This window comes from Canis aureus, chromosome X (genome assembly GCF_053574225.1).
Source record: "Canis aureus isolate CA01 chromosome X, VMU_Caureus_v.1.0, whole genome shotgun sequence".
Lineage (NCBI taxonomy): Eukaryota > Metazoa > Chordata > Mammalia > Carnivora > Canidae > Canis > Canis aureus.
The window spans coordinates 98,400,024-98,544,202 of NC_135649.1; the positions used below are offsets into that span (position 1 = coordinate 98,400,024).

The following is a 144,179-nucleotide window of genomic DNA, read 5'->3' on the forward strand; positions in this document are numbered from 1 at the left end:
TTATCACCAGAGATAGGGAATTCAGGTCCAAGAAGGCTGTCTGAACAAACTTAATTACTTTCACTAATTTTCTACCCCAGCCCAAAATCTGTTTTGAATTCCTTATTTGAAAAAAAATAAAAAATAAAAAAATAAAAAAATAAAGAATTCCTTATTTGAAACTCTGAAACATAAGTTTTCTTTGTCCTGCCAATTTCTCCCAAATTTATTGTCTCTTTGTATAAAACTGGGTATAAAATATAAAAACTGGGGTGTCTAGCTGGCTCAGTTGGAAGAGTGTGTGACTCCTGATCTCAGGGTTGTAAGTTCAAGCCACAAATGGAGTGTAGCAATTACTTAAATAAATAAAACTTTAAAAAGAAAGTATGAAAATGGCCTGCTTTGGTCATTCTTTTAAGGTCTCAATTTTATTATTGGACCTCCATAGACACATAATTAAACTTCATTTTTTTCTCCTGTTATTCTTTGTCATGTCAATTTAATTCTTTTTTTTAAAGATTTTATTTATTTATTCATAGAGGCACACAGAGAGAGGGAGAGAGAGAGAGGTAGAGACACAGGCAGAGGGAGAAGTGGGCTCCATGCAAGGAGTCCGACGTGGAATTCGATCCCGGGACTCCAGGATCACGCCCTGAGCCAAAGGCAGGTGCTGAACCACTGAGCCATCTAGGGATCCCCGTATTTTTTATAAAAGATTTTATTTATTTATTCATGAGAGACACAGAAAGAGAGAGGCAGAGACATAGGCCAGAGAAAGAAGCAGGTTCCATGCAGGGAGCCTGATGTGGGACTCGATCCCTGGACCCCAGGATCATGCCCTGGGCCGAAGGCAGGTGCTCAACTGCTGAGCCACCCAGGCATGCCTGTAGAATTACATTTAACTTAACAGATGCTTATGGAGCACTTATGTCTTAAGCAGTTGTATATTGAGACCTGAAAGTACTAGGAAAAGATAGGATTCATTTTATTAACACAGAATATAAATATTTTTGGTTAATTTGCTTCCCCATCTCAATCATGGTCTTGAGTGTTCCAACCATTCATTTCTTATACTCATTCATTCACGGTATATCAGTTTAGAATCTTTTGTTTGCAAGCAACAGAAAATTTACCTTAAACAGGCTTACTCAGGAAAGAAAATGTATTACTTCATGTAATTGAATGGTATAGGACATAGGGCTGGCTTTTTTGTTTTTTTAAGTTCTTAAAAAAATTTAAAGATTTTATTTATTTATTTATTTATTTATTATTTAGGAGCTGGCATGAACAGGGGGAGGAGCTAAGGGAGAGGGAGAAAGAGAATCTCAAGCAGACTCCACGCTGAGCACAGAGCCCAATGCCACAACCCTAGAATCATGACCTGAGCCAAATCAAGAGTCAGACACTCCTCAGAGTGAGCCACCCTGGTGCCCCTGGGCTGGCTTTAAGTATTGTATGAACAGGAGTTCAAATGATATCCTCAGACCTTCTTCCTTTTTTTCTCTCTTCATCTCTCAATTCACTTCCTTTGGGTTGTTACCATTCTTTAGACAGAAGTTCCCTCTGTAGTCATGAAATGGCTACTATAACTCCAGATCTTCCATCCTCTAGAAAAAAATGAGAATGTCTTCCCTGGATGTCTTTCAAAAGTCTTATTGCATCTGAGTTGCTCTGCATAAGTCACTTGCTCACTCCTGAACCAAGTACTGTGGCCTAGGGATTATGAGGCTTTGATTAGCCAGACTAAATAATATTGATCACCTTTGGAACTGGAAGTGGAGGAATTTCATTAGAGGCACATAAACTAAAAAAAGGGGAGTAGTCTCCTTTATCCATCACCAAGGGAAATCTGGGACAATTATTAGAAGGGTTAGATACTATAAAAACAAGTCAGTCAAATACACATAGGTTTACTATATAGAGGACTTAGGTTGGCTTGTCTTTTGAAAGAGATTTTGAGACAAATAAGTGAGTGCAGGAGGTTCATTGAGAAATTCTCTTGGGAAACACACCAGTAAGGAAGAAAAACAAAATGGGACAGAGGGAAACAATGATCCATGATGACAATGCAACCAAGACTTCAGCCTATCTCATCTGGAGATCTGAAGCTGGAATGGTCCTTCAGAGTATTCCAAATTAATAAAAGGATGTTGAGTCTTTGTATTTCCACATCAGCCAGTCATTGGCTGTGTATCACCCACTAGGCAAGTGCATAACCTTTTTGAGGCAGATCCCTTAAGCAAAGGCAATTCCTAGTGAGATACATAGATGTCCACTGTCAGGAATCAATAGCTCCAGTAACTAGGAGATAGGTGCATTGGTCTGAACAGGGAATCTCAGTGGATTACCAGAGCATCCACTACAAATGCTCTCTACCATTGCTGTAATCTTTTTTTTTTTTTAAGATTCTATTTTATTTATTTTTTTTTTAATTTTTTTTGGGGGATCCCTGGGTGGCGCAGCGGTTTGGCGCCTGCCTTTGGCCCAGGGCGCGATCCTGGAGACCCGGGATCGAATCCCACGTCGGGCTCCCTGCATGGAGCCTGCTTCTCCCTCTGCCTGTGTCTCTGCCTCTCTCTCTCTCTGTGTGACTATCATAAATAAAAATAAATAAATAAATTTTTAAAAATTTATTTATGATAGTCACACACACAGACTATCATAAATAAAAATAAATAAATAAATTTTTAAAAATTTATTTATGATAGTCACACACACAGACTATCATAAATAAAAATAAATAAATAAATTTTTAAAAATTTATTTATGATAGTCACACACACAGAGAGAGAGGCAGAGACACAGGCAGAGAGAGAAGCAGGCTCCATGCACTGGGAGCCTGACGTGGGATTCGATCCCGGGTCTCCAGGATCGCGCCCTGGGCCAAAGGCAGGCGCCAAACCGCTGCGCCACCCAGGGATCCCAAGATTCTATTTTAAAAAAATATTTTATTTATTTATTCACAAGAGACACAGAGAGAGAGGCAGAGACACAGGCAGAGGGAGGAGAAGTAGGCTCCATGTAGGGAGCTCGATGTGGGACTCGATCCCAGGACTCCAGGATCACGCCCTGAGCCAAAGGCAGACACCCAACCCCTGAGCCACCCAGGTGTCCCCATTGCTGTAATATTAGTGAGGTCACTCCACAAGAACTTTTCCTAATTTACCTACCCATTCATTCTCTTCTACCTGCCTAGCAAACGTGGTGTTTACCTCTCCTGTTCTCCCCAAGCACTGTTACCTACCCACTGTATGTGTGTAAATCTACCTTACTGGCTCATTAGAGAAGAGATTTTTATTTATTTACTCACTTATTTTATTTTATTTTATTTTTAAAGATTTTATTTATTTATTCATGAGAAACACAGAGAGAGACAGGCAGAGACACAGGCAGAGGGAGAAGCAGGCTCCATGCAGGGAGCCCGACATGGGAGTCAATCCCGGGTCCCCAGGATCACGCCCTGGGCTGAAGGCGGCGCTAAACCGCTGAGCCACCTGGGCTGCCCCCTACTCACTTATTATAAAATACTATTTTTTTAGTAATCTCTATGACCAACACAGAGCTCGAGCTCACAATCCCTGAGATCAAGAGTTGCATGCTCTGATGACTGAGCCAGCCAAGGCATCTCTAAAGAAGAGATTTTATTTTTTTTTAAGATTTTATTTATTTATTCATGAGAGAGAGAGAGAGAGAGGCAGAGACACAGGCAGAGGGAGAAGCAGGCTCCAGGCAGGGAGCCTGATGTGGGACCCGATCCCCGGACTCCAGGATCAAGCCCTGGGCTGAAGGCGGCGCTAAACTAAACCGTTGAGCCACTGGGGCTGCCCAAGAAGAGATTTTAAAAAGAAATCTATTTGCAAGTCTCTCAACTTGAGGGTTGAGGAAGGTGGGCAACTGGCAGCCTGTGCATTAGGATTCCCTCAGAGCACTGTTAAGCTTATCTAGCATTAAAGAAAGATATAAGGAGGGTTGTTGTGAATTTGTTTAGGAGTAGATACTGAACATGTTTTGTATTTGAAATTTACTTTTTTTGAAAAAAATAATTAAATAATGTTTTTTAAGATTTTATTTATTTATTCATAGAGGCACAGAGAGAGAGAGAGAGAGAGAGAGAGAGAGAGGTAGAGACACAGGCAGAGGGAGAAGTGGGCTCCATGCAAGGAGTCCGACGTGGAACTCGATCCCGGGACTCCAGGATCACGCCCTGGGCCGAAGGCAGGAGCTAAACCGCTGAGCCACCCAGGGATCCCCAACTTTTCACTTTTAACAAGAAAAATACATTGAACCAATTTTGATTAAGTTGTATTTAAAGAGAGAGGTTTCTATTCCTGGGATGAAAACCTTGGTAGAGATGAACTAGCAGAGAGACTAGATGGGGGCATTGGTGGTTAGGAATGAGGACTAGGGCAGCCCTGGTGGCTCAGCGGTTTAGCACCGCCTTCAGCCGGGGGTGTGATCCTGGAGACCCAGGATCGAGTCCCACGTAAGGCTCCCTGCATGGGGCCTGCTTCTCCCTCTGCCTGTGTCTCTGCCTCTATCTCTCTCTGTGTGTCTCTCGTGAATAAATAAATAAAATCTTTAAAAAAAAAAAAAAGGAATGAGGACTAGCAAGGAGAGGAAGGATGTGAAAGGGTTGATCCTGGTCACCAGCTGGACTTGCTGTCATTGGTGTACTATATCTATCCAGTTCAGGTGATGGCCTGAGACCAATCTTATTTCTCTGGCTTGTTCTAAAAAGAGTGCTGGTGAGTATAGATGAGTCATGTTCCAGAAAGGGCACTAGCCCATTATCCATCACCAGATCACAACTCCCAAGTCAGAGAATGCTGAAACATGAGACAGTGAGTGTGTCCTGCCCTGGAACCAGGGGTGAAAGGGTGCTGGTGCTGGGCAACTGGTGTCTTTACCTTCTTGGACCTTTGCACTTAATTCATAATTTTATTTTTCTTTTTTAAATGTCTTGGTATAAGAGGGCTAAATCTTATTGTCCCTTGTGGTTATTTTCAGGACAATTAGATTCGGCTGCCTTTACTTTTTCCAGCAAGCTCAGAAAGCACTTTGACACTCTTGTTATTTAAAGTACTGGCCAGCACAGAGACAAGTGTTACATGAAGGCTAGGAGGGAAGCAAAACAGGAGGTAGAATGTAGGGTACAGTTTAGGTTATGAGGAACTCTTTCCCACTGAGAATCACCAAATCACAAGGTAAAAAATCAATCAGGGGGTCTACATAGAACATTAACATAATTTAAAGAGGGTATTTTAGTACAAAGAGTCTGAAAGTCATTCTGAGAAATTATGCTGGTTTGCAGGTCAAAAGCTAACTAGAACCAGAGATCTGCCTTTCTCCCAGACAGATGGGTTGTACTCCAGCTTAGTCTCCCGTGGGACCTCCTCCTCTCACAAGAGGACCATAACATCCCATCAGCTTTAAGATCCTAGAAAATACTTATATTTTAGAGACCAAATCCAAAATTGCCTGGTACCAAGCAGGCCAAGTAGTCCATCACCAGTAAGGTTCATCACGGGCTTGCTCCATAAGAAGGGTTCCTGCCAATGGAAGCCAGGCTCACCCTTCAGGTCCAACAAGAGTTCCCTCTCTAGAAGGCTCAATTAGTGACTACTGACCCAACCCACCACCTGCAGAAACTAACACTGAGCCACAGTATGGCACCATTTCTCAAGGAGACCAGCCAGCCACTTGGGCAAAATGATTACTTTGGATCTCTTCCACATGGGGTGTGTGTGACTGTGGGGCAGCAATTCATTCTTTCCAGGACTGATTCATACTTTAGTTATGAGTTTGCCTTTCCTATCTACAGTTCCCCCAGCAGGACTACCATTCAAGAATTTACAAAATGGTCACCCATTGACAAGGTATCCCATACAGTGTTGGCTAAAATCAACGATTGTGTTACTGCAAAGGAGCTGCACATGACCATTAGAACCAAGGGTCTCATTATATGCTTCATCATTCAGAAGCAGCCAGCTTAATGAAGTGGCCCCATTAAAGGCCCAGCTAACTTTTTAGCACTTGGTATATGTGCTGCCAAAGTGAGTACACTTCTTTTTTTTAAAGATTTATTTATTTATTCATGAGACATACACACACAGAGAGAAAGAAGCAGAGACACAGGCAGAGGGAGAAGCAGGCTCCATGTAGGGAGCCCGACATGGGACTCGATTCTGCGTCTCCAGGATCACGCCCGGGCTGAAGGCGGCACCAAACCGCTGAGCCACCGGGGCTGCCCGAGTATACCTTTTTAGCTCTTAGATGTACCCTGTGGAGCTGGGGTGACTTGGTGAGAGGGGCCCTTGTTTTTTTTTTGTTTGTTTTGTTTTTAAAGATTTTTATTTATTCATGAGAGACAGAGACAGAGAGGCAGAGACATAGGCAGAGGGAGAAGGAGGCTCCCTGCAGGGAGGCCGATATGGGACTTGATCCTGGGACTCTGGGATCAATGCCCTGAGCCAAAGGCAGACACTTAACCACTGAGCCACACAGGTGTCCTGAGGGGGCCCTTGTTAGTCCCATGAAGAGCCACTATTCTTGTCACTATGCGTTACCCTGGGTGATATCAGAAGAACAGCAGTCCAGCAGAGACCAATCTAAATTACTGACCTACTGGGGTGCCTGGCTGACTCAGTCGGTGGAGCATGCAACTCCTATAAATTCAAACCCCACAATGGGTGTAGAGATTACCAAACAACAACAACAAAAAATCCTTAAATTGCTGGCTTACTGTAAAATAAGCAAATAAAATGGTTATTAGTCTAGACTATCATGTTTTGGAATGGTTTGTTTTGTGGCAATAGATTATTGATACAAATGAGGCCAAAAATATCTGAAGTGGTACATAGATGGATCGAATGCAGCTGGAGAAAATACATGCTCAGTTCTATCACATTTCAGTGACAGCTTTGGCCCTTCCCTAAAGGCTCACCAAGATGCAGTAAAAACAGGATCTAGAACTATAACCCAAACATTTCTTCCAGCTGAAATAAGAGAAGAGAAGAAGGGAGATTTTGATTAGTTATTATCTCTCAGAGATTACCGTAGATTTTCTCTTCCACTGGAGAAGGCAAAGCCAAAGTGAGGGGACCTCTGAGAGCTGAGCTGAGTTAGGAGTGTCTTAAGGATGTATTACACTCCTGCTGCTTGACTGAACTGTAGCTATCTGAGAATTTTAGGGGAGACCCAGAGAATTTTAGGGAGGGCTGGCCACATATTTTTGGAGTTTCGAGAGCAGAAGCAGCACAGACATTGCTGCCTGCCTTTTGCCAGAAGAATTCTGAAGACAGGAATCTTGCCGGAGCAGTGATGACAGGGCAGCATAACTGTTACTCAGCATGGCAACGGTATATCTGTTTCCTATGGATCGAGTGATGGTCACAGAAAGCAAAAAAGCTTGAGCCTCTTGCTTGTGCCCTGCCCAAAGGCCCTGCTAATGGTTAAGAGGAGCCTGGCAGTAAGAAGCAGTGGGTATTCCACAAGGTGGTCTATATCAAAAAACTACGGCATGAGGAGGGTGTTGAAGAATCACACCTCATAAGAGAGCAAGCTTTTGGATGCCAGTCACACAGAAGGCATGGACAACCAAGAGAGGACTCTCAGCAACATCAGACAATAAGAGTCCAGGGGTTGAGGAGAGAGAGGCCCAACAGAGGAAGCAGCATATGTGTCCTAGGATATGCTATCAGATCTTCCCAGTGGAAGCCTAAGAAGAACCTCCAAAAGCAACCAAGAGAGAAAGAGCCCATTTTAGGCATCTGCTGTGTCCAGAGAGGACAAAACCATCTTTTGACTGTAACCTGTAAAGCAGGACATCATCTACCTCCATTCCCACCCTCTTTATCCTTGGAGGAGAAGAAACTGTGGTTAGAAAAATGGGGACGGAGAAGCCTAAGGAACAGAAAGAGGATTATACTCACTTTGACTTTAAGCCCTTCACTGGTGGCAGAACCCAACTGAGAGAGAGGACCAGAAATAACTTTAAACCAAGTTCTGAGTTTTGATTATTTTATCTGGCTGCTGGCTCCTCCCTGTCCCCCAATCTTTTTTTAAAATATTTTATTTATTTATTCGTGAGAGACACAGAGAGGCAGAGCAGAGGGAGAAGCTGGCTTCATGGAGGGAGCCCGATGAGGGACTTGATCCCGTAACTCGATCCCGGGACTCCAGGATCATGCCCTGGGTCAAAGGCAGGTGCTAAACCACTGAGCCACCCAGGGATCCCTAAAGTCATGGAATTTTTAGCTAGGTACAAGACTTCAGAGAATAAGAACACATTTCTCAGTCTCTCTCATAAGTAAAATAGATTAATGCGAATATGTTCTAGCCAACATGTTGTGAACATAAATGATGTTAACAACTTCTGGGTTGTACCCTAAAGGAAATGGGTAGATCTTTCCCCTTTCCAATGACTGGAATGTGATGTGGTACTGAGCCATTCGGGGACAGCACTCTAGGGATTGTGGAGCACAGAAAGAGACAAACTACAGCTCACTCTGTGGAACAGAGCTGCTCTTATTAGTCCACTTTTGCCTCGTAATAAGCAAAATCTCAGGGGCATACTACAAGGCACATTTATTTCTCACTCATGGGTTTGGGAGTGGGCTGGCCAGCTCTGTTTGGTATGGAACTCTCAATTCAAAACAGGTTTTTTATTTTTATTTTTTTATTTTATTTTATTTTTTTATTTTTATTTTTTAAAAAGATTTTATTTTTATTTTTATTTTTTTTAAAGATTTATTTATTTATTCATTCAGAGAGAGCGTGAGAGAGGCAGAGACACAGGCAGAGGGAGAAGCAGGCTCCATGCAGGAAGCCCGATGTGGGACTCGATCCTGGGTCTCCAGGATCACACCCCGGGCTGCAGGCGGCGCCAAACCGCTGCGCCACCAGGGCTGCCCTAAAAAGATTTTATTTATTCATGAAAGACACACAGAGAGGCAGAGACATAAGTAGAGGGAGAAGCAGGAGCCCCATGCGGGACTCGATTCCAGGACCTCAGGATGACGCCCTGAGCTGAAGGCAGATGCTCAACCGCTGAGACACCAGGCGGCCCAACAAAACAGGTTATTTACCGGTGCTTTAACACGACTGTGCCAGCTATGTGGGGTGGGTGACAGGTGTGAATGGACCCCTTTCTGATCACATCCAGTTTCTAAAATGAGTGGCTCTCAACACCGGAGCTGCTCTGGTCAAATTCAGCTCCACTGTACTGTCTCTTTTTCATTCCTAGGTCAGAGGGAGAGTGCAGCTCTCAGGACAGTGCAAAAGTTCCTTCCCATAGCAGCAGTTGGATCCAGGTTGCAGTTTTTTCCAAATTTGCAAACACAGCATCTTGAGCCCTGATCCATCAGAGACACCAGCAGCCGTAGGGGCTGTTCCCTCCTCACAGGTCTGAGTTTCAGCTCCATACAGCTCCTCTAGAGTATCTAATTTTTTAAAAATATTTTATTTATTTATTCATGAGAGAGAGAGAGAGAGAGAGAGAGAGAGAGAGGCAGAGACACAGGCAGAGGGAGAAGCAGGCTCCCTGCAGGGAGCCCGACGTGGGACTCAGTCCCAGGACTCCAGAATCACACCCTGGGCCATAGGCAGGCGCTCAACCCCTGAGCCACCCAGGGATCCCGAGTATCTAAATTTTAATAATTCAGGGACACCTGGGTGGCTCAGCGGTTGAGCCGCTGCCTTTGGCTCAGGTCATGATCCTGAGGTCCTGGGATCGAGTCCCACATCGGGCTCCCCGAGGGGAGCCTGCTTCTCCCCCTGCCTATGTCTCTGCCTCTTTCTCTGTGTCTCTGATGAACAAATAAAACCTTAAACAAAGAAATAAAAAAATAAATTTTAATAATCCCAACCTCTTCCCTTGGTCCCCCTAGCTCTGGGCATAGTAGCTACTATGCCAGTATAGCACAGTCGCTACGTCTGCCCCATATTGAGTTGTCTTCTTGCATTTTCGGTTATCTAATTATCACTTCTTTATACTAAATTCTGTTAGAATAATCAGGTGGTTTGTTTCCCGACATTCCCGACTGATTCAATGAACTAAATCCTATGCCTGTGAAGACTACCCTCAAGAATTTTCTCTTTAAAAAAAAAAAAAAAAAAAAAAAGAATTTTCTCTTTGACATATTTCAAGATAGCTGCTCTCAGTACCCGTTCCTCCTCTCTCATTTTTGTTGTAGAATTTACTGTGCTGAACTGTCATCGTTGCTTTTTTTCTCATCCATCGCCATCCCAGGCTAAAAATTACTTGAGGTCAGAGCACATGTCCCTTTCTTCAGCACCTGGTACACAGGAAACTCTGAACAACACACATGTGAATGAATGAATGAATTCATTTTATTTTTCCGGCGAGGAAAAATCAAACAGGAACGGAAGCAGTTAATACTATGCGATCTGGGAGGCTCACATAGCGCCAAAACGAAAGAGAAAGTTAGATGGTGATGTGAGAAACAGGAGGGCTGTGGCTTCCAGCAGCAAGCCCGGCTCCGAGCGCCCGGCGAGCTCTCAATAAAAAACGCGAATCGACAATGGGATGAAAGGGCAGCTGAGACTTTGCAAAGAACGCTCGGGGACCGGGAGAGCCGGGAGAAGGAAAGGGTTAGCGGACTCCCAGGGACGCCAAATTGGCCGTTCGGGCTCCAGTGGGATGACCCAGCCTTGGGGGACGCCCCTTCTTCTCAAGCAGCCCTGCCCAACCCTTTCCCGGGTTTCAGTTCTGGTTTCTCCGCCCACTCCGTCTCCGCCCCGCGACTCTAGAAGGAAACGGGTAAAACACGGAGAACTGGGTCTTACTTCAGGAGCTGTTCTAGGCATGCGTCAAGCCCAGCCTCCGCGCAGGCGCAGTAACTTCCGCGGTAACTGGTACCACCCATTTTCGCTTTGGGGGAGCGTTTTCTCCCAGGCCAGCTCAGGCTGCCCTAATTGACCACTTTTCCTCTGGGCCCCCGCCCCCTAGTTTCTAGAGGGTGGGGTGGGGAAGTCTCGCGACATTGCCTTCGGCGGTCCCCGGCGGCGCCATCTTTGTGCCTGGCGAGCGACGGCGCCCGACAGGAGTCCTGAAGCTGGCGGTTCTCTTGCCGAGCTCTAGCCGAGACCGGATCCAGGAAATACGAGGCGGGCCTCGGTGGGAGGGACGCACTGAGGGAGGAGGGAGGAAAGGAAAGGGGGCGGCGGCGGCAGCGGCGGCAGCGGCAGCGGCAGCAGCGGCGGCGGTAGCGGCGGCGGCTCCGGCTCCGGCTCCGGCTCCGGCTCCTCTCACCGGATCCGGGCCCCGTGCAGGGCGCACCCGAGGGGGGTCGGGCGGGGAAGCGGCGCCAGCCCGGACCCCCCCGCGGGAGCAGGCGGCGGGCGAGAAGGCGAGGCAGCGGCACACAGGGAGCAGCGGCTGCCGGGTGAGTGTCCCCGAGGAGGGCCCGGCACCTGCCCGAGCTTGGGCGTCGGAGGTGGCTCTGGAGTCGTCTTGGTGACCCAGTGTCCAGGCGGTGGGCGTGCACGCAACTGCGGGAGTCCCGGGGGCTCGGCTCGGCCTGGGGTTGCGGTGGACACCGGGAACTGCGGGGCTGCCGAAGGTTTGCGCAGGGCCTGGCGCGCCCGCCCCAGACGCCCCGGGAGGCGGAGGAGAGAGGGAGTGGCCGGGGGCCTCGGTTGGCCTTCGCCCCTCGAACGCGGGGGATGATGTCTTTTCTCGCCGCACCCTGGACATTGCGGAGAGTGAACCTCTGTGGACGGGCTTCAAGCCCCCCAGCAAGGCGTTGGGGATGAGGACTAATGAGCATCAAGGTTGGGTCTGTTGAGGGTGTTGAGAGATGTAGAGGAAGATTACTAGTAATAGTAATTGTTTTATACGGGTTTTGTAAATTGGTGGCAGGTGTGGAGTAAGGCGAAAATATTTTCTTTCTTTGAACAAAGATCACCCAAGGAGCCCTCTGAGGTCCAACGACAGAGTTATTCCCAGTTGGAGTTGTGTAGTTTAGTCCTGTGTGCCAGCTCATTAAAGTGCATAAAAACGATTTGGGGGGATAGGATGGGGGCAAGATGCGTTATAAAGTAGGGTGCATACAAAGCCAAAACCTCATAGTGTTGATGAAAAGCGTTTTTGTCCTTACTGTAACGTAATTTATTTAAATTGTTTATGGACACTTGTCACCTTTGGTCCAGACAGGACTTGTCAATTCCATGTGTTCTTCAGTGACGTTTGTCAATCCGACAGTAATTTTGCTATCTGATGTATTCTGGTTTGTAAAAGAACAAGAATGAATGGAAAAGAACAATTTAACAAACGTAGCTTCCTTTTGCTCACTTTTTCATTTTGGAAGAATGAAAGAATTTTTTTTCTTTGCTTTGTAAATGTTTTGCAGTCATGTATCAGAACATTTGTAAGAAGAAATATTTCGATCAAGAAAAGATTTTTGAGATGAGAGTTTGGTTTTTCAGTGTTTTAAAGGGCATCATCGCCCACGGTAAATTTTGTGAGGGTGTCAAGAGTGCAAACAAATACACATACATATTTTTCTTAAAGATTATTTATTTGACACAGCACAAGCGGGTAGGTGGGGGTGGGGAGCGGCAGGCAGAGGGAGCCGCAGAAGCCGGCTCTCCTTTGAGCAGGGAGCCCCATGCTGGGCTTGATTCGGACCCCGGGGATCATGACCTGGGCTGAAGGCAGATGCTTAACCGACTGAACCACTCAGGCGCCCCCACATATATTTTTTAAAGCAGTGTCATACGAAGTTTTTCAGTTTTAGCCCCCTCTCCCCCCGTTTGCCTGTAACTGGCTTAATCAAAGGAAAGACTTTAGTGAAGATGAATATTAAATATATGACTTTGATCTTTACATTGGTCAAAACATAATCTTTGTTCTGTCACTGAGTTTTCTTCCATGTGTTGATTTGAGTCTTTTCAATTATCTAGATTTTTCATTACCAAATTCTGTACAATTTGTGTTTGAGCTAAGGGAGCTAATGTTGAGCATGTTCAGGCACTGGGTTTGTTAGGTTATGTACGTTTGCATTTAATCCTCATAGCCACCCTGTGCAGGTAATTTTATTTCTGCTGTACAGATAACCGCACTAACCCCCAGGATTCTTAAGTAATTTTTCTGAGGAGATTAAGCTGGAAAATTGCAGAGCTAGGACCCAAACTCATGTGTGTCTGATTTTACAATATGTGCGTTTTCTACTATACTTTGCATAATTGTGTGTGTTGATAAAAAAATTTCACGAAAAGAAATTTTTTATACAAAGAAACCTTTCAATTCTGTTGGTAATTTTGAAAGATTTCAGTGTTCTTCGTTGAAGATAATCTTAAGATTTTTTTCTCTTTTCTTTTTTTTCTTTTCTTTTCTTTTTTTCTTTCTTCTTTTCTGATGTGTTCATTTTCTAGCCAGAGGTAACATTTTAACAGAAGTCTGCTGATGAGTAAGAATTCCTAGTAGCTGATAGTGACCTATGTGAAATTCAGATGTTTTCAGTAACTTTGCCTCCAGTTTCAGCATGCTCAGGATAATTCAAAGATCAAATATTTTGTTTATTTTGGTCCTGAATAGTTTTTCAAATTATGTTATTAAAATAATATACCAGCTATTTCTAGGCATCTGAATTTGCTTTATCATAGCTTGGAGGTATACACACACACCCCCACCCACCTACTCACCCACCCACCTACTTTCTCCAACAAGTGGAGTACTTGATAACAGACGTTGTTTTTTTCTCTTTAATTTAGTACAGAGGTTTTGGATCCACTTTGTCGTTTGCAGAAAATACAGCAGCTATTCTGGGATCCAGCATAATCTTCTATGGGGCTAGGGAGTGAAAGATCTTCCAGGTTCCCAGGCAGTATCGGATATGTCAGTGAAACAGCAGGAACGTCTTGCCAGTGTGTGGCTGATAGTCACTTTTGTCCCCTAATGGTCTCTGCTCTTGCATCTTTGATGTGCTGCTGAGCTTGCCTCCTGGCCATTATCTCTGTTCAGGAGAGCATTCACCTGGAAGAGTAGCAGCTAAAATAATAGGGAAGAAAAACTAAGTGCTAAGTGTCTGGCACTCATCATCCAGCTGGTCGTTTGGTTAGGTTTACCTGTTGAATCATCCCTGGCTGAGAGTTCTGGAAATATAATTATGGAATTTGCAATTTACTGCGCCGTCCATTAAGAAGTAAATTGTTGGGGGCAGCCCGGGTGGCTCAGCGGTTTAGCGCCGCTTTCAGCTCAGGATGTGATCCTTGAGACCCAGGATCCAGTCCCACGTTAGGCTCCCTGCATGGAACCTGCTTCTCCCTCTTGCCTATGTATCTGCTGCTCTCTCTCTCTGTGTGTCTCTCATGAATTAATAAATAAAGTCTTTAAAAAAAAAAAGTAAATTGTTTGGGGGGGGCTCAGTTAAGTAGCCACGTCTTAGTAAACATGGGCTTTAGGGGCTGTATGTAAAAGAAGTCCTGTGCTCCTCTGGGTGCATTTGTGTGTGTGTATGTGTGTGGTTTGAATGAGCAAGTTTTTCATTATACCCCCAAGAAAGAGTTAAATATCCTTCCTTATTTGTGAAGGTGATTACTCATGATATTTGGGCTATTGGGGTGAAAACATTGACAAGGGCAGCCCGGGTGGCTCAGCGGTTTAGCGCCGCCTTCAGCCCAGGGCCTGATCCTGGAGACCCGGGATTGAGTCCCACGTTGGGCTCCCTGCGTGGAACCTGCTTCTCCCTCTGCCTGTGTCTCTGCCTCTCTGTCTGTCTCTCTCATGAATAAATAAATAAAATCTAAAAAAAAAAAAACCAACAAAACAAAACAAAAAAGAAAACATTGACAATAATGTAAAGGAGTGCTCACTATAAATAAAAAAGCCTTTCTGAAATGATTTCTATTGCCACTGTATAAAGAAAAGGCACCAGGAAATTATCTCACATGTATTTAGATGTATATTTTCCTATCTTCCACATAATAAACCTCAATATATTACCATGGCCATAAGTACTCGTTTGTTTAAAAGTGAAATGGACCTGCTGAAATAACTGGAAACTGTCAAAATGAATCAATCCTAAGTATTTAAGAACAGTAATGGTTTAATTCGTTGGCAGTTCTATTAACTTATTTATCTGATCCTCTGCTATCCCACTTCCTGCTTCAAATTTCCTTAGGTTCCTCCCTCTCTTTCTACTACTAGTTGTTCCTGCAAGTACCTGGAGCCCTTACTTTCCTTAGTTCTATTGACACGGAAGTCTTTGGCAGGGTGGATGCTGGTGAGGAGGGCAACAAAACTCCGCTGAAGTCCATTCCCCTTCTCTTGAGTCTCTGCGCTCTAGGAGATCAAGAAGGATCCAGACCAGACCTCTTAACCCACTCCTTTCTTTGTTGAAAAGGAGAATGAGAGTGGCCAGAGTGAGAGAGGCAGCATCAAGATCCTTGCCGTGGTTTCTTTTTCCTCCCCTCTCCTAAGCATTCAGGAGGAAAGTTTGTAAAAGCCCATCTGCTCCAGGAGCAGGTCCTGCTCCCTTGTCCTCTTCTGCAGTCCACTCTGACCCCCACACTTTCCCCTGCTCCTTTCAGGTGCCATCCTGCTCTTCATCCTTCTCTCCCAAGTAGGTCTTGCCTTCCTTATCCCAGGATCTCCTCCCACTGCAGCTCTGCCTTTTGTCCTTCTAACTCTGAAGCCTCATGCAGTGCCAATTGCTGTCTTTCCTGCCTTTTCTCCTGCTCTGCCTCCATCATGGAAGCCTAGGCCTATGGTCCTAGGGGAGGGAATAATTCTACTCAAGGGCTGAGTGGGGCAGGGGTGGTTTTATTCTAAGTTGATTGCTAAATGAGTTTTCCCATAGAAACATTGCCCATGCAGGTTTAGCATTTTATTGTACTTCTGTACTCTTATGGGTGTTTTAGCTTTTGTGGACTCGTTTGGAATCCTGCCACATAGACCTTTGTTTGCTGGGAAGGCAAGTTCTGAGATTCAAATAGATGATTTAAAAAAAATCAGTGTGTGCTCCAGAAGTTGTTGGGGGTTGCATGCTTTTTGTTAATTACTTAGTGGGATGGTATGGAGCACACCTTTCAGCTGTCCAAAATTAGGTATGTTATGTGGATCAGGTGGCTCTTCTGGGAGACAAACTGATAGCCTTTTTAGATTGTCAGTGAAGAATTTTTGAATTTAGGCACATGTTTTGAAATGTAGTTGTTCAGTCCATCCCAAGTTAATATTTGTCCTTAAAGCAGTTGTTACAGTGTTGTGGAAAGAACAGAGTTTTGCTTTGTCATAAAAAGAATATCGTGTTCCCACTGTTTCTTGTTGCTGTTTTGAAACTTTTCAAGGGTATTTGAACTCTAGCAGTTATTTTATCCTAGTTTACTTAGTGGTAAACAGAGACGATGTGTTTGTTTTACCTTGATGATTTTAAAATAAAGCTTTATTAGTCTGTTGTTGAAGCTACATGACTTTTTACCACTGTTTGTAGTGTTCACACAAATTAAATGAGAGATTTCAAGCAAAATACATTTTAGATTTGTTCTAAGTGTGTTCAGTCTTAGCTTGGTCAAGAGACATACTCCTAATAAAAGGCAAGATAGGTTCTTTTTTTCTTTTTCTTCTCTTCTCTTCTCTTCTCTTCTCTTCTCTTCTCTTCTCTTCTCTTCTCTTCTCTCTTTCTTTTTTTCTTTTGTCTCCAAGCCACTCTTGTTTTAAAAATGGAGTAAGCACCCTTTGCTTAAGAGTTTGCCAGGTTGATTTAATAACACCCAGAGTGCAGTGGTTAAAAACATTTGTAGGGGTAAAATGCTTACATGTTCAAATCTTACTTTTGACACAAGCTCTGTGATTGTGGGCAAGTTGCTTAATCACTGACCTGTTTCCTCATTTTTGAAATTGGGGTAGTGTAATACTTACCTCACAGGATTTTTGTGAGGATTAAATGAGCCAGAGGATGTATAGTATATATTTAGAACATAACTAGCAATGATAAATACGCAGGAAGAGTTAGTTTTTCTTATTATGTTGTCATCATCATTGTTACTGCTGCTATTACTACATTCTGAGATGACACCCCTTCTGTTCTGGGTGTATGTATGTGTGTATGAAAGACACTAAGTAAAAGCATTTATTTATTCGGTAGTAATTTTTCATGCAAAGCTTATGGGGGGCCAGGGAGAGCAGTATAACTGCTGGATACATCAAAAATTTGCTGTAGGGATCCCTGGGTGGCACAGCGGTTTGGCGCCTGCCTTTGGCCCAGGGTACAATCCTGGAGACCCGGGATCGAATCCCACGTCAGGCTCCCTATATGGAGCCTGCTTCTCCCTCTGCCTTTGTCTCTGCCTCTCTCTCTCTGTGACTATCATGAATAAATAAATAAAATCTTAAAAAAAAAACAAACAAAAATTTGCTGTAGTGCAGGAAATACATAAAGTATTAAGCTAATTTTTTTCAGTAGCACCATTCCTATTATGTTAAGAAATTGTGCCACTTTGATATATGAGCAAAACTGGATTATGTGAGTAACTGCAGTGTCTTTTATTAAAATTTGCTTAATTATCTTGGCATCTATAAGGCCAAATTCTGTGTAGAGGGAGCCTCAATTTTTAAATGGTCCATTTGTAAGATTTTCTTTTTGGAATTCACCACGATTTTCCCATAGAAATAATGTCACATATGGCCTTCAGATTCCCAGGCCAGTCCCACATATTTGAATTTGAAGACTGATAGTGCTACAAAAGCTAACTTGCATGTGTCACAGTATCTCAAGAAGAATATGCACTGAGTGCATCAGGTACTGCAAGGTTATGAGCACAATCTTGGAGAAGGGATGGGGGAGTCACATTCCTTCACAGTCCTCAGAAGAACTCCCAAGTCTTGGGCAGAGGGCTTGCTTCTCTAGTGGATGCTGAGGACAGGGTGAGTAGTGGGACCTGATCTCTAGAAGGCACAAGTGTTTTTCCCCGGTGTGGCTCCTCAAAAGGCTTTTTTATAGTATGGTGGTTGCCCTCAAACCTCTATTCCATCACTTACAGAACTTCTCATCTGTAAAATGTAGGTATTAGTACTGTGCTTCTTACTTTTTTTTTTTTAATATTTTATTTATTTATTCATGAAAGAGAGAGAGAGAAGCAGGCTCCATGCAGGAAGCCCGATGCAGGACTTGATTCCGGGACCTAGGATCACGCCCTGAACCAAAGGCAAACACAACCACTGAGCTACTGAGGCGTCCCTGTACTGCTAATCGTATTGGTTCTTGGGAAGGTTCAGTGTCTTAATATATATATAAAGCAATTAAAACAGCTAACTCAGAGGCAAGTGCATAAATAACATACATATATTTATTATTAAGTGTTACTGTTTTAGGACCTTTAGAATACCCCTCTCTCTGAGGTGCCTAGGTGGCTTAGTCGGTTAAATGTTTGCCTTCAGCTCAGGTCATGATCCTGGGATTGAGCCCGCTTCAGGCTCCCTGCTCAGCTGGGAGCCTGCTTCTCCCTCTCCCTCTGCTGCTTCCCCTGCTTGTGTGCGCTCATTCTCTCGGTCTCTCCCCTCTCAAATACATAAAATCTTAAAAAAAAAAAACAACTAGAATACTCCTCTCTACTAGGCTGTCCACTCTCTGTGTCTCTTGTTCTTAAACAGTATTGTTCTCCTTTTCTTTTTTTTTTGTTTTTTTGTTCTCCTTTTCTAATGAGAAATGGCTTCATAGCTTTTCATTCTCATTCCTACCTAAAGTTAGCATTTTCGAAGCTTTTTTGAGGTTTATTTTATTTAGTAATATTGGAGAAATGGCATTTAAAGAATCCTTTTTGTGAACCTGCCCGCATCACCTATTTAAGTCATGTGAAGATACAGAATGAAGACATTTTGATTGTGTTAGAATTAAGCTACCAACTTTTGATAGTTCTTGGTGTCATTTCTTTTTCAATAAGCTTTTTATTTTGGAATAACTTTTGATTTACAGAAGAGTTTTGAAGAAAGTACACATTGCTCATATACCCTTCACTTGGATATTCATAACCATAGTATATTTTTCAAAACTAAGACATTAACATTGGTACATTTCTACCAGCTAAACTCCAATTTTATTTGATTTCACTGGTTTTCCAGATAATGTCCTTTTTCTATGCCAGGATCCAATCCAGGATACCATGTTGCATTTAGTTGTTAAGTAATTTTTAATTGTTTGTATTTATATCATTGAGGCCTCCCATTTCATTAAGGAATAAGTATCTGTGGCCATAAAACTGTTTTCCGTTTTTTTTTTTTCTTAAGATTTTATTTATTCATGAGAGACAGAGAGAGAGAGAGAGAGGCAGAGACACAGGCAGAAGGAGAAGCAGGCTGCATGCAGGGAGCCAGATGTGGGACTGATCCTGGGATTCCAGGATCATCATGCCCTGAGCCAAAGGGAGACACTCAACCGCTGAGCCACCCAAGAGTCCCTAAAACCATTCTCTGATTTGAATTTTCTGCAGATCCTTAGAAGGCCAGGTGTTTCCCCTGGAGATGGCAAGTCCAAGGATTCCTCTTGGCGTTGAACTTTATAGTTTGAAATAAAAGGACACCTGGGTGGCTCAGTCAGTTAAGTGACTGCCTTCTGCTCAGGTCATAATACCAAGGTTCTGGGATCAAGCCCTGCATCAGGCTCCGTGCTCAGTGGGAAGTCTGCTTATTCTTCTCCCTCTGCTCTCTCTTTCAAAAAAAAAAAGTCCTATGACATGGAAAGAATGCTATGGGGATGGAGTGGAGAGTAAAGCATTTTTATAATTTAAAAATATGTTTCACAGGACTAAAAATGGGTTGTTTTATGTACTGTACACTTTTGATGGAGTTAGCTTCAGAATGACAAGTCATTCTTTCTTTTAAAAATGTTAAAGTTATGGGAGCCTCAGTGTCTTAGTGGTTGAGAGTCTGCCTTTGGTTCAGCTTGTGATCCCAGAGTCCCACGTCAGTTTGGGGAACCTGCCTCTCCCTCTTCCTTTCTCGTGTCTCTCATGAATAAATAAATCTTTAAAAAAAAAAAAACCCAACACAAAGGACCCTGGTTTCTTCATTTATAAGATTAGGAGATTTGGGGTGCGTGGGGGGCTCAGTCAGTTAAGTGTCTGCCTTTGGCTCAGGTCATGGTCCTGGGATTGGCCCATGTTGGGCTCCCAGTGGGCTCTCTGCTTGGCGAGGAGTCTGCTTCTCCCTCTTCTTCTGCCCTTCCCCCTACTTGTGCATGTGCACACGCTCTTGCTCTCTCTCAAATAAGTAAAATCTTTAAAAAATTTGGAGATTTGATTAGATGTGTGAATCTATTAGTTCATTTCTTAGATTTGAAAGACCCTCTTTAATAAAACCCTAAGATTACGTGGCTTGTGTTGGAGCTTTATGAATTGTTATGTCACTAAATCTGGATATAAATCAGTTTATCTTTTTGGGTTTGAATAGTTTCAAACCAATTTTACTGTGAGTTTCTAGTTAGTTTGACACCCCATGAGTATTTTTTTGGTAGTTAGCATGTTATCTAATACCTACTTTTTAAGTTCTGTTTTTTTAAAAGATTTTATTTATTTATTTGTGAGAGATGCAGAGACAGAGAGATGCGGAGAGAGATACAGGCAAAGGGAGAAGCAGGCTCCCCTAACGGAGCCCGATGAGGGACTTGATCCGGACCCCGGGATCACGTCTTGAGCTGAAGGCACTCAACCACTGAGCCACCCAGGCGTCCCATAAGTTTTGATAAGTTATTTGATTTGTGTGATTTGACCTAAAGCAATAGATTTCAAACTTTTTTGCTCTCCTATCCCCTAACAAATTTTGAAAAATAAATATTCCTTCATACTATGAAATAATTTATTAAAAGTTTATTAAATATGCAGAAAGCATACATCAGTAATAAACAGCTCAGTTAATTTTCACCAACTGAGCACACTTTTGTACCAGCACCCAGATCAAGAAAGTGAACATTGCTAGCCACTTAGAAGCCACTTTTCTGATTGTTTACTACCCTACCCACCCACCGCCCCCCATTTCCCTGACTTTTTTTTTTTAACTGGAAGTTTGTACCTCTTCATCTCCTTCACCATTTCCCTGACATTTAACATAACATAGTTTTGCCTATTTATGTGCTTTATGTAAATGGAATCCTACTGTACTCTTGGGCAACGTTATGAATGTGAGATTCATTTATATTCTTGTGTATGGTTGTAGATGTTTCTTCTCATTAGGGTATATTCCATTGTGTGGCTGTATCACTATTATTCAGTTGTTGATGGAATATGTAGGTAGGTTTCAGTTTTTGGGGAATGTCTTTGTGAACTTGGAGTAAGCAAAGATTTCTTTTTTTTTTTTTTAAGCCAAGATTTCTTAAACAAGATTTTTTTCAGGGACACCTGGGTGGCTCAGTGGTTGAGCGTCTGCCTTCGGCTCAGGGCGTGATCCTGGAGTACCTGGATCAAGTCCCACATCAGGCTCCCTGCATGGAGCCTTCTTCTCCCTCGCCTTGTGTCTCTGCCTCTCTCTCTATCTTTCATGAATAAATAAATAAAATATTAAAAAAAAAAAGATTTGGGCAGCCCCCGTGGCTCAGCGGTTTAGCGCCGCCTTCAGCCCAGGGCGAGATCCTGGAGACCCGGGATGGATACCCACGTCGGGCTCCCTGCATGGGGCCTGCTTCTTCCTCTCCCTGTGTCTCTCTCTGTCTTTGTCTCTAAGAAATAAATAAAAAATCTAAAAATAAATAAATAAATAAATAAATAAGTAAAAATTTTAAAAAAGATTTTTTCAATGATAAGTATTTCTTTTGGAGTTCACTGGAGAAGAGAGAACTGGTTTATTTTAATATGGACACCTGAAACATTTTTTAAAATGTTAATATATAGTAAAATCTTTTGCTTTAAATCTCTGGTAAAGTTTCAGTATTTACAACTAAATTTTCTAGGTGACTGAGGTTTGTACTTTTATAACTATTTTGGGCTGAATTCCTTCAAGAATGTGTCATGTACTTTGTTGACTATTTTGATTTGCTGATTTGTAGAAGTTCTTTATTATAGGCTAGAAATGAGCCCTTGCTGGTTGCATGAGCTTGTTTTTTTCATTTCTGATGTCTTTTGATAAACCAAAATCCTTTTTTTAAAGGTTTTGTTTATTTATTCATGGGAGACATACAGAGAGAAGCAGTCTCCAATGCGGGGAACCTGATGTGGGACTTGATCCTGAGACCCAGGGATCATGACCTGAGCCAAAGGGAGGTGCAACTACTGAGCCACCCAGGCGTCCGTACCAAAATTCTTTGTTTTTTTAATTTTATTTTATTATTATTTTTTAAAAGATTTTATTTATTCACAAGAGACACAGAGAGAGAGAGACAGATAGACAGACAGACAGACATAAGGAGAGGGAGGAGAAGCAGGCTCCATGCAGGGAGCCTGATGCAGGACTGGATCCTGGGACCCCAGGATCACGCCCTGGGCGGAAGGCGGCGGTGGTGGTAAACTGCTGAGCCACCCAGGCTGCCCTCCAAAATTCTTTATTTTAGTGTCATCTCATTCATTCATTCATTCATTCAAGATTTTATTTATTTATTCATGAGAGACACAGAGAGAGAGAGGCAGAGACACAGGTGGAGGGAGAAGCAGGCTCCATGCAGGGAGCCTGAGGTAGGACTCGATCCCAGGTCTCCAGGATCAGGCCCTGGGCTAAAAGGGAGCACTAAACCGCTGAGCCACCTGGGCTGCCCTTAATGTCATCTTACTTAGAAATATTTTCCTTTGTATTTAACTTAGATATCAGATTCAGTTTATTTTTTTAATTTTTAAAAAAGATTATTATGTATTTATTCATGAGTGACACAGAGAAAGATACAGAGACACAGGCAGAGGGAGAAGCAGGCTCCATGCAGGGAGCCCCGAATCTCCAGGATCAGGCCGTGGGCTGAAGGCGGCGCTAAACTGCTGAGCCACGCGGGCTGCCCTCAGATTCAGTTTAAAATATCCTTCCCTGGGTAGCTCGGGTGGCTCAGCGGTTTAGCACCGCCTTCAGCCCAGGGTGTGGTCCTGGAGTCCTGGGATCGAGTCCCATGTCAGGCTCCCTGCATGGAGCTTCCTTCTTCCTCTGCTCGTGTCTCAGCCTCTCTGTGTCTCTCATGAATAAATAAACTAAAAAATCTTAAAAAAAAGATACTCTGTTTTCTCTTCGGATCGTATAAATCTTTCGCCTTTCATTAAAAGAATAAATAAATATTCTTCCCTGGGCAGTCCGAGTAGCTCAGCGGTTTAGCGCCGCCTTCCGCCCAGGGTGTGGTCCCGGAGATGCGGTATCGGGTCAGGCTCCCTGCATGGAATGGAGCCTGCTTCTCCCTCTGCCTGTGTGTGTGTGTGTGTGTGTGTGTGTGTGTGTCTGTCTGTCTCATGAATAAATAAATAAAATCTAAAAAAAAAAATATCCTTCCCTATCTAAAGGTCTTGAAGATACTCTCATCTTCCAAGAAGCTTTATTATTTTGGCTTTCACATATAGGTCTAGCTTGTACTTGAAATTGATTTTTGTGCATTGTGTGAGAAAGGGAATGTTATCATTGTTTTCTACATGGCTAATTGTCCCAGCAGTATTCTCTCTACTTTTGTCGGGAATCAAATATTCCTATGTTTGTGGTTCTGTTTCACAGCTGCCTGTTCTTTTCCATTGCTTCCTGCATTGATTCCACACTGTCTTCTTCACTGAAACTTTATCATAAATCTTGATGTTCAGTAGAACAGAATCTTCCACTTGCTTGTCCTTTTAGAGCACCTTGGATATTCTTGGCCCTTTGCACATTTATAATGTATTTTATTTATTTATTTTAAGAATGTTAAAAAAAGATTTTATTTATTCGAGAGAGAGAGAGAGAGGCAGAGACACATGCAGAGGAAGAAGCAGGCTCCACACACGGAGCTCGACGCGGGACTTGATCCCGGGTCTCCAGGATCACACCCCGGGCTGCAAGTGGCGCTAAACTGCTGCCCAGTTCTACACATTTTAGTATTGTTTGTTCAGAATACTAAACTGCCTTTGGTATTTTGATAGGGATTGCATTGACTCTATGGATTGCTTTGAGTGGTTATGGACATTTTAGCAATATTAGTTCTTCCGATCCATGAGCACATAATATCTTGCCATTTATTTGTGTCTTCAGTTTCTTTCATCAGTATCTTAACAATTTTCAGTGTACAGACAGATCTTTGACCTCTTTGGTTAAAATTTTTACCTATTTTATTCTTTTTTATATAATTGTAAATAGGATTGTTTCCTTAATTTCTTTGTCTTTTTAAAAAGAGTTTTTTTGAGAGGGAAGAGAGCACAAGCAGGGGGAGCAGCAGAGGAAGAAAGAGAAGTAGGCTCCCCGCTGAGCAGGGATTCCCAGGCTTAATCCCAGGACCCCAGGATCGTGACCTGTGCTGAAGGCAGATGCTTAACCAGCTGAGCCACCCAGGCGCCCCTAATTTCTCTGATAATTTGTTATTAGTTAATCGAAGTGCAACACATTTCCGTGTTTTGATTTTGTTTCCTGCAACTACTGCATCTTTTAGTTCTAACAGTTTTTTGGTGGAGTCTTTAGCATTTTCTCTACATATATCAGGTCATCTACAAGTATTAACAGTTTTTCTTTTCTGTTACCAGTTTGAATGCTTTTTATTTCTTTTTCTTGCCCAATTGGTCTGCTAAGATTTCCAATACTATGTTGAATCAAAATGGTGAGAGTGGTCATCCTTGTGTTGTTCCTGATCTTAGAGGAAAAGCTTTCAGCTTTTTACTGTAGGAGTATGATGTTAACGGAGAGGCTGTTATATATAGCCTTTATTATTTTGAGGTATGTTTCCTCTATTCCCACTTTGTTCAGACTTTCTACCATAAAAAGATGTTGAATTTTTTGCATCTATTGAGATGATCATATGATTTTTATCCTTTATTTGGTTAATGTGGTGTGCAACATTGATTGATTTGTGTGTTTGTATCCCTGGAATAAATCTCACTTGATTCTAGCGTGTGATACTTTTAATGTATTGTTAAACTTGGTTTGTTAATTTTTTTTTAAAGGTTTTATTTATTCATGAGAGAGAGAGAGAGAGGGGGGCAGAGACATAGGCAGAGAGAGAAGCAGCCTCCATGCAGGGAGCCCGATGTGGGACTCAATCCTAGGACTCTAGGGTCATGCTCTGGGCCAAAGGCAGGCACTCAACCACTGCGCCACCCAGGCGTCCCAGTTTGTTAATATTTTTTTTAATGTTATTTATTTATTTATTCATGAGTGACAGAGGGATAGAGAGAGGCAGAGACACAGGCTGAGGGAGAAGCAGGCTCCACGCAGGGAGCCTGACATGGTACTCGATCCCGGGTCCCCAGGATCACGCCCTGGGCCGAAGGCATCACTAAACCGCTGAGCCACCCGGGCTGCCTTGTTAATATTTTGTTGAGGATTTTGCATCTGTGTTCATCAGTGATACTGGCCTTTAATTTTCTTGTGGTACCCTTGTTTAGTTTTGGTATCAGAGTAATGCTGGCCTTATAAAACAAGTTGGGAAGTGTTCCCTTCTCTTCCGTTTTTTGGAAGAGTTTGAGAATAATTAGTATTCTTTGAATGTTTGGTAGAATTCATTAGTGTCATTGTCCTGGTGTTTTGCTCTTTGGGAGGTATTTGATTATTGACAGTCTCCTTACTAGTAATTGTTCTATTCACATATTCTCTTCCTTCATGATTCAGTCTTGGAAGGTTGTATGTTTCTAGGAATTTATACATTTCTTCCAGGTTTTTCAGTTTGCATATAATTGTTTATTGTAGTTTCTTATGATTTTTTAAAATTTATGTGGTATCTGTTTTCTTTTTGATTTCTGTTTTCTATGTATTTGAGCCCTCTTTTTGTGTTGAGTCTAGCTAAAGGTTCACAATTTTGTTATCTTTTCGAAGAACCAGATCTTAGTTTTATTGATCTTCTTGACCTTTTAATTTCTATTGCACTTCTTTCTTTCTTTTTTTTTAAGGTTTTATTTTTTTTATTTTTATTTTTATTTTTTTAAAAATTTTTATTTATTTATGATAGTCACACAGAGAGAGAGAGAGAGAGGCAGAGACATAGGCAGAGGGAGAAGCAGGCTCCATGCACCTGGAGCCCGATGTGGGATTCAATCCCGGGTCTCCAGGATTGCGCCCTGGGCCAAAGGCAGGCGCTAAACCACTGCGCCACCCAGGTTTCCCCGGTTTTATTTTTTTTATTCAAGAAAGACAGAGAGACACACAGGCAGAGGGAGAAGCAGGCTCCATGCAGGAAGCCCGATGTGGGACTCGATCCCAGGTCTCCAGGATCAGGCCCTGGGCTGAAGGCGGCGCTAAACCACTGAGCCACCCGGGCTGCCCATGTACACTTTTTATAAGAAAAAACATATAAATGAAAATGAAAAAAAAAGGGAAAAAAAAGAAAATGAAATTACAGGACAACAGTATGTACATCAGCAGGTGGTTAAATGGAACTAAGGAATTTTAATGTTCTTGCTTTCAACCAAGAGGAAAGTAAAAGTATCGCTTAACACTAGACTGTGATAAGTGAAATATACATGCTGTAAGTGCTGGGATAATCACAAAAAGAATTAAAGTGAGTATGTGGTATTTGAACCAATAATGGAAAAACTGATACAAAAAATAAACTAAAGGAAGAAACAAATACGTAACAAGCGAAACAGAAATATGGTGCTGTAAGTTATCCCAAAATACCAGTAATCAGGGATCCCTGGGTGGCGCAGCGGTTTAGCGCCTGCCTTTGGCCCGGGGCGCGATCCTGGAGACCCGGGATCAAATCCCACGTCGGGCTCCCGGTGCATGGAGCCTGCTCCTCCCTCTGCCTGTGTCTCTGCCTCTCTCTCTCTCTCTCTCTCTGTGTGACTATCATAAATAAATAAAAATTAAAAAAAATACCAGTAATCATATTAAATGTGAATCAATCAAATGTCCCCACAAAAATGAAAGATTATCAGACTGGATTTTATTTTATTTATTTATTTTTTTAATTTTTATTTATGGTAGTCACACACACAGAGAGAGAGAGGCAGAGACATAGGCAGAGGGAGAAGCAGGCTCCATGCACCGGGAGCCCGATGTGGGATTCGATCCCGGGTCTCCAGGATCGCGCCCTGGGCCAAAGGCAGGCGCTAAACCACTGTGCCACCCAGGGATCCCCAGACTGGATTTTAAAAAAACCTACAGATATTCCTTTCAAAAGACCCATATAAAACCTAATACAAAAAGATTAAAATTAAAAGGACAGAAAAATACATCACGCAAACATTAGCCAAAATAAAGATGGAAGAGCTAGTTTCAGACAAAATAGGCATCAAAGAAAAATCGTCACTACAGTTAAAAGAGTCACTTCAAATACAATAAAATGTTTAATGCACCAGAACAATATAATTAAATTTGCATGCACTTGATAACATGGCCTCAAATTATATATATAGGTAAAGTGGATAGAATTACTAGGAGAAACAGACAAGTCAATATCACAGTGGCAGATTTAAAGATCTGTTTCAGTAGTTAAAAGAATAAGATGATAAGAAATCTGTAATGATACAGATACAACACAGTTAACAAACTTCACCAATGGGCACACATAGAACACTGAATCCAAGAGCTATAGAATATATACTTGTTAAGCACTTAAGTATTTACAAAAAATGACCACAGGTTGACCATAAAGCGAATCTGAAGAGATTTTAGACTAAAATCACTCAAAGGAAGTTCTCTAAGAAAAATGTGATAAAGCCAGAAGCCAATTACAAAATTTGCACACTTAGAAAATTCTCATATTACTAGAACTTATATACTATTTTAAATAACCCACTGATCAAAGAAGACATAACAATAGAAATTATAAAATGATTCAAAATAATGAAAATATTACCTCCCAAAAATTACAGGATTCAGGTAAAGCAATACTTGAAAGTGAAATGATAGTTTTAAATCCATGTGTTAGGAAGGAAATAAGGTTGTGAACTCATACCTAACTATCCCTGTTAAGAGGTCAGAATAAGAAAAGCAAAATAAACCCTAAATAGCTAAAAGGAAAAAATGAACATAAAAGCAGATATTAACAAAATAGAGAAATATCCAAAATGGCTTTTTGGAAAAAGTACTGTAATTGCTAAACCTCCACGGAAATTATTTTTAAACAGAGGGGGGGAAAAAGATCCATATACCCAGTAAAGAATGAAAAAGACCTAAGAGAAATAAAAAAATATATTTGCATGAAAACTTGTACATGAATGTTTATGGTAGTATTCGTGATAGCCAGAAAGTAAAAATCACACAAATGTCCATCAACTGATAAATGAATAAATAAACTGATACATCAATATAATACTTTCTGGCAATAAAAATATAATGTAAAACTGATACATGTTACAATATAGGTAAACCTTAACATCATGCAAAGTGAAAGAAGTCAGTCAGAAAAGACCAAATATCCTGACTCCATTGATGTGAAAATTTCAGAATAAATGAATCTATAAGGAGAAAAAAGACTTGTGATTACCTAGGGCTGATGAAGAGGGAAAGGGCTGGGGGATAATGAGGAGTGACTGCTAATGAAAGCAGGATTTCTTTTTGGGGGATGAAACTGTTCTAAAATTGATTATGATGATGGTGGACAACTCTGTGAATGTATTAAAAACCACTAAATTGGGGACGCCTGGGTGGCTCAGCAGTTGAACACCTGCCTTGGCTCAGCGCGTGCTCCCGGATTCCGGGGTTGAATCCCACATCAGGCTCCTTGCATGCAAGTCTGCTTCTCCCTCTGCCTGTGTCTCTGCCTCCCTCTCTCAGTCTCTCTCTCTCTCTCTCATAAATAAAATCTTAAAAAAAACCCCACTAAATTGTACACTCAAAGCTATTTTTTAATAAAAAAAAATCGAAGAATAAAAGGGAGGCCTATCACTAAGGAACCTGAACACATTAAACAAAAGTGTAATTGTAATGCCAATGCATTTGAAGCTTCAGACAAAATAGACAAATTTCTATAAATATATGATTTACCAAATGGTTCTAAGAAGAAATAAAGCCATTTTAAGCATCTTTTCCCAACTACAATAGTATGGAACTAAAATCAATTACAAGAAGAAAAATAGAAAATTCACAAATATGTGGAGATTAAACATGCTACTGAACACTAATGGGTCAAAGAGAAATTAAAAAATACACAGAAACAGGGGATCCCTGGGTGGCTCAGCGGTTTAGCACCTGCTTTCAGCCAGGGCGTGATCCTGGAGACCCGGGATCAAGTCCCACATCAGGCTCCCTGCATGGAGCCTGCTTCTCCCTCTGTCTGTGTGTCTGCCCCTCTGTCTCTGTGTCTCTATGAATAAATAAACAAAATCTTTATTTATGAGAGAGGCAGAGACACAGGCAGAGGGAGAAGCAGGCTCCATACAGGGAGCCCGACGTGGGACTCGATCCAGGGTCTCCAGGATCACGCCCTGGGCAGAAGGCGGCGCCAAACCGCTAAGCCACCGGGGCTGCCCTAATAAACAAAATCTTTAAAAAAAAAAAAGAAAGTCATCCCCCTAACCCCATGCTGTTCAGTTTTTCTTTGTTGATTGTGAGCTTAGAATTCACGGAGCATTTGTTTTTAAGATTTTATTTATTTGAGATAGACTGCTCTAGCAGGGGGAGGTACAGAGGGAGAGGGAAAAGCAGACTCCCTGCCTAAGGGATCTTGACATGGGCTGGATCCCAGGACCCTGGGATCATGACCTTAGCTGATGACAGATGCTTAACCGACTGAACCACCCAGGCACCCCCATTGAGAATCCTAAGTTTGTGGTTTGACATCATATATCATTTTTGGAAAATTTCAGCTACTCAGATACTGGTTCTGCCCAATACTGTTTTCTCTTCTACGATTCCAATTAACTGTGTTGTATGGTATATCTTCTACTGCATTCCAAGCTTTTTTTCCCTCCTGATCTGTATTAGTTTACAGTCTCAACTGTTGGTCTGATTTCTGATTTACTATCCCACTGGCTGTTAAATTTGTTTGTTGAATTCTTAATTTCAGTTTTTGTATTTCTCAGTGAACAGAATTACTTTTTGTTTCTTTTAAAAATGTGCTATTTCACTTTTTATGGCTTATTTTTTTCATTGCAGAGATCAAGTTGTAATTTAAAAATCTCTGGTTATAATTCCAATATTTGGAGTCCCTATGAGTCACTTTTTGTTTTGTTTATTATTTCTGTGGGTTTTGATCTTGTTCTCTTGTCTCCTCAAGTGCCCAGTTGTCTTTAATTGTATGCTGGGCATTGGATTTCAAAAATTACTTGACAAATTATTTGAGGCCAAGGATATCTTCCAGAAGGGATTTATTTTTGTGGCATCTGCTTGCTTGCTTGCTTGCTTGCTTGCTTATTTATTTATTTATTTATTTATTTATTTATTTATTTATGAGAGAGGGCAGAGGGAGAGGGAGAAAATCTTAAGGCAGGTTCTACGTCCAGTGTAGATCCTGACAGAGTGCTCATTCTCACAACCCTGAGATCATGAACTGAGCTAAAATCAAGAGTTGGACACTTAACCGCTTGAGCTATCCAGGTATTCCATATTTTTGTGTATCTGCTTGAGAGAATCCAGAATTGCTTAGTCTCATTTCAACTTTCAAGATTTTTCTGGGCCAACCAGATGACTCAAGGCCAAATTGCATTCAGTGTATGGACCGATTCATTTCTATTTCAGCCTTACTAATAAGGTGCTGCTCTTCAGGTTCCTAACCTGAATGTGGGAGAAGAGGATTTTCCTTTTGTCTCTCAGCCTGTCAGGCTGTCAGATATAGTTTAACTTCTAGTTTCTTCTGGATTGTCCTCTAATCAATCCAAAAGCACTATCCTGTTGGTTCTTCAATCCATTAACAAAGTTATTTTTTGGATGCCTCGGTGGCTCAGTGGTTGAATGTCTGCCTTGGGGTCAGGGCGTGATCCCAGGGTCCTGAGATCAAGTCCCACATCAGGCTCCCTGTGGGAAGCCTGCTTCTCCCTCTGCCTGTCTCTCTCCTTCTCTCTCTGTGTCTCACGAATAAATAAATAAAATCTTTAAAAAAAAGTCATTTCTTAAATTCTGTGCAGCTCTATTTACTTCCGCAGGAAGATTGGTTCAAATCACCTAAAGTGACATACCCAAGAGAAGTCCTGTTGGCTCTTTATGGCAGAATTTGATTTTTGTCATGTTTCTTTAAGACTTCAGACTTAGCCCCTAGTTCTCTTTAAGTTTTGTCTTATGTAATTGTGCATGCTTGGATAATTTTGTACGTTTGTATCAAAAGGTTGTGTGTGTGTGTGTGTGTGTGTGTGTGTAGATCAAAATAAAATTTTACCAGGATACTCAGCATTTTAAGTCTCTTCAACTTTAGGCAGTTTCTAGACCTTGACAATGGACAGATTTGTTGTATTTAAGTTTCAGCTAAAAATAGTGTCTGGAATGACTCTCAGAACATGAAATCCCTCTTAATTGCTATTGAAATTGGGATGTACAATATCAGGTAAATTTTTTTTTCCTGTCATAGAAAAGAGTGCTTTTCTAGCTACACTTTTACCATAATTACATTGGTATTAGGTTTATCTGTTTGTAGATAAAATATATATCTGTCCTTTTGAAATAGAAAAATGGATGCCGTTCTGCAGAGATTCCTTTTTGCTGTTCTGTGAGAGCTCTCAAACAGCCTCATGAATTAATAAGGTTCTTTACAAGTGAGAACCATTTTCCTTCTTTGTGTAATTTCCACAACAGCCTTGTGAGGTGGTGCGATAGTTATATGGTATTACATAAAGGATGAGGAAACAGGGCCTGAGAGAAGTTAAGTGACTTGTCTGTGGCCCTACACCTGGTTAAAGGCATATGTCCTTTGTGCCCATTAGAGTGTTTTTTCATCTTTTATGACCTGTTAATGCTTGCCTATGGATACTGATTGCTTAGTTTTGTCATGTTATGCTTTTTTGTCTATAAAGTAAATGATATAATGACTTCATGTTTCATGTCCTAAGGAATGAGATAGTTGGGAGATGACTCCTTCATATCCCATGCTCATTGCCACCCCTCCACCCCCTGCCATTTCTAGAACATGGGTCCAGTAGCTCTGGAATTTGCCAACTCCTCTGCGCTGTTGGAAAGCTTGTTTTGTTACCAGTCCTTTCTCATCTGCACATGTATAGTCAGTCCCTTTCCCTGTCTTTAGACATGCTTCAGTTTTTCCAGTTTTGAAAGATAACTCTTTTCTTTCTAACACATTTGCCATCCTTGTCATTCTTATGATTAAAATCAAACTCTTGGGGCACCTGGGTGGCTCATTTGGTTAAGTGTCTGGCTTTGGCTCAGGTCATGATCCCCCATATTGGGTTCCCTGCTCAGTGGGGAGCTTGCTTCTTTTTCTCTCATTGCCATTCCCCTTGCTTGTGCTCTCTTGGTGTTGTCTGTCAAATAAATAAAGTCTTAAAAAAAAAAAAAAGTCTGGGCAGCCCCCATGGCTCAGCGGTTTAGTGCCACCTTTAGCCCAGGGTATGATCCTGGAGTCCCAGGATAGAGTCCCACTTTGGGCTCCCTGCATGGAGCCTGTTTCTCCCTCTGCCTGTGTCTCTGCCTCCCTCTCTCTCTCTCTCTCTATCTCTCATGAATAAATAAATAAAATCTTTTTAAAAAAATTTTTAAAAAAATTTTTATTTATTTACGATAGTCACACAGAGAGAGAGAGAGGCAGAGACACAGGCAGAGGGAGAAGCAGGCTCCATGCACCGGGAGCCCGATGTGGGATTCGATCGCGGGTCTCCACGATCGTGCCCTGGGCCAAAGGCAGGCGCTAAACCGCTGTGCCACCCAGGGATCCCAAATAAAATCTTTTTAAAAAATAAAATAAATTTTAAAAAGTCAAATTCTCTCCCTTACTGGATATCTTCTGTAAGGCTTTTTTTTCTTGCTACTTCGGTCACTCTTAATTAAGATCCTAGCCAAAATCTTGTTTGCTCTGATCATCTGGATCTTAAGGAGAACAAAAAACTTTTCTGCCTTGGACCCTTTTTGCAGCAGTAGAGTTGGTGTTTCACCAGAAGTATGGTGGTGCTTCTGCTTCTAAATGGTGCTCACATCTCATTTTCAATGCTCTTGTTCTGGTAACCTTGATCTCATAGGTCTGTAAATGTCAGATGGCCTTTTTACTTGGAAGTATATTCAGTCACATAGCATTTAGTTACTATGCATTTAAGGGTATAAGAATGTGCCCTCAAATTCAGTATTACTCCATTTTTTTTTCAAGAACTATATTTTTTTGATCCCTGTCTAAGGATTCTTTTCTTGGAAGTTCATTTATTAGTTTTACCTCCTGTCCCACTGACAGATCTATCATACTTTGAAATGTTGATAGAGGGACGTCTGGGTGGCTCAGTTGGTTAGGCATCTGACTCTTGATTTCAACAGTTCATGGTCTCAGAGTCCTGAGATCAAGCCTTGTGTGGGGCTCTGCACTCTATGGGGAGTTTCCTCCTCTCCCTTACCCTCTCCCATTCTGTCCCTGTTTGTGCATATGTGTGCATGTGCACACATCTCTCTAGTAAAATTTTTTAAGGTTTTATTTATTTATTTGGCAGAGCGTGTGTGCACACGCGTCGGAGCAGTAAGTAGAGGGAGAGGGAGAAGCAGGCTCCCCACTGAGCAGGGAGCCCACTGTCGGGCTCGATCCCAGGACACCGGGGTCAGGGCCATAGCCGAAGGCAGATGCTCAACCTACTGAGCCACCCAAGTGCCCCTCTCAAGTAAATCTTTTTTAGAAAAACAAATGTTGGGATGCCTGGGTGGCTCAGTGGTTGAGCATCTGCCTTCGGCTCAGGACATGATCCCAGGACCCGGGATCGAGTCCCATGTTGGGCTCCCTACAAAGAGCCTGCTTCTTCCTCTGCGTATGTCTTTGCCTCTCTCTCTCTCTGTGTGTTTGTGTGTCTCTCATGAATAAATATATTATTTATTCATGAGAGATACAGAGAGAGGCAGAGACAGATTTATTTATTTATTCATGAGAGAGACACAGAGAGAGAGAGGCAGAGACACAGGCAGAGGAAGAAGCAGCCTCCACGCAGGGAGTCCGATGCGGGACTTGATCCCGGGACTCCAGGATCATGCCCTGGGCCAAAGGCGGCAATAAACCGCTGAGCCACCTGGGCTGCCCCCCTTTTTTTTAATCCTCTATCTTTTCTATTGTTTATTTTGATTATTTTTCTTCAGTAAACTTGCTTACCTGAACCCATCTCTCCCTTCTGTGAACTGTTTGTTGTTTGTTACTAGGGTATGGAGTATGTTTTTTTTCACCAGCTCAGGTGGAAGCTTTAAAACAGGGCATGGGATTCACAATCTTTCTGTATCACTTATTGCAGAACCTTGCATATGGTAACTTTTCAATAAATACTTAATATATGTAATTTTATCATTTGTAAATGATACTGTGATAATTATAATTAATAGGGTTGGTAATTTTAATGCTAATATTAAATTGATAGTTAAATAGAATAGTGTTGGCTTTTTAAGGATTTTATCTCTGGACTGTCTCCTTAAGAACCTTTGCATTAGTTTTATATCCCCAGCTTCTTTTTCTGCAGTCTCTGTACAAAATAATGAAAACGGTCAACTTTTATTTATTTATTTAAAAAAATTTTTTGATATATTTTTTTTACTGGAGTTCGATTTGCCAACATATAACACCCAGTGCTCATCCTGTCAAGTGCCCTCTTCAGTGCCTGTCACCCAGTCACCCCATCCCCTCGCCCATGTCCCCTTTCCCTACCCCTTATTCGTTTCTCAGAGTTAGGAGTCTCTCATGCTTTGTCTCCCTCTCTGATATTTCCTACTCATTTTCTTTCCCCTATAATCCTTTTCACTCTTTTATATTCCCCGTATGAATGAAACCATATAATGTTTGTCCTTTTCCGATTGATTTACTTCACTCAGCATAATACCCTCTAGTTGTATCCGCATTGAAGCAAATGGTGGGTATTCATTGTTTCTAATGGCTAAGTAATACTCCATTGTATATATAGACCACAGCTTCTTTATCCATTCATCTGAATTCATTGATGGGGATGCCTGCCTGGGTGGCTCAGCGGTTGAGCATCTGCCTTTGGCTCAGGTTGTGATCCCAGTCCTGGGATTGAGTCCTGCATCAGGCTCCCTGCGGGGAGTCTGCCTTTCCCTCTGTCTGTGTCTCTGCCCCTCTCTCACTGTCTCTCATGAATAAATAAATAAAATATTTTAAAAATGAATTCATTGATGCTTTCTTCTTAAAGGACTCAGTAGTGACTCCTAGTTGATTACTTTTATTTTTACCTTTTTTATTTGTGAATATTTTGAGATGTACACAAAGTGAACCTCTGTGCTGTAGTCATCGACATTTCACCATTCTTGTTTCCTCTTCCTCCACCCTACTATTTTGCTGAGAGTTTATAGCATACCCAAGACATTATTTTATTTCTAAATATGTCTCTAAAACACATTTTCTTATATTACTGTAATGCATTATCATATACAACACACCTGATAATTTCTTTTTTTTTTTAAAGATTTTTAAAATTTATTCATGAGAGACAGAGAGAGAGAGGCAGAGACAAAGGCAGAGGGAGAGGAAGAAGCAGGCTCCATGCAGAGAGGCCCACGTGGGACTCGATCTGGGGTCTCCAGGATCACATCCTGGGCTGAAGGCGGCGCTAAACTGCTGGGCCACTGGGGCTGCCCTGATAATGATTTCTTAATAGCTTATATGATATTTAGTCCATGTTGAAGTTTTCCTGGTTCTCTAGAAAAATTTTTCATATAGTTTGATTTGTCAGAGGGCTCAGGTGATAACGTCTTGATCCCTTCATGAAACCCCACTTTATACCTGATTCTTTTACCATCCATTGATTACCAATGCATGGATTAGTTATTTTAATTAAAAGATATAAAATTGAGGGGGCTGACTGGCTGAATTGATAGAGCATGCAATTCTTGATCTTGGGGGTTTGAGTTTAAGCCCCACATTGGGGGTAGAGTTTACTTAAAAATATATACATACATGCATGCATGCTACAGTGTAGTTATTGTTCTAATTTGGTCACTTCTGCCATTATTAGCTGTAATCTTTCTTTGCAAAAGAATTTTTCCTCATTCAGTGGGGCTACTTGGTTGACCTGAAATATCTAGTCAGTTCTTGTATTGTTAACATAGCCTCTTAGGGAACTGAAGACTGCATTCTTTTTCTTTTTTAAATTGAAGTATAAGTAGCATATAATGTTACATTGGTATTTATTTTTTTTAAAGATTTTATTTATTTATTCGTGACAGACACAGAGAGAGGCATAGACAGAGGGAGAGGGAGAGAAGCAGGCTCCATGCAGGGAGCCTGACGCGGAACTCGATCCCGGGTCTCCAGGATCACACCCCAGGCAACAGGCGGCGCCAAACTGCTGGGCCACTGGGGCTGCCCTCAATGACTTATTTTATAACTAGAAGTTTGCATGTCTTAGGATGCCTGGGTGGCTCAGCGGTTAAGTGTCTGCCTTTGGCTCAGGGCGTGATCCTGGAATCCTAGGATCGAGTCCCACATCGGGCTCTCTTCATGGAGCCTGCTTCTCCCTCTGCCTGTGTCTCTGTCTCTCTCACGAATAAATAAATAAAAATCATTAAAAAAAAAAGTTTGCAGGTTTCACTCTTTGTTTCACCCAGTCCTGCACCTGTCTCCCTTATGGCAACCATCAGTTTGTTCTCTGCATTTTTAAGAGTCTGTTTGTTTTGCTTTTTAGATTCTACATTAAATTAAATCATAGTAGTATTTGTCTTTCTCTGACTTCACTTAGCATAATACCTTCCTTTTTTTTTTTAAAGATTTTATTTATTTACTTATGAGAGACACAGAAGCAGAGACATAGGCAGAGGGAGGAGAAGCAGGCTCCCTGCAGGAACCTGATGCGGATTCGATCCCAGAACTCTGGGATCACTTCCTGAGCCGAAGGCAGATGCTCAACCGCTGAGCCACCCAGGTGTCCCAGCATAATATCTTCTTGGTCCCCATCTATATTGTCTCAAATGGCAAGATAGCTTTTTTTATGGGTAATACTCCATTATATATGCACATGCACACATATACATACCTGCCATATCTTCATTCATCCATTCATCTATGGTTGGACATGTGGATTGCTTCCTTATCTTGGCTATTGTAAATAATGCTTCAGTAAACATAAGGGCACATATATTTTTTTGAATTAATGTTTTCATTTGCTTTGGGTGAGTACCCAGTAGTGAATTATTGTGTAATATCTCTTTTTTAAATTTTTTGGGAAACTTCCATACTGTTTCCCACAATGGCTATACCCATTACATTACAAGCAGATCCTTTTTCTCCATGTCCTTGCCAACACTTGTTATTGCTTGTCTTTTGGATAATAGCCATTCTGATAAGTTTAAGGTGGTATCTCATTGTTATTTTGATTTGCATTTTCCTGATGACTAAGCATCTTTTTATGTGTCTCTTGGCCATTTTTATGTCTTTGGAAAAGTGCCCATTCAAGTCTTCTCATTCTTTAGTCAGATTATTTGTGTATTTTGCCATTGAGTTTTTAGAAGTTTTTCTAATATTTTGAATATTGGTTCCATATTATTATTTAGTATCATTTGCAAATATCTTTTCTATTCAGTGGGTTGCCTTTTCATTTTGTTGATGCTTTTCTTTGTTGCCTAAAAGCTTTTTTTTTGGTGTAGTTCTAATAGTTTAATTTTGCTTTTGTTTCCCTTGCCTGCAAGGGGGATATCTAGAAAAATGTTGCTAAAGCTCATGTCAAACAAATTACTAGCTATGTTTTCTTCTAGGAGTTTTATATTTTCAGGTTTTACATTTAGGTCTTCAATCCATTTTTAGTTTTTTTTGTGTGTGTGTATGGTGTAATAAAGTGGTCCATTCAGCATGCAGCTGTCCAGTTTTCTAGCATCATTTATTAAAGAGACTCTAACCCTAACCCTATTGTGTACTCTTGCCTCCTTTGTCATAGATTAATTGACTAAGTTTAGGTTTATTTCTGTGCTCTTTTGTTTCTTTGATCTTTGTGTCTGTTTTTGTGCTAGTACCATAGGGTTGATTATTACAACTTTATAGTATGTCCTGATACCTAGGATTGTAATACCTCCAGCTTTATTCTTTTTTAAGATTGCTCTGGCTATTCCAGATCTTTTGTGGTTCCATGTAGATTGTAGTATTATTTGTTCTAGTTCTGTGAAAAACGTTCTTGGTATTTTAATAGGGATTATATTGAATGTATAGATTTCTTTGGGTAGTATGGATATTTAAAAAATATTATCCTAATCCATGAGCATGAAGTATCCTTCCATTTGTTTTTTTTTTTTTTTCAGTTTCTTTCATTGATTTTCTTTTTAAGATTTTATTTATTCATGAGAGACGCAGGGATATAGGCAGAGGGAGAAGCACGCTCCCCAGAGGGAGCCCGATGTGGGACTCGATCCCATGACCCTGGAATCATGCCCTGAGCCTAAGGCAGATGCTCAACCACTGAGCCACCCAGGTGTCCCATCTTTCATTGATGTTTTATCGTTTTCAGAGTATAGGTCTCTCACCTTCTTGGTTAAATATATTACTAGGTTTTTTTTTTTTTAAGATTTTATTTATTTATTCATGAGAAACACAGAGATGTGTGTGAGAGAGGCAGAGACACCGGCAGAGGGAGAAGCAGGCTCCCCTCAGGGAGCCCGATGCAGGACTTGATCCCAGATCCCAGGATCATGACTGGAGCTGAAGGCAGATGCCCAACCGCTGAGCTACCCAGGCATCCTGATTACTGATTCAATTTTATTGCACCTATATTAATAATTCTGTTCAAATATTCTATTTCTTCCTGATTCAGTTTTGGAAGATGATCTGTTTCTAGGAATTTAACCATATCTTCTGGGTTGTCCATTTTCATGCTGTATAATTTTTAAAAAAATATTTTATTTATTTATTCATGAGACACACAGAGAGGTAGAGACATAGGCAGAGGGAGAAGCAGGCTCCATACAGGGAGCCTGATGTGGGACTCTATCCCGGGACTCCAGGATCTCGCCTTGAGCTGAAGGAAGGCACTTAACTGCTGAGCCACCCAGGCGTCCCTCATGCTGTAAAATTTTTGGTAATAGTCTTTTAAAATCCTTTGTGTTTTTGTGGTGTCAGTTGTTACTTCTCTTTCATTTCCACTTTTACTTATTTGAGTTCTCTTTTTTTTTTCCCTGATGAATCGGGCTAAATATTTATCAATTTTATCTTTTTGAAGAACCAGCTGCTGGTTTATTTGATCTTTTTGTTATTGTATTTTTTTTAGTCTTTGTGTCATTGATTTTTACAGTAATCTTTATAATTTCCTTCTTCCTACTAGTTTTGGGCCTTTTTTTTTTTTAATTTTTTTATTTATTTATGATAGTCACACAGGGAGAGAGAGAGGCAGAGACATAGGCAGAGGGAGAAGCAGGCTCCATGCACCAGGAGCCCGATGTGGGATTCAATCCCGGGTCTCCAGGATTGCGCCCTGGGCCAAAGGCAGGCGCTAAACCGCTGCGCCACCCAGGGTTCCCTGGGCCTTGTTTTTTCTTGCTTCCTTAAAAGTAAGGTTAGGTTGTTTATTTGATATTTTTCTTGTTTCTTGAGGTAGGCCTGTATTACTATACACTTCCCTCTTAGAAGTGCTTTTGCTGCATTCCAAAGATTTTGGACCAGCATATTTTCATTTTCATATGTCTCCATGTTTTTGATTTCCCGGTTCCATTGTTTAGTAGCATGTTTGTTTGTTTTTTAAGATTTTATTTGTTTATTCATGAGAGACACACAGAGAGGCAGAGACACAGGGAGAGGGAGAAGCAGGCTCCCTGATGTGGGACTCGATCCCCGGGTCTCCAGGGTCAGGCCCTGGGCTGAAGGTGGCGCTAAACCTCTGAGCCACCCTGGCTGCCCCTGTTTAGTAGCATGTTGTTTAGCCTTCATGTATTTGTGTTTTTTCCAAATTTTTTATAATTTGTAGTTTCATACTGTTTCAGTTGGAAAGGATGGTTGATGTATTTTCAGTCTTCTTGAAATTATTGAGACTTGTTTTGTGGCCTTACGTGATGTATTCTGGAGAATGTTCCATGTGCACTTGAAAAGAACGTGTTTTCTGTTGTTTTTGGATGGAATGTTCTGTGTATATTTGTTAGGTCCATCTGGTCTAATGTGCCATTTAAAGCCATTCTTTCGGGATCCCTGGGTGGATCAGTGGTTTAGCGCCTGCCTTCGGCCCAGGATGTGATCCTGGAGTCCCGGGATCAAGTCCCACATCAGGCTCTCTGCACAGAGCCTGCTTCTCTCTCTACCTCTCTCTCTGTCTCTCATGAATAAATAAATAAAATCTTTAAAAAAATAAAGCCATTCTTTCCTTTTCATTTTCTGTCTGAATGATCTATCCATTGTTGTAAATGGGATGTTAAAGTTCACTACTGTTACTGTATTACTGTTTCTCCCTTTCTGTCTTTAATAATTGGTTTATGCATTTTGGTGTTCCTATGTTGGGTGCATAGATGTGTATAATTGTTATATCCTCTTAGTGTGTTGTTCTCTTTATCTTTGTGTAGTGCTTTTCTTTGTCTCTTGCTCAGTCTTTGTTTTAAAGTCTATTTTGTCTGATACAAGTAATGCTACCCGGGCTTTTGTACACAATAAGCTTTTTAAATTAATTATTTTTAAAAAATAGGCTCCACACTCAATGTGGAGCCCAACATGGGGTGGAATCCATTGTCCCTGAGATCAAGACCTGAGCTGAGGTCAAGAACTCAGATGCTTAACTGACTGAGCCACCCAGGTGCCCCACTACCCTGGCTTTTTTTCCCCCCACTTGATTTGTAGGATAAATGATCTTCCATCCCTTCACTTTCAGTCTGCAAGTGTCTTTAGTTCTAAAGTCAGTCTCTTGTAAGCTGCATATAGATGAATATTGTTTTCTTATTCATTGAGTCACTCTGTATCTTTTCTTTTCTTTTCTTTTTTTTTAAATTAAGTAGGGCCCACATCCAGCATGGGGCTTGAACTCATGGCCCTGAGTTGTATGCTCCACTGACTGAGCCAGCCAGTCAGGCAACCCTTTCCCTGTATCTTTTTATTGGACCTTTAGTCCATTTACATTTAAATTAATTATTGATAGATATATACTTATTTCTGCTTTCCTCTGTATGTAAGACTGTTATTTCACTGAGTCTTATGAACAAGTATTTTTCTTTTTTCATATTTTTGAGTGATGAGTGATTTTGTGAGTTGGGTTATGGGGAGGACCTCCCAGTCTTTAGTGAACAATTGTAATTCTGCTGAGAGGGTATAGTAGGTGACAAAGAACTATATATCCTCTTTGTTGTTGGGTTTTGCAATGAGGGTGTAGTGCTCATTTGAAGTGTGGAAATTTAAAAATTCCTTTACTAGAGAATAACTTAGCCTGTGTATGGAGTTATTTAAATTTTAAGACCTTTGGCTCTTAAAGAGCCTGAAACCCATTATGCTTAATGACTAGAATAAATGGGGAGCTGCAGGAATCACTGGTGGTGTGCCAGGGATGCAACTAAAGGTCCTCCAACTAGCCTCAGTGAAGATGAAACCTCAGAACAACTTGGCCCTAACCCTCACCCTCTGCTGTTGCTAGCTCTCCCTTAGCTACTAGCAGTGACTTAGTGGCAAGAGAAGCAGGGCGGCTGATAAAGTCAGGTGACCTTTCCATTATATTGATCGAGCATAAACTTTATTCACTGAAATTTCAGGTAGTGAAAGGTATACAAGCAGCTGCTTTCTGTTTCATGAGCTTGTATTTATATACTGTATAACTTGCTCACGCAGTTTTCTTTAAACCTTTCGTAATTGAAATCTTACCTGTTTGGTCTCTCATTTTTTTTAGGATAGCGCTTGCAACCTTTGCTCAAGTTCTTCACCGTGAATTTGTTGTGTGTCAGACTGGACAAGGTATCTTAGTTGAGGCTTCATTTTTTGAAAAATTCAAGGTAAGGAGTGTGTATCTATGTATATGTCTTTATTTCTGTAGTTTTTGCAGCAAAAAAACCTTTTTGAAATCTTATCTGTATTACTGTTAACATGTTTGTTTATGCCATCCCCTTACTCCCATACCTTTTGTGCATTGAAGAGCAAGGATGAAAAAAAAGATGTCCAGGTAGCTTCATGTGTTTATTTATTTATTTAAAGACTTTATTTATTCATGAGAGACACATAGAGAGGCAGAGACACAGGCAGAGGGAGAAGCAGGCTCCCTGTGGGTAGCCCGACATGGGACTTGATCCTGGAGATCCAGGATCACGCCCTGGGCTGAAGGCGGTGCTAAACTGCTGAGCCACCAGGGCTGCCCACTTCATGTTTAGATTTAAGCCCTATATCAGGACCCTAAGAAGGTCTTTGTACATTTCACTTGTTATTAGAAACCTCCCCAAATGGGCAGCCCGGGTAGCTCAGTGGTTTAGCGCCACCTTCGGCCCAGGGTGTGGTCCTGGAAACCTGGGATCGAGTCCCATGTGGGGCTCCCTGTATGGAATGGAGCCTGCTTCTCCCTCGGCCTATGTCTCTGCCTCTCTCTCTCTCTCTGTGTGTGTGTTTCTCTCATGAATAAATAAATAAAATCTTTAAAAAACAAAAAGAAAGAAACCTCACCAACCAACAGAAGGGTAACTTAGCATTTGGTTTTGAATTAAAGGGGCAAATCCCATCCAGGCTCCCGGTGCCCAATGGTTGTGGCTGGAGCTGGTGGTAGAGCTTCAAAGATCTGCCCTAAGGAGTAACTGAGTATGGTGTGTGCATATGCTGGTCTTCCAACTTCCTATTTTTTAAAAAAATATTTTATTTATTCATGAAAGAGACAGAGAGAGAGGGAGAGACATAGGCAGAGGAAGAAACAGGCTTCCCGCAGGGAGCCTGATGCAGGATTTGATCCCAGGACCCCGGGATTGCAACCTGAGCCAAAGGCAGATGCTCAACCACTGAGTTACCGAGATGCCCCCAACTTCCTAGTTTTTATTGTAATTTTTCTTTCTTTTTAAAAAAAACATTCATTCATTCATTCATTCATTCATTCATCAGAGAGAGAGAGGCAGAGACATATGCAGGGGGAGAAGCAGGCTCCCTGCAAGGAGCCCGATGTGGGACTCGATCCCGGAACTCCGGGATCACACCCTGAGCTGGAGGCAGAAGCTCAACCTCTAAGCTACCCAGGCATCCCTATTGTAATTTTTCTTACAGGTCCATGTTAAATAACCAAGTTGTAAAGATGGTAAATCTAGTATTATAAACATAATACTATATGTTATTTGTAATCTAAATATATTAGATTTACCATCTAGTATTATAAACAAATATGGGTATAATTTTTAAAATGTAGCATAATTCTTGCTCTGAGCCATTGGTAGATCTGTTTCAAGAAAGATTATATAATACTATCATCTTTGATTTTTATCTAGATAGTTTGTTTTTCCACTTTATACAAATGTTCCGACTCTTTTAAAACATCTGTTTCCGAGTACAATAACATGTGTGGGTGTGTGTTGTGAATTAAACACTGGACAAGGTGTTATGAGGCCTGTTTTATGAACTTACTAGCTTTTTAGCAAGTTTTAAAAATCCCTGTAACCTTCAGTTACCTCCTGTGTAAAATAAGAGGATTGTACTGAGGTTGTATTCAGGGTTTCTCTGCGTTGGCACTATTGACATTTGGGGCCAGATAATTCTTTGTTGTCTGGGGCCGTCCTGTGCCCTGTACAATGTTAAGCAGTGTCGTTGGCCTCTGCCTACCAATGCCAGTAGCATCCCTCTTCAGTATGACAACTAAAATTGTCTCTAGACACTTCAAGTGTGCCTTTTTGGGCAATGTCATCCCCACTTGGGAGCTACTTGGTTACATGATGTGTAGAATTCCTACCAACTTTATATTTCTTTTGTTTTTTTTTCCTTTTTTTCTTTTGTTTTTATTTCAAAAAATCCTATTCTTTGCAACCTAGCTTAAATGTCATCTCTTCTGTGAAGCTTTCCTTTGTATTTTTTCCTTGTCTTACTTTATTTCTGTATCTGACAGCTTATTATAGGACTTAATGCATTCTACTACAATTGTCAGTGTGTTTCTTTGAGGGCATGGGTCTTCTGTACCTCTTAGCTGTGTGCTCAGATTTTGTTAAATAGTCAACAGTGGATGTGGGAGGATTGTCAGGTTTGACATTGTTAAATAAATAATTATAAATGATATTTTTGTTCATCTTTCATACCTTTCCAGTAGGAAATTTCCATGGTTTGTGATCTTGAATTTCTGGGTTTAGGAAACTGATTACTTTAAAAAAATCGTTTTAGAAGGCAGGAACCTCTGGTAGTTCGTGAGGAAGCCACAGAAAACAGACGACATTTGAGAAAGATAAAATCACACAGAAATTCATAACATAAAAGGTTGTTTTAGTTTTTAATCCAGATGTTTCTCAAATCCACTTGTTTAATTATTTTTTTAAAGATTTTATTTATTTATTCATGAGAGACAGAGAGAGGCAGAGACATGGGCAGAGGGCAAAGCAGGCCCCCCGCCGGGAGCCGGATGTGGGACTTGATCCTGGCATCACACCCTGAGCTGAAGGCAGACACTCAACTACTGAGCCACCCAGGTGTCCCCACTTGGTTAATTGGAAACCTGCCATCTATTCAGATACAAGTAAAATGGGACGGTGGTAAATATTTTTTCTTACATTACCTATAATACCTCACCATATTCTTTTTTTTTTTTTTGAAGATTTTTATTTATTTATTCATGAGAGACAGAGAGGCAGAGACCTAGGCAGAGGGAGAAGTAGGCTCCATGCAGGGAGCCTGATGTGAGACCGGATCCCAGGACCGCGCCCTGAACCAAAGGCAGATGTCCAACCACTGAGCCACCCCAGGCATCCCAACCTCACTATATTCTAAGTCACTATTTCTCATAGCAACCCGCAGTAAAAAACAAAAAACAAAAAACAAAACAAACAAAAAACAGAAGAAACCAAACACATTTTAGTCTTGATCTAATACATATCCACACCTCAAACAAGTTATTTGAACTACTGTTTATCATTACTATGTATAAAGCACTCTTATGTTTTCTGTGACATTTCTTTTTTTTCTTAAATACTTGTCATTACCCAATAAATTTATTACACACTCCACTAATAAGCGACAACTTACCATTTGAAAAACACTGTTCTAAGTAATCTCTTTAATAAAATGTAGAGGGTAGCCCTGGTGGCCCAGCAGTTTAGCACTGCCTTCAGCCCAGGTTGTGATCCTGGAGACCCAGGATCAAGTCCCAGGTCGGGCTCCCTGCATGGAGCCTGCTTCTCCCTCTGCCTGTGTCTCTGCCTCTCTCTCTCTGTCTCTGTCTCTGTCTCTATGTCTCTCATGCATAAATAAATAAAATCTTTAAAAAAATAAAATAAAATGTAGAGATGATCTGCCTCTAGCATATGTGTTACCAGTCAGTTGTCCTGTCTTTCTTTTTAAATGATACCATTTAAGAATTGACCTAATTAAGACCTTGTGGGGAGGGACAGCCAGCCAAGAGAGTGGTACCTGGGTCCTTCGCCGAGCCTGAGACCGCTGGACAGGAGGCGGCCCAGCCACAGCCTCAACTTTGGCTCCACCACCATGGCCGGCTGGACCATGTGGACTGAGACCCAGAGCTGGGGTAACGATGACATCAAGAAAGTGATGACAACCATCGAGAAGGTCTGGAGGTGGGGGAAGTGTGGGCGACACTTCTTCGTATCTTCAAGTGGGTGCCTGTGGTGGACTCCTAGGAGGAAGAATGACAGGACGCACGCAGAGAGATTCTCAGGCCCAGAGTGGCAGGACAAGGGTGCCAGTCCTTGAGGGTGGGGGATGGCTCTCTTGCTGGATCACGATGAGAACAATAATCAGTTTCCATTTGGAAGGCTCTCTGCAGAAGGGCACTGAGCCCAGCCCTGGGGGCACCTGCTAGCCCAGCTGCCCTGTGTCACCTGCCAGACACCAGAAGGGGTCTCAGTAAAGAGAGAGATTCTGGGGGTATAACTGATGAACCCCCAATGCTGACCAAAGACGATCCTGTTCCAGAATTGCTGGAGGCTGAGACCCTCAAAGTTTATGGTCTTTGAGCTAGTGCCACCCATCCCGAAGGCAGCCCAGGGTGACACAAAGTACTCAGAGAGTACCCTCTCTGTCTATTCAAGCACATCTGCCCACATGCCTGTGACTCCTGAGAAGCTGGCCTGCCTGCCTGTCCTGTTGCCCCAGGAGCCCTTTTGGTTTTTTACAAATAAATGCCCTTGGGACACCTGGGTGGCTCAGCGGTTGAGTGTCTGCCTTTGGCTCAGGGCGTGATCCTGGGGTCCTGGGATTGAGTCCCATATCGAGCTCCCTGCATGGAGCCTGCTTCTCCCCCTGCCTCTCTCTATGTGTCTTTCGTGAATAAATAAAAATAAAATCTTAAAAAAAAAAACAACCCACTCTTTTGTTAAAAAAAACAAAAAAACAAAAAAAGACCTTGGAACACCTCAACCAGATTAATTAATTGGAAATCAATTAATTTAAAATCCCATATTTTGTCATTTATAGTAAGTATCTATGTACAAGACACTGTTGGTTTTTGTACTCAACATTTACAATGATAAAACCTAGGGGAGAACAAAAGATTAGTAAACTATTTCAGGGGCTCATAGTGGTGACAAATGCATGACTTTTTGGGCATTTGGGGGAGAGAGGAAAGCTGTGGTGATTTAGGTCACTGGGAGAAAGCATGAATGTGGGGTGGATTTTGCATTGACATCAGAGATTTCTACATGGTAGAAAACAGCATTTGTGTAGGTGCCCAGGACTTTTGCTCATTTTTTGGGTAATGTTTAAGATAAAGTAATTGAGAAATTTTTAAAATTTGGTAAAGTGCTGAAAATATACAGTATAAACAGGATATGTTAACTTCCATGTGGTTATAAAATGAGGTTCAGTCAGGAGATTAGAGACTTCTATCCATGATATAAGCCATTATTTGCCCCCAAAGTTAACATTGGATTATTAGGTTCACTGGGATAAAGATACAGTATTCCCCCCCTTTATCCACAGGGAATACATTCCAAGACACCCAGTGGATCCTCCAAACTGCAGGTAATACCAATCCCTATATACACTACGTTTTTTTCTGTATAGAGATATTTATGATAACGTTTATAAAGTAGGGACAGGAAGAGGTTAATAATAAAATAGAACATTTATGACGATATACTGTAATGAAAGTTAGGTGAATGTGGTATCTCTCTTGAAATAGCTTATTTTACTGTACTCATCCTTATGATGATGCGAGATGACAAAATGCTTACATGATCTACAGTGACATGAATGACGTAGACATTGTGACATAGTGTTAGGCTACTATTGACCTTCTGATGATATGTTGGAAGGTGGATCATCTGCTTCAGGACTGCAGTTGACCACAGGTAACTGAAACTGCAGGAGGCAAAACCATGTTAAGAGGGAACCATGTACTTTCTGAAGGAAGGGGAGAGAGAATGCTCATCTGTCAAAATAAGCCAGTAAGGTTACTGTTCTTTATATAAATTGCTCTTCATGGAACAGAAATGGGTTATATTTATAGTCAACATTTTTTAAAAAAGTTATTATTTTGGCCATACAATTTATTTATTTTTTATTTTTTTAAAAGATTTTATTTATTCATGAGAGAGACACACAGAGGTAGAGGCAGAGGCAGAGGGAGAAGCAGGCTCCATGCAGGGAGCCCGACGTGGGACTCGATCCCAGGTCTCCAGGATCATGCCCTGGGTTGAAGGCAGGTGTTTAACCGCTGAGCCACCCAGGCGTCCCTAGGTTGAAGGCAGGTGTTCAACCGTTGAGCCACCCAGGCGTCCCTTGGCCATACAATTTAAAGTTTCCTACATGCTTTCGGGACCCGGGCTTCATCCTTTCTTCTGTAAATGGATGGAGAGGTTCAGGATGGTACGTCACAACCAGGTGTGCTACAAAAGCGTTAAGAAAATAAATGGTGGATTATTTTTTAGTTTTTCTGAACTACTGCTCTTTTCTTGGGATAATGTAGAATTTAATTAATGTAGAAAATATGTGTGACCTAAAAAAAAAAAATGTGTGACCTAAAAGAAAAGAATATAATTCAGCTTGTGATGAAACTTGGGAAAGAACCACCTGTCCTAAAAGTGTGGTCTAACATTCTGTGTGCTGTTACTAAAAGCATCAGAAGTCAGAGTTTTTGTCATGTTTACATACTGAGTTAGGAAGTTAAGCAAAAGGATAACTCCTCATTTTGTCACATTTCCAGACTACTGAAAAGAAGGTGCTTTTAGAGCTGGAGATGTGAATACGACTCCTGTGCCAGAGATCATTAATCATCTTGAGGTAAATTTTTTTTAATTAAATAGATGGTTTTGTATAGTTTTAATTTTACAGAAAAATTGAGAGGATAATACAGAGAGTTCCCATATACCTGGCACCCGGTTTCTTCTATTATTGATAGATGACCTTAGCTTGGTACATTTGTTACAGTTAATTAAGCAATAGTGAAACATTGTTATTAACTAAAGGTCCATAGTTCACTCACATTTCCTTAGTTTTTACTTAATGTATTTTTTGTTTCAGGATTCCGCCAGGATACCACATTATATTTAGTCATCATGTCTCCTTAGGCTCCTCTTGCGGTGACAGTTTCTCAGACTCATTGTTTTGATGACCTTGTCAGTTTTGAGGAGAACTGATCAGGTATTTTGTAGAATGTCGCTCAATTAGGATTTGTCTGGTGTTTTTCTTGTTGTTAGACTGATCTGGGTTTTGGGGAGGAAGACCACAGAGGTAAAGTGCCATTCCCATATTCTTGTCATATCACATCAAGAGTATGTAGTATCAACATAATTTATCACGGTTAGTGTTGGCTTTGGTCACCTGGCTGAGAAGGTTTATGTCTGCTTTCTTCATTCTCCACTCTAATGTTACTTTTTTTTTTTTTTAAACACTGTTGTGGTATTAGATTGAAGGCACTGTGTAGTCATCACTTAAGGAGTGAGATGTTGCACTCCATCTCCTGGAGTGTGTTCTACATAAATTATTGGGAGGTTTTTATTTTATTTTATTTTATTTATTATTATTTTTTTTAATAAACTAATTTTTTATTGGTGTTCAATTTACCAACATACAGAATAACACCCAGTGCTCATCCTGTCAAGTGTCCCCCTCAGTGCCCGTCACCCACTCACCCTCACCCCCATCCCCCTCCCCTTCCACCACCCCTAGTTCGTTTCCCAGAGTTAAGAGTCTCTATGTTCTGTCTGTATTGGGAGTTTTGAATGGAAGATTATCTTTCCTCCTCTATTTGCTTATTTACTTAGTCATTTCTTTGTATCATTATGAATTCATGGATACTTATTTTATACTTTGAGTCATAATCTATTACTACTTTATTTATTTTGTTGCTTAAATTTTTCTAGCCTTGACCATTGATGATCTCTTTTGGTTGGCCCCTATGTTACTTTATTTTATTTTATTATTTTTTAAAGATTTTATTTATTTATTCATGAGAGACACAGAGAGAGAGAGAGGCAGAGACACAGGCAGAGGGAGAAGCAGGCTCCATGCAGGGAGCCCGATGTGGGATTCGATACCCGGTCTCCAGGATCACACCCTGGGCCGAAGGTGGCGCTAAACCACTGAGCCACCAGGGTTGCCCCCCCATGTTACTTTAACATGCCCCCATCGTCATAAGGGGGGTTCCTTCCTAGTATTATAAGATACTCCAGACTTACCCTGTGTATCCTCTGTTTTAGTTCTATAATCAGCCATTTCTCCCCAAAGCCCTAATTCCTTTTATTAGAGAATTACATTAGAAATCAAGATCTGAGTACAAGTAGGCTCACTGTTCCTTTGAGGGAGTATTGCTTCTAGGCTCTGTTAGCTGAAATCCCATGTATGTGCTATCTATATGTTTATGCATCTGTATGAATGTTTCTCTGTATCTGTTTTTATGTATCTGTATCAGTATTAAACTAAACGTGAGTTTTAACTGATGACTCCAACCTAATCCATTACCACACAGATCATTCTAGCCTTCTCCCCTTGCTTGTCTGTAATCTCTGACTCCCAACAGTGAGACACCTGGCTTTCACCATTCACTGTCCATGTACTTAATTGTTCACTCCAGTGTATGGATAGATAGATGTATAACAGTTTTGTTGACTTCTACACTCATGGGAAACAACTTTACCAACTAGAGTACAGTGCTTATATACATTTCTTTTTGCTTTTACTTTAGTCTTACAGATGCTACTCATTTCCAGAGTTAATTTAGGTCAGCACCATCCGTCTGTGGCCCCGCCCCCCCCCCCCGTTATATTGTTTCATGTTTGTAATAGTTAGATTATATCATAAATGGTGTCTGTTCCCTCCTGGGATCCTCTGACCTGAATGATGTTTTTATTTTTTTTTATTTTTTTTATTTTAAAAAATTTTTTTAATTTATTTATTTATGATAGTCACAGAGAGAGAGAGAGAGAGAGAGAGGCAGAGACACAGGCAGAGGGAGAAGCAGGCTCCATGCACTGGGAGCCCGATGTGGGATTCGATCCCGGGTCTCCAGGATCGCGCCCTGGGCCAAAGGCAGGCGCTAAACCACTGCCCCACCCAGGGATCCCCTGTTTTTATTTTTTTTTTAAGATTTTATTTATTTATGAGAGAGAGAGACAGACTGACAGACACAGGGGCAGAGACATAGGCAGAGGGAGGAGAAGCAGGCTCCATGCAGGGAGCCCAATGTAGGACCCAATCCCGGGACTCTGGGATCACGCCCTGTGCCGAAGGCAGATGCTCAACCACTGAGCCATCTAGGTGTCTCTAAATGATGTTTTTAAATTTGCATACTTGAAGGTTCACTCTTGGGGCGCCTGGGTGGCTCAGTTGGTTAAGTGTCAGACTCTTGATTTTAGCCCAGATCATGATCTCAGGGTGGTGAGTTTGAGCCCTGTGTCAGATGCCAGGCTGGGCAGGGAACCTTCTTAAGATTCTCTCCCTCCTTCTCCCCTCTTCCCCTCAAAAACAAAAGGTTCACTCTTTGTGTTATAAAGTTCTGTCGGTTTTGACAGGTGCATGATGTCATGTATCTACTATTAGAATATTGTACAGAACAATTTCACCACCCTTAAAATTGCCTGTGCTTCACCTATAAACCCTCCCTACAAACCCCTGGAAACAACTGATCTTTTTACTCATTCTCTAGTTTTGCCTTTTTCAGATTGTTATTGAACTATTTAAGGTCACTTTATAAAGGAAATCTTTGGTTCTTCTAACCTAGATACCATTTTTCCTTACCACCAACTCAGTATTCTTAAATAAACAAAATATTTCTTTTCTTTTTTTTTTAATTTCTTTTTAAAATTTATTTATTCATGATAGTCACACGGAGAGAGAGAGAGAGGCAGAGACACAGGCAGAGGGAGAAGCAGGCTCCATGCACCGGGAGCCCGACGTGGGATTCGATCCCGGGTCTCCAGGATCGCGCCCTGGGCCAAAGGCAGGCGCCAAACCGCTGCGCCACCCAGGGATCCCAACAAAATAGTTCTAATAAGAGTCAAGGCTTTCCCATTTCTTTCTTCATATTCCGCTGTATAAGGTCATTTTGCTTTATTTTTTTATTTTTTATTTTTTTTGCTTTATTTTTTAATATTCTACTTCTTTGGGGGCACTTGGGTGGCTCAGTCGATGGAGGATGCAGCTCCTGATCTTGGGGTCATGAGTTAGAGCCCCACATAGGGCATAGAGCTTACCTAAAAAACTAATAATTGGGGCATCTGGGTGGCTCAGTCATTTGGGGGTCTGGCTCCTGGTTTCGGCTCAGGTCATGATCTCATGGGTCATGAGATTGAGCCCCAAGTCAGGCTCCTGGCTTGGCTGGGAGTCTGCTTCAGGATTCTCTCCCTCTGCCCCTACCCTCACTGGCTCAAGCTCCTTCCCTCCCTCTCTCTTTCTCTCAAATAAAGACATTTTTTTAAAAAGATTTTAGTTATTCATGATGAGAGAGAGAGAGAGAGAGGCAGAGACACAGGCAGAGGGAGAAGCAAGCTCCATGCCGGGAGCCTGACATGGGACCCGATCCCGGGACTCCAGGATCATACCCTGGGCCAAAGGCAGGTGCTAAACCACTGAGCCACCCAGGGATCCCCTAAAGAAATTTTTTTAAAAAAAAATTCATTTATTTATTTGAGAGAGAGAGTGTGCGTGCATGCATAAGCAGGGAAGGGGCAGAGGGAGAAGCAGACTCTCCCTTGAGCAGGGAGCCAGACATGGCACTAGATCCCAGAACTCCAGGATCATGACCTGAGCCAAAGGCAGACACTTAACCAAATGAGCCACCTAGGTGCCCTATAAAGAAATATTTTTTAAAAAATAAAAAGCTAATAATAACAATACCCTACTTTCTTGGTATCATACTCAGAATTGGGAGAAGATTCCAAGTACCTTCATTTTTATTTTCATTGGGGAGGTTAATGGGGAGAGGCAGGAGTGGCGTGTCTTTTTTTTTTTTTTTCCCAGGATTTTATTTATTTATTTGAGAAAGAGACAGAGTGCGAGAATGAGTCAGGAGGAAGGGCAGAGGGAGAGGATGAAGCAGGCTCCCCGCTCAGTGCAGGAAGCCCGTTGTGGGGTTCTCTCCTAGGACCACTTGATCTCAGAACCCTGGGATCATGACCCGAGCTGAAGGCAGATGCCCAACTGACTGAACCACCCAGGCACCCCAGAGTGGTGTGTCTGATAGTTTCTGTATAGGTGGCATCTGGCTAGCAGATACTTACTTGGGAGGAGGAGTGCTAATTTTATTTTTATTTTTATTTACTTTACTTACTTATTTATTTATGTATTTATTTATTTTATTTATTTATTTATGATAGTCACACAGAGAGAGAGAGAGAGGCAGAGACATAGGCAGAGGGAGAAGCAGGCTCCCTGCAAGGAGCCTGATGTGGGACTTGACCCCAGGACACCAGGATCATGCCCTGGACTGAAGGCAGCGCTAAACCGCTGAGCCACCCAGGGATCCTCAGGAACCCAAGCTCTTGACACCTGCAGCATCTTTGGTTTTGTTTACCTTGTTGCCTTTTCTTCTTTCTCATAAAAAGGCAACTGTATTATCCTTATATTTTAAAGACTTGAAACTAAGGTTCAGAAGTGAATAAAACTTCTTTAGAACCAGTAGGGAAGCTTGAGTAAGCTTTTGGGTCCTTTAGAAGCTCTTTGTTGACAACAATTAAATAGCCATCGAGTGTTCTGAATTTGGTTAGCCTCTCAAGTATGGAAGTATCATTTCTTGGTGGGAAAGTTGTCTTCATTTCTGTAAATACAAGATTTGATGACTAAGGTCATTCTTACCATTAAATTCAGTGAATTCCATTTTTCTTTTCTTATTTCATCCAGCAAATATTCATTGAATACCTAGTCTGTGCCAGGCCCTGTGCCTAATCAGTTGTATACCCTCACAGGAGAAATTGAATTACAGAATCTAAGAGTTGTAGGTCTTAGCCTTTTATTTTTTTATTTTTTAAAGACTTTATTTATTCATGAGACACAGAGAGAGAGAGAGAGAGAGAGAGAGGCAGAGACACAAGCAGAGGGAGAAGCAGGCTCCATGCAGGGAGCCTGACATTGTTCTCAATCCTGGGTCCCCAGGATCACATCCTGGGCGGTGCTAAACCGCTGAGCCACTCGGGCTGCCTGGTCTTATCCTTTTAATTAAATGAAAATACCAAAGCATTAGAGCTGTGCTGTCCAGTAAGGTAGCCATTGCTAACTGCAGATAGCTGCTGACCGCTTGAAATGTGGCCTGTCTGAATTGTGATGTGCTGTTAGTATAAAATACACACTGGATTTTGAGGAGTTAATTTGAGAGAAATAGGTAAAATAGCTCATCATTGATTTTTTTTTATTGATCATATATTAAAATAATACTGTTTTTGAAATACCAAATTAAATAAAATATATATATATATATTTTTTAAATTTATGATAGTCACAGAGAGAGAGAGAGAGAGGCAGAGACACAGGCAGAGGGAGAAGCAGGCTCCATGCACCGGGAGCCCGATGTGGGACTCGATCCCGGGTCTCCAGGATCGCGCCCTGGGCCAAAGGCAGGCGCCAAACCGCTGCGCCACCCAGGGATCCCTAAATAAAATATATTAAAATTGTCACCTGTTGCTTTTTTCTTCACGTGGCTACTAGAACATTTAAAAGGACTTGGGTTATATTTTTATTAAACAGTGCTGTCTTAGACCTTCAGTGACTTGGCAGGGTTATTCATCTAGTTGGGACTCCTGTGGCTTTTGCAAATTATAGGTCACCTTACTGTGAAAATGGCAGATAATGTTTGTTTTGATGAAAATCGTGAGTAATTCAAACAGGTTTAAATATTTTATTTATTATTATTATTATTTAAATATTTTATTTGACAGAACGAGAGCACAAGCAGGAGAGTAGCAGGCCCCCCGCAGAGCAGGGAGCCCGATGTGGAGTTCCATCTCAGGACCCTGTGGTCATGAACTGAGCTGAAGGCAGATGCTTAATCTGCTGAGCCACCCAGATGCCCCTAAAAGATTTTATTTTACTTGAGAGAGAGCACACAAGCTGGAGGGAGAGAGAGAGAGAGAGAGAGAGGGAGAGAATCTGAAGTGGACTCCTCAACTGAGTGTAGAGCCTGATGTGGGGCCCTGATCTCATGACCAGGAGGTCATGACCTGAGCCAAAAACAAGAGTTGGCTGCTTGACCGGCTGAACCACCCAGGCACCCCTACACAGCTTTGAATTGACTCTAAGGACTAAAGTTAACACTAAGGACTTTGAAATAATATACATTTTAAATTAAGCCTGGAATGTTAATCTGGTAGAATATTTTAGTTTTTCAGATTGAGAGATTTTAAAAGTGGAAAACTGGAAAAATATACAAACTGAGTAGCTTAAACCTGTTTTTCCTTTTTCCTAAGCATTCATCACTTGCTCTACATAGGTGATCCCTGATCCCCCAAAATTTTATTGGAGGTGTGTGCAAGAGGTGGGGGGCAAAATTCATCTCTGTTTTTTTTTTTTATCTTATTAGGTAGATTTTTTTTTAATTTATCTACGATAGTCAGAGAGAGAGAGAGAGGCAGAGACACAGGCAGAGGGAGAAGCAGACTCCATGCACCGGGAGCCCGACGTGGGACTTGATCCCGGGTCTCCAGGATCGCGCCCCGGGCCAAAGGCAGGCGCCAAACCGCTGCACCACCCAGGGATCCCGGTAGATTATTTTTTTTAAAAGACTTACTTATTTACTCATGAGAGACAGAGAGAGAGAGGCAGAGACATAGACAGAAGGAGAAGTGGGCTCCCTGAGGGGAGCCCAATGTGGGACTTGATCCTGGACCTTGGATCCTGAGCCAAAGGCACACGCCCAACCACTGTGTCCTGGTAGGTTGGTCTAGTAGTAAAAGTGACTCTTCATTATGGAACAGACATTTGAGCAAGTATAAGATCAGGCTCTGGCAATGCAAAGGTGAACAAAGCATAGCCCCTGAATAGAACTACAGGCTTTTTGTTTCATTTTGTTTTGACTTTTTATTTGGAAATAATTCCGCAAGTACAGAAGTTGCAAGGTAAAAATTACATACAAGAGCACCTTAGGGCAGCCCCTGTGGCACAGTGGTTTGGCGCCGCCTGCAGCCTGGGGCATGATCCTGGAGACCCGGGATGGAGTCCCGCATCGGGCTCCCTGCATGGAGCCTGCTTCTCCCTCTGCCTGTGTCTCTGCCCCTCTCTCTCTCTCTCTCTCTCTCTCTCTGTGTCGCTCATAAATAAATAAAATCTTAAAAAAAAAGAGCACCTTATATGCTTTATCCATATTCCTCTCTTGTTAACGTTTGCCGTTTTTGCTTTATTCCTCTCCCTCCGTGTGTTTGCGCGTGCACTGTGTGTGTGCATGCACATGTACACGTACACATGTCATATATGTTCTTTCCTGAATCATTTGAGAGTAAGTTGTCATGCCCTTTACTCCTAAATATTTCATTGCCTAACTTCCTAAAACTAATGTAGTCTCATATATAGCCATAGTACAGTTATCAATTCAGTATACTTAGTAAATTCAATAAATTAAACATAATGGAGTACTTTTTATAATCTAGCATCTGTGTTTCTATTTTGTCAGTTGATCCATTCTTTTATAACATTTTCCCCCACTTAGTAGGGGACCCAGTCTAGGATCAGTTATTAGCTTTAGTTTCATGTACTCTGTCTCCCTTAATCTGTGATATTTTTTTTTTGCCTTTTTCTTGTATTACTTTAGCGTTTTTAAAATGACAGTTTTACCCTGTCCTCACCCCCCTCCTTTTTTCAGTAGAATTTTTGTCGTTTTTGCTTTGTCTCTTATTAGACATTTCAGATTCTGCGTTCCTGACTGGAATACTATAAAGTAATATGTTTTCTCAGGGTGTCACATCTGGAGGTGTACGTTCTCCATCTTTCCCACATTGATGTTAATTTTGATTAGCCAATCACAATATTGCTTGATTTATCTACTGTGTAATTTTGCCCCGTTGCAACTGATAAGCAGTTCTTTGGAGAGATACTTGAAGACCATTCATACATACTACTCTTTATCCAAATCTACTCCTAGATTTAGCATCACTTGATTTTTGCTTGAAGCAATCTGTACTGTGATATCTGCACAGTGATGATTTTTTAGGTTTCAGCACTCCTTGCATGTTTACCAATTGGATTCTACTGTAAATAAAAGCCCACCCTTCTCCATTTATGTATGTATGTATTTATTTCATACTAATGGCAACTCATGGGTTCCTCTTTTCTACAGGCCTGTAATTCATTAGTGTCCTTAATTATTTTGGTACTCAAATTATCACAGATTTGGCCATTGGAAGCTTCTTCAAGCTGGCTCCCAGGTCCTTATGACAAGCTCCCATCATTTTTGAGTACTTCCCCACTTCGTGGTGTAACAACTTGTTCCAGGTAAAGCTACAGTTTTATCTGAAAGACCTTTATTTTTTATTTTTTTTAAGATTTTATTTATTTATTAGAGAGAGAGTGTGCACAAGCCAGGGTAGGGGTAGAGAAGCAGACTCCCCACTGAGCAGGGAGCCCAATGAGGGGCTCGATCCCAGGACCCTGGGATCATGACTTAAGCTGAAGGCAGTTGCCTAACCCACTGAGCCATGCAGGTGCCCCTCTGAGAGACCTTTAGATACACAAGTGGCTAAGCGTAGTGTGCTTGGTGTACTTATGAGGATAAGCACAACTTGCTGTGACAGCATAGTGGAGGGTCCTCTAGCATGGTGTGGGTGGAGGAGAAGCATGGCAGTAGGACTCAAGGAATGGGGTTGTCAGTGGAAGCTTCCTTTGAGGAAGCGCCATCAGTACCAACATGTGTAGGATCAGTGTGGCTTAGAGAAGCAGTGGTGAGGGAGGAAAAAAAGCATCTCAGACAGATGGATGATCATGGTCTAATGCCCTAAGAGGAGGCAGCACAGGATCACACCTGGCTCTGTTCTGTTGGGATGCATTGAGTGGAGGGGACTGATCAGATCTGCATCTTAGAACACAAACACTCTGGCACTGATGTGGAAGAAGGCAAGACCAGAGGTGAGAGAGCAGCAGGAAGTTGGAGCTGTAATGTTGATGACAATATTCAGAAATGCCCTAAATAATAGTAACAAATGCTTTCTGACTTATTAATGTTTGCCATTTAAATTTTGCTACAACTCAGGATGCCTGGGTGGCTTAGCGCTTGGGTGGCTCAGCAGTTGGGCGTCTGCCTTCAGTTAAGGGCGTGATCCTGCGGTTCCGGGATCGAGTCCCTCATCGGGCTCCCTACATGGAACCTGCTTCTCCCTCTTCCTATGTCTCTGTCTTTGTCTCTCATGTCTCTCTCTCTCTCTGTCTCTCATGAATAAATATATAAAATCTTTTAAAAAAATTTTACTACAACCCTACTATTATTTCCATTTTATAGATGAAATTTCAAAGGCATAAGGATTGAATATATTTCTCAGACACTCACAAATGGCAGAACTGGGGTGGAAACCACGAGCACTTCATTTCACTCTCTGGTTGGTTGTGCAAGAGTCGAAGTCCAGGATTACACCTTGGTTTCTAGTATCGTTGAGTAAATAGTGGTAACATTCATGGAGAGAACAGAGCATTTGGGGAAGGGTTGTGGTGAGGATTTCCTTTTTGAATATATTGACAATTATCTTTGGGCATATCCAGATGGTGCTCTGTAGTAGGCAGGTGGTTATGTGTCTGGAGCCTTAGAGCATGATGTTTAAGATACCAGTTTGGGAATCATCAGCCTTTAAATGTTATTGAATGCTTACTAGTGGATAGGATGGCTGGTTACAAGGTTGTAGAATGAAAAGAGGAAGCAGCTTAGGGCAAAAACCAGACAAATGTTAATGGGACAAAAGTGGGAAAGGGCAGCCCAGGTGGCTCAGCGGTTTAGCGCCGCCTTCAGCCCAGGGCCTGATCCTGGAGACCCAGGATCAAGTCCCACGTGGGGCTCCCTGCATGGAGCCTGCTTCTCCCTCTGCCTGTGTCTCTGCCTCTCCTCTCTCTGTGTCTCTCATGAATGGATAAGTAAAATCTTAAAAAAAAAAAAAAAAGAGGTGGGAAGAAACCAGACTAGTATATTGTTAAAGAGCCTAAAAAAAGAAGTAGCAATGAGTATTGTCAAATGCTGCAGAGGTTAAGGGGGCATAGGGACCAGAAAATATATCCTCTGGATTTAGCATCAGAGAGATGGTTAAGTATGTCAGTGGAACAGTGATAAGAGCCAGATTAAAGCAAACTAAGGAATGAATTGCAGGGAGCAGAAGAGTATAGGGTAGATAGAAAGTCTGCATATATGCCAGTCATATTCCCCCACATTTTAATTTTTCTTTTAAAAAATATTTAAATTCAATTTGCCAACATATAGTATAACCCCCAGCGCTCTTTCCAGTAGGTGCCCTCCTTGGTGCCCATCACCCAGTTACCCCATTAATTTTTCTTCATGTTTATTAGACGGCTTTTGTGTGGTGATTGGAAGTCATTAAAAACAGTTGCTAATAGCTCTTTTTACCTGTGGTTAGCTAATCTCATAGCTATGGGCTTTGTGGCCACTTTGTTAGAGTGTGCATAATTCTTGACAGTCTTGGCTTGGAAGGAAGAAGAGAACAAGCCAGATGCCCAGTAGAAGCCAACAGTTTGCATGCAAAACGACATGACCTGCCCATAATCAGTAGCAAGTTTGAGATTCCATGAGGATTGTTTTTTAAGTATCTCCTTAATTATAAACCAACAAAAGTAATTCATTATTTTCCTTAAACATTTTTAGTTCATTTTTTCCAAAGATTCATTTAGTTTTTTAAAAAAAATCTTTTTTATTGAAGGATAGTAGTCTTACAGGGTCATATTAGTTAGAGGTATACAACAGACAACAGAGTAATTCAATAATTCTAGACATTACAAGTGCTCACTACAATAAATGTAGCTACCATTTGTCATGACACAACATTATTACAATATTATTGACTGTATTTCCTATGCTGTACTTTTTATCCCCATGACCTATTTTATAACTGGATGATGGTACCTGTACCTCTTCATCCCCTTTATGTATTTTGCCCATCCCTCCTCCCCTCTGGCAACCACCAGTTTGTGCTCTGTGTTTTTGAGTCTGTTTCTGTTTTCTTGTTCATCTGTTTTGTTTTTTTTAGATTCTACATGTAAGAGAAATCTAATAGTATAAGTCTTTCTATGATTGGTTTATTTCACTTAGCATAATACCCTGTAGATTAATGTTGTGAATGACAAGATGTAATTTGTGGTTGAGTAATACTCCATTGTGTATATATACTAAATGTTCTTTACCATTTAGCTACCAGTGGACGCTTTGGTTGTTTCTTTCTTTTTTTTTTTTAAGATTTTATTTATTTATGTATTCATGAGAGACAGAGAGAGAGAGAGAGGCAGAGACACAGGCAGGGGGAGAAGCAGACTCCATGCAGGAGCCCGATATGGGACTCGATCCGGGAACCCCCAGATCATGTCCTGAGCTGAAGGCAGATACTCAACCACTGAGTCACTCAGGGGTCCCTCTTTTTTTTATTTTTTAAGATCTTATTTATTCATGAGAGACACAGAGAGAGAGAGAAGCAGAGACACAGGCAGAGGGAGAAGCAGGCTGCATGCAGGGAGCCCGACATGGGACTTGATCCCAGGTCTCCAGGATCACACCCCAGGTTGAAGGCGGCGCTAAACCACTGGGCCACTGGGGCTGCCCACTTTGGTTGTATCTATAACTTGGCTATTGTAAATAATGCTGCGTTAGAAATGGGGGTGCATGTAGCTTTTCAAATTAGGGTTTTCATTTTCTTCAGGTAAATACCTAGCAGTTGAATCACTGGATCATATGGTATTTCTATTTTTAATTTTTTGAGGAACTGCCATACTGTTTTCCATAGTAGCTGCACCAGTTTACATTCTCATCATGAGTGCATGAGGGTTCATTTTTCTCCACAGTTTTGCCAACACTTACTTTGGTCTTTTTGGATATTAGACATTTTGACCAGAGTGAAGTGCTAATTCATTGTGATTTTGATTTACACTTGCCTGATGATGAGTAATGTTGGGTGACTTCTCATGTGTCTCTTGGCCATCTGGATGTCTTCTTTGGAAAAATGCCTATTCAAGTCTTCTGGCAATGTTTTAATCAGAATGTTTGGTGTTTCATTGTTTCTTTTCTTTTCTTTTTTTTTTTTTTTAGTGTTATACGCATTCTTTATATACTTTGCATATTAGCCCTTTATGGGATATATCATTATCATTTGCAGATATCTTCTCCCCCTTCAATACGTTGTCTTTTTGTTCTTTTTGATGGTTTCTTTCACTGTATTAAAGCTTTTTTGTTTGATACAGTCCCCATAGTTTATATTTTCTTCTGTTTCACTATCTAAGGAGACATACCAAAAAAAAAAAAAAAATGTTGCTAAGGCTGATGTCCAAGACATTACTGCCTGTTTTCTTTTAGTTTTATTTTTGCAGGTCTCACATTTAGGTCTTGAATCCATTTTGAGCTTCTTTTTATGTATGTTTTAAGAAAGTGGTACAGTTTGATTCTTTGGCATGTAGCTCTCCAGGTTTTTTATTAGCACCGTCCATTGAAGAGACTATTTTTCCCCATTGTATATGTTTGCTTCCTTTATTGTAGATTAATTGACCTTGTGAGCCTGGGTTTCTTTCTGGGCTGTATGTTCTGTTTTATTGAGCTATGTGTCTATTTTTGTACCAGTACCATACTGTTTTGATTACTATACCTTTTTAGTATAGCTTGAAATCTGGGATCATGATACTTTGAGTTTTGTTCTTTCTCAAGTGTGCTTTGGCTATTTGGGATCTTTTGTGGTTCCATACAAATTTTGGCAGTATTTTGTTAATTTATTTATTCATGAGAGACACAGAGAAAGAGAGGCAGAGACACAGGCAGAGGGAGAAGCAGGCTTTATGCAGGGAGCCCAATGTGGGACTTGATCCCAGGACCCCAGGATCACACCCTAAGCTGAAGGCAGACGCTCAACTGCTGAGCCACCCAGGCATCCCAGGATTATTTGTTCTAGCTCTGAAAATGCTGTGGGTATTTTGATAGGGATTGCATTGAGTCTGTAGATCGTTTTGGGTGGTATGACATTTTAATGATAATTATACCATTCCATGAACCTGATGTATCTTTCCATTTGTGTCATCTTCAGTTTCTTTCATTAGTGTCTTATAGTTTTCCAAGTACAGGCCTTTCATCTTGGTTAAGTTTATTTCTACGTATCTTATTTTGTTTTGATGCACTTGTAAATGGGATTATCTCACTTTTTCTTTCTCCTTTGTTATTAGTGTATAGAAATACAACGGATTTTTGTGTATTTTGTATTATGTAACTTTACTGAATTTATTTATTGGTTCTAATAGGCTTTTGGTGGCATCTTTGGGTTTTTTTCTATATAGAGTCATGTCATTTGTGAATACTGAAAGTTCTATTTCTTCCTCACCACTTTTGATGCCTTTTATTTCTATTGTTTGATTGCTGTGACTAGGACTTCCAGTAGTACGTTGAATAAAACAGATGAGAGTGGACATCCTTGTCTTGTTCCTGATTTTAGAGGAAAAACTCTCACTTGTTCTCTGTTGAGTGTACTGTTAGCTGTGGGATTTTCATCTGTAGCCTATATTACGTTACCCTCCCGCTGAACCCACTTTGTTGAGAGTTTTTATCATGAATGCATGTTCAATTTTGTCAGATCTTTTTTCTCCATTTATTGAGATGATCATATACTTTTTATCCTTTCTTTTGTTAATGTGGAATATCACATTCATTGATTCTTGGATATTGAACCATCCTCACAGTCTTGGAATAAACCCCACTTGATTGTGGTGAATGACTTTCAGTGTACACCATTTAGCTCATATTTTGTTGAGGATTTTTGAATCTGTATTCAGGGATATTACTCTGTAATTTTTAAAGATCATTATTTTTTTAAGAGAGAGTGTGTGAGCTGAGGTGGGAGGGGTAGAGGAAGAGGAGAGAATCTTAAAGAGACTTCCGTGTGGAGCCTGATGTGGGGCTTGATATCACCAACTTGAGATCATGAGCTGATCTGAAACCAAGAGTCAGATGATGCTTAACTGAGGCAGCCCAGGCACCTTTGTAATTTCCTTTTATTGTAGTGTCTTCATCTAGTTTTGATATCAGGGTAATACTTGTCTCATAGAATGTGGCAACTTTCCTTCTATTTTTTTTTTTTTTTGAATACTTTGAAAAGGTTAAGTAATTTGGTAGAATTTACCTGTGTAGCCATCTGGTCCTGGACTTTTGTTTTTTGATTATTGATTCAGTTTTGTTACTAGAACTAATCACTCTGTTCCAGTGTCATATTCTTTCTGATCCAGTCTTGGGAGATTGTATATTTCTAGGAATTTAGCCACATCTCTTCTATGATGTCCAGTGTTTCGGCATAGAATTTATGGTAGAAGTCTCTTATAATCCTTTGTATTTTTTTTAATTTTTATTTATTTATGATAGTCACACAGAGAGAGAGAGAGAGGCAGAGACACAGGCAGAGGGAGAAGCAGGCTCCATGCACCGGGAGCCCGACGTGGGATTCGATCCCGGGTCTCCAGGATCACGCCCTGGGCCAAAGGCAGGCGCTAAACCGCTGCGCCACCTAGGGATCCCTCCTTTGTATTTTTGTGACATCAGTTGTTATTTTGCCTCTTTCATTTCTTTTTTTTTTTTTTTTTTAAGATTTTATTTATTCAAGAGAGACACACACACACACAGAGAGAGAGAGAGAGAGAGGCGCGGAGACACAGGCAGAGGAAGAAGCAGGCTCCATGCAGGGAGCCCGACGTGGAACTTGATCCCGGGTCTCCAGGATCATACCCCGGGCTGAAGGCAGCGCTAAACCACTGAGCCACCTGGGCTGCCTTTCTTTCTTTCTTTTCTTTTTTTTCCTTCCTTCCTTCCCATCCTTCCCTTTCTTCCTTCCCTTTTCTTCCCTTCTAGAGCACGCAGGGAAGTGGCGTGGAGGGGCAGAGGGAGAGGGAGAGAGAATCTTAAGTAGGCTCCATTTCCAGTGTCAGCTCTATCCCATAACCATGAGATCATGATTTTTTTTTAAAGATTTTATTTATTTATTCATGAGAATACACAGAGAGGAGAGAGAGAGGTGGGGGGCAGAGACACAGGCAGAGGGAGAAGCAGGCTCCATGCAGGGAGCCTGACGTGGGACTCGATCCAGGGTCTCCAGGATCAGGCCCTGGGCTGAAGGCGGCGCTAAACCGCTGAGCCACCAGGGCTGCCCATGAGATCATGATCTAAGCCGAAATCAAGATTTGGATGTTTAACTGACTGAGCCATCTGGGCACTCCTCTCCTCTTTCATTTCTGATTTTATTTATTTGAGTCTTCTTTTTTTCATGATGAGTCTGGCTAAAAGTCTGTCAGGTTTTTTGTTTTGTTTTGTTTTGTTTTGTTTTTAATATTTTCAAAGGACCAGTTCCTGGTTCACTGATCTTTTCAGCCTCTATTTCATTTATTTTCATTCTGATTCTTACTTTTTTTCTTTCTTCTAGTAACTCTGGGCTTTGTTTGTCCTTGCTTTTTCTAGTTCTTTTGAGTGTAGAGATCTTTCCTTTTCTTTTTTTTTTTTTTTTTTTTTTTTTTGAGATCGGCCTGTATCCCTATAAACTTCCCTCTTAGAACACTTCTGGGGATCCCTGGGTGGCGCAGCGGTTTGGCGCCTGCCTTTGGCCCAGGGCGCGATCCCGGAGACCCGGGATCGAATCCCACGTCGGGCTCCCAGTGCATGGAGCCTGCTTCTCCCTCTGCCTGTGTCTCTGCCTCTCTCTCTCTCTCTCTCTCTCTCTCTGTGACTATCATAAATAAATTAAAAAAAAATTTAAAAAATTAAAAAAAAAAAACACTTCTGCTGGGACACCTGGGTGGCTCAGTGGTTGAGTGTCTGCCTTCAGCTCAGGGCATGATCCTGGTCCGGGGATCGAGTCCCCCCATCAGTTTCCCTGCGAGTAGCCTGCTTCTCCCTCTGCCTGTGTGTCTCTCTGCCCGCCCCCCCCCCCCCCATAAATAAGTAAAATCATTAAAAAAAAAAAAGCGCTTCTTCTGTGCTGCAAAGATTTTGAACTGTTGTGTTTTCATTTTTATTAGTCTCCAGGTATTTTTAAATTTCCTCTTTCCTGTCCTTGTTGACATATTGGTTGGTTAGTAGCACATTTTTTTAGTTTCTGCATGGTTGTGTTTTTCCAGTTTTTGTTGTTGCTGTGGTTACTGATGTCTAGTTCCATATCATTGTCATTAGAAAACATGTTTGATATGATTTCAATCTTCTTAAATTTATTGCGACTTGATTTATGACATAACATGTGGTTTATCTTGGAGAATGTTGCATGTCCACTTGAAATGAATTATGTATTCTTCTGTTTTGGGATAGAATGTTCTGTATATATTTGGTTCTTTGGTCTAATGTGCCATTCAAAGCCAGTGTATCTTGATTGATTTTCTGTGTCATTGATCTATCCATTGATATAAGTGGAATGTTAAAGTGTCTTATAATGATTGTATTACTCTGTTTCTCCCCCACTTTTTAAAAAGATTTTATTTATTCATGAGAGACACAGAGGCAAAGACACAGGCAGAGGGAGAAGCAGGCTCCGTGCAGGGAGCCTGACATAGGACTCGATCCCGGGTCTCCAGGATCACACCCTGGGCTGCAGGCAGTGCTAAACCACTGAGCCGCCTGGGCTGCCCTCCCCTTTTGTTTATTAACATTTGTTTTATGTATTTAGATGCCCTAATGTTGGGTGTGTGTTTACAATTGTAATATTTATTCTCTTGTTGGATTGATCCCTTTATCATTATGTAATGCCCTTCTTTGTCTTTTGTTGCAGTCTTTTAGAGTATGTTTTGTCTGATAGAAGTATTGCTACCCAGCCTTTTTTGTTTTTATTTCATTTGCATGGAATAGTTTTCCATCTCTCACTTTCAGTCTGTCTTTTTGTCTGAAGTTAAGTCTCTTGTAGGCAGCATGTAGATGTGTCTTTTTTTTTTTAATGCATTCGGTCACCCTGTGGCTTTTGATCATAATGTTTAGACCATTCACATTTAATTATTAATAGGTATGTACCTTTTGTAATTTTGTTAATTTTTTCTGATAGCTTTTGGAGTTAGGGATCTTTCTTTGTTCTCTTCTTTTCCCCATGATTGGGGACATTTAGTTTTGTTTTTTTTTTTTTTTAATTTTTATTTATTTATGATAGTCACACACAGAGAGAGAGAGAGGCAGAGACATAGGCAGAAGGAGAAGCAGGCTCCATGCACCGGGAGCCCGATGTGGGATTCGATCCCGGGTCTCCAGGATCGCGCCCTGGGCCAAAGGCAGGCGCCAAACCGCTGCGCCACCCAGGGATCCCGGGGACATTTAGTTTTATGCTTGAATTCCTTTTTATTTTTTTGTGGTCTATTACAGGTTTTTGTGTTGCAGTCACCATGAGGTTCATATATAACATTCTAAGTATATAGCAGTCTGTATTAAGTTGATGGTTGCTTAAGTTCTAACACACTTTCAAAGACTGGATTTTGGGATGCCTGGGTGGTTCAGCAGTTTAGCGCCGCCTTCAGCCCAGAGTGTGATCCTGGAGACCCGGGATCGAGTCCCACATTGGACTCCCTGCATGGAGCCTGCTTCTCCCTCTGCCTGTGTCTCTGCCTCTCTTTCTGTGTCTCGTGAATAAATAAATAAAATCTTTAAAAAAACAACAACAAAGGACTGGATTTTTACTTTCCCCATCCATCTTTTATATGTTTTACATATTTTTATTTTGTGAATCCCTTAATTTTTTAGGTACAAATGATTATTACTACTGTTGCCTTTTTCCAACCCCCTTACTGTTGCCTTTTTACCTTCTTATAGCAGTGTAAATGATTGATGTACTGTGTGTTTGCCCTTACCCTTGAAGTTTTTTTCCTGTCATAGTTTTCTTACCTTTTGTCATGGCTTTTTCTTTTCCACTTAAAGAAGTCCCTTTAGCATTTCTTGTAAGACTGGTTCAGCGATGATGAACTCCTTTAACTTGTTTGTCTGGGAAACTGTCTCCTTTGATTTTGAGTGATAACCTTGTAGTGCAGAGTATTCTTGGTTCTAAGTTTTTTCCTTTCAGCACTTTGAATATGTCTTACCACTCTCTCTTGGCCTGCAAAGTTTCTGCTGAAAAATCAGGTAATACCCTCATGGGTTTTTTTGTTGTTGTTGTACATAACTGTTTGGTTTCCTCTTGCTGCTTGTAAGATTTTCTCATCTTTAATCTTTGACATTTTAATTATTACTTGTTTTGGTATGGGCCTTTTTTGGTTCATCTTATCTGGGGTTCTCTGTTTCCTGGATCTGGATGTCTCTTTTCTTCCCTAGATTAGGGAAGTTTTCAGCTATTATTTCTTCATATGAGTTTTCTGCCCCTTTCTCTCTTAGCTCCTTCTAACAGCTGCATGATGTGAATGTTGACTTGCTTGGTGTTGTCACAGGCCCCTTAACAATCTTCATTTTTAAAAATTTCTTTTTGGTGTTCAGCTTAAATGTTTTTTGTCACCCTGTTTTCTGGATTGCTCATCTGTTCTTCTGCATCCTCTAATTTCCTGTTAATTACCTCTGGTGTATTTTTTATTTTAGCTATTACCTCAGATTAAAAAAAATAGTTTCCTTTTGTTGAAGTTCTTATTCTTAGTTCATTCACTCTCAAGTCTGGTGAGCAACTTTATGATCGTTACTTTGAAATCTTTGTCAGGTTGATGGCTTATCTCATTTTGGTTTAGTTATTTTCTTGAAATTTTGTCTTTGTCTATTCCTCTGCCCCCTTTTTAAATTTGATTTTGTGTTTGTTTCTATGAATTAGGTGAAAGAACTACCTCTCCCAGTCTTAGAGGAGTGGCCTTACATAGGCACATTGCCCGTGTGGACTGTGTTCCTCTTGGGTTTGGGTAGCTGGCTGGCTCGAGTTGTAATGGGTGTGGGCTCTGGGTCCCGGGAGCAGAACCTGGTGCGGATGGAGGTGTCTCAGGGTGGTTTGCACTGTGCCCCCTTGGTGAGATTACTGGAGCCATAGTGTGTGTGGAGCGATAGGCCTGGTGTGTGCCCCCACTGGGGCTTCCCTGCTTGGAAGACTGGAGCTGGTGCGTGCTTGGGGCCCAGGACTAGCTGAAGTGGCGGGGTGTCTAGAACACCTGGTCCTTGTTCTGTGTGAACTTTCAAGGTGGGAGAGGGAAGGTAAACATTGGCACTCACCAGCACCTCTGACTCCACTGTTTGGCGGATGTTCTGGGGTTAATAAATGGTTTTCCTTCACTCATCGTCTAGTTACCCTTTAAACTGCAGTTTATTTTCTTTGCCCCGGGCAGGTGAATCTGTACACGCGTCTGTGAGTGATACCTTCCACTATTGGAGTTTGTGGTGTCAACGTGGCGTTGCCCTTACTACTGGGCTTCTCTTTCTCTTGCCGTACTGATTGAGGTCCCTCTAGCCTTGTACTGTGCACAAGGTGTTCTGTCAACCCTCTGTTCTTCAGGAGGAAGTGATTTATACGTAGGCATAAATGTGGTGAGTCCCTGGCAGGAGAGGAGTTTAGGGTCTTCCTCTCCTGCCTTCTTGTACCCATCCAAACACTTTTTATTTTTAAAATACTGATTATGGAGGCACCTGGGTGATTGATTCAGTGGTTGAGTGTCGACCTTTGGCCCAGGTTGTGATCCTGGGGTCCTGGGATGGAGTCCTGCCTCGGGCTCCCTACTCCCTACTCCCTTGGGGAGCCTGCCCTTCCTCTGCCTTCCTCTCTGTCTCTCATGAATAAATAAATAAAATCTTTTTTTTAAAATAAAATCTTTTTTAAAAATTAAAAAATGGGAAATATATGCAGTTGAACCCTTGAACAACATAGGTTGGAACTGTATGGGTCTACTTATATGCAGATTTTTAAAAATAAATACAGTGCCCTAAATGTGTTTTTTCTTTCTTACGATTTTCTTAATATTTTTTCTCTAGTTTACTCTATTGTAAGAGCACAGTATATAATCATTTAACATGACAAAATACATATTGATCTACTGTTTATGTTATTGGTAAGGTCAACAGTAGGCTGTTAGTAGTTAAGTTTTGGGGGAGTCAAAAGTTAAATATGGATTTTCGACTACACTGGGGTTGGTGCCCCAAACCCCCGTGTCTTTCAAAGGTCGTATGTGTTAAAATGTTTATCAATTTATTGATCCTTGATGCTGCCAGTTAATTTATGATTTCATCATTATTTCACTAGTTGCCTTATTTATATAGGCGTGGTTAACTTGAGTAGTGCCAGTGAGATTGGATGTTAATGTTCTCTACTCAAACCATAACCTCAAATCCTGCTATCTTAGCACCTCTGCCAGTGGCATCAGAAATACATGAAAGCCTAGCTATTTAGGTCTGGCTGATGATGGACCACGAGCATCATTTTTTTAATTAGTTAATTTATTTTTCTTCTAAGATTTTATTTAAATTCAAGTCAGTTAACATATTGTGTACTCTTGGTTTCAGGAGTAAAATCTAGTGATCCATCACTTACTTACAACACCCAGTACTCATCACAAGTTCACTCAGCAAAATGCCTGTTACTCATTTAGCCCATCCCCCACTCACCTCACCTCCAGCAATGCATCATCCTTAAAAACAAAGGATTCTACATTTCCATTTTTATTTGCTAGTTACTTCCTTCAGACATTGGGTTTCCTTTACTCGTACTTCAAATTCAAACGTTTTGGCCTCAAAGTCCAAGTAGAATGTAAGACCGAAAGGACAAGTAATGCTTTGTGGTGTGATCATTAAGTCCTTGTTGTTGTTGTTGTTTTTCAGACATCAAAATGATTACTCTGCTTTAGAATGATATGATAGCCCTTGGGAGAACATGAATGATTATACTTAAGTAGCATTTCTCAAGGCTAGCAAAATACAGTTGCCAAATAGTAATATTCTGTAGTTCTAATCTAGCTGCTGCTTTATTTTTTTTAAGCATTAAAATGAAATTGAGGTTTTAGGAATTTTTTGGCTTGTTTCTAAACCAGCGATTGTCTATATTACATCAGAAAAGTCTGGCTAAGTTGAATTTGTCAATTTTACAACTTTGGAATTAAGTATACTTATTTTAGGTTTCTCCATTTTAACATAGTGATCATTTGTATTTGAATAAAGTGAAATATGTAATTAACCTATACTTTATTGAAGTATTGTCATACAATGTTACATGAGTTTTAGGTGTACAACACAATGATTAACTTTGATTTCTTTTAATAGAAAATGAATGTGGTGTTAGAAGATCACTACTATTGGAAGGCTGGTTAGCATCGATTTCCTAACAGATACTTGACCACCATTTGTTCTGGCATGGCGCAAAGCAGTCCGCAGCTTGATATGCAGGTTCTCCATGACCTCCGACAACGTTTCCCGGAGATTCCAGAGGGTGTTGTGTCTCAATGCATGTTACAGGTAGATTACCCAGCAATGATAGTGATATTAAGCTACGGTTTTCCTTCTTAGATCTGGCTTTGCTTTGTAGTGACTAGAAGTCAGTTAAGTTTCCTTGTCTTTGTGGAGGGCAGTGGGAGATATCTAGAGCAGGATTTCTCAGCCTTGGGCTGGGTTATCTATGTTGTGGGGCCCTGCCTTGTACTTTGTAGACTGTTTAGCAGCATTCCTGATCTCTACCACTAGATGCCAATAGCACTCTTGCAGTTGTGACAACCAAAACTGTCTCCACACTTTGTTAGATATCTTATGGGAGGTAAATCTACCCCATTGAGAACCAGTGATTTAAAGAAAAAAGTAAAGGCATGTAGCAAAAGAAAAAAACTGGTTTTGTTTACATTTTAGTTTTTACATATTTGGAGTTGTGTGATCAGTCCCAAATCCTTAGATTTGAATTTTTTTTTTTTAAAGATTTTATTTATTTATTCATGAGAAACCGAGAGAGAGGTAAAGACACAGGCAGAGGGAGAAGCAGGCTTCATGTAGGGAGCCCGACATAGGACTCGATCCCAGGTCTCCGGGATCATGCCCTGGGCTGAAGGCAGCGCTAAACCTCTGAGCCACCCAGGCCACCCTAGATTTGAAATTTTTTTTTAAAGATTTTATTTATTTTATTCATGAGAGACACATGGGGTGGGGGGAGGGGAGGCAGAAACACAGTCAGAGGGAGAAGCAAGATCCATGCAGGGAGCCTGACGTGGGACTCGATCCCGGGTCTCCAGGATCACGCCATGGGCTGAAGGCGGCGCTAAACCGCTGAGCCACCAGAGCTGCTCTAGATTTGAATTTTGAATCTCAAAATTATCATTATAAGTTTGTAGGCTATATACTTATGAGCCAATTTTTTAAAGTCTAGAGAGTCCAGTTTGTTTCTTACTGGTTTTCTAGTTGATAAATGCTTACTAATCTGTAATTTTAAGTGTAAGGCCACTTTCTCTAGTTTAATCATATTCCTTTGGTTTTGTTGTCTTGTAGTGAAATAAATCTTTAACATTCAGTATAATGTGTTTTTTCCCATTCAAGGGACAACAGAGAAACCGGCCTAATGTTCCTTTTTTTTTTTTAATTTTTATTTATTTATGATAGTCACACACAGAGAGAGAGAGAGGCAGAGACATAGGCAGAGGGAGAAGCAGGCTCCATGCACCGGGAGCCTGATGTGGGATTTGATCCCGGGTCTCCAGGATCGCGCCCTGGGCCAAAGGCAGGCGCCAAACCGCTGCGCCACCCAGGGATCCCCTAATGTTCCTTTCGTTGAATTTTGCATCATCCTCCGCAGGATCTCATGTTTTGGGTTATAGCATTTTCCTGTTTGGTTCACTTTTGGGTACAGTATTTTTGTCCACTGGACTTCCTCACACAGTTCAGATTATACCATACTGCATAATATGCAAACTCTACCTTACTGCAGTGTCAGTAGCTCAGGTTATCACCTAAGCCTATATACAGTTGAGGTTAATTGCAAATAGAGACTCACAGAACAATTGTGGTAAAAGGTGCTTCCTGGCCCTTCTACTAGGTCTAGACCATAATGCTTTTCTTACTCAGTCTTTTCAAGAGTATGTGTCTATGTATATGTATGTGTATATAATATATATATATATATATGTATATATATATATATATATATATATATTTTTTTTTTTTTTTTTTTTAATCTGACCTCTTGGGGTACCTGGCTGGCTCAGTCAGCAGAACAATTTTTGATCTCAGGGTCATGAGTTCAAGCCCCACATTGGGTGTGGAGCCTACTTAAAAAAAAATTCTGACCTCTTTATCCAACTAAATTTTTATTTCTTCATTCATATTTACTGTTTGATAAATTCTGCATTTTTTTTCTTTTGAAGCCTTTGTGTACGCTAAAGATGATACTAGAATTTATTTTGGTGATACTCTTTTAAAAATGCTTTCATAAAGGGCAGCCCTGGTGGCTCAGCGGTTTAGCACCACCTTCAGCCCAGGGTGTGATCCTGGAGTCCCGGGATCGAGTCCCATGTCTGGCTCCTTGCATGGAGCCTGCTTCTCCCTCTGCCTGTGTCTCTGCCTCTCTCCCTCTCTGTCTCTCATGAATAAATAAATAAAATCTTTTTAAAAAATAAAAATGCTTTCATAAAGATAATACTTAAATATCTTATATTACTGGTTTAAATTTTTTCTTCAAAGGAAAATTTACTTACCTTATCACTGTAGACATGCATTTGAATAGGCTTACCAGTCAACTTTGTAACATTGTGAATTTGGGTCCTCTTGTGAGAATACTATTTAGGCTATCTAATGCACTGTAGAAAACATGAAATTTCAGCAGTGTTAATACAAATGTCAAAAAGTGAAGTTTCCATGAGTGCTTTAGGTTTCATGTAAAACTGGCTAATTTTTGTTCTCCTTTTAGTCTAATTCCAGAGATACTTTATTTTCATTTTTCAGTTCTTTTCTTTCAGATATCTGTCAGTGACATTTTCTAGTTGGTGATCAGTTTGAATCCTTTGGATCCAAATTTGCTTAATATCTAGCTTCTCTTCCTTGATCAGAATGATTTTTTTTTTAAGATTTTATTTATCTATTCATGAGAGAGAGGCAGAGACACAGGCAGAGGGAGCAGGCTCCATGCAGAGAGCCCGATGTGGGACTCGATCCCAGGACTCCAGGATCATGCCCTGCCCCGAAGGCAGGCGCTAAACCGCTGTGCCACCCAGGGATCCCCCGATCAGAATGATTTTGAAGCAGGATTTTTAAAAAGGCCAAACTTTGAGTTCTAATAATTTTCTTCTTAAATTTCAACAAATACTTGTCTCCATGGCTCAGAATTTTAGTGTCAAAGCTTTATATAAGGAAAGAGAATACAAGTTATGTATGCAATTTTGATAAAGCCAATTCTTTAAGTTTCTGGGAATTCATTTTGCAAAGATTTGCCTAACTGAATCTTTGTTTACTTCCTAAAGCTTTCGTATAGTAATTTACTCTTGGCCTAACGTCCTCTCCCTTGAAATTACTGTGTTATAGTTGAAACAGCAGTGAGAGTTGGGAGACCGAGAATCTAGAATTGGCTCTCCTGTTAACTAGTTAAATGCTTATTGTCAAGCCATGTAACTCTGCGGGCACCTCTTTCTTCATCTGTAGATGAGTTTGAGTTCAAATAGATGAACCCTAAAAGTTATTCCTGCTCTAAAATTACAGCAGTTTATGTTCTCTTTTAGGTTTCACCTTATTTGTCTCTTAGCAGAAGTGAAAGTGTTTCATTTTTATATAAAATGTGCTTTTTCCTAAAATCAGTATGTAGTAGTAGGTATGTATGTGCATATCTGTGTATTTATGAACTACAGAGAAAGTCACAGTAATTGAGAAATTTATTTTTATTTTTTTATAGATTTATTTTTTATTGGTGTTCAATTTGCCAGCATATAGAATAACACCCAGTGCTCATCCCATCAAGTGCCCCCCCTCAGTGCCTGTCACCCAGTCACCCCCACCCCCCCTCCCACCTCCCTTTCTACCACCCCTAGTTCGTTTCCCAGAGTTAGGAGTCTCTTATGTTCTGTCTCCTTTTCTGATATTTCCTACTCATTTTTTCTCCTTTCCCCTTTATTCCCTTTCACTATTTTTTATATTCCCCAAATGAATGAGACCATATAATGTTTGTCCTTCTCTGATGGACTTACTTTACTCAGCATAATACCCTCCAGTTCCATCCACGTCGAAGCAAATGGTGGGTATTTGTCGTTTCTAATGGCTGAGGAATATTCCATTGTATATATAGACCATATCTTCTTTATCCATTCATCTTTCAATGGACACCGAGGCTCCTTCCACATTTTGGCTATTGTGGACATTGCTGCTATAAACATCGGGGTGCAGGTGTCCTGGTGTTTCACTGCATCTGTATCTTTGGGGTAAATCCCCAGCAGTGCAGTTGCTGGGTGAGAAATTTTATTATTTCAAAGGCAGTGAATAATAGTGCTTTAGGTTAATAAGGTACTTCAGGATTTTGTATTTTAATGGAAAACTATCTTAAAATATTTTCAAATTTAAAAAGAACCTCCTTTATTTGATTATTGTTGGAGTGTCTAAAATGTCACTTTGGTGTTACCATCTTTGTGTGTAAACTCAAAAAATTTAAATCCTACGTTGACCAAATTACCTTTCAGTGGGTAAAAAAAAATTTTGACTGTGAGAGTGTGAATGAATTTCATTAAGGCAGTCAAGACCTGTTTTTCTGTTAAATAACCTTAACTTTACCAAAGTTGTGGAACCATTGTTCAAAAAGTATACTTGTTTTTACTGATTTCTTTGTTTAGCTTAATCTCTCTTAATGATAGCTGAAGTTATATAGGGATAAATTTGGTTAAAAGAAAGGGCTGCTTTAGAATTTTTATTGTTTTGACTCTAGGAATTAAAATTTTTCTCCTTTTGTGGTTTCAGTACCTTTTGAAAATTAAAGCATGGTTATTTTCATGTTTTTCAATTTAAATATTAATAATGAATATTGCCTTAACTTGTATGTTGGAGCAGTTGTGGTGAATCCAAGATTGGCTCAACATTTTAATTTGTTGACATTCAGCAGACCTAAAATGAATCCTGGATTTGGACTGAGAAAACTTGGAGTTGAGTCACAGTGTTTGTTAATGGGTTCTTTCCATTTCTGTAGCAGTAGTGGTAGTACTAGTCATAGGAACTAAATGTCTGTGAAACAGTATGAATTGTTGGGGATCTCCTTATCAGGGTAGATGACTATGAAGCTGTTCGTGCTTAAAATACCATCCTCTACTTTTGACAGTCGTATTTGTGTAACCTGCAACACCTGACCTACTATTAGGATTTGTTCATCTTGTCAATGTTGCTTTTACCATTTTTCTCCCCTAGAACAACAACAATCTTGAAGCCTGTTGCCGAGCCCTTTCCCAGGAGAGTAGCAAATACTTATATATGGAATACCATAGTCCAGATGACAACAGGATGAACAGAAATCGCCTTTTGCATATTAATCTGGGTATCCATTCTCCTAGTAGCTACCACCCAGGAGATGGAGCACAACTTAATGGTGGTCGAACACTGGTACATAGCTCAAGTGATGGACATATTGATCCACAGCATGCAGCAAGTAAACAGCTGATATGTTTAGTTCAGGAACCACACTCAGCTCCAGCTGTTGTGGCTGCTACTCCGAACTACAATCCATTTTTTATGAATGAACAGAATAGAAGTGCAGCTACTCCTCCTTCACAGCCACCTCAACAACCATCTTCCCTGCAAACAGGAATGACTCCATCTGCTATGCAAGGGCCTTCACCGCCGCCGCCACCACCTCCTTCATACATGCACATACCTCGGTATAGTACAAATCCGATTACTGTTACAGTATCCCAAAACCTCCCTTCTGGACAGACTGTACCAAGAGCTTTACAAATTCTTCCACAAATTCCAAGCAATCTCTATGGGTCTCCTGGTTCTATTTATATTAGACAGACATCTCAGAGTTCATCAGGAAGACAAACTCCTCAGAGTACACCTTGGCAGTCCTCACCACAGGGCCCAGTGCCTCATTATAGCCAACGTCCTTTACCTGTTTATCCACATCAACAGAACTATCAACCTTCTCAGTATTCTCCTAAACAGCAGCAGATTCCTCAACCTGCTTACCATTCACCACCCCCTTCTCAGTGTCCTTCACCCTTCAGCTCTCCACAGCATCAAGTGCAACCTTCCCAGTTGGGCCACCCAAGTTCCCACGTCTTTATGCCACCCAGTCCTTCAACTACTCCACCCCATCCATATCAACAAGGACCTCCTAGCTATCAGAAACAGGGAAGCCATTCAGTAGCCTATCTCCCATATACAACATCTAGCTTACCCAAAGGATCCATGAAGAAGATAGAAATTACAGTTGAACCCTCTCAAAGACCTGGGACAGCAATTAATAGGAGTCCTTCACCTATCAGTAATCAGCCGTCTCCACGAAATCAGCACTCACTGTACACAGCCACCACACCACCTTCAAGTTCTCCTTCAAGAGGAATATCCAGTCAACCAAAACCTCCATTTAGTGTTAATCCTGTGTATATTACATATACACAGCCAACTGGACCTTCATGTGCTCCATCACCATCTCCTCGAGTGATACCAAACCCAACTACCGTTTTTAAAATCACTGTAGGTCGAGCAACGACTGAAAATCTTTTAAATTTAGTGGACCAAGAAGAACGTTCTGCAGCCCCAGAACCTATTCAGCCTATTTCAGTGGTACCAGGCTCTGGGGGAGAAAAGGGAAGCCATAAATACCAGAGGAGTTCTAGTTCTGGATCAGATGACTATGCCTATACGCAAGGTAATTTTAGCCTTTTTATGAAATTTAATCTTTGTGGTGAGGTGGCAGTCTGTTTAAAATAAATTTATATTAGCTGCTTGGTTTAGTTAAATGATTAGTATTTATTAAATATTGGGCAAGTAGCATTGCTATCAAGGATAGGGTTAGGAAAATAAGGTTAGTGCTTCAGAGTTCTCCATAGGCTTTGTTTTAAAATATGAAAATATAGGCAGGATAATAGTGACCCTAATAGGGGTCATTCATTAGGGGGAACATTGATTAGGATAAAAACATAGGTGAAATTGATATTGTAAAAAAAAAAAAAAAAACTACAGAGTGGGAAAAGGACATTCATTCACAGAGGGTAGGCCGAAGTTCATCAAGGTTAAAGAATTGGAATCTTTTCTAAAGAGATTGGCCTGGAGGGTGTAATATTTATAAGTGGTATATAGTTATAAGTGGGATTGGTGATTAAGACTAATGTTGGATTAGTTAATGATGGACCTAACTAAAAGGAGGACAGAATTTTTTAAAAGTCTATTCAGATTTCAAAGTATTTGAGATTTTAATATTCTTTCAGTATATAAGAAGAATAGTAATTATGATTGTAATTTGGTATGCCTAGTATTGAGCCTGTTTAAAACCCACGCAGGTATAGTTAAAAAGACCATCTTAGGGGAAATGAAGGATGTACAGATGGTATTATTTTGGCAGCAGTTACAAGAGCCAAATTAAAAACAGCCTTAGCAAGACACAAGAGTAAATGCCAACTCAAATTGGAGGACAGGGTTTCTTTTGAGTATTTTGTGCATTAGCAATGCATATAGAAATTTCCCAGTCACTTCACTGTTACCTTCTGCAATGACTTTGTCTGTAACACTATAGCCTTGCTGTTACATCAGCGAGCAAGGATGGAGAGGTTAGCAAAGCAGTTGAAACTTGAGAAAGAGGAGCTAGAGCGGTTGAAGGCTGAAGTTAACGGTATGGAGCATGACCTGATGCAGAGAAGGCTCAGAAGGGTCAGCTGCACCACTGCAATCCCCACGGTAAGTCCTCTGTTGGCCTGTGTGGACAGGAGGGTGGAGATGATGGCTGTCCAGGTCATGTGTTTTCCTTTTAGGTTCTGTTTCTGGCAGGGTGATTTCGTTTTTTAAACAATGGATGAGAGACTTTGATCTTCAGTAGTTCTCATAAGAATAATTCGATGCTTCTATTTCTTCTCACATGTACGAATTCCATAGGTTTACCAATATTTTCAAATAACTGGTAGTTATAATGAAGTTATGGCATCTCATTTACTATGAATTGCTTTCTGTGAGAATAGAAAAGTGCACCCTGCCCAAACATCTTTTATAATTTTCTCTCATGTTTTTTCTTTTAAGCATATAATACACATATAAATTCCAAAGATTTAAAAGTTATTTTCTTAAGTATATTGATTCATATTGATCTTGTTCTAACTCATTTGAATCTGGGAAAGTGTGCACTATAAAGTATTTTAAGGCACAGCAATTTTGTTAAGTATAAATAATTGTAGAAACTAAGGTAACAGTATTGATAGTGGTCCTTATAGAAACTGCCCTAATGAAAAGATGTGGATGATATATTCTTAAAACGTTAAGTACTACTAATGCGTGCTAAAAAAGTTTAACAATTCAGAATGTTTTGAGACCATTCTCCTAAAACCTTGTGACAGTACAAGCTTCCTGTGATCTGACCTATCGCTTCACCTTTCAACATTCATTGGTGCAACAGGCATTGTTTAGTTTATGAATGTGGTCCTGTGCTAGGTACTTAGTGCATACCTGCTAGTGAGAGAAATAGACTTATCAACAGAGAATTATAATTCAGGGTGCTAAGTGCTATTAATGCTCATGAGTAATGAGAGAACTCATACGTCAGCTAGTCTTTGTATGTACTCAGTGCACTTCTGCTGGGATGCCCTTCTGCAGCTCTACATGGGTAAGTCCTGTGTATTCTTCAGGGCTTCACCTTAATCTTTACTTTGTCCATGGAGCTATTCCTTATTTTCCTGACCTCTCTAAACTGAGGGTGATTTCTCAGCGTTTATAGATTTAGAGAAGTGACCATGTATGTCAGGCCCCTTTAAGGCAGCCTGTCTGCAGCTCTGCCTTCATAGATAATTTCTTAAAGGAGGGTTGTGGCTTCAAAGGAAATCTGTGAACTCCTGAAATTATGTGCAGTTTCATGTGTTTTTATATGGAAGCAGATCTATAGTTTTTTTTTTTTTTTTAAAGACTTACTTATTTATTTATTCAGAGAGAGCGAAAGAGAGGCAGAGACACAGCCAGAGAGAGAAGCAGGCTCCATGCAGGGAGCCCGACGTGGGACTCGATCCCGGGTCTCCAGGATCACACCCCAGGCTGCAGGCGGCACTAAACCACTGCGCCACCGGGGCTGCCCCAGATCTATAGTTTTCATCTGATTTTCATCAGGTTGACAGAGTGAAGGGGAAGAATGTGAAGACCCACTGCTCTAAACAGTATAGTGTTGCTGTATAGGCAGAGGGGAAAGGGGAAGACATTTTAGAAGGGCAAAGGGGAAAGAACATTGAGGGAACAAAGGCATGAAGTTAGGATGGAGACAGACTCTCAGGAGGCAGCAAATACAGGTTTCACATTTCAGCTGAGATTTCTGGTGTCTTAACAGGTTAATGTGCATCTGTCAATTGGAGCTTAGACCTTAAGGGTGAAGTATTTGAACTTTACTCTGCTGATAGTGGGGAACCAGTGGAATTTTTCTAAAGGAAATTATTGATAAACAGACATATAATAATTTAATGAAATTTTTTTCTAATATTGACTAAATTCCTAAGTATAGCCTATATTAGAAGTAAGAAGGGAGGGTTTTACTTAAAACACTTAGAAATGTATTGCCTTTCAGTAAAAGATAGCTTTATAATTTTCTCTTTGTTTTCTCCAGTTGAAATCTTATTAATTCTCTGATGGGGGAAGTATTGAAGAACATAACCCACATAGGAATCTACCCTGGTGGTTGGGCAGTTTGGAGTCTTTTAGGTACTTATGGAGCAGAAACAGATTTTCTTAGCATAAAAGTCATTTCCCCTAACCTAAACATCTAAGTTTTGTTTAGTAACCTCTTGCTGTGTGATAATTCCTGCTAAAATAGGCCCTTTTGATTTTTGTTGTGTTGGAAAGTAGAGAACTGTTAAATGTAACATAAGTTAGTGCTTCAAAAACATCTAGATTTTAAAGGAGTGCTTTTATTGATGAGAGTTACTTTTAAAAAGAAACAAAATAAGCAGAAGAGTATAAGGAACCTGCTATGTAGCCATCTGCCAGCTTCAGAAATTGGTAGAGCATATGGGTGACAATATTTGAGAGATGAGAAATATAAGTGTTTGATTCCTTTGTGTTTCTGCCTAGAGTAAAATGAAGAACTATTAGCAATGTGTGGCTGAGGGACAATTATACATGGAGAATCAGTGCCTCTCTATTCGGGCGTGAATTTGAATCGTCCTTTTGCTACTTACCTGTTACTCATATATTCTTGGAGAAGTAACTTTCTCTGCTTGTTTTCTTACCTGTAAAATTTGTGAGTACTCATCTTGTGGGATTAAATAAGATAATATCCATAATCAACTTATGCCATCCCCACCAAATAGTAAATAGTAATGTTGGTTGGACAACACTGGTAAAACCTGCTCGATACAAACACCCCTGAACCATCTTGCAAAATTTCGATTTAACTTGAGGAACATGTATAACATATGGGTATATTATGTAGGAAATTAATCAAGAAGTAAAACATTTTGTCAGAATTCCCTTTTGTTGATAAAGGCTCATTCGAGGCACCATGACATCTTTTTAAAGAACGCCTACATAGGGGTTACCTGGGTGGTTCAGTCCATTAAGTAGCCAACTCTTGATTTCAGCTCAGATCATATCAGGGTCATAGGATCAAGCCCCACATTGGGATCCATGCTCAGTGGGGAGTCTGCTGGAGATTATTGTTCTCCATCTCCTTCTGTCCCTCTCCCTCACTTGCTCTGTCTCTAAAATAAATAAATATTTTTTAAAAAAAGTGCTCGCATAGGCTCTGGAGGCAGAATATTGTGGCAATCACTGGCTGTGCCTAATTTATCTGCATTTGATTTTCTCTATAAAAGGGAATTATAATAAGTATATTTTAATACTGTTGTCAAGATAAAGACAGTGTAAGTCAAGTGCCTGGCGTGGAGTTAGGTGCTCAGTAAAATGGCTGTCTTTATCTTTGTCCCAATCACATGTAGGATTACACGATAGAGAATGGGTTTTTTTTTTCCTTGCTATTAAGCACATATTTCTACCTTCAAGTTTTCAAATTTCTTATCAGGCAGTGTATTAAAAAATGTGTGCACCTCGTGAGATTGAAATGTGCATTTGTTAGCAACTGTATAAGCTTAGAGCAACAGCTAATCTAGGGAGGGCAGAAGTGCAAGATGGCCATAATCTGCTGTTCACAAAGCACTGTGTTAAGTGCTGTCGAAGAGGTCATCTTATAAAGAGATCTGTATGTGAAAGGATAGGTGTGTGTGTCTATGAACCTATCTGTATTTGTGAGAGAAAAAAAAATCAGGTAAATTGATATTCAATTAGAAGTGTTGGTCAGCTAAATGGTAAGGATATTAAGTACTTTCAGAGTTTTGAGATAGAAATGTTAGCTTTTTGCTTATAGGGTTCAAAGATGAGACAGTTTCATACTGGAGGGGAAATTTACGTTATACCTTAAAAGATAAATACGGTTGGATGAAGCCATGGATTACCCCCTCAGCCAAGTTTTTCCTGTCATTTGTCTTGTTCTAATTGGGTTTTTGGACTACCCTGCATTTTTTTAGTCTCAGGTGCATAATTAGGGCCAAGCCACCAAACAGCAATAGTGGTATTCGACCTGGGTCTCTGTGATACAACTTCTTTAAGTTCTCAATTGCGGTAGGTTGTTGTTTTGCCACCTTTTGGAAAAAAGCTAGAATTTTTCACTTTGAAATGTCAGATCTTTTACAAACAACTCTAAATTATACACAGCCAATCTTGAAAACCCTCTTCTCTGAAAATACAGTGTACTTTTTGGCAAATGGTACTGACTTTTCAGATTTTTTTTTTTACCGTGGTAAAATTAAATTACCAGAAACTCTGAAAAAGGACATATTGATCTTACAGGTAAACTAATCCTTTGGTGAATTCCAGTGGTTCTACTGTCTTTGGAAATGATCCTGTTGCCTAGATCTGTTATAAGCAAATGTGCTGTAGTTTCTAGACTATAAAGTGTATTATAGTACTTCCATACTTCTAGAGAACATCATTATTTAGGACCATTGTGGCTAAACTCCACGCCCCCTCCCCCAAACATAGGAAGAATCAACTCCTTTAGGGACTTTCCCATTATGATTCTACAAAGAATGGGTTCTTTTACATATTCCTTGGAAGGCAACACTGATCTTTGAAACCCCTGGACAAGTGCTTTATTTTTAATATAAATGCTCAGATATATTTTAAACCTTTTTAATAGTGCCTGATAGGCAGGGTGTAAGCATTTTACATGGCAGTGTCCCATATTTTTGCAAATAGGAAAAAGGAGAGCAATCCCTAATAAATATTTCTAAATGACTTTTGTGTTCCCATAGCATTCTAAAGGATTGTAGCTCTTACTATAATTTTGTTTTATATTTGCTTAACGTAAGGGGCAGTCTCAGTTATTCTAATAACATGTCCTAACAGTGTAAGAGTTTGCATTATTATGAATTAAGAACCTTTTGGCTCCTTTTTCTTTGCTCTTAAAATTAACATAATTTGTAGAAAAATACAGATTTTTTAACAGAATTGTATTTTGTCATAGCAGATATTTATCTTTATATGGTTGCAAGCACGTTAGTAACTGAATTAATATCAGGGCTGTGCTGAAAGCTTTAGTACCCATGCCTTTGGAATTCAACTCTAACTTTTTGAGTGTGTGTGTGTGTGTATAAAAATAATAAATCTAGAAGGTCCGGGGAAGTCAAGGCTTCCAAAAAACTTTAACTGAAGAATTAGGGCATTCTTTATGTTTCAGTGTCTCCTGTATTCGCCTAAAAGGCCTAAGGGATAGGTAGGCTGGGCTCAAAGTCAAGAAAGAAGGAAACAAAGTTGGAGGAAGAATGGAATTGTTGTGTAATAGATTGTTTCCTTTGCTCTAAATTCTGGTTCTGCTAATTACTGTTTACTAACCTTGGGAAAGTTATATGAATTCTGGGTACATCAGCTTCCTCATATATACATTGGCAATGATATTAGTACTTGCTTTGAAAGATGGTTTAGAGGAAAGAGTAAGAGACCTCTGGTGAATACAGTGCTTGACACTTAGTACGGTTGTAATTTTTTTCAAGCCTGGACAACACTAAAATCATGGACATTGCCTGTTTTATAGATTGATTTTCATAGTTTCCCTTACCATGAAAATATTTTTAGTACTGATTAAAATGGTATTTTGTATGATAGAACAGTCTAGCACTGTAGTTTGCCACGTTTTATGCAGATTTTGTCTTCATGTGGCCATATTGATGTCCCCATTTTACCTGACTGTTCCTTTAAATGTTTAAGATTTCTTAAACATACCCTCTTATGGACTAAGGCCATATTGTTGGTAATAACCAATCAGAACGATTAACATGAATAGCAGTTCTTAAATGTTGGGCTTGATAATGACTTTCCCACAATTGCTATTTTGGGTCCTTTCTTACTAGCCTGAGGAAATGACAAGATTGAGAAGCATGAACAGACAACTCCAGATAAATGTTGACTGTACACTGAAAGAAGTTGACCTCCTTCAATCTAGAGGTATAGACTCGATTATTTGGTAAACCATAAGTAATAGTGTGGTGTTTTAAGCTGCTTAAGTAGCAATCATTTTGCTTTTATAGATTTAAGAGATAGTTTTTTATCCATTATAATCCTACTTAAAGAGATCCCTCCACCCCATGGTCATAGATTTGGGGGATCAAAAATTAAGTTCTTACCATTTAGACTGCTCTGTGTTGTTACTCTGCATTTATCCTGTTCTATTTACTGTGAATATTTTATATTGATGGGTCTTAATTATAAAACTTACATTGATGTTGTGATAATCATCAAAAGTATCTGTAAAAACAGGGAATCACATATCAGAATACCAGATTTCTCACTTTTAAAATAAATTCCATGTCATTTTTATGTATCTATTATATGAAAACATCCACCTACATCTTAGTCTTTACAGATTATGGGGTTTTTTCGTTTTTGTTTTTGGGTTTTGGCTTTCTTATATAATTGTATTATGGTAGAAGCTCTCTTAACTTTCATTTTACCCAGCTCATCAGTTGTTCTTTATTTCCCCTGTAAAATATTGTGACCCTGTCCGCAACTGCTGCACACTTGTGACTAGGAGGGGGCCCACATGCTGGCATGTTTATGTACTATTGCTCCTAGCAATTGCATTGTCTGCTCAGAGAGAGTTAATTGTACCTGTTCCCTAACCTGTATGCCAGTTACTCTCCTGTAATTTGATGTTTTTTAAGCTGACAAGAATGCAGGAAGGAGCTGTTCTTCCTACCAAAACAAAAAACAAAACAAAAAAACCAAAGGCAAATCACTTAAAAAAAAAAAAAAAAAGGTGGTGGGGTTCAGGGATGGTCTGTGATTTAGATACGGGTGAAAACTGTAAAAATTTAAAAGGATTCTTTCCACCTAGTTTTTTTCAAATAGTCCCGCCCATTTGTTTACATATTGTCTGGGGCCACTTTTATGCTTCACTGGCACAATTGAGGGCTTGCAACAGACTATTTCAGGCCCACAAAGTGTAAACTGTTTATTTTCTGGACCTTTACATAAGAAAAAGTTTGGGTGGAGGGGACTTTGCCCTCTCCCCCTGTAGGTCATCACAGGTGTAGTTTATGTAAGAAAGAATAAAACTTCAGTGAACACACATTAAAAAAAAAAAAAAAAAGTCTTGGTCCAACATTGAAGTTGACAAGTAATTTTTCCCAAAGGTCTTTCAGTCAGCCTCTCCCATTACTTAACACTGTTCTTGATGATGGCAGCTAAGAGAGCTTCTCCTCTATTTTCAGAGTATATAATAAATCTTGACTAAAAATGGCAATGGGGTAACTTTAACAGTAGAAGCGGGGGAACCTAAAGGATCTGCAACAATCTGAATAGAAGCAAATTTGAATGTGAAAGTTGAGCAGTCTGGTCACGTACCCTTCACTTTTTCAGAATGGAGTCCCTCTAGAGTCTGCTAGATTTAAGCCATGGAACACCTGCTCTACATAGTATGGAGGTCATAACAAATTATTGTTCATATATTAGAAGACTGCATCAGGTTTTGCCAGGGTGTTCTTTAAAGCAAAAGACACACTTAAAACATTTGGTTAGGGTATTTATAGTAATCCTTCAGAGATCTAGAAATTAAAACATCAGCCGTAACTTCAGTAATTGAAGAAATACATATGCAGCATCTTATAGCATTGTGGCTTTGATTATCTTCCAAATGGATAAAAGCATTTGTAATAGGACCTGCAAGGGAAACCACTATTAAGGTTCTATAAGCAAAGAGCTGTGTTTTTGGTCTCCATTGGGCAACAAAGAGCTCTTTTTGGTGCTTAAGGATTTCTAAATCTTTCATAAGGGGTCCAGATATATCCATTTTATACTGAATTCCAATGTAAACTCGGATCTCGCTGCAGATCATCATTTGATTTGTTGAAAAGCACAGCTGTATTGTTGGTTTTGAAGAGGAAAACTGGGCGGGGGGTGGGCGTGGGGGAATAATATGTAGAAATCAAGACATCCAGTATTTTTGAACTATTAGTACCCGAGATAGCATTCTCTGTAAGCATGAGTAGTCCCAATGTTTAATTGGAATTAATGCAGAAGAAGCAGCTTACAGTGATAGGGTCACAGAAGTTAAGGTAGATAGTGAGGCTGACACTGTATCAGAACCCACCTTGTAGGAGTCATGGCAGCAGTTGGGACAAATTGACACTAAGCCAGGGGGTGAACTTTTTAAGAGATGAAAATTTTGTGGCAAGACAAAATTCTCAGAGATCATTGTATTTATTATTCTGAAATTGGCACCTTATCTTTGTTAAATCTGTAGGCAACATTCCATATTCTCCTTTTCATGAAGATAGGAATCTGAGTTGCTATTATAACCTGATTCATCCTTGTAAATTTATACGTTTTACTTGCACCGTTGGATTTATAGTGGCTAACTTTTTAAGGTCAATTATGCAGGACATGAAAGAAATCTTAGCAAATAGTCAAGCCATCCTTTAATTTCTCTTCTTCATTTATCTCCCTAAGTGTACCACGTACATAATCCTGCTGAAAGAGACTAGCTTTGCAGTTAGAAAACTATTCCTTCAAGTGATATAAACTAACACTAATGTGGTAGTTTGCGTCTTTTCTCATGGTGATAAAACATTTTCAGTGGGAAGGTGGTAGAATAGGAGTTTTGAAACCCTGCAGACCGTTTCCTTTCTTACATATTTTATTTCTATATATTCTTTAACAAAAAAAGTCAAGTAGGAGAAAGAGCCTTAAATGCATGGTGATTTTTTCTTTATAGGAAACTTTGATCCAAAAGCCATGAATAATTTTTATGACAACATAGAACCTGGCCCAGTTGTACCACCCAAGCCATCTAAAAAAGGTGAGTAGGGAAATGACATAAACATCATAGAAATAAATGAGAATTCTTGGAGAGGTCACCTCTTTAGCTGGAGAAATTTCCATGAGATTAACTTGTTCAGCATAAAAACATTTAACCATATTGATATTACTGTGCCACATGTCCCCCATACTTTAAAAAGCACTAAAATTAGTAACTTCTAGAATTATTATGAAAGTCAATTAAATGAGAGATAAAATTTAATTTTTAATTTATTTATTCATGAGAGACACAGGTAGAGGGAGAAGCAGGCTCCACGCAGGGAGCCCGACGTGGGACTCGATCCAGGGTCTCCAGGATCAGACCCTGGGCCGGAGGCGGTGCTAAACCACTGAGCCACCTGGGCTGCCCACAATTTAATTTTTTGAATAAGAACTTAAATTTATAATGTTGGCTATGCAACATATTCTTTAAGGTCTTTAAAATGTTTGATCTGCAGTAGATCTGAGACTGTTAAATTAGGTCATGGAAGAATCCTTGTGTGCCCAACAGGTGAACATCATAATTAGTTAGGGACTACATTTTTTTTCATGGAAGTCAAAATAAATCCTTTGTAACCAAGATTTGGAGGAATCATTTTTGTATCTCTTCTCTTTGTTTTATGTACTAGTGTTTAATTGGCATTTCAGTGTCTTAAAAAATTAATTTGAATTATTGAAGGCTCTTGTTCTTTTCAGAACTGAGCTGAAGTATGTTCATATCTTAATCTATTTTGCTTTAAGCAGCTTAAGGGTGAAACATACTAAAATCTTGTCAGAGTTACTATTCATCAGGTAATGTGTAAATTTTAGCACCTGAATTTTAGTTGAATAGTTTCCTACCTATTTTAAGGTCAGTACAGTATTTTATTTTATTTTTTAAAGATTTTATTTATTCATGAGAGACAGAGAGAGAGGGGCAGAGACACGGACAGAGGGAGAGGCAGGCTCCATGCAGGGAGCCCGACGTGGGACTCGATCCGGGGTCTCTAGGATCACACCCTGGGCCTAAGGCAGGTGCTCAACCACTGAGCCACCCCGGCTGCCCCAGTACAGTGTTTTAAAGTATTTGAGTGACAGGTTGCAGTGCAGTATTACTACTACCATAGATGTTTCATCTGATTTGGCACTATGGCAACATTATATGCGGTTTCAAGCTGAAAATCACTGAATTACATATATTACTGATCACTTTAACCATTTGGGTTAACAACAACACGAATCTTCTTTTTTTTTTTTTAAGATTTTATTTATTCATTCATGAGAGAGGCAGAGACAGGCTCCATGCAGGGAGCCCAATGAGAGACTCGATCCTGGGTCCCCAGGATCATGCCCTGGGCCAAAGGTGGCGCTAAACCGCTGAGCCACCCAGGCTGCCCCAACACATGAGTCTTTGAACTTGATGTTGCCTGAGTGTCTTCCAAAGAAACATTATCTATTAATAATCCAACAGATAATTGATTCAAGGGCTGTTATAAAAGAATCAACCCTATTTAAGACCATATGTTGAAGAATTGTTAACCTGGAAATAGAGGATAAAGTTGATGAGCTGAGCCATCTTATTAGCATAAAACTCTGAGGTTCGGTCATGGACTCACCGGAAATAACAAAGACACTCCTATCACTTGGGAAATTTAAAGATTTTAGTGGTTATCTCCCAGGAACTAGGGATTAAAGCTAGACCTGTCTTTTAGACAAGGTTAAATTATTTACTTACACATAGTTTACACATAGCAGTGGTTATGAAGAAATTTGCAAAACACAAGACCTAAAGATTAATAATCAGTGACCTAAACTTCTACCTTAAGCTAGGAAAGAACAAAGTCAAGGAGATTAAAAGATAAGTAAAGCTTAATAGTTTGGTTTTATCTAGAAAGAACACAGATTATCAAAATCAGAAATGAAAGATGGGTTATCCATTAAAATAATAAGAGAATGTGATGAACATTATGAACTCAGCACTGTGTTTGAAATGGACACATCTGCTCAAACTGAAACGACAGGATATAGGACCTAATAATAGCTATGTATCTTTTAAAGACATTGAATCCATTATATTAACATTTTTCCCCACAAAGCGAACTCCTGTTTTTGTTTTTTTTTTTTTTGTCTTATGGAGTCAGCAGAACCCCAAAAAGAAAATTACAGAGCAGATCAATACAACTCCTGCACTTAAAGCAAAAAAATCCTTAATATGTGAGTATTATCATGACTAGGTTTATTTTAGCTTAGGAAAAGGAGAAAAAGCTCATGATCATTTTACTAGATGTAGGGAAAGCATCTGACAAAAGTCTGTGGCCATTCCAACATTATTTGCAAAGAAACCCTTAACGATACTAAAAAACAACTATTAGAACTAATAAGTGAATTTAACAAGATCTTGGGATGGAAGGTCAGTATATAAGAACCATATTTTTATAAAAAAAACAGTTTTGATCCTTACCTCTTACTGTACACAAAATCTGAGCTAGGTCATACGCATTTAAATACCCTTGCAACTTGGGTTTAGCTTAGAATTTTTAGGACACAGAACACTTGGTACATTAGCCTTCATTAAAATTCAACACTTTAAGAAAGTGAAAAGGCAAGCCAGGGGTTGGGAGAAAATATTTAAAAACCTATCTGGTTAAAAAAAAAATTCTATCTAAAATATATAAGGACCTTCTATAACAGTGATAAAATGACAATCCAATTTAAAAAAGGTCAAAACATTTGAGTTGACACTTCACAAAGAAATACATATAAATGGCCAATAAGCACACATGGAAGTGTGTTCAACTTGAGTAGACATTAAGAAAATGCAAATTAAAATCCTGAGATTCCTGAGGAGCAATGATAACGAAACATTAATGAGGATGTAGAGCACTCAGATTCTTAAAAGTTTAAGATGGTGTGACCATTTCTTATATAACCAAACATTCATTCACCTGCCGTGTAGCCCATCAAATCTTAAGATTTAGCCAACAGAATTTAAAGCCTATGTCCACAAAATGGTTTGTATTGGAACACACCAAGAAGCCATCAACAGATGAACCGATATTTTCAAATCATGGAATGTTACTCCGCAACACAAATCAACTATTAAACACAACATAGATGAACCTCAATGCTAAAAGAAATAAAATACAAAAGAATGCATACTGTATGTTTATATGCATTTCAAAACTACATTTCTTAAAAAACAGAACAGTTGTTATGTCTTGGATTAGAGGTTGGGGGGATTAACTTGGGAAAGGGCATGGGAGGATTTTATGAGCTAATGATAATGTCTGGATAGGGATTTGGATTATTCAGGTGTATAACTCCTCAAATGGCACACATATGGTTTGTGTATTTCATTGTATAAGTTTTACCTTGAAAACTCACAAATAAAAGCCAGGAGCCCGTAGACAAAGTGTTTTAGCAGTGGTGATATTGGCATGATTGACAGGTCATTCTGCCTGCTGTCTTTGAGACCAATACCTATGTGTATTTGGCTCAGCTAGGAATGGTGTGTTACTAGGATGCTGTTAAAGCTTCATCGGGCTCTCTACAAGTACCTTTATACTAAAAAAGCTCTATTCTGTGGGACTTTGAATTTAAACAAATTTTGCTAAAGCTGATAATTGGATAGTCCCTCAGAGTTAGCTATAATTAAATTCCGGTTGCAATCGACTTCTAAATTATGTATCAATTGCTCAGTATGTAGATGCTTGATGCTACAAAGGTAAGACATGACTCCTACCCCAAGCAGCTCATCTTCTACCTATACAGTTTTAATACAGAGACTAGAGAACTAACATCTTCACTGTAAATGAATTTCTACTATACAAATCCAATTGAGCTTTCATTACATATCTTGTTGGTGAAGAGTATAAATTATGTACTCCTTTAGAATTTTTAAACCTTTCACCTCTTAAAATTTGTGAATAGAACTTAATTCTATAATTTCTTGGGAAGCCCTTTCATTACATTTCTAAAAGCTATTTGATTTTCTCTATGAAGTCAAATTTGTTCTAAGAATTTACTGAGTTTTTAACTAAATTGGCCTCTTCTAAAAAAGTTTATGTAGTTTAACTGATACTGCAAGAAAATCTACATTAGAGTTATTACAGACATATAAGAAAAAGGAAAAATAGGGAGACCCAAGAAACTCTTGGATTAAACTCTGCATGCCATGTGCATGTAAGTGCTTCAGCTGAGTTGGCAAGTCCTTCCCCAGCTGTCATTGGTAACAAAGCAGGGAGAGCATCGACCTTGGTATCCCACTACTGGAGTGTGGGTCTCGGTTGTTTTGGCCACCTGACCTTGTTCAGCACATCTAGTCTGTGCACCAGGAAGGTGATAAGTCCAAATACTTGATTGTTTCTGTTCAACAGGGCTGTTGTAAGGATCTGTGAGAGTAAGTATGTGACACTATAAAAGTGCTTTACAAATTTAAGAAATAGAACTTTTACACTGTTCTTTGGAGCCTAAGGAGACCATTTACTCTGCTTTTGTTTACTCTGATACTGGAGTGTTTAAGTACCTAGGCACCACACTTAGAATTCTGGAGCAGTGATTTCCAAAGGTGGATTGTACTAGGGGGTTGCATATATGGGCTCAGAACTAATCAGAAAATACAAGATTTTTTTGGGGGGGGGGGGGAAGTGTTCTTAATGGCAGATGTACCAAATCTTTTTTTTTTTTAATTTTTATTTATTTATGGTAGTCACACAGAGAGAGAGAGAGACAGAGACATAGGCAGAAAGAGAAGCAGGCTCCATGCACCAGGAGCCCGATGTGGGATTCGATCCCGGGTCTCCAGGATCGTGCCCTGGGCCAAAGGCAGGCGCCAAACCACTGCGCCACCCAGGGATCCCTGTACCAAATCTTTTTTTTTTTTTTTTTTTTTAATGTTTTAATTTTTTTTTTTTTTTAATTTATTTATGATAGTCACAGAGAGAGAGAGAGAGAGAGGCAGAGACACAGGCAGAGGGAGAAGCAGGCTCCATGCACCGGGAGCCTGATGTGGGATTCGATCCTGGGTCTCCAGGATCGCGCCCTGGGCCAAAGACAGGCGCCAAACTGCTGCGCCACCCAGGGATCCCCCTGTACCAAATCTTAATACAAAGAAAGAACTAATACAAAGAAAGAACTACCTAATAACATAAATTAATAGAAATAAAATTCTAGCAAGAAATTGGGATGCCTGTGGTCCCTACTATTTTTTAGTTCTGATTTTTCAATTACTGCTACTCTTACTCTTTAAGTACTACAGTTTATTTTATTTTTTTTAAAGACTTTGTTTATTCATTCATGAGAGACACAGAGAGGCAGGCAGAGACATAGGCAGAGGGAGAAGTAGGCTCCATGCAGGGAGCCCGATGTGGGACTCGATCCCGGGACTGTGGGATCACGCCCTAAGCCGAAGGCAGATGCTCAACTGCTGAGCCACCCAGGTGTCCCAGTACTACAGTTTAATGTTATTATTATAATGCATTCTTTGGCTAGCCTTACGGATCACATATTTTCAACCCATGATTTTCTAATAACTGTTGCTTAATAAGGCAATTGCTCAAATATAATCTTCCAATTTTGCCTTTACATTGATATTTAATTACTGTGAGTTTGCACTAGGAAGGTGGGCTGGTGAAATTAGGCATTGATTCCAAGTAATTGTAGAGGATGGAAAAAGTCATAAGAGCAATGTTCTATATAGGTTGTAAAGGCAATATTAAATACGGCACTTACCCTCACAGGAGAACTAAAGGTAACATGAAGTAATAGAAAGGGTAAACACGCAACCATGCATGTCCCATGAGAGATCCTTGGGAGCCTGTCCACTCTTCTCATGGATGGCTTTAATCCCTTTTCTCCTGGCTTTGCTTCTTTTCATGCAGATTCGTCAGACCCTTGCACAATTGAGAGGAAAGCCCGAAGAATTAGCGTGACCTCCAAAGTACAGGCAGACGTCCATGACACCCAGGCAGCAGCTGCTGAGGGTTTGTACTTGTGTGTCCGGATTTTGTGCACAAAGTCCAAAGACACGTGTTTGCCCATGTGGCGTTACCACAAGTAAAGGCCGACTCCTTCCCCCGCCACCCCCCCTTAAAAGATTACTTTCTCCAAGTGCCTGGCTGGCTCAGTCAGTGGAACATGTGACTCTGAGTTTGAGCCCCACATGGGAGGTAGAGATTACTTTTCTATTGGTTATTTTTAACGCAATAGAAATATAATACAAGCCAGATACATAAAATATTTAATCTAGTATATATGCAAAGTATTATTTCGATATGAAGTCATTATAAACTAGTGAGATATTTTACATTAGTTCATACTACATCTTTGAAATCTGGTGTACATTTTACACTTAAGAGCACATTTCAGTTCACACTAGTTCCATTTCAAGTGGCAGTAGTCACCATATTGGGTAGATGGCTCTAACAATAGCATCTAGAAAGTAAGGCTAAGTGATTAAATAACTTGAAAGTTCTGGACTTTATAACTTTTCACTGCAGTTTTCTAGTGTTTCTTGAATTTTACCTTGGGATTCAGTTGAAGTAAAGGTTCTAAAGATACCGTGTATGTTTGAGTTTATGTAATATAAACAATATTGGTGAAATTATTGATGTCTGATATTTATGAGGATGGTTAGTTTTAGGGAAATCTGGCCTACTAACCCATTTAAAAGTAGTCCTTTTTTAAGGTTTTCTTTTGTTTTTAATGAATCTCTACACCCAAGGTGGGGCTCAAACTCATGACCCCAAGATCAAAAGTCGCATGTTCTTCTGACCGAGCCACCCAAGCTCCTTAAAAATAGGTTTTATTCATCAGAGAGAGGCAGAGACATAGGCAGAGGGAGAAGTAGACTACATGTGAGGAGCCTGATACGCAGGACTCTGGGATCATGACCTTAACTGAGCCACCCAGGTGTCCCAAAAATAGTCCATTTTTTCTTTTCTTTTCTTTTTTTAGTCCATTTTTTCTAAAAAAGATTTTGTTTATCCATTCATGAGAGAGACAGAGTGAGAAAGAGAGAGGCAGAGACACAGGCAGAGGGAGAAGCAGGTTCCGCGCAGGGAGCCTGATGTGGGACTTGATGCCAGTGCCGGGTCTCCAGGATCACACCCTGGGCGGAAGGTGGCACTAAACCGCTGAGCCACTCAGGCTGCCCCCAAAAATAGTCTTAAAGGAAAACCATACTGACTTCAGTTTTCATTTGTGTATAAATATGCATATTTTAAGGTTCTTTTTTTCTGTGAGGCCTGAAATACTGCTTTTAAATCAGTCCATAAAAAGACAAGATTTTACAACTGTAAATCAAATGAAAATGGACATCTAAAATGTCTTTCGAGTTTTAGATGCTTCTATTTAAACAGTACTTCTCTGTGATGAAATGAGCAGGGTCTTAAGCAACAATTCTATTAGGTGCTTTCAAAATTTTTTTGATAAGTTACTTCAATGATTTTATTCCAGATGAAATCATTACGGTGCTGAAGGAGCAAATAAATATGCCTCTTTGGCATAAGGAATATTCTGAGAAACTGCAAAGGCAGGAGAAGCTCTGATAACAGAGTAGAAATTACCCTTTGTAAGGAACATCTACAATTATAAAAGGCAATCTCCACCTAGCTGAGAGCCTTGTGACTAAAATGGATAAGGGAAGGGACTCAAATCTAAGTAACAAACCTTACTCGTATTTACTGTGCTGTCAGGTAACCTCCCCTAAGTTGTTTCCCCTGCCCCCCAGCCAACATCCTTCTTTTGTCTGTAGCTGTAGAGGGTATTTTAGGTTGCGGTTTGGCCCCCTTTGGGGAGTTAATTTTCCTAGGCCTCTGCCCTATGTGAGATACATATGTTAGTGAACTTTGTTTCTTCTCTTGTTTATACTTTTATTACAGGGGGGTCTCAGGTAAGAACTATGAAGGATAGAGGGAAAATTTTTACTTTGCCTACAGTATTAGACAATGAAGAGGAGCCCCAAGTTTTCTGTATTAAGTTATAAGAGGTTGTGCAGTTACTTACGGAGTTTAAGAAATAAAGTAAAAACTCGCCTGCTCTAGGAAAGTATAAAAGTGAGTTTTTAGCACCTATTTAGGAGAACCTAAAGAGTATCGTATGAGAGAGAACCTTTTCCACCTTTTCCAGAAATGGCATGCAGAATGTTTTTCCTCTAAGAAAAGGCTGTATCAGTTAAATGTGCTTTTTATTCTTCCATACCGTACAAAAAACTATCAAGTCTCTGTATTTTGGAGTCATGAGCTAAAAGATACAGGGTAGGTGATAATTGTCACTCAGATCACCATTGAAGGCCAGAGAAACAAGCCCATTCCCCCCTTTTTATAGTTGGAGGAACAGGTTGACAAACCCAGTGGGGTTTTCTGTTGTGTTGTTAGCTTTACATCTCCTTCCTGTTTCAGCCTGAGCCTTACTGTCTGTATGCTGTCCTAAGTTTCGAGGTCTCAAACTCAGCGCTCTCTGCTTTTTGGGGAGTGTTCACATCAGCCATCTGTCATAAAAGATGAATTGCTAACCCCAAGTCAGCTCATTAATTTCCAATGGAAGATAGACTTAACCCCAAATGGTAACTGCTTAAAGCCTTCCATCTTAGTTTTTGTCGTTACCCGCTGAGGTAGGCTGCTTACTTTCTATCTTAATCTCATTTCCAGTTCACAGTGATGATTTCCAGTTTTACACACAGATTTTCCCAGCCTCCTGGCCACGCTCCGGATTCCAGGGGCAATTCCATCTAACCATCTTGAGCCTCCAAATCACTGCTGCCAATTTCAGTAGGGACTGTTCCTAGAAAGCAGGATTTACAAATTAACTCCCTTAAGCAGAGTCTTTTTGAGCTCAAGGTGAGAGGGACGAGGATCTAGGAGGAATCTAAATTTTAAAGATTTTTAAAGAAAATCCTAAGGATTGACCTAAGGATGCCAGCATTTCGTATTGCCAGATACAGACATTTTAAAAATCTGGAGGATCTCATAACCCCAAAAAGGTGGTAAAGAATCTGAGAATAAAAAAATCTTTCATACTGAATGAGTTTAGCTTTTATGAAAAACCATAGAGTGTCTCTCTTTTTACCGTTCTGGGAACAGCTGTGTTAGGAACAGTCGCTGTCATTTTGAACCATTATTATTAAAATAACACATGCATATTGTGAAGCTGCAGGGCTCCTGAAAGGAGGCAGACGTTCCAGCAGGTGTTGAATACAGTACAGCTCATACTACAAGGGGGTGTGTTGGGGAGGGGGCTGAAGTTGTATGGGAAAACACAGGAAGGAGGCAGAACTTCACTTGCAGTGTGACATTTCTCCTGTTCATTTGTCTAGAATATAGCATAACCACTACCTGTGGATAATGAATAAGGTAATCTTTCCTGAACTTCTATTTATCTTAAAGTAGAATTTTTATCAAACTTGCTGTTGTAGTAGCTATGGACATTCATTGGACGTTAAGTCAAGTAGGAAGCTTTTTTTTTTTTTTTAATGTAATTTTCCAGTTTGGATTATAGTTGGAAGAATTCAATCTTTTTTTTCTCTCTTGATCCTGACTTCCCCCAGAGCATCTAACTGGCTCCAAACAGAGTCCCCGGACACAACCCCGCGATGAAGACTATGAGGGGGCCCCATGGAATTGTGATAGCTGCACCTTCCTGAACCACCCCGCACTGAACCGTTGCGAGCAGTGCGAGATGCCACGGTACACTTGAACTTCGAAGAGTCTGCATCGACTTGAGAGCGAAACTGGGAGCACCCACAAGAAGAAAAGGAAGCCTTGGGAGTCTGTGCATCTGCCCAACCTTTTCATTTCCAATTCCACCTGGGGAGGAGCAGTGCCCCTGGAGGGCTTGTGCTCATTCAAGAAGAATGGGGAGTTCTCTGTGTTTAGTGTTTTTGTTTTTTCCTTTCTTAACTCATTGCAGAGTGAGATAGAAAGGGATACTTGAAGCTGGGAAAGGATTCACTCCTGAAAGAATGTACACATAGAAGTCAAAAGCTCTTCTGTGGAATCCCAGTTGTTAAAGTTACTGCTGAGTGGCCCTTACTTTATAAACTAGAACTTTAAATCATGGTGTGACATGTGACAGCTTATACAGACAAACTGTGAATTCCTAGAGCAGACTTACCTGGTCATAGCTCTCTGGAAAACCAAGGTTCCCCATGCTTCTTCCCGTTGTTCCCTACTGAAGGACGACAGGAAAAAGCACCCAGAATAGGACCTTAATTTTTTTTGAGGGGGGGGGGTGCAAAATAATAAGGGTCTTTGTAATTGCTGCTTTTTTCAGAGGTAATTTCAAACACACAATGGCTTAAAATGTGATTTGTAGCAGTCAGGAATTAGGCATATCATGCCCTTCATTCAAAAGTACAATCAGAGGTGATAAAATCATTTTACTTGTACAATAATTCATCGAGCTAAATCAACACTGGTAACTAAGACCTAATTATGCCACATTAATAGATATAATTTTTAAGTTACTGCATGCTTTTATTAGGCCATTGGCTTTAAAAATAACAAGTCCTTACCAAGTATGATTTTATGAATGACCTTCTCGTAAAACTGCGCTTTGCCAATAGCACAGTGAATGTATGCCAAATGTAAATCCATTCCAAAATCCATTCAGAAATCTTGAGCTCAGCTGTGGTTCTGTAAGAAATGTTTGCAGTCCATAGGGCCTTTTTTTCACCTCCTTCCAGTTTTGTGATGAGTTCACGATGTTTACAGCACAGTGTTTTGTGCCAGAATCCTAACTTAGCTGAAAAAACAAACAAACAAAAAAAAACAACAAAAAAAACATTAGCTGTTCAATACAGATTGATTTGCACACGTTAATAAACCACTAGAAGGGAAATTACAGTTGGCCAATATCAAAATAGTACACTGCGTTGTTACTTGGGAAGAAGAGAAGGCTAGTCAAGGGATAGGATTAAGACAAAGGTGAATACAAAGGACTTTAAAACTAAGAACTGTTTAAATTTAACATACTGTATTCAGAGATAATTACTGAGTTTGTTCAGGTGATACTAAAGCACTCCCTGTTTATGAAACCCCAACTTTAGGGTATGAATAATGAAGAGATAGAAAGTCCTGTGACTCCTAAAGGTGTACCACTAGAAAATTATTAATAGGACATTTATTTAAGGTCTCTATCACTGTTGAATTTCCGTCCTAGTTCAGAATTGGATTTTGGAATCTTCCCATTACTTGGGTGAATATAAACAGCAGTAGAACCAAGGTTTCTGATCCTAACGGATTTTACCAGAGGTTTTAATTTGAGGAATATCCACTCTCACATACCGTGTTCTCCCCCCACCTCCCCCCGCCCACACACACACACACACACTCTTGAAGCTGTCATTGTATTATTCTACTTTAGAAGTGATATCTGGCAGACCTGGAAAAACAAGCTGCACTTAATAGTATAATGAAACCAAAGGCATAATAACTCATCATCATTTTCCATCAAAAGCATCTACTTTCACACTCGACCTACAGCTTTGAAAATGTTTTTTCCAATGTGGAAAATCCACGCCACACCCCACCCCCCCCCATCCACTTGTTTCACAAAAGTATGCGTGGCTATGTGATGACACTGGTAAAACATCTCATATAACTGTGAAAATAATGGTGAGAAAACAGATGGGCTTAAAAGCATTGACCTGAAAACAGCCTTCTTTAAGGTTTCTGTGACACTGGTATGTCTCTCCAGTAGCCGTCTCTCAGTCCTGCTGTTGTGTAATACGCCAATGCCTTCGCCTTTGTATGGTTTCGTATCTCTTTCGTGATGATCAACCCCACTTGGTATTAAATAACAATTTAGGGGAAAAAATATATATACTGCTTGGTGTTCTAGCTAAAGGTTTACCAGTATTCTTAGATATGCTGAAGTGGCAGCAGTTAACTTGGCACTTGTCAGTTGAGAATGAAAGTAGCATGTATGGAAACAGTTGGATGCTTTATTAAAACCATGTAGATGACTTTACAACTATTGCATGAACATACATCCAGGTTAATAAGCTGTTAACATACAGTAGATGCATGGTTCCAGTCCATTGGTGATCTATCTAGTAAATCATTATTTTCACCTGCCAGGAAAAAGAAGAAACCAGTCTCTTTGATAGGTGTAGAGGGTGGAGTAGGAGACATCAGAGCTGGGTTTTAAAGAAGTTTCCTAGGTGTTCATTTCTGGTTGTACACGAGTTTCATATGCCAACATAGGCTGTATTCAGTTTTTAAAATAAGAGAAATTGTTTTACACTGACAAATTTGGTATGTTTAACTGTGTCCCCAATATAGACTTCTTGCCCATAACCACTTTGAATAAGAATACAGTCAACTTTCAAGGTGCCTTTTCAAAAGGATCTCCTGGTCAGATTGATGTGTGCGCACAGTTGGCATAGAAGTGGGAGGATAGAAATCGGGTGGTGCCTGTCTGCTGAGGTACTTATGCTCTTTGGGTCAGTTGGTGCACTTGGTGTTTTTAGTAAAAAGATTTTTTTCTTAAAACATGACTAGTTTGATGTATCTGGTAACACATAGGCCTGACTATACATGTTACACTATTTCATGGTTTTGTAAACTGGGTTTTTAGAAAGCACATTTGTCGTTTTGTTAAAAGTACATTACCCCTTAACTTTTGGAGTGGGTCAGAAGAGTTTAAAGTGGGAATAGAGGAGCCAGCAGCTTTCTAAGCATTGTAAAATGTTTGGAATTGACAATGACCTTGTATGGGAGAGCAAAGAGGCAGGGGGTTTTAAAGAAACTAAAGAACTGCATTGTAGGAAAGGTAGTTTTAGAGAAAGGATGGTGGGGAAAGTGTTGCTAATTTGTTTATTTCCCTGAACGAAATGGAAAGTGTGATGAGCAGTTTAATTTTTAAGGAGCTGGTCTCAATTTTAGTACTTTTTAATTATTAAAAGAAATTATCGTTTCCGTAAATTTTGTCATTGTTTTGTCCCAGTTATCTAGGGTTCATATCCAACTTTGTGGCAACTCAATTTTATATAGTATTTTAAAAGGTAATTGTAATGTCTTTGACAGTATAAGCAAAAAGCAAAGGTATAAGGCATAGAAAAATTGTCCTTTGAAAATATCAGTGACATATCCTGGAATGTGAAGATGTTCCTTCATAGTTAAAATTGATTTATTTTAATATTGTAACCACTGTTCAGACTTTGAATGAATCCATGTTACAGTTGTGTGTCTGTATATTGGTCGAGTAAGAAAAATGACCATTGAAATGTTACTATAAAAAAATCAGAATAAATTGGGCACTGTCTGTTGCACCACTACTGTATCTTTTTGAAAGAATTAACAGTATTTTCGTATTGTAAAAGTTAAATCTGATCACATTTTCACATTCACTAGACCTGCATTTTTTTTCTTTACTATTTGCATCCCCAAGTATTTAATACAAGTAGATTTTGCATGGCTTGGGCATTCAGAGATTAATAGGATGACGATTCAATCTTAGTTTCTAAAGCCATGAAAAGTTGCTTTGAGACTGAACAATTCTGAGTTATTATTTATAATGACACCCAATGTCCATGTTTCCCTACTGTAAAAGAATTGATCAGTTTCTTCATTAAAACAGCAAGAACCTATTAAATCTTGTAAATACCATGTTTCTTTTAGATTTCTGTGTATGCTGTGAATCATTATTTTGAGGTGAAATTGTACAAAGGCATTTTAAAAGGCTTTGCATGCATCGTACTTCCAAACAGTACATATTCGGAAAGTCAAAGATTCCTGCAAAATAAATTAATAAACTAAAAGCAAACACTACATTCTGCATCTTTTCTGTGTAGTTAGAAATAATTTATAGTATCAAACTAGTCCCAGTTCCAACAGATAGATTTCTAGACTGAAATACGCTGCCTCAGAAACCTAGTCTTTCATTCATAGTATTTTTGTGCCCCTTGTAGAACATGTCATAATATGAAATTTGGGGTATTAAGGGTACATTAATTCTACAAATTGGGTAGAAGTATATATAAGGAAATTTTATGAAAATGGTGGAATGTGTTAAGAACTTAGATAATGAGTGGTTTTCTTCATCTTTTTGTTGTTTATAGCTTGAACAGTATGGGCTTGAACTGCATAGGTCCACTTATGTGTGGATTTTTGCAATACAGTACAGTACTACAAATATGTTTTGTCCTCAGGATTTTCTTCGTATTTCCTTTTCTCTAGCCTGCTTTATGGTAATAATATAGTATGTAATCCATAGAACATACAAAATACACGATAAATGACTATGTTATCTGTAGCGTTTCCAGTCAACGTTAGACTTAAGTTTTGGGAACCCAAAAGTTACACGTGAATTTACACCTATGCAGGGCATCAGTGCCCCCCTAACCCCATGTTGTTTGAGGGTCACCTATCCTTCCAAGGCAAATTATCAAAGGACTTGACCCTCATCTTGCTAGAGTCTGTAGTCAGCGTTCCAAATTTGCACAGCAATCAGAACAGATTGACTTTTCAGCAAGTGAGTATATTTGAAGTCAAAAGAATTTCTACTTTTTAATACATGAGAATTTATAAACCTACCTAAATACAGAAGAATTGTAGAATGATCCTTTGCTCATTACCAAACTTCCAAAATTATCCTTATAGAAGCAATTGTATTTCATGTACATTCTCATTCCCCCCACCCGGTTATTTTGAAACAAGACAGATCCTAGGCATCATAGCAATAAGCTTTTTACCATAAGCACCATATATTCCTATCACAGCTTGTGAAATATTAGCAAATATCCAGGGTTACATTTTCCACGTAACCTTTTTTTTTTAACAAGCATGTCTCAATTCGAGTCTGAGTAGAATACTTGAAAATTGTTCTTACATCTTAAATCTTTTTTTTTTTTTTAAGATTTATTTATTTATTCATTCAGAGAGAGCGAAGAGGGAGAAGCAGGCTCCCCGCAGGAAGCCCGATGTGGGACTCGATCCCGGGTCTCCAGGATCACACCCCGGGCTGCAGGCGGCGCTAAACCGCTGCGCCACCAAGGGTGCCCCTTACATCTTAAATCACATGTATTTTCTCTCCATATCTGAAACCATAAACCTTTCCCTTATTAATATCTGGCTACCTCCCCACTATATCTTACAGTAAGTAACGCACTGCAAGAAAATCCAAGACAACTTTAAAAATAGTAGGTGGACTATTTTTCTTATTCCCGTTTCTCTTCTTCTCACATCCTAAGTTGTCCCTTTTCATTAATGGATTTTTAAATAGAAAATGACTTCAGGGATCCCTGGGTGGCTCAGCAGTTTATCGCCTGCCTTTGGCCCACGGCATGATCCTGGAGTCCGGGGATCGAGTCCCACATCGGGCTCCCTGCATGGAGCCTGCTTCTCCCTCCTCCTGTGTCTCTCCTTCTCTATGTCTATCATTCATTCATAAAGAAAGAAAAGAAAGAAAAAAAAATGACTTCAAATCTGTTAACACAATACTGATCATGGTGCTCATTTTTGTAATCAAGAGAGGCATCTGTGGGAACTACCTATCTGCCTATAATCCTGCAATCTTGATCATAATTTCTCCCTAGGTATTGAGTAGCTCAGTTTTCCACAGAGAAGTCTGGAGCACTGCTGGGGGCAGGGCATCTGGTGTTTGTCTCCTACCTGCATTCTTCAAAGACTCCCTACTTAACTTTGGTCTGCTGGCCTTTGCTTAGGACACTGCCCAGGCCGTGTTTTGTGATAGCGGTTTCAAAGGTTTTAATGGGATATATAGTATGTGGGTGATATTATGGTTCGCGAGTTCCAGATTCTCATATCAGGCTAACCACCTCACTCTTCTTGTCTCGTGAAATGTGATGGGTATGCTTCTGACCACCCTTTCTTGACTTTCTGGTGGTTAAGAAATACAGGGTGCCAAAAAAATCAGGTGCTTTTTACACAGCCTGGTTTCAAGTTTTGTGTTGTGATTTGGGAGCAAAGTGATCATTGTATGTTACTTCGCTTGGTTTTTGACTTATTTGTGCATTTGCTCTCTTGGGGACCCAGGTGCTTTTCAGAGAGTAGTGTTGCATTAGTCAAGAAGCACTAACATTTGTAGCCTTTTTAAAATCCCATCCTCCAAAAAATAAAATAAAATAAAATAAATAAATACATACATAAAATCCCATCCTCCAATTTTGATTTCTCTTAAATCACTAATAGTCTGCCTTGGTTGGGTAGGTTTAATTAAAAAAAAAAATCTTTATTTGAATGGCATTTGGGGTTAGGGAGCCAGGGAAAGAGACAATTGGGTTTTAAAGCATCCTGAAATTGCTTGCATTCCCTGTATACTTCAGCAAGGAATCAAATGGTCACACGTGGCAGGGGAACTCCTATTTTAAGATTATGATTTGACTTTCTTTTTCCAAGTTCTAAAATAACGAAAACATCTTTAATGGTTGGAGAACAGGAAACTGTGCTGGGGGTCAGAAATGACAAGGTGCAGATGGGGACATACTGAAGGCAGTAGCAACCAGGATCAGTCAGCCCACAGTTCCAGTCATCCATGAAGGCCATCAAGGAAAACCTGCAAAGCATGCCTATGGGACTCCCCAACTCTGAGCAGCAAACAAATGCAAGGGTAAGTGTGCTAGATAGATAGATAGTCACTGCGACTGTGACTTTTGTCTTTGTCTCAATGTGCACTATGGTTTCATTAAATAAGCAAAGCCCTGTAGGGAGTGGTTTGTCCACGGAGATAAAGGGGCACGATGCCCCGAGTAACTTCAAGCTACCACAACAAACAGAGGAAAAACTTTGCTTGGCCTAGCTGAAGATTCCAGGGAACAATCTTCAACTCCCTAGGAAATATATAAAGCAGTACCCACCGGTGCTTGCTTAGCAGAACGTGAAACATCCCTGACTTTCCTATGCTCTGTAATCAGGCATTTTCTAAGAAACATGCACAGAAAAAAAGTAGAAGGCTTCATTCAGCTTTCCTTTTCCTTAAGGATTAAAATATTTGAGCATTGTCACCCACATAATCTTTTTTGTAAAATTCCTTAAAAATCAGTAAATATATGGAAAGGTTTCACACTCTAAAAAGAAGGACCTCATCCTACAGAATCAGAGCAGAAAACTTTAATTTCTAATCTTAATCCCAAAATTTACAGCAACTTGGTATCTCTCAGAAAGCATTAGATCAGAAATGGTTTCCTTCAAATGAAAACTAAGTTTTACAAAATCCTCAACTACAAATACAAGTAGTGATACTCAAGAAACCTGAGTTTCTGATACAACAAATGGGAAATCTAGATCTAGGAGGAACAAAAATTAGGAATACAAGAAGGAATGAACATAAATAGGGGAGAAGCAACAAATAGAGACATGGGGAGATGTTCAAAAAAATACTACCCACAAAGGTAAGAGTGACATCAGATTTCTGCATTTCTGTCAAACTTGAACAGAACTCTGTGAAATGCAAAACAGACAAAATAAATAGTATTAGAATCAGCTTAGCGGAGTCTCCACGTAATAACATTAGATATCTCACGTGAACTAAATGTTCTTTGAAATGTTTACCAAACATTTACAAAAATATATATATCAAGAAAATCATTATTATACAGGCCACATTTTTCTGAGGGACATTAAATCTAAAAAATCAAGCCCCCAGAAACTAAAAACTCTTCTAAATAACCTCTGATTCAAAATTGGAATTAAGACTAAAATCAGATTTAGTTCGGGCAAATCCTTAACAAGGGGCGTTAGCAAAGATGTTATCTGATACTAAAAAGGCAGCTTTCAACTCCCAGAAAACGGCAGAATAAAACAGTACAGTATCTGTGTTTTAGAGAATGCATCTGTTGAAAAATCTCCACATGCAAATAAATTGTCTACACCTGTAAAAGAACAAGTTGTACAAAAAAATGTTAAGTCAGAACTCAAAGAAATACATTTCTAGTACAAGATGTCTTTGTGCCAACTCCAACAATGAAAGAGAAATGTGGAAAATCGCAGCTCGACTATACTCTGAAAGAACCTGCTGTATGGAATATGGCCAGTGTCAGGAATCCTGATGACATGGTGAGCTCCAGGGAAAAGCTAGACCAGAGACACAGGTTTCCCAGCTATCCAGAAGTAAAGCATTCCCATAAAAAGTTCTGTAAGCAGAAATGGCATAAAGAAGCAGTTACCATTAATTTATATAAAACATTTGAACACTCATAGATTCCCCTCCCCGCAAAAAAACCCTCTTTAATGGTTTTCCTGTTACCTTAGGACACATCTTGCTAATAAATGCACACACACACACAAATCAGGATCAAGCACGGATGCTCACAGAGTGAGTTTAAAGCAATGGCAGCTTAATGCTGAGATGCTCAGTGTAGTTCCCAGGGAGGGAGCTTGGTGGGGCCACTCTCCCCACTTGGGTTGCATGCTGCTCAACACCTTTCACTCCCTGCCTTTTTTGGTAAAAGTGAAAGTCCTCTTCTGATTTCTTTCGGTTAGCAAAAACACGTATGAATGTAGGTCTTTCATAAAAGTGAAGTGTTCTATCCCAAACTTTAGAAAGGCCAGAGATACCCATATTCCAAGGCCAGGCTGATGTGTAATATATACGGAAAAGTGTTTATCAAACCAAGAGCTTGAGAAGGTTTGTCAGACTCTATGGCGGCCACATAAGTGGAAAGATATTCACCCTTGTAACCAGCTGAGAAGTTATGTAATGAGTCATACAGGTGAGAAGCCATACAAAAGTGAATTGTGTGATCAAGTCTTTGTTCAAAATTGCATAATCACCCATAATCACAAGTATTCTGGGGAGAAAAACACTATCAATGTGATGTAGGTGATTTAGCATTTACAACTTCTGGTAATCTCCAAATTCATGCAGGGACATGGAGCAGAAAGTCAGCATACTGACCTATCCTGGTCATAGGAACACTGGAGCAAAGTCTAAAATGTGTCATACCTGTGAACAAGCATTTGCTGTGTCTTGTTTTCCTATCAAACACAATTAAGGAAACATACAGGAGAAAACCATAAATTGGTGGTTATCTGTGGAAGACAAAATCAGAGAAGAACTAGATGAAATGGAGATAAACAATATGCTCAAAAAAATTCAGATTAATGGTCATAAAGATAATCAAGGTCCTGAGATCGAACCCCACATCGGGCTTCCTGCTCAGTGGGGAGTCTGCTTCTCCCTCTTCCTCTGCTACTCTTCCTGCTTGCGCTCTCTTTGTTAAATAAATAAATAAAATCTTAAAAAAAAACCTTCAGAGATGAAGAATTCAATAAATGAAATAAATACACTGAAAGGAATTAATAGCAAATTAGAGGATGCAGAAAAACAGATCAACAATCTCGAAGACAGCATAATGGAAAACAACCAAGCTAAAGAGTACAGGGGAAAAAATTTAAAAAATGGGAACAGGCTGAATGAACTCAGCAACATCATCAAGTATATAACATTTGCAATACAGAAGTCAAAGAAAGAAAGAGAAGAGGGCAGAAAACTTATTTGGGAAAAAAAATATCTGTAAACTTTCCTAACCACTGAGGAAGGAAAAAAGCACAACCAGATCCAAGAGGCGGGGAGAGCCCTCAACAACATCAATCCAAGGTGGTTCACGCCAAGACACATAATACTTAAACTGGCAAAAAGAAATGATAAAGAGAGAACTTTACAAGTAGCAAGAGAAAAGGAAAACTCAGTTACATCTAAGGGAAATCCCATAAGGCTATATAAGCTGATTTTTCAGCAGAAACTTTGCAGGCCAGAAGGGAGTCACGGGATATATTCAGAGTGCTGCAAGGAAAATCCCTATAACCAAGAATATTCTTCCCAGCAAGGTGGTCATTCCCAATTGAAGGAGAGATAAAGGGCACCTGAGTGGCTCAGTCAGTTAAGCATCTGCCTTTGGCTCAGACCACAATCCCAGGGGCCTGGGATGAAGCCTTGCATTGGGCTCCCTGCTGGGGGTGGGGGTGGGGGAATCTGCTTCTCCTGCCCCTCCCCCCAGCTCCTGCTCCCAATCCGCCCCCCTCTCAAATAAAAATCTTAAAAAAAAAAAAAGTTTCCCCAAACAAAAGTTGAAGTAGTTTATCACCACTAAGCCAGCCTTACAAGAAATAGGAAAGGAAATTCTTTAAGTGAAGTCTGTAAAAAGAAGAAAATAGCAAAAGGAAAAAAAAATTTCACAGGTAAAAGCAAATATACAGTAAACGTAGTAGATTAATAACGTATAAAACTAATATGGAGGATAAAACACAAAGGTAGCAAAATCAGTTGTATCTAGAAAATGTAGTCAAGGAATACACAAAAGAAAAAGATATAAAATATGACATCATCTACATAAAATGTGGAGAGGAGAGTAAAAAACGTAGTGTTTTTATTTATTGTTTGTTAAGATTTATATATTGGAGAGTGAGCAAGAGAGAGAGCACGAACAGGGGCAGAGAGATGGAGAGGGAGAAGCAGGCTCCCCGCTGAGCAGGGAGACTGATGCAGGGCTCCATCCCAGAAACCCAGGATCATGATTTTTTTTTTTAAGATTTTATTTATTTATTTATTTATTTATTTATTTATTTATTTATGAGAGACACAGAGAGAGAGAGAGAGAGAGGCAGAGACACAGGCAGAGGGAGAAGCAGGCTCCATGCAGGGAGCCCGACGTGGGACTTGATCCCAGGTCTCAAGGATTAGGCCCTGGGCTGAAGGGAGGCGCTAAACCTCTGAGCCCCCCCCCCCCGGGGCATCTCCAGGATCCTGATCTGAGTGGAAGACAGGTGCTCCCAAAATGTAGTGTTTTTAGAACATGTTCAAACGTAAGCAACCATCAACTTAGTACAGGTTGCTATACATTTAAGATGTTATATGTGAACCTAATGGCAACCACAATCAAAAACCTTTAATACATACAAAAAAAGAGAAAGGAATCAAAATGTAAGACTAATAAAAGCCATCAAACTACAAGGGAAGAGACCAAGAGAGGAAAAAAGAAACAGAAAAGAACTACAAAAACAACCAGAAAGATGCACCTGGCGGGCTCAGTTTGTAGAGTATATGACTCTGGATCTAGGGGGCCATGAGTTCAAAGCCCCACACTGGGTGTAGAATTCATTCACATGCACCAGAAAAAATTTATGAAACAGCAGCAAATGAAACCTATCAATAATTACTTTTTTGGGTAATTAAAAAAAAAAAAAAAAGTAATGCCTTTGGCTCAAGGTGTGATCCCAGGGACTTGCAATGGGGTCCCCACACTGGGCTCCCTGCAGGGAGCCTGTTTCTCCCTCTGCCTATATCTCTGCCTCTGTGTCTCTCATGAAAAAATAAAATCTTTAAAAAAAATGATTACTTTTTAGGGACGCCTGGGTGGGTCAGCAGTTGAGCACCTGCCTTTGGCTCAGGACGTGATCCCCGAGTCCTGGGATCAAGTCCCACATCAGGCTTCCAACATGGAGGCTGCTTCTCCCTCTGCCTCTCTCTCTGTGTCTCCCATGAATAAATAAATATTTTTTAAAATAAAAATATATTTTAACAAGTCTACTATCTATTTATTGAGACACACAGAGAAAGCAAGCAAGCCAGAGGGAGGAGAGGCACAGAGGGAGACAGACATTTTTTGTTTTGTTTTTTAAAGATTTTATTTATTCATGAGAGACACAGAGAGAGAGGAAGAGACACAGGCAGAGGGAGAAGCAGATTCCATGTAGGGAGCCCAACGTGGAACTTGATCCCAGGAACCAATCTCAGGACTCCAGGATCACGACATGACCTGAAGGCAGATGCTCAACCACTGAGCCAGCCAGGTGCCCTGTAGAGAAACACTCTTAAGCTGACTCCACTCCTGATGCAGGGCTCAATGTCACAACCCTGAGATCATAATCTTGAGTCGAAATCAAGATTCAGAGGCTTAACTTGACTGAACCACCCAACTACCGCAATAATTACTTTAAATGTAAAGGGACTAAATACTCCAATCAAAAAACTGAATAGGTAATAAACAACAAAACCCATGTATATGCTGGCTACAAGAGACTCACTACATACCTAAAGACACACAGACTGGTAGTACAAGGTTGGAAAAACATATACCACAGAAATGGAAATGAAAAAAAAAGTAGGGGTAACAATGCTTAGTTGGGGAAAAAAAAGGCTTTAAAACAAAACAAGTCAAGGTGGTTCAGTCAGTTAAGCAGCAGACTCTTGATTTCAGTTCAGGTCATGATCTCAGGGTCATGATACTGAGCCCCACGATGGGCTCTATGCTCAGCAGGGAGTCCGCTTCAGAATTCTTTCTCTCCTGCCCCTCCCACCACTCACACATTCTCTCTCAAATAATCTTTTTTTTTTTTTTTTAAGATACTATTCATCAATTCATGAGAGACACAGAGAGAGGCAGAGACACAGGCAGAGGGAGAAGCAGGCTCCATGCAGGGAGCCTGATGCAGGACTCGATCCCTGGATTCCAAGATCACGCCCTGGGCTGAAGGCAGAAGCTTAAACTACTGAGCCCCCCAGGTGTCCCTCAAATAAATAATCTTTTGAAAAAAATAAAAGGCTAGTAAAAAAAAAAGGCGGCCATTATGTAATGACAGAAATATTAATCCATATACCCAACAAAGAGCATCTAAATACATAAAGCAACTTTTAACAGACATAAAAGGAGAGAATGAAAGTAGTAGAAGAACAGCAGGAGACTAATACCCCACTTACATCAAGGAGTAGATCATCCCAACAGAACATCAAGGAAACAGTGGCGTTGAATGACACATTAGACCAGATGAATTTAACAGATGTATATTCCATCAAAAACAGCAGAAAACACATTCAAATGCACAAAGAACATTCTCCAGGACAGATCGTATGTTAGGACACAAAACAAGGCTCAATAAATTTAAGAAGCCTGCAATTATATCAGGCATCTTTTGCAACCACAACAGTCTTTTTTTTTTTTTTTTTTTTTTAAGATTTTATTTATTTATTCATGAGAGACAGAGACAGAGAGAGGCAGAGACAGAGGAAGGAGCAGGCTCCCCACAAGGAGCCCGATGCGGGACTGGATCCCAGATCCTGGAATCAGGACCTGAGCCCAAGGCAGACACTCAACTGCTGAGCCACCCAGGCGACCCAGCAACCACAACAGTCTTAAACTAGAAATCAACTATGGGGGGAAAAATCAATTTCTACAGCATGAAACTAGAAACCAAATCTGGGGAAAACACAAATACATGCAGGTTGAACAACAGGCACTAAACAACAAATGGGCCAAACGTAAATCAAAAAGGAAATTTAAAAAATACATGAAGACAAATGATAATAAAAACACAACTGTCCAGAGACTCCTGGGTGGCTCAGCGGTTGAGTGTCTGCCTTTGGCCCAGGGCGTGATCCTGGAGTCTGGGGATCGAGTCCCACATCGGGCTCCCTGCATGGAATCTGCCTCTCCCTCTGCCTGTGTCTCTGCCTCTCTCTGTGTGTGTCTCTTATGAATAAATAAAATCTTAAAAACAAACAAACAACCCACAACTGTCCAAAATCTGTGGGATGTAGCAAAAGCTGTTCTAAGATGGAACTTTAGAGCAATACAGGTCTACCTTAAGTAACAAGAAAAATCTCCAATAACCTAACCTTACACCTAAAGGACCTAGAAAAAGAACTTATAAAGCCCAGAACTATTCTAAGGAAGGAAATAAAAATGACTGAGTGGAAGTAAATGCAACACAGACTAAAACAATAGAAAAGACCAATGAAGCCAAGGGCTGCATCTCTGAATGGATCAACAATTGATAAACCTTTAGCCAGGCTCATCAAGAAAAAAAAAGAGAGAGAGGCCTGGAAAAAGAAATAAAGGTGAAAAAATAACAATGGACATCAAGAAATACAAAGGATTGTAAGAGAATGCAATGAAAATTATGTGCCAACAAAATAGACAACCTAGAAGAAATGCATAAATTCCCAGATTATACAACCTTTCAAAAGTGAATTAGGTGCAAATGGCAAGACTTCATATTTTTATGTCTAATACTCCATTATGTATATGCCATGTCTTTATCCATTCATCTGTCAGTGGACACTTGATTTGCTTCCATACTTTGGCTATTGTAAATAATGCTACATAACTTGGCATTTTTAAGAAAAATTTGCTTTTGGGATGCCTGGGTGCCTCTGTGGTTGAGCACCTGCCTTCAGCTCAGGGTGTGATCCTGGAGTCCCAGGATCGAGTCCCACGTTGGGCTCCCTGCATGGAGCCTGCTTCTCCCTCTGCCTGTGTCTCTGCCTCTTTCTCTGTGTCTCTTATGAATAAATAAAATCTTTTAAAAAAATATGCCTTGGGATCCCCGGGTGGCTTAGTGGTTTAGTGTCTGCCTTCAGCCCAGGGCCTGATCCTGGAGTCCAAGGATCGAGTCCCACATTGGGCTCCCTGCAGGGAGCCTGCTTCTCCCTCTGCCTGTGTCTCTGCCTCTCTCTCTCTCTCCGTATCTCTCATGAATAAACAAAATCTTAAAAAATATTAAAAAAAATAAAATAAAGATAGAAAAATATGCCTTTATACCAGCAGGAAAAAAATGACAGAATTATGTACAGTGAAAGGGAAACTGCCAAAATAAATGATGACTTCTGGATTTTTAATTGTAATCTTACATATTTTACTTCAAAATACTATGTGTAGGGGGAATCCCTGAGTGGCTCAGGGGCAGTTTAGCGCCTGCCTTCAGCCCAGGGTGTGACCCTGGAGACCTGGGATCCAGTCCCACATGGGGTTCCCTGCATGGAGCCTGCTTCTCCCTCCTCCTGTGTCTCTGCCTCTCTCTCTCTCTCTGTGTCTCTCATGAATAAATAAATAAAATCTTAAAAAAAAATACTATGTGTAGATTTCAAATTTGGATAACACTTTAAATTATTAGCAGGTGAAGGGCGCCTGGGTGGCTCAGTCGGTGAAGCATCTGCCTTCAGCTCAGATCATGATCTCGGGGTCCTGGTATTGAGCCCCATGTTGGACCCCCTGCTTCTCCCTCTCCCCCCTGTTCATGCTCTCTCTCATACTCACAAACAAAATCTTTACAAACAAAACAAAACCCAATAGTGAATCAGGGAGAAATCGAAAAACTAAACAGACCAATTACTAGTAATGAAATTGAATCAGTAATCCAACAACTCCCAACAAACAAAAGCTTAGGACCAGATGGCTTCACAGGTGAAGTCTAGAAAACACGTAAACAACAACAACAAAAACCTATTCTTCTCAAACTATTCCAAAAAATAAAAGAGGAAGGGAAACTTCCAAATTCATTCTACAAGGCCATCATTACTCTGATACTAAAACCAGAAATGTGACAAAAAGGAAAACTGCAGACCAGTTAGATGGAAAAATCCTCAATGAAGTATTAGCAAACTTAATTCAACAGTACATTACAAAATCATCACCGAGATCAGGTCGGGTTGATTCCAGGGATATGAAAGTGGTTCAAAATTCATCAACCAATGAATGTGATAGATCACATTAACAAGAGGAAGGCTAGATACCATATAATCATTTCAATAGATGCAGAAAAAGCATTTGATGAAATACATGTATTCATGACAAAAACTCTCAAGAAAATGGGTTTAGAGAGAATATGCCTTAAATATGATGAAGTCCATATTGGAACTGTAATTTATAATGGGCATGTAATAATTTCATAATCTACAACCATCAAGAAGTCTAAGGAAGAATAAAGAGGTGATGTGGGATGGGAATATCTTGACTTCAAATGTGTGAGACACAATCTACACAGAGAATCAAGAAAATTGTACCTTTCTTACTTACCAAGTTTTGTCAATTTTATTCATTTTTTAAAAACATGATAAAGAAGTTATGTGGGGACCAGAGAGTTAGAATCTCTGATGTTGTATCAAGGAACATTTCCATTTTAGAAGGAGAATTTGCACTAAGCCGTAAAAACATTTTTTTAAGGAGTAAGCATTTAATAAATGAACAAATCTGTCTTCCTATCCCATCAATATGCTAGTTTCCAAGAGAAAGTAGGAATTAGTCTTAGGATTAATGTTTAAGTACAAAGAATACAAGTTCAACTTCTGAAGACCCACAATGATTAAAGCACTACATTAACTCCTCCATTTGTGTTCATTCTCTAAAATAATCATATTCTTCTAATTATAAGCACACACACTGTGTGTGTGCACACATGTATGTATAGTGCCACACAAATTGTTATGACAGTGTTCTGTGTTTTAGTAGGAAGAAGTGCCTGGAGTATTAATGGTTAAGGATTCTGTCTGTGGAGGTGGACTATTTGCTGTGTGATCTTCTACAAACTGCTTTATTTCACTCAAACTCAATCACCTCATTTGTGAAATGTGAACAACAATAGCACTCCACCTCATTGGGTTGTTGTGAAGATTAAATGATTTATTATATTTGAGGCGCAGAGAATGGTTCTTAGTATACTCTAAATACTCAAAAACTGTTAGCTATTTTTTTAAAAAAATTAATATTACAAAACAAAGGAAGCAAACTTCCAGAACTGAAGGGAGAAATAGTTCTGCAAACAGTTAAAGACTTCAATAGAACACGTTAAGTTATGGATAAAACATCTAGACAGAAAATCAATAAAGAAACAGAGAACTGGAACAACACTGTAAACCATCTATACTTAGCAGACACAAAGAAGACTCCATCCAACAACGCCAGAAAACAGTCTTCACAAGTACACATGGAACCTTCTTCTCCAGGAAAGATCATGTTAGGCCAAACAAGAAGTCTCAGTAAGTTTTATTTTTTATTTTTAAAGATTTTATTTATTTATTCATGAGAGACACAGAGAGGGAGGCAGAGACACAGGCAGAGAGAGAAGCAGGCTCCATGCAGGGAGCCCGATGTGGGACTCGATCCCAGGTCTCCAGGATCACGCCCTGGGCTGAAGGCAGCACTAAACCACTGAGCCACCAGGGCTGCCTGCGAGTAAGTTTTAAAGGACTGAAACTGTACAAACTACCTTCTCCTACCATAAGGGAATAAAGTTACAAATCACTTCATAAAAAATGGAAAACTGAAAATTTTACAAGTATGTGGAAATGAAACGACACATTCATAAACAACCAGTCCATTAAAGAAGAAATTGCAAAGGAAAATAGAAAATACTTAGAATGAGTCAAAAAGGAAAATACAACTACCAAGGCTTTTGGGACATATTGAGGGCAGTGATTAGGGGCAAAGTTATAGCTATAAATTCCTGTGTTAAAAAAAAAAAACCACAAAAGATCTCCAATCAATAACCTAAACTTACAACTTTGAGGAACTAGAAAAAGAAGAGCAGGGGATCCCTGGGTGGCTCAGCGGATTAGCGCCTGCCTTCGGCCCAGGGCGTGATCCCGAGTCCCAAGATCAAGTCCCATGCTGGGCTCCTTGCATGGAGCCTGCTTCACCCTCTCCCTGTATCTCTGCCTCTCTCTCTTTCTGTGTGTCTCTCATGAATAAATGAATAAAATCTTAAAAAAAAAAAAAAGAGCAAACTAAAGACTAGAGCAGAGAGAAATAAAATGGAGAATAAAAAAAGTAAGAGAATGGATGAAATCAAAATTTGGCTCTTTCAAAAGAAAAGACCTTTAGGTATAACGACAAAGAAAAAAAGAGAGGTCAAAGTACCTAAAGGAAGAAATCAAAGATGACCCAAATGAAAAGATATTCCGTGCTCATGGACTGTAAGAATTAATATCATTAAAATGTCCATACTAGGGGTGCCTGAGTGGCTCGGTTAAGTGTCTGCCTTTGGCTCAGGTCATGGTCCCAGGGCCCTGGGTTCGAGCCCCAAGTCAGGCTCCCTGCTCAGTGGGGAGCCTGCTTCTCTCTCTCCCTCTGCCCTTCCCTCCTGCTTGTGCTCACTCTCTCTTAAATAAATAAATAAAATCTTTTTTAAAAATGTCCATACTACACATTCGATGCAATCCCTATCAAAATACCAACATTTTTTCAAAGAACTAGAAGAAATAATCCTAAAATTTGTCTGGGACCACACAGGATCCTGAGTAGTCAAAGCAATCTTGAGAAAGAACAAAGCTGGAAGCCTTACAATCCGATTTCATAATATACTACAAAGCTGCAGTCATCAGAACAGTATGTCGTACTGGCACAAAAAGACATATAGATCAATGGAATAGAATAGAAAGGCCAGAAATAAATCCATGCTTATATGATCAATTATTCATCAGCAAGGGAGGCAAGAATATACAATGGGGAAAGGAGACTTTTTAATAAATGATATTGGGAAAAGCAGACAGCTACACACAAAACAATGGAAACGGACCACTTTCTTACACATACACAATAATTAATCCGTTCTGAGTTTAAGACCTAAACGTGACACTTGAAACCATAAAGCTCTGAGAAGAAACCCTAGGCAGTAATTTCTTTGACACTGAAGAAACATTTTTCTAGATATATCTCCTCAGGAAAGGGAAACAAAAACAAAAACTATTGGGTCTACACCAAAATAAAAATCTTTTGCACCATCAACAAAATGAAAAGGCAACTTACTGAAGGAGAGAAGACATTTCTGATAAGGGGTTAATATACAAAATATATAAAGAACTCATACAACTCAACAACAAAAAAAAGCAAATAATCAGATAAAAAATGGTCAGAGAAAGTGAACAGATATTTTTCCAAGGAAGATATGCAGATGGCCAACAGACACATGAAAAGATGGTCAACATCACTCATCATCAGGGAAAAGCAAATCAAAATCACAATGAGGTATCACCTCACACCTGTCAGAATGGCTAAAATCCACAATACAAAAAATAACACGTGTTGGTTAGCAATTAAAAAAAAAAAAACCGGGATCCCTGGGTGGCGCAGAGGTTTAGCGCCTGCCTTTGGCCCAGGGCGCAATCCTGGAGACCCGGGATCGAATCCCACGTCGGGCTCCCGGTGCATGGAGCCTGCTTCTCCCTCTGCCTGTGTCTCTGCCTCTCTCTCTCTCTGTGTGTGTGACTATCATAAATAAATAAAAATTAAAAAAAAAAATTAAAAAAAAAAAACCTTCATTCACTGTTGGTGGGAATGTTTATGTGTCCAGGGACTATAGAAAACAGTATGGATATTCCTCAAAAAAATTAAAAGTGGTATTAGCAAATGATCCAGTTATTCCACTATTAGTATTTGTTGAAGAAAATGAAACCACTAATTTGAAAAGATACATGCATCCCTATGTTTAGTTCATTGTTATTTACTGTAGTCAAGGTATGGAAGTACCCAAATGTCCATTGACAGATGAATGGATAAAGATGTGGTGTGTGTATACACACACACATACACACAATACATACCTACACACACACACTCTAGAACATCACTTAGGCATAAGAAAGAGAGCTTGACATCTGCTACAACATGGATGGACCTAGAGTGTACAACGCTGAGAGATGTCAGAGAAAGGCAAGTACCTTATGATTTCACTCTTATGTAGAATTAAAGAAACAAAAAAAGGAGACAGAAAAAAAAAAAAAACAGACTCTAAAATACAGAGAAGAAACTGCTGGTTGCCAGAGGGGAGGTGGTTGAGAAGATGAAGGAAATAAAGCAGATTAAGAGTATACTTACAGGGATCCCTGAGTGGCTCAGCGGTTTAGCGCCGCCTTCAGCCCAGGGCGTGATCCTAGAGACCCAGGATCGAGTCCCACATCAGGCTCCCTGAATGGAGCCTGCTTCTCCCTCTGCCTATATCTCTGCCCCCCCTCCTCTGTTTCTTGTGAATAAATAAAATCTTTAAAAAAAAAAAAAGGATACACTTACAGTGATGAGCACTGAGTAGAGAATTGTACACCTGATACTAATATAACACTGTATGTTAGATTTCAATTAAAAAAACTTAGTATTGCATAGTGAAAATAATATTTTGTAAAGATGGAAGGCAGTATATAGTAAAAGGAACCATCCAAAGAACCCCCCCAAAAAAACAAAAACCCACCTAAAATAAAAATGAAAGAGGAGACATTACTGATGATCCAGAAATACAGTACTATGAATGACTACATGTCAACAAATTAGATAACGTAAATCAGGGGGCGGCCGGGTGGTTCAGTAGTTAAGTGTCTGCCTTAGGCTCAGGGCGTGATCCTGGAGTCCTGGGATCGGGTCCCACATCGGGCTCCCTGCATGGAGCTTGCTTCTCCCTCTGCCTATGTCTCTGCCTCTCTCTCTCTCTAATGAATAAATAAATAAAATACTTTTAAAAAATAACATAAATCAAATGAGCAAATTTGTAGAAACACACAAATTACTTGATTCCAGAAGAAATAGAAAATCTTTACTAAATCAATGTCTTTGCTTGTTTAGGTCTGTTAGCAAAAATGTCCCAAAAAAGAAAAGTCCAGGACCAGATGGCTTCACTGGTGAATTCTATCAAGTATTTAAAGAATTAACACCAATCCTTTTCAAGCCTTTGCAAAAAAAAATAGAAAGAATTCACATGACAGCTACTAAAGCTAGTAAACACATTTAGAAAAATTGCTGAGTACAAGAACAGCACACAGAAATCAGTTGTGTCTCTATACCCCAGCCATGAACAATCTAAAAAGGAAAGTACGCAGGGGGCCTAGCTGGCTCAATTGGTAGAACATGTGACTCGTGACCTTAGGGTTGAGTTCCAGCGCCAGGTTCTAGAAATTACTTAAAAGTAAAATCTTGGGCAGCCCGGGTGGCTCAGCGGTTTAGCACCGCATTCAGTCCAGGGAGTGATCCTAGGGACCCAGGATTGAGTCCCGCATCGGGCTCCCTGCGTGGAGCCTGCTTCTCCCTCTGCCTCTATCTCTCTCTGTGTGTCTCATGAATAAATAAATAAAATCTTTAAAAAAAAGTGAAGTCTTTTAATTTAATGCTTGCAGATTCTCTCCCTTTGCCCCTCCTCCCAACTTGCTCACTCTCAAATAAATCTTTCAAAAAATAAATCTTAAAAAAAAATTTTTAAGGAAATTAAGAAAGCAATTCCATTTACAATAGCATCTAAAAGAATAATATACCTGTGAATAAATTTAACCAAGGAAGTGAAAGATTTATACACTAAAAATTACACAACACTGCTAAAAGAAATTAAAGATTATATAAATAAATGGGAAGACGTCTTGCGTTCTGGGAGAAGATGGCTTAATCTTGTTAATATTACCCAAGGTGATCCAGATTCAACGGAGACCCTGTCAAATTTCCAACAGCTTTTTTCACAGAAATGGAAAAGCTGATCTTGAAACTCATGTCAACACAACCCAAAGTCATCTACGGATTTATTGCAATTCCTGCTAAAATTCAAACAGCTTTTTTTTTTTTTTAAAGAAATAGAAAAGAAGATCTTCAAATTCATATTGTATTTCAAGAAGGCTGAACAGCAATCTTGATAAACAAAGTTGGAAGACTCAACTTCCCGATTTTAAAACTTAGTACAAAACTACAGTAATCAAAACACCCTGGTATCTGCATAAGGACAACCAAGTAGACCAATGCAAAAGAATGGAGAATCCAGAAATAAACCTGTGCATCGGTAGCTAATTGATTTTTAACCATGGTGCTGTGTCTATTACATGGGGAAAAGAATGCATTTAGACCCTCACCCTACACCACATTTAAAGACTCAAAATGGGGGACACCTGCGTGGCTCAGTCAGTTGGGCGTCTGTCTGCCTTGGGCTCTGAGTCATGAGTCTGGGATCAAGGCCCCAGTCTGCGGGGGCGGCGCGGGCTGCTCAGCAGGGAGTCTGCTTCTCCCTCTGCCCTTCTCTCCCTTCCACCCCGCTTGTGTTTTTCTCTCTCTTAAATAAATAAAATCTTTAAAATATATATAAACAAATGGCCAATAAGCACATGAAAAGACATTCAACATCACTGATCATCAGGGAAATGCTAATTAAACCACAGTGCAGATACAACCTTCAAATCTATCGAGATGGCTATTTAAAGAAAAAGAAAAAAAAATGGAAAAAAAAACAAGTACTGGCAAGAATACAGAATAATTGGAATACTTGTGCTTTGCTGGTGGGAATGTAAACTGATGCAGCTGCTCTGGAGGATAGTTTGGTTGTTCCTCAAAGCCAAACATTAAAATTACCATTTGACCCACCAATTCTAGTCCTGGGTATATACTCAAAATAATTGAAAAGAGGGGCACCTGGGTGGCTCAATTAAGCCTCCAACTTCAGCTTCCATCATGATCTCAGGGTCCTGGGATGGAGCCCTGTGTGGGACTCTGTGCTTAGTGGGGTGTCTGCTTAAAGATTTTCTCTCTCTCCCTCTGCTCCCCTTCCTGCTCATGCATGTGCTCTCTCTCAATAAAATCTTTTTTTTTAAAAAAAGAATTGAAGACACTCAGTTACTTGCACACCAATGCTCACTGCAGCATTATTCACAATAGCCAAAAGATGGGAACAACACAAGTGTCCAGCAGCAAAGGAATGGATAAATAAAATGTGATATATACATACAATGGACACCTCAACATTTTTTTTTAAAAGGCATCAAGTTTTAAAAAAAAAAAATAAAAAATAAAAAAAAAATAAAAGGCATCAAGTTCTGATACCTGCGACAACATTGATGAAGCTCGAAACCATTTGGCTAATTGAAATCAACCAAAGGTCAAATATGGTACGGTCCCGCTTACATACAGTATCTGGAATAGGCAAATTACTAGAGACAATGTTGATTGCAAGTTACTGGGGGCTGGGGAAAAGGGGGAAATGGGAATGACTGCTTATCGGTTACGGAGTTTCTGGTTTATTATTATTTTAGGTAGGCTCCATGCCCAAAGTGGGGCTTGAATTCACGACCCTGACATCAGGAGTCACGGCTGTACTGAGAAGCCAGCCAGAATGTGTGTGTGAAGTGATGAAAATTTTTGGAAACAGTGGTGATTATTGCCCAGCACTGTCGATGTAATGAAGGCCACCTAATTGTACACTTAAAAACGGTTAACAAAAAAAAAAAAAACAAAAACCAAAAAACGGTTAACAAGGCAAATTTTATTCTATTTTATCACCATAAGAAAACGAAAAAATTCCAATTATGGGACATCGTTTTAAAAATGCAAATAACCACGTCTCACCCTCAAGGATTCTGATTGAGTAGATCTCAAGGGAGGCCCACAATTTTCATTGTCGTAAGCCACTCTTCCCTCAAATGATTCTGATACAGGGAGCCCAAAGATCTCCCCCTGAGAAACACTGGTCTTGTTCCTCTGTTGCCCATAACACGGGGGCCCCTTCCTCCTTGGGGTTCACATCTTCAGCTCTCAAACCTAAATTGTTCATTTGAATCTTAAAAAAAAAAAAAAAGGGAAAACAAACTTTATTTTTATAAAAGATAATCATTTCTTAATGTCTTATTGAATTCTATTTGTTCAAAAGAGAAGAAGGTGGCAATTAACAGTCTTTTGAGGCCCTTTGCCTCTTCCCAGAAACCACCGGTGCAGTATAAAGTGCCCTCTCCAGAAAAGGAGACTGCTCTGCTGCAAGGCTTCTTAGAGTCTTTTTTTTTTTTAATTTATTTTTTATTGGTGTTCAATTTACTAACATACAGAATAACCCCCAGTGCCCGTCACCCATTCACTCCCACCCCCCGCCCTCCTCCCCTTCCACCACCCCTAGTTCGTTTCCCAGAGTTAGCAGTCTTTACGTTCTGTCTCCCTTTCTGATATTTCCCACATATTTCTTCTCCCTTCCCTTATATTCCCTTTCACTATTATTTATATTCCCCAAATGAATGAGAACATATAATGTTTGTCCTTCTCCGACTGACTTACTTCACTCAGCATAATACCCTCCAGTTCCATCCACGTTGAAGCAAATGGTGGGTATTTGTCATTTCTAATACATCGGGGTGCAGGTGTCCCGGCTTTAATGTGCTAATTTGCAGCAAGACTTTCCAAAACGCGGGGAGGCAGGGATCTCTAAACCCTTTTGAACCCGAGTCCTATTTCCTCCAGATTGGTACCTGCAGAATCAGTGTTCCCTTTGAACCATGCTGAACCACGTAACATACACACATATGGGATTTCCAAGTGCATATAGATTACTTCTGTCCCAGATATTGTCAAACTGCACTTGGCATCTTTTCAGTCCCTCCTCTATGCCTTCTTCTATTACAAGAACTTGAAATTTTTATTTAACAGCCTTCCATTAAAGTACTGAACGTGATTCAATTTCAATCATTTCATGGGAGATCTGGACGACTGAGAAGAGAAAAATCTTGCAGCAGGGGGGCGTCTGATAGTTTCTAACTTTATGAATTCCTGCAGGGGCCAGATTCCACACATCACCATTTATATACCACCTGTGTGGGGAGAAAGATATGAAATCTAGATGCTTATTTGGAGTGTCCTGTACTTCCCTATAATTTCTGGATCTCCGTTGATCTGGAAGATTATGGCAGCCTCCCCAGACTTCTACTCCTGCTGCCCTTCCAATGATCGTGTGAGCATCTAATTATCTATACAAAATAACTTGTTGTTGGCTTAACTATGGTGGTTCCCATTTCTAGTTGCACTGGTACTATTTCTGAAATACCCATTTCAGATGATTTCAACTTTGATTATCCAGCATTTCTTTCTTTCCTGGCAAATTCAGGTTATGATGTTCAACAATAAATACTTCAGGTGATACATTTCAAAATGCTAAGAAAGGATCCCTGGGTGGCTCAGCGGTTTAGCGCCTGCCTTTGGCCCAGGGCGTGATCCTGGAGTCCCGGGATCAAGTCCCACATCGGGCTCCCTGTGTGGAGCCTGCTTCTCCCTCTGCCTGTGTCTCTGCCTCTCTCTGTGTGTGTGTCTCTCATGAATAAATAAAATCTTAAAAAAAATGCTAAGAAAAGCAAAATATATGTATAATCAAGCTTTGCTATAGTCCAAAATAAATTGACATCGTAATTTCTTTACAACACAAAAAGATTTCCTCTGCCCTTTAAAACCATTTTTGTCTTGATCCAATGTCCCAAGTCTCAGCCAGATGAGTTGGCATATCACCATCCATAAAATGCTGAGATCAGCTCAGTGAAAATCCCCATTGTAAAGCATAGTGCTTTAAAATATGGTTGGGGGACACCTGGCTGGCCCAGGGGGTCAGAAGTGAGACTCTCAACCTCAGGGTTTTGAGTTCAAGCCCCACATTGGACATGGAGCCTACTGGGGGGGAAAAAAAAAAGCCCACGGTGGAATTACATCTAACCTGGTCTGTTAATAAAAAGGTAAGGCAAATGATGGGTTCTAAGTTGGGAAACTTTTTTCTGTGAATTACTAGGTTTTTCTTCCTCCCCTTGAAAAATAAATGCACAGATCACACCAACACGTTTCAAGATTCAGTCACAGAAAAGATTCTCTTTAAAAATGTAACTGTGCAAAAAAAAAAAAAAAATGTAAATATGCTTCCCTAGGATCAGGCGTGTAATCAAATTAGTGCTCTTGGTCTTGGTGGTTCTCAGCTCCTCTTTGACTTTGCTGGTCCCTGTCATTAAGGTCTCAGCAAGCCTGGAAGGCAAATTTAAGAGGTCTACAGAATAGATTATGAACTTAAAGTGAGATACTGGGAATCTTAGCTCTTCTCATCCATCCATGTGGATGGGCTGCTTTGCCAAAATATTTATATATACTTCTATTAAGCAGATATCAAATAGTGAGTGTAATGATTATTTATATTGAGATATTAATCTGTAGGAGTATCATTAGGTTTTAAACTGCCACATCATCTCTTAAATAGCACAATTTATTCTACAGAACTCAATGTCTTAGGCAGTGCCTTAAGGATTGTCACATTAATTATAGGCAACTGAATGTAGAACTCATTCAACTAAAATTTTGAGGATATATGAATTTAGAAAGGATCAAAGGTCGGTCAACTGATAATTATGCTCTTGGTTAAATTTAAAGCTGATGAAGCTTTAGCAAGACCTGTTCTAACTATGGAAGGTTTCCCTAGCACAAAAGAATCACCACCGTGTGTATGATTGAAATTTGTCTTAAAAGAGCAGTTCAAAAAAAATTTTTAAAAATAAAAATAAAAAAAGAGCAGTTCAAGACTCTCGTTCTACCCAATCTTCTTCCATAGAACGAAACATTGTCTTGGAGATGAAATTATTTGACCAGTTTGCTCTACTGCACATCATGACTGAACTCAACACCATTATCAACATAACATGTTACCGTGGCATTAAACTATAGATCTAGAAGATGTCCTCATTGTAGGGAAAAGTTGAGCGAAGGGACTCTTACAAGATTGCATGGGACTCTATGTACTACTGTTTGCTATTTCCTGTGACTCTACAGTTAGTCCAAAATAAAAATGTTTCAAAAAATGGTTCTGGGGTGCCTGGTGGCTCAGTTGGTGAAGTGTCTGCCTTCAGCTCAGGTCATGATCTTGGGGTCCTAGATGGAGCCCCACGTAGGGCTCCCGACTCAGCAGGGAGCCTGCTTCTCCCTGTCCCCTTGCCCATGCTCTTTTTCCAAGGAAACAAACAAACAAACAGACAAACAAGGTCCCAGAGGTTTGTAAAGACACCCACCAGTTTATCTTGGTTACCCAAACCATAACCCTGCCCCCTGAAGCCAAAGTGATTCACTGAATGCTGCCGGCAGACTAGGTCTTCTAGTTTGCACAATGTGGCTACAAACACTCATTTTGAAAAGAATGGTCCGCAATGCTGACTTTCAAAAATCTGAGTTAGACCCGAGTGAACATCATGTTCATAAAGTGGAATCATAGAAATTTTCACTCCAACTCTTAAACCTAATTATGGAAATTTCCTCAGCAACATACCAAAAGTACTATTTCATTAGTCTTTTGTCAGTCCAGAGAGTTTTTGAAAACTACAGTGCCAATCCAACCACTAAAAAGGATCATTATGTAACATGATAGAGGTGTTAATTGTCACTACAAGAGCAATCATATTACCATATACAAATGTATCAAAGTAACATGTCGTATGCCTTCAATTTAGAATTTCATATTTCAAATATATTCAATTAAAAAAATAATTTTAAAAAAATAAAATAAAAAATAAAAATAAATAAATAAATAAATAATTTAGAAACAGTTTACTTCTTAAATTACAGCATTAAAATTTGCATATATTTGCGCTCCTGGGGATAGGAGTCTTTGTCACATCCTATTTTTCCTTCTAGATTTTATTTATTTGACAGAGAGCACAAGCAGGGGGATTGGCAGGCAGAGGGAGAGGGAGAAGCAGGCTCCCCGCAGAGCAGGGAGCTTGATGCAGGATGCGATCCTGAGGGACCCTGAGACCATGACCTGAGCTGAATGAAGGCAGACACTTAACTGACGAAGCCACCCAGGCGCCCCTGTCACATCCTAATTTCAAACTATATTATGAAGCCTGTAGTAATCACAACAGTGATTGGTATGGACATAAATGGTACGGTATTGACATAAATACAGACACACAGATTAATGCAACAGAATGGAACACCCAGAAATAAACCCATGCATATATGGGCTAACACATGACAGGAGAGGCAATAATAAACAATGGGAAAAGGAGAGCCTCCTTAATAAATAGTGCTGGGATAACTGGACAGTTACATGCCAAAAATGAAACTGGATCACTACCTTACACCACAGATATTAATTCATGATGAATTCAAGACATGAATGTAAAATCCTTAACCATAAAACTAGTAGATGAAAATAGGGAGTAAGCTCCTGGACACTGGTCTTGGTGATGAATTTTTTGGATCTGACACCAAAAGCATAGGCAACAACAAAAAATAAAACAAGTGGGACTACATCAAACAAAAAAAGGAAATCGGGCAGCCCGGGTGGCTCAGCGGTTTGGCGCCGCCTTCAGCCCAGGGTGTGGTCCTGGAGACTCAGGATCAAGTCCCACCTCGGGCTCCCTGCATGGAGCCTGCTTCTGCCTCTGCCTGTGTCTCTGCCTCTCGTGCTCTATGTCTCTCATGAATAAATAAATAAAATCTTTAAAAAAGAAAAAAGCGGGGACTCATTGGGGCACCTGGGTGGCTCAGTCAAACATCTGACTTTGATTTTGGCTCAGGTCATGATCTCAGTGTTTTGAGATTGAGCCCCATGTTGGGCCCCACACTGGGCATGAAGTCTGCTTAAGATTCTCTCTCCCTCTCCCTCTGCCTTTTCAACAAAACGAAAAGGCAATCTACTGAATAGATGAAAATATTTGCAAATCATAGACCAAAATAAAGAACTACAACTCAATAGCAAATAAATAATCCAACCAAAAAATGGGCAGAAGTTCTGAAGAAAACAAATGACCACAGTGCATGAAAAGATGCTCACCATCACTTGTTATCAGGGAAATGCAAATCAAAACCACAATGAGACATCACCTGACACCTGTCAGAATGGCTAAGATAAAAAAGACAAGAAATACTAAGTGTTGGTGAGGATGTGGAGAAAAGGCAATCCTAGTGTGCTGCTGGTAGAAATGTAAAATGGATATAACTACTATGGACAACAGTATGGAGCTTCCTCAAAAAAAAAAAAAAAAAAAAAAAAGAACTACCAATTCTACTTCTGGATATTTATGCAAAGAAAATGAAAACACTAATTTTAAGAGCTATCTACACCTGCATGTTCATTGCAGCATTATTTACAAGAGGCAAAACATGGAAATAATCTTAGCATCCATAAGGAAAATGTGATATATATATATGCACAATGAAACATTAAGCCATAAAAAAAAAAGAAGGAAATCTTCCTTTTTTAACAGCATGTATGAACCTTGAAGTCATTATGCTAAAAGAAGTCAGAGAAAGACAAATACTACATGATCTCACTTTCATGTGGAATCATTAAAATAAAAAAAAAAAAAAAAGGGCAGTCCGGGTGGCTCAGTGGTTTAGCACCGCCTTCAGCCCAGGGTGTGATCCTGGAGACCCGGGATCGAGTCCCATGTCAAGCTCCCTGCATGGAGCCTGCTTCCTCCTCTGCCTGTGTCTGTGCCTCTGTCTCTCTCTGTCTCTCATGAATAAATAAATAAAAAAAATTAAAAAAAAAAAACTCACATACAGAGAACAGATTGGTGGTTGTCACAGGGGAGGGGAGCAAATGGGTGAGGACAGTAAAAAGGTACAAACTTCCACTTATAAAGTAAGTCATGAGGATATAATGTACAGAATGGCAACTGTAGTTAACACTGTATTGCATATTTGAAATTGCTAAGAGTAGATCTTAATTGTCCTCACAGGAAAAAAAAAAGTTCTATAATTATGAATGGTGACAAATGTTAATGACTTATAGAGATCATTTCACAATGCATACAAACATCAAATCATTATATACCTAAAATATAATGTATATCAATCATACCTCAATAAAAATTATATGTATTTGTGCTTATGAAGACACAAATATTTGTTCATAGAGAAATATAGGACACAAGGAAGATGGACTATGTCTGCTTAGTTATCTGTTTTCCAGGATCATTGTGTGTACCCTGATAAAATTTCTTACAGATCATGCCTGACTTTCCCAACTGGAAACTAATTCTTCCATATACTCCCTCCCATGGAAGTGAAGTCAAATGAATGAAGCAATGCATGACAGATGCCAAGCATATAGATGTGTGCATATCAAATGCTAGCCTCATTTAAAATGTGTCTAATTTTTAGGGTCTTTTGAATCGTTTTACCACCCCAAGAAAGTTTAGAATTCTAAACCATGGCTGAAGTCTATGGTTTTAAAACCAGGCTAAAAATGATTATAATTGTTCACAGGAGAAGGATTTGGGAAGCTTTGGCAGGAGATGACTTCACAACTGTGTGAAGTTAGAGGACTACTCAATGGACTGCTTTTTCATGTTCCTAAGTTCGATCTAACTCTCACACGGGGGTATTTTGACAAAAGTACCTACAGATATCATTTCTGATCTCAAAGTCTCCTCTGAGGGACCCCAATACCTGCCCCCAGCAATGGGATGGGACTTGCTCAATTATCTTCTAGAAACCTGATGAGATTTTTTGCCCCATCTGCTTTGAACAGATGACCTTTGCCCTTAATGTGGTCCATAAGGATGTTTGACTGGAGCATGATACCTAATGATCAGGTCCCTTAAGATTGCCTAAATTACAGAATTTCAGTTGATGAATGGATTGTTCTTTTATTCCTTTTATTATCTTTTTAAAGTAATGCAGACAACAGAGATTTATTCCCCCATCTTCTAAGGCACACTACTTGTTCTACAGGATCACTGTGGTCTATATGAATCCGAATTTATGGATGGTGGGACCCAGGAGTCAGCATTTTAACGACCAAGGATGTTCTCATTTCCGGCCAAGGATGAGAACCCTAGACTAGGCTAGTCTGTTTACTGTGAAATGTCCAAGTACCAGGATTTTCTCCTCGTGACACATCACCTATTTAACACCTGCGATCCAGAGAAGTACCCGAGATCCCGTGTGAATGAAGCAACTGTCTTGATAATTTTGCTTTGCCAGTTTTTTGGAAGTGGGGCTTATTCCTTATGAGACTTTTAAGTGTATCTTCATTGGAAAGGAGTCTTAGATCCATTTGAATCACATGCTCATCAAAATATATTTGGCTTGGCAGCCTGGGTGGCTCAGTGGTTTAGTGCCTGCCTTCGGTCCAGGGTGTGATCCTGGAGTCCCAGGATCGAGTCCCATATCGGGCTCCCTTCATGGAGCCTGCTTCTCCCTCTGCCTCTCTCTGTGTGTCTCTCATGAATAAAATAAATAAAATATATATATTTGGCTTGAAGTACCCTTGAATTATTAACTTTCTTTTCCAACTCTGACAAATCTTGTGCTGTTTTTGGCACCAGAAAAAGTCAAATGAAGAGTGCTCCCTCTTTCTCCCCCTTGTCTCATGTACACACACAGATAGACAGACAGACACACACACACACACACACACACACACTTTTAAGTTTTAGCTTCAGAATCCAGCCTTATTTTTTGCTCACCAGTGATTGGGACTGCTATAAACACTTTACCTTTGGGCAATGAACCAGCTTCCCAAGTGGAATATTTGAGGTTTTCCCTTTCTTATAAGAAAATATAACTCAGTGTTTTGGCTAACTTGGAGCTGGGACTTCAGTCTTCTTCTGGTAGGTGGAGTAAATCAACTTTTTTTTTTTTTTTTAAGATTTATTGATTGAGAGGAAGAATGAACTCAGGAGTGGGGGAGGGGGGCAAAAAGAGTCTTAAGCAGACTGTGCTGAGCAAAAGCCCAAGGTGGAGTATAATCTGATGACCCTGAGATCAGGGTCTGAGCCGGAACCAATAGTCGGACACCCCACCTACTGCACTGCCCAGGTTCCCCCCTAAGCACATCTCTCTACTCCTTAATTTTATCCCCTGAATTATATACTGCACAAGGGGCAATGTCGGACTAATGAAAAACTCAACCAGTGTCCCCAGAGGTGTTTTATAACACATCTGCATGAAGCTCATTGCCTGGAAAATACAAGATACTTAATCAAGACTTGATCGAATGAATGTCTACTATACTTGGGTTAATGAGTGTTAATGGGAGTTGGGACAGGGAACCAACAATAATTCTATTTTATGAATGAGCATCAAGACCACTGAGAGAGATTCTGTCCTAAGAGAAATAGAAGCTTGGTACACCAAGCCAGATGCAGGCGAGGGTTGAAAGGAAGTGATGGTTCTGACCCCGATGAGAGTAACATAACTGTCATAATAGAACTCTACAGCAGTGCCAGGGCAGCCCTGGCCCAAGCCACCAAAGGAGGTACGTTATGCCCTGAGAACTAAGCTAACTGCATTGTTTTTCAGGTGCCAGCACTTTTGTATAGGATCGCTCTTTTATTGAGAAAAACACAGAGGGATAGGATAGAGTGTCCAATGCCTCTTTTTTCTGGAGCATTAATGGCAGGATAAATTTTTAAGTTATCAGAAATGGGCATGAAGATGCAAGTTCCTGTGGATGTTCAGCAGTGGAATCTCCACTTCTCTAGCCATGACAGCCTTCTCTGCCACCACTGTGGACACTTGTGAAGGGTCTTGAGGATTCTCAAGACCATGTGGGTCTGATAGAGCTCCCTAACTATCCCACAGGAGTCACTTTATACCTCTTACTCAGTTCTATAACTGAATTCAAGTTTATGGCAAAAAAAAAAAAAAAAAAAAAAAAAGATCCACCATTGGCTTCTGTTTGTGGTATATATGAGGGTTTTTTTTTGGTGACTTAACAGATAATTTTTATTCTCCATGCTATTCCAATCTACTCCAGAATCCCTACCATATTGCCATACCAGGGATTTTACTGATATTCTATAATGCAAAGCTAAAGGAAGAGTTTTAATTAATTTATTTATTTGAGAGAGAGACAGTGCATGCAAGCAGGGTGAGGGGCAGAGGGAAAGGGAGAAATAATCTCTAGCAGACTCCCCACTGAACGCAGAGCCCCCTGCTGGGCCTGATCCCAGGACCCTGAGATCATAACCTGAGCCAAAACCAAGAATTGGACACTTAAGGAACTGAGTCACCCAGGTGACCCTAAAGGAAGAGTTTTGATAGGACTCTTCATTTGAAAATAAACCCACACTGTAAGGAAACATAAGATGAAGAGAAAAAAACTACAGAAATAGACCAGAGTGTGTGTGTGTGTGTGTGTGTGTGTGTACGTACACGCATGCTTTTTATAGCATCAATCCAATTCTCCACAAAAAATAACCAGGTATCTTACAATTCAACTCAATTCTGCTACTATCTACCCAAAGGTAGTATCAGATCCCACAGGTTGAGAGCTCAGTCCTAAAAGAATGCCTGTTCCTTCAGATACCAACACAAGCCCAATTTCTCACCCATACTTCTGACTGGCCATACATCAGAGGTTCCCACTACATATTTCTTAGGTCCAATTAATTTGTTAGAACAGTTCACAGAACTCAGAACATTTTTCTTCCCAGATTATCAGTGTATTGTATAAGGCTATGACTCCCGAACAGCCGGACGAAGAGATGCACAGAGTGAGGGAAGGGGAAAGCTACGGCTTTCAGGTCTTTACGGAAACTTCATTACATAGGCATGAGGGATTCATTTTTTGGCCACTAGGGATTGAACTTCATCTCCAGCCCTTCTCCTTTCCTTTTTTTTTCTTTTCTTGTTTATTTTTTATTGGAGTTCAATTTGCCAACATACAGCATAACACCCAGTGCTCATCCCATCAAGTGCCCCCCTTAGTGCCCGTCACCCAGTCACCCCAACCCCCGCCCACCTCCCCTTCTACTACTCCTTGTTCGTTTCCCAGAGTTAGGAGTCTCTCATGTTCTGTCTCCCTCTCTGATATTTCCCATCATTTTTTCTCCTTTCCCCTTTATTCCCTTTCACTATTTTTTATATTCCCCAAATGAATGAGACGATATAATGTTTGTCCTTCTCCGATTGACTTATTTCACTCAGCAAAATACCCTCCAGTTCCATCCACGTCGAAGCAAACGGTGGGTATTTGTCGTTTCTAATGGCTGAGGAATATTCCATTGTATACATAGACCACAGCTTCTTTATCCATTCATCTCTCGATGGACACCGAGGCTCCTTCCACAGTTTGGCTATTGTGGACATTGGTGCTAGAAACATCGGGGTGCAGGTGTCCCGGCGTTCACAGCATCTGTATCTTTGGGGTAAATCCTCAGCAGTGCAATTGCTGGGTCGTAGGGCAGATCTATTTTTAACTCTTTAAGGAACCTCCACACAGTTTTCCCGAGTGGCTGCACCAGTCTCTTCAATAAATGGTGCTGGGAAAATTAGACATCCACATGCTTACACCATACACAAAGATAAACTCAAAATGGATGAAAGATCTAAATGTGAGACAAGATTCCATCAAAGTCCTAGAGGAGAACACAGGCAGCACCTTTTTTGAACTTGGCCACAGCAACTTCTTGCAAGATACATCCATGAAGGCAAGAGAAACAAAAGCATAAATGAACTATTGGGACTTCATCAAGATTAAGAAGCTTCTGCACAGCAAAAGAAACAGTCAACAAAACTAAAAGACAACCTACAGAATGGGAGAAGATATTTGCAAATGACCCATCAGATAAAGGGCTAGTATCCAAGATCTATAAAGAACTTATTAAATTCAACACCAAAGAAACAAACAATCCCGTCATGAAATGGGCAAAAGACATGAACAGAAATCTCACAGAGGAAGACACAGACGTGGCCAACAAGCACATGAGAAAATGCTCCGCATCACTGGCCATCAGGGAAATACAAATCAAAACCACAATGAGATACCACCTCACACCAGTGAGAATGGGGAAAATTAACAAGACAGGAAACCACAAATGTTGGAGAGGATGCGGAGAAAGGGGAACCCTCTTGCACTGTTGGTGGGAATGTGAACTGGTGCCCTTCTCCTTTCCACAGAGGTCAGGGGGTGGGACTGAAGGTTTCAATCCTCTAATCACCTGGTTGGTCCCCGGAGCAATCAGCCCCCATTCTTAGGCACTTTCCCCAAATCACTCATTCACATAAAAAACAAACCTTTAGGGTTCTCATCACAGGAAATTCCAATGCTTATAGGAGCTCGGTACCAGGAAAGGGCAAAGACCAAATAGAGATTTCTCATTATAAATCATAATGTCGCAAACAGTAAGACAAGATTTTAATGGGAGAGGATAATAAGGGTCTGTTGGCTGATTTATGTAAATAATGATACATAAAAGTACATAAATCTTAAACCTGAAAAATTCTACCTATAGACATTCATATAAATCATCAACCACATCAAGATATGGAATATTTCCAGCACCTAGAAGGCTTCTTTGTGGCCTCTTTATATTGGTTTTCCCCAAAGGGTAACCGTTATTTTAATTTATTGTTATAGACCAGTCTTGCCCATTTTGAACTTTATTAAGATTTTATTTATTTACTCATGAGAGAGAGACAGACAGACACAGACAGACAGACAGGCAGAGGGAGAAGCAGGCTCCATGCAAGGAGCCCGACGTGGGACTCGATCCAGGGTCTCCAGGATCAGGCCCCAGACTGAAGGTGGCGCTAAACCGCTGAGCCACCCAGGCTGCCCCATTTTGAACTTTATATAAAGAAATAGGGGTGCGGGGCGCGAGGAATCTCCCGGCGCTTCGAGTCCGGGGAGTCCGCGGGCCTCTGTGGAAAGGGAAGCCCGAGCGCTGCCGAGAACGTGAACGGTTGGATGCCCATCGCCGAGGGGTACGACCCCCTTCAAGCTGCAGCATTGGTGGCACCGATGCAGATCACACGATCGTGCGTCTGGAGGGCAATGCTGGCCGATACACTCCCGACAAGGGCGTCAAGGAGCCCCCCTCCTCCCCCTGTTTGTGGCAAGACTAAACTTGCAGACTAAGGAGGACAAGTTAAAGGAAGTATCTTCTCGCTACGGGGACGGGGACATCAGGAGGCTTCGGCTCATGGTCATGGGTTTTTCAAAGGGCTACGCCTTCTTTGAATACAAAGAGGAGCGTTCTCCGATCAAAGCCTACCGAGACGGCCTGGTGATTGACCAGCATGAGATATTTGTGGACTATGAACTGGAAAAGACCCTCAAAGGGTGGATCCCTCGGAGACTTGGAGGAGGTCTGGGAGGGAAAAAGGAATCTGGGCAGCTGAGGTTTGGGGGGCGTGACCGGCCTTTTCGAAAACCCATTAATTTGCCAATTATTAAAAACGATCAATACAGAGAGGGAAAACGGGAAAAGTGGGAGCGATCTTGGTCTCGAGAAAGACACTGGGACTCTCGGACGAGGGACCGAGACCATGATCGTAGCCGGGAAAAGAGATGGCAGGAGAGAGAGCCAAGCAGGGTGTGGCTAGGAAGTGACTGGGAGAGAGAGAGGGACTTCAGAGATGACCGAACCAAGGGGAGGGAGAAGAGGGACCGAAGTAAATAGATGCTCACCAGCATCGCCACAACCCAGACCCAGCATAAACAGAAGCACAAAGATCTGTGCTGCTTTTATATAGTATGTATGTCCAGTGCTTGAGTAAAGCTTGCTAATGGTGGGGGAAAAAAAAAAAGAAATGGGGGTGCCTGGATGGCTCAGTTGGTTAAGCGTCTGCCTTTGGCTCAGGTCATAATGTCAGAGTCCTGGGATTGCGCCCCACATTGGGCTCCCTCCTCAGTGGGAAGTCTGCTTCTCCTTCTCCCTTTCCCTCTCCTCTGAACATTCTCTCTCAAATAAATAAATAAAATCCTAAAAGAAGAAGAAGAAGAAGAAGAAGAAGAAGAAGAAGAAGAAGAAGGTGATGATGATGATGATACAGATTGTGCCTGTGTTTTGTTTTGTGGAGAGGACAGTTTTTACCAATACTGTAGCCCAGAGAACACATGATGGTGGGATTAGGCGAACAAACCAACCAACGCAGAATATAAGGAGTGTCTGTCTTCCAGTCGCATGGACTCTGAAGGTATACTTACTCATCCTAACAGAAAAGCCTGAGTGAAATAGAAAACTCTTCTCACAGCAGGTAAGAAAACATTCCACTTTTTAGAAAAGAAGGATTTAGTTAGGACTACAGTCTCACTGGCAGAAAGTGAATGTTTAGTATTTCAGTGTAATATGGATCTATCTGCAGCAACACACGGGATGGCTAAAAGCTGGAGCAATTAAAACAGTTGCTACTCTTGGTGGGTAGAGACTGGGACCTTTTATAAGCAGGATGTCCAGTGTGCGCTGACGAGTCTCAAGGGCTTAAAACAGGGCTTAGTGATCAAGGGGAAGAGAATGGCAGAAAAGAAGGATCCCGAGCTCGGCTCATCCCACAGACACAAGGTAACAGTTACATCTGTGTAGCAAACTCTAACAGTGACCTGAAGACTAGCAAAACACACCTTCCACAGTTAAGCCTAGAAAGCAGGCCCCAGCACACAAGACTGGAGAAGCAGAGAGGATGCTGGGAACCAAACTCCCAGTGAGACTAACCATGAATGAAAGGGACATCACAAGCACTAAGAAGCCAGAGGGTTAAGCCTCTACACCCAGCACCCCAGGGATGGGGGCCCTGCGCTGGGAACACAAGTCCCCAGAACATGTGGCTTTGAAAATCAGGGCGGGGGGTGGGGGTGCTTTTAAAATTGGCAGCCTGAACTCCAGGCCAGCCGGAGGGCCACAGGAAATGGCATCCCTACCATTCCAGAGCTGAGACCATCAATAAGCCGGCACAGACACAGCACAGAAGCAGCACTTTAAAAACCACCTGGGGTATACGCGGAGGAGAGTTATTTACTGAGAACATGCACTAGAGGGGCAGAGATTTTTCAGGAGAAATCTCCAGGAACAAAGTGCCAGCAGATGCCATTTTTCTTCCTCTCTCACAGCAGGAATAGCCAGAGAACTGCAACAGCCAGCCCAACACATTCCACCTGGCTTGCTAGCACCATGTGACCACCCCACCCCATCCACCCACATGGGCAGGTGTCCCTCCCAAGCAGCTCCTGCCCAGCCACACCCTGCAGGCAGCGTGGCAGGGACCAGTGTCACTCCAAAGTGACTCCTGCCCTGGGGACAGGTGGGGATAACCACACACACACCACGGCACTCAGTTCCAGCAGTTTCACCTCTCAGCTGGCTGCACAGGGAGCAGGCCCTGCCCTTTGGTGCACCTGCAGCTGTGGCAGAAAGTCTGACTGCAGACACCCAGGCACCCTGCCAGCCCCGGGCCACCCATGCAAGCCTCTGAGGAGGTCAAGCAGGGATAGCGCCTTCATGGGCCAAGCAGGTCACTGTAGCTGACTGGACTGAAGACAAATGTGGCTTAACCATAGCAGGATGCATGCAGCCCACGGAGGAGACACCCCCATAGTGCCTGGTTCAGGTGACCAGGGGGCATGGCACGACAGAGCAGCACAGGACCTCTTCTTCATCAAGCCACTACTTTTAAGACCAGAAGACATAGTTGTCCTTCCTAACACATAGAAACAAACACACGGAGTTAAACAAGATGAGGAGTCAGAGGAGTATTCCTCCAAAAAAGAACAGGACAAAATCACAACAAAAATGCTAAGTGAGGGATCCCTGGGTGGCGCAGCGGTTTGGCGCCTGCCTTTGGCCCAGGGCGCGATCCTGGAGACCTGGGATCGAGTCCCACGTCGGGCTCCCGGTGCATAGAGCCTGCTTCTCCCTCTGCCTATGTCTCTACCTCTCTCTCTTTCTCTGTGTGACTATCATAAATAAATGAAAAAAAAATTAAAAAAAAAAGAAAGAAAAAGAAAAATGCTAAGTGAGATCGGGATAAGCCACAAGCCTGATAGAGAATTCAAAGCAATGGTCATGAAGATACTCACTGGATTGGAAAACAACGTGGAAGATTTCAGTGAAACCTTCAACAAAGAGCAAGAAAATATACAAAAAAACCACTTAGAGATGAAGAACTCAGGGGCTGAAGTAAAAAAATACACGAGGAAATTACCATATTTGAGGATGTAGTAGAAAGGACAACGGATCTGGAAGACAAAGTCATGGTAAGCAACTAAGTGAAACATCAAGAGGACAAAAAGATATTTTAAAATGAGAACAGGGATCCCTGGGTGGCGCAGCGGTTTGGCACCTGCCTTTGGCCCAGGGCGCGATCCTGGAGATCCGGGATCGAATCCCACGTCAGGCTCCCGGTGCATGGAGCCTGCTTCTCCCTCTGCCTGTGTCTCTGCCTCTCTCTCTCACTGTGTGCCTATCATGAATAAATAAAAAAAATTAAAAAAAAATAAATAAATAAAATGAGAACAGGTTGGGGCAGCCCCCGTGGTGCAGCGGTTTAGCACCTCCTGCAGCCCAGGGCCTGATCCTGGAGACCCTGGATGGAGTCCCACGTCAGGCTCTCTGCATGGAGCCTGCTTCTCCCTCTGCCTGTGTCTCTGCCTCTCTCTCTCTCTCTCTCTTTCTCTCTCTCTCTATGAATGAATGAATGAATGAATGAATAAATAAATAAATAAATAAATAAATAAATAAATAAATCTTTTTAAAAAAGTTTAAAATGAGAACAGGTTAAGGCAACTCAGCTACATAATTAAGCATTAACAACATTTGCATTATGGGGATTCCAGAAGGAGAAAAGGGAGGGGTGGCAACCTTATGTGAAGAAACAACGGCTGAAAACTTCCCTAATCAGGGGAAGAAGACAGACAGGGACATCCAGGAAGCATAGAGAACCCTTAACATGACAAAAACCAAGGAGGTCCACACCAAAACACATAATAATTAGAATGGCAAAAAGTAGAGATAGAGAATTTGAAAAGCAGCAAGGAGAAACAAGACAGTTACATACAAGGCTATCAGCTGATTTTTCAGCAGAAATTCTGCAGGCCCAAAAGAAGAGGCAGGTTTGGGACGCCTGGGTGGCTCAGCAGTTGAGCGTCTGCCATTGACCCAGGGCATGATCCTGGAGTTCGGGATTAAGTCCCACATCTGGCTCCCTGCATGGGGCCTGCTTCTCTCTCTGCCTGTGTCTCTGCCTCTCTCTCTCTGTCTCTCTCATGAATAAATAAAATCTTAAAAAAAAAAAAAAGAGGCAGGATATATTCAAAGTGCTGCAAAGAAAATACTGTAACTAATACACTCTACTCAACAGGATTATCATTCAGAATAGGAGAGAGAGAGGGACGCCTGGGTGGCTCAGCAGTTGAGCATCTGCCTTTGGCTCAGGGCAAGATCCTGGAGTCCCGGGATCGAGTCCCACATCCGACTCCCTGCATGGAGCCTGCTTGTCTCTCTGTGTCTCTGCCTCTCTCTTTCTGTGTCTCTCATGAATAAATAAATAAAATATTAAAAAGAAAAAAAAAGGAGAGAGAGTTTCCCAGACAAAAGTTGAAGAAATTTACCACCACTAAGCCAGGTATGCAAGAAACACTGAAGAGAATTCCATGAGTAGAAAGAAAAGGCCATGGGACGCCTGGGTGGCTCAGTGGTTGAGCGCCTGCCTTTGGCTCAGGGCATGATCCCAGGATGCCTGGATCAAGTCCCACTCCCCTGCATGGAGCCTGCTTCTCCCTCCACCTATGTCTCTGCCTCTCTCTCTGTGTGTATCTCTCAAGAATAAATAAAATCTTTAAAAAGAAAAAAAAGAGGGCAGCCCAGGTGGCTCAGCAGTTTAGTGCCGCCTTCGGCCCAGGGCATGATCCTGGAGACCCAGGATCAAGTCCCACGTCGGGCTCCCTGCATGGAGTCTGCTTCTCCCTCTCTCTGTGTCTCCCATGAATAAATAAAATCTTTAAAAAAAGAAAAAAGAAAGAAAAAAGAAAAGGCCATAAGTAGAAGAAAATCAGGAAAGGAAAAGAATTTCACAAGTAAAGACAAACATCTAAAGGTGGTAGATTAATCACTTATAAAACCAGTATAGAGATTAATACACAAAAGCAGCAAATCAGTATTGTCTCAACAAGTCACAAGATTCACAAAGAAAAGGATGTAATATATGACATCATGTACATAAAATGAGAGGGGTGTAAGCTTTGCAGCTTTTACAGTGGCAGTATCGTAGCCAATGAGGTTTATCTGAGGCACAATTATAGCTAATTGAAAATTGGGGGAGGGGGTATACAAATTTATGGTCTTTAGAATAGGTTTGAACTTCAGCGACCACCAACTTAATATAAACTGCTAAATGCAATGCATAAGATGCTGTATGTGAACCTAATGGTTACTACAAATCAAAATTCTATATAAATACCTACAGAAAATCAGAAAGGAATCTATGCATCACACACACACACACACACACACACGCCATCGAACCACCAGGGAAGAGAGCAAAAGAAAGGAATAGACAGGAACTTCCAAAAACAACCAACTGTAAAACAAGTAATAAATAGGCAGTGAGTAATCAATAATTATTTTTAAAGATTTATTTATTTATTTATTTATTCATGACAGACACACAGATAGGCAGAGAGATGGACAGAGAGAGAAGGGAGAAACAGGCTCCTCATAGGGAGCCCGATGCAGAACTCAATCCCCGGACCAGGATCACACCCTGAGCTGAAGGCAGAAGCTCAACCACTGAGCCACCCAGGTGTCCCTCAATAATTACTTTAAATGTAAGTGGACCTGGAGACCCGGGATCGAATCCCACGTCGGGCTCCCAGTGCATGGAGCCTGCTTCTCCCTCTGCCTGTGTCTCTGCCTCTCTCTCTTTCTCTCTCTGTGACTATCATAAATAAATAAATATTTAAAAAAAAAATTAAATGTAAGTGGACTAAATGCTCAAATTGAAAGACACAGGGTGACTGAATGGATAAAAAACAAGACCCATCTATATGCTGCCTACAGGAGACTCACTTCAGACCTAAAGACACATGCAGATTCAAAGTGGGGAGACAGGAAAACATACTATGTAAATGGAAGCAAAAAAAAAAAACTGGGAAAGGAATATTTCTGAGACAAAAAGGACTTTGAAACAAAGTCTATAGCAGCAAAGAAAGGCACTACATAATGATAAAGGGAAAATCCTACAAGAAGATACAACACTTGTCAGTATTTATGCACCCAGGATGGGAGTCCCTACATACATAAAGCAACTATTAACAGACAAAAAGAAAGAAACTGACAGTAATACAGTAAAAGTAGAGGACTTTAACACCTCACTTACATCAGTGGATGGATCGTCCCAACAGAACATCGACAAGGGAACAGTAAGTAGCTTTGAACAACACATTAGCCCAGATGAATCTAACAGATATATACAAATATTTCCTCCAAAACCAGCAGAATACACGTTCTTTTCAAGTGCACATGAGACATTTACTAGATCACATGTTAGGCCACAACACAGGTCTCAACAAATTCAAAAAGATTGAAATCCTATTATGCACCTTTCACACCACGAGAGTATGAAACTAAAAATCAATTTTAGCGATCCCTGGGTGGCTCAGCAGTTTAGCGCCTGCCTTCAGCCCAGGGTGTGATCCTAGAGTCCCGGGATTGAATCCCATGTCAGGCTCCCTGAGCCTGTGTCTCTGCTTCTCTCTCTCTCTCTCTCTCTGTGTGTGTGTGTGTCTCATGAATAAATAAACTTTAAAAATCTTTTTAAAAATTTTAAATAAAATAAAAATCAATTTTAAGAAAATATCTGGGAAGAACAAAAACACATGCTACTACACAATGAATGGGTCTATAAAGAAATGTAAAAGCAAATCAAAAAATACATGAAGACAGATGAAAATAAAAACACAATGGTCCAAAGTCTTTGGGATGCAGCAAAAATAGCTCTATAAGTTTTTAGTGATTCAGACCTACCTCAAGAAACAAGAAAAAACTCAAATGAACAACCTAAGCCTTACACCTAAGGGAGCTAGAAAAAGAAGAACAAAGCCCAAAGCCAGCAGAAGGAAGGAAATAAAGATTAGAGCAGAAATAAATGAAACAGAGACTAAAAACATAATAGAAAAGATCAATGAAACCAGGAGATAGTTCTTTGAAAAGATCAACAAAATTGATAAACCTTTAGCCAGACTCATTAGGAGAAAAGAATACTCAAGCAAATAAAATCAGAAATGAAAGGAGACAAATAACAACCAACATGACAGAAATACGAAGAATTATGAGACTACTACACAGAATTGTATGCCAATGAATTGGACAACCTAAGATAAATGGGTAAATTCCTAGAAACATACAGTCCCCCAAAAATGAATTAGGAAGAACTAGAAATTTTGAACATACCAATTACCAGTAACGAAATTGCCTGAGTAATCAAAAAACTCCCAACAAACAGAAGTCCAGAAACAGATGGCTTCACAAGTGAATTCTACCAAACACCTCAAAAACAGTTAATACCTACTCTTCTCAAACTGTTCCAGAAAATCAAAGAGGAAGGAAAACTTCCAAATTCATTCTATAAGGCATTATCATGATAGCAAAGCTAAGGACTATAAAAAAGAAAAACTATAGGCCAGTATCTCTGATGAACATAGACACGGGAATCCTTAACAAAAAATTAGCAAACTGAATTTGACAATACATTAAAAAAAAAAAAATCACTCATCATAGGGCAGCCCAGGTAGCTCAAGGTTTAGCACCACCTTCAGCCCAGGGCCTGATCTTGAAGACCCGGGATGGAGTCCCACGTCAGGCTCCCTGCATGGAGCCTGCTTCTCCTTCTGCCCCTCTCTCTTTGTGTCTCTCATGACTAAATAAATAAATAAAATCTTTTTTTTAAAAAACATTTTTTTTTAAGATTTTATTTATTCATAGAGACACAGAGAGAGAGAGAGGCAGAGACAGAAGCAGGCTCCATGCAGGGAGCCCGACGTGGGACTCGATCCAGGGTCCCCAGGATCACACCTCAGGCTGCAGGCGGCGCTAAACCGCTGCACCACAGGGGCTGCCCAATAAATAAAATCTTTAAAAAAAAAAAAATCCCTCACCATGATCAAGTAGGATTTCTTCCTCGTATGCAAGAGTGGTTCAATGTTTACAAATTAATCAACATGAAACATCTCATTAACAAGAGAAAGGATAAAAGCATAAGATCCGGGGATCCCTGGGTGGCTCAGTTGTTTGGCGCCTGCCTTTGGCCCAGGACGTGATTCTGGAGTCCCGGGATCGAGTCCCGTGTCGGGCTCCCTGCATGGAGCCTGCTTCTCCCTCTGCCTGTGTCTCTGCCTCTCTCTCTCTCTCTGTGTCTCTCATGAATAAATAAAATCTTAAAAAAAAAAAAAAGGCATAAGATCCTGTCAACAGAAACAGAAATTTCATTTGACAAAACACAACATCTATTCATGATAAAAGCTCTCAACTAAGTAGGTTTGAGGGAACACAGGTCAACAATACAAAGGCCATATATGTCAACCCCCAGCTAACATTATCCTCAATGGTCAAAACCTGAGAACTTTCCACCTAAGATCAGCAACAAATAAGAAAATAACATACTTATGCCCACTCTCACCCCTTTACTTCACCATAGAAGGAAGTCCTAGCTATAGCAATCAGACATGAAAAAGAAATAAAAGTCATCCAAATTGGAAAGAAAGAAGTAAAACTGTCATTACATACAGATGACATAGGATAGAGAGAAATAGATACAGAGAAAACCCTAATGATTCCATCAAAGAACTACTAGTACTTAAAAAAAAAAAAAAAAGGAACTACTAATATGGGGGATCCCTGGGTGGTTCAGCGGTTTAGCGCCTGCCTTGGGCCCAGGGTGTGATCCTAGAGTCCCGGGATTGAGTCCTATGTCGGGCTTCCTGCATGGAGCCTGCTTCTCCCTCTGCCTGTGTCTCTGCCTCTCTCTCTCTCTCTCTCTCTCTCTCTGTCTTAAATAAATAAATAAATAAATAAATAAATAAATAAATAAATAAAACCTTTTAAAAAATAAATGCTTAAAAAAAAGAACTACTAGTACTGATATGACTCCAGTGAAATCACAAGATACAAAATACACAGAAATCTGTTGCATTTCTATACACAAATAATGAAGTATCGGCAAGAAATTAAGAAAAAAATCCCATTGACAGGTGCATTATAAAGAGTAAAATACCAAGTAATTAACTTACCTAACGAGGTGAAAGATCCTTAACACTGAAAATTATTAAAAAATTGATGAAAGAAATTAAAGATGATGCAAGCAAATGTAAAGATATTCCACGTCCATAGATTGGTAGAATAAATTAATCATTAAACAGTCCATACAGGGCAGCCCCGGCTGCTCGGTGGTTTAGCGCTGCCTGCAGCCCAGGGCGTGATCCTGGAGACCCCGGATCGAGTCCCACGTCAGGCTCTCTGTATGGATACTGCTTCTCCCTCTGCCTGTGTCTCTGCCTCTCTCTCTCTCTCTCTCTATGAATAAATAAATAAAATCTTAAAAAACAAAACAAAACAGTCCATACTACTTAGACGTTGCACTGAGTGTGTAACTTACTCTATCAAAATACCAACAGAGGGGATCCCTGGGTGGCTCAGCGGCTTAGCACCTGCCTTCAGCCCAGGGCGTGATCCTGGACTCCTGGAATCGAGTCCCACGTCGGGCTCCCGATATGGAGCCTGCTTCTCCCTCTGCCTGTGTCTCTGCCTCTCTCTCTCTATGTCAATAATGAATAAATAAATAAGATCTCTTTAAAAAAAAAAAACAAACTATTTCTCTAAAAGAAAAAGGGGGGGATCCCTGGGTGGCTCAGCGGTTTGGCGCCTGCCTTTGGCCCAGGGTGTGGTTCTGGAGTCCCGGATCGAGTCCCGGTCGGGCTCCCGGCATGGAGCCTGCTTCTCCCTCTGCCTGTGTCTCTGCCTCTCTCTCTCTCTGTCTATCATAAATAAATAAAATATTTTTAAAAAAATACCAACAGAACTTTCCACAGAACCAGAACAAAGACTCCAAAAATTGGTATGGATCCACAAAGACCCCAATAGCCATAGCAATCTTGAGAAAGAGGAACAAAGCTGGAGATATCACAATTCCAGATTTCATGATATACTACAAAGCTACCATAATCAAAAGAATATGGGACTGGCACAAAAATAGACATGGGTCTGTGCAATAGCACAGAGAGCCCAGAAAATAAACCCACACTTATGGTTTATTAATCTACAACAGGGGAGGCAAGAATATACAATGGAGAAAAGATGGTCTCTTCAACAACTGCCCTTTAAAAAAAAAACACACAAAAGCTACATGCAAAAGAATGAAATGACCTCTTTCTTGCATTGTACACAAAAATCAACTCAAAACTGATTAAAGACCTAAATGTGAGACCTGAAACTATTAAACTCCTAGAAGAAAACAGTAACTTCTTTGACATCGCCATAAAAACATTTTTCTGGATAGGTGTCCAAAGGAAAGGGAAACAAAAGCAAAGTACTGGGACTATATCAAAAAGCTTTTGCACAGTGAAAGAAACTACCAACAAAACTAAAAGACAACCTACTGAATGGGAAAAGATATTTGCAAATGATAGAGCTGATAAGGGATTAAAGTCTACAATATATAGAGAACTTATACAATTTAACACTAAAAAAAACCCCCCAATAATCTGATTAAAAATAAGCAGAGAACCTCAGAGACATTTTCTAAAGATGACACACAGATGGCCAATAGGCACATGAAAAGAATGCTCAACATAACTAATCATCAGGGAAATGCAGATCAAAAACCACACTGAGATAGCATCTTATACCTGTCAGAATGGCTAAAATCAAAATGACAAGAATGACAAACATTGGCAATGATGGAGAAAAAGGAACGTTTATGCACTGTTGATGGGACTGTAAATTGGTACAGCCACTGTGGACAAGACTATGGATATTCCTCAAAAAATTAAAAATAGAACTACCATATGATGCAGTAATTCCACTACTGGGTATTTACCCAAGGAAAATGAAAACACTAATTTGAAAAGACATATGCACTGCTGTGTTTATTACAGCATTATTTACAATAGCCAAGATATGGAAGCAATCTATATGTCCATCCACAGATGAATGAAGAAGTGGGGTATGGGTGTGTGTGCGTGTGCACACACACACGTGTACACACACACACACACACACACACACACTGGAATACTACTCGGCCATAAAAAAGAACAAGATCTTGCCATTTGTGACAACATGAATGGACCTAGAAGGTATTATGCTAAGTGAAATGAGCTGTACAGAAAAAGACAAATGCCATAGGATTTCACTCATATGTGGAATCTGAGAAACAAAACAGACAAAGAGGGGCACCTGGGTAGCTCAGTTGGTTAAGCAACCGACTCTTGATTTCAGCTCAGGTCATGAGAATGAGCCCTGGGCTGGGTTCTGCACTCAATATGGAGTCTGCTTGAGATTCTCTCACTCTTCCCCTCCCCTCACTTGCACACACACTCTCTATCTCTAACATAAATAGATAAATATTTAAAACAACAACAAAGGGATCCCTGGGTGGCGCAGCGGTTTGGCGCCTGCCTTTGGCCCAGGGCGCGATCCTGGAGACCCGGGATCGAATCCCACATCGGGCTCCCTGCATGGAGCCTGCTTCTCCCTCTGCCTGTGTCTCTGCCTCTCTCTCTCTCTCTCTGTGACTATCATAAAAAAAAACAACAACAACAACAACAACAACAAAGAAACTAAGAAACAAAACCAAGAAACAGACTCTTAAAATAGAGAGTCAATTGGTGATGCCAGAGGGGAAGTGGACATGAAATGGGTAAAATAGGTGAAGGGGATTAAGAGGTACAAACTCCCAGTTGTAAGATAAATGAATCATGGAGATGAAAAGTACAGTATAGAGAATATAGTCCATAAGATTGTAATCAATGGTTTGGTGGGAGATGGGGTCTACACTTATCATGGTGAGCACTGAGTAACGTATAGAGTTGTTGAATCATTATGTTGTACACTTGAAACTAATACAATACTGCATATTAATCACACTTCAATTATATATATATATATATATATATATATATATATATATAAAATAAAAAATAAATGAAGACAAGAATAAGAAAACTTAAAAAAAAAAAAAAAAAAACAAAGGGCACCTGGCTGGCTCAATTGGTAGAGCATGCAAACCTTGATCTCAAGGTTGTGAGTTCAAGTCCCATGTTGGGTGTAAAGATTACTTAAAAATAAAATCTTTTCAAAAAGAAGTTTAAGGGGCAGCCCTGGTGGCTTAGCGGTTTAGCACCGCCTGCAGCCTAGGGCATGATCCTGGAGACCTAGGATCGAGTCCCACGTCAGGCTCCCTGCATGGAGCCTGCTTTTCCCTCTGCCTGTGTCTCTGCCTCTCTGTGTGTGTGTGTGTGTCTCTATGAATAAATAAATAAATAATCTTTAAAAAAAGAATTAAAAAAAAGTTTAATTACAAAGACCTAAAGATTAAAAAAATTGGTAAAGAGAAAAATAGTTGTGCTCAAACAAAATATTGACAATGCTACAAATACACAATTTGCTAATTATGAGTCATATTAATACTGATTTCCTTGGCCAAGTTAAACTTGTAAAGAGGAGAAAGTATCGACTACTTTTCAGGAAAGTCAGAAAATTTCTATTTAATGTATAGTTTACAACAGGTAACGTAACCAAAAGGCTGATCATCCAAATGTTACACAAAAGCATAGAAAATTGTCTTCTCCACCCCTGTTCCTCACCTGTGTAGTTCTCACCAGTGACAAACTGACACCAGTTTTGGGAGGAGC

The 144,179-nt window shown here is 40.3% G+C and overlaps 1 protein-coding gene and 3 pseudogenes across 13 annotated transcripts; all 4 read left to right on the forward strand.

Moving 5' to 3' along the window:
- Nucleotides 1–10,774: 10,774 nt before the first annotated feature.
- Nucleotides 10,775–99,905, forward strand: TAB3 (TGF-beta activated kinase 1 (MAP3K7) binding protein 3). 13 transcript variants are annotated; one of them, XM_077888831.1, is made up of 13 exons: nucleotides 11,158–11,384; nucleotides 41,902–42,004; nucleotides 47,112–47,153; nucleotides 48,337–48,413; nucleotides 48,654–48,773; nucleotides 56,941–57,044; nucleotides 69,946–70,137; nucleotides 75,034–76,495; nucleotides 77,360–77,520; nucleotides 83,214–83,307; nucleotides 86,075–86,158; nucleotides 92,016–92,117; nucleotides 95,681–99,905. In XM_077888831.1, exons 7-13 carry the CDS (start codon nucleotides 70,036–70,038, stop codon nucleotides 95,827–95,829), a joined length of 2,154 nt encoding a protein of 717 aa, XP_077744957.1. In that variant the 5' UTR covers nucleotides 11,158–11,384; nucleotides 41,902–42,004; nucleotides 47,112–47,153; nucleotides 48,337–48,413; nucleotides 48,654–48,773; nucleotides 56,941–57,044; nucleotides 69,946–70,035; the 3' UTR covers nucleotides 95,830–99,905. The 13 variants fall into 13 exon arrangements, with proteins under 13 accessions (XP_077744968.1, XP_077744966.1, XP_077744957.1 ...); XM_077888829.1 differs by lacking the exon at nucleotides 56,941–57,044; XM_077888835.1 differs by lacking the exon at nucleotides 48,654–48,773.
- LOC144307889 (B-cell CLL/lymphoma 7 protein family member C pseudogene) lies at nucleotides 43,381–47,075 on the forward strand (annotated as a pseudogene).
- Nucleotides 99,906–129,015: 29,110 nt separating the features above from the next.
- On the forward strand, nucleotides 129,016–131,961 carry LOC144308947 (U11/U12 small nuclear ribonucleoprotein 35 kDa protein pseudogene; annotated as a pseudogene).
- A 4,557-nt stretch (nucleotides 131,962–136,518) lies between these two features.
- On the forward strand, nucleotides 136,519–136,589 carry LOC144309363 (U4 spliceosomal RNA; annotated as a pseudogene).
- The last annotated feature ends 7,590 nt before the right edge of the window (nucleotides 136,590–144,179 follow it).

What these genes read in the sequence shown, in the direction of transcription:
- TAB3 (XM_077888831.1), top strand. Translation starts at nt 70,036, where the DNA reads ATGGCGCAAAGCAGTCCGCAGCTTGATATGCAGGTTCTCCATGACCTC. An exon ending in TGACTATGCCTATACGCAAG is followed by an intron (nt 76,496 to 77,359) that starts GTAATTTTAGCC and finishes GTAACACTATAG; the next exon opens with CCTTGCTGTTACATCAGCGA. An exon ending in GCACCACTGCAATCCCCACG is followed by an intron (nt 77,521 to 83,213) that starts GTAAGTCCTCTG and finishes CTTTCTTACTAG; the next exon opens with CCTGAGGAAATGACAAGATT.